The sequence below is a fragment of the Enhydra lutris genome, unplaced genomic scaffold, assembly GCF_002288905.1.
Source record: "Enhydra lutris kenyoni isolate GAN:26980312 unplaced genomic scaffold, ASM228890v2 scaffoldscaffold4, whole genome shotgun sequence".
Classification (NCBI taxonomy): Eukaryota; Metazoa; Chordata; class Mammalia; order Carnivora; family Mustelidae; genus Enhydra; species Enhydra lutris.
Window position 1 is genome coordinate 51,608,260 of NW_019154088.1, and position 144,179 is coordinate 51,752,438.

Sequence of the window (144,179 nt, forward strand, 5' to 3'; positions counted from 1 at the left end):
ACATACATCCAATTCCCACAAACAGAATCTAAAGCCATGTCCAATATCCTCTGAGCCCATAGAGAAGTTTCTTACTGTTTATTTTATTTTAGTATTTTCCTCTAACCTCAAGGAAGATGATCACTTGGCAGCTATGATGAGAGGAGTCCAGGCCGAAGTCTGACAGACCTAGATTCCAAATCTTCTAACTCTTCTCTATACTGTGTGACCTTGGGAAAATACTTAACCTCTCCTCTCTAGGCGATATTTTCCTCACGTGCAAAAAGGGACAATTTCTTTTGAAAAAACACCTTGTTAATAATTATTACGATTATAGCAAATAATTTTTTAAGATTTTATTCATTCATTTGTCAGGGAGAGAGAGAGAACAAGCAGGGGGAGCAGCAGGCAGAGAGGGAGAAGCAGGCTCCCTGCCGAGCGGTGACAGGATGCAGGGGTTTTTTTGTTTGTTTTTTTTGGTTTTTTGGGGTTTTTTTGCCAATAGTAGGTTATATCAATTTACTTCACATAAGAACAGCGGATTGCAGGCCTATGATTTCAGGTTTTGATCCCAGGATCCTGGGATCATGACCTGAGCCAAAGGCAGACGTTTAAACAACGGTGCCACCCAGGCACCCAATAGCAAATAATTCTTTATTCTTTTTTTCCCTTAAAATCTTCCATCACCTTTAAACAAAATAAGAGCAAAATAATTGTATTTCATATAATCTCTCATCTCTCTAAGAACAAAAAGCCTAACTGTGTGCATGTGGCTGCACCTGTCTGTTCACTTGCATAGTGTCACCATTTCCCAGGAATCAATACAATTATTTGCCCCTAGACATAGTTTCCCAGCAACACACATCTTGAACCAATTCAGCTGAATTTCCTTTGTCATTTATTGCCACCTGGCTCCTGCATCAAGTGACTCTGTAACCTTCCACAAACATTAGGAGTATGCCTACTTAAGGGAAATGAGTAAATGTTATGTTTACATTTACATACACTGTCTTTCTCTTGGGATTTTACTATACAGAGCAAAGAGCCATAGCCAAGGACACCATAGTCTCTTCGAAGGCAGCTGGGTAGGTATTTTGGTGCCATGCAAACAGAGCAGAACAGATTCCCTCCCAGGGTTTTCTGACCGGGAGGAAAGGCAGGACTTGCAACAACTATTGATGATCAAGAGAGACCCAGGAAATAATCTGATTTTTCTGCACAAGAGTCTACCTTGACATTTTCTCTTTCTTTCCACTGGGAACAGACTGACAAGTACCTTTAAGGCAAAACAACAGTCAAGTTATTGCCAAACCATTTAGCAAATAGTATATAAATTTTCCATGTTTCAAGTGTAAGTATCCTTCACTTTAAATTCTCTTTATCTTTCCAAATCAAATTTTTAAAACTTCATTTTGTTTGGATTCTTGTAGGCAGGATGTTTACCTTGGTATTCACTATATGATTGCTAAGCAAATTAATCATTTTAAAATAATAATGTACAGTTTCTTTATTTGAAAAATAATGATAGATGTTTTTGATAAGGTTAAAATCTCCTATAACTTCACCACAATTGTTATCAATTTGCTATATTTCTTTTTAATCTTTTTATTTTCCTGTATATAGATGGTTATTTTTATTTCATATTGTTATATTCCATTGGCAACCTGCTTTGTATTCTATGAATTTTTCCATGTTACAACAAAATTTTTGTAGCCACTTTAAAAAAAATAGCTTACTATCCAGTTAATTTGATAAATCTCTTATTAACAATAGAGTACATCATTATTCACTATCACTCAAGGATAATCACTCTCAAATGACCTTTGCCAGGGTCTTAAATTTGTACCAGGTATAGATAAATAAATTACTCTTTACTTTTAAGGTACTTTTCCTTAGCTTGTACTTGGAAAAAATCTATTACAAATGATGTGAACTTGCATAAGTTATTTAGCTTCTAAACTCAGCCCTTTTATGTGTAAAAAACGAGGAGGATGATAATAGAACCGCGTTCAAGATAATGTGAGATCAATTCCTCTCATATACTAAGCAATCACTGAATGCTACTGATAAATGAATGATAGGGGTTTTTGTTGTGTTTTGTTTTGTTTTGTTTTTAAAAATTTTATTTATTTGACAGAGAGAGACACAGCTAGAGAGGGAACACAAGCAAGGGGAGTGGGAGAGGGAGAAGCAGTCTCCCCACTGAGCAGAAAGCCCTATGCCGGGCTCCATCCCAGGACACTGGGATCATGCCCTGAGCCAAAGGCAGACGCTTAACGACTGAGCCGCCCAGGCGCCCTGAATGGTATGTTTTAAGCGAGATTCATCTCCAGTCAAAACAAATGGAAAAAGAACTGTTGGACTTTTAGTAACAGATATTAAATTAGGTTATGATCTTGCCCCAAGTGTAGGGGACAGCCCAAAGAAATGTAAGTCATACGATAAATGGACAATGTTAACTTCTGATCCAGCAGGGTCCAGCTTGCCTTCGTCAGGCACTGCCAGCCTGTCTCCTTGGTAGTCACAGACCACAACACAGCGAAGCAGTGGCTCTCTGCGCTGGCCAACTCAGTGCCTCCAGGCAAGCTAAGGCCAGCTCCTCTCAATTGTCAAGCAAATCTTGAAGCTCTACCAGACAAACAAGATGCTTTCCTGCGAAGAGCGGCATGTATTATTTTTCTTTAGCCTTTAAATGTCTAGTTGTTATTCCAAACAAAATTTTATAATAGGGCCCACATTTGGAATTTACTATAAGGTATTTTCCAAAGATTCTAAAATGCCTTGTATGGGGTTGAGGAAGAAAAACTACTAGATTTTTCAGGTTTTTAACAAAGTTGAATTTAAATAAAAAAATTTTTATGGGCCCCTGGGTGGCTCAGATGGTTAAGCGTCTGCCTTCGGCTCAGGTCATGATCCCAGGGTCCTGGGATTGAGTCCCACATCAGGCTCCGTGCTCAGCAGGGAGTCTGCTTCTCACTCCCCCTCTGTTCCCCCTGCTTGGGCTCTCTCACTCTCTCTGTCATATAAATAAATAAAATTAACTCTTAAAAAAAATAAAAATAAAAATAATATTTTTAAAAAGATGAGAAAAAAAGAAAAATTCAAAGAAACATTTTATTTTGAAATAATTTTAAAGAAAATTTGCAAAAACAGCACAAAGAATTCCCATATACTTTTCTATGAGATCCCCTAAATGTAAGCGTTTTATTGTGCTTGCTTCATCATCCCTCTCTGCTGTTTCAAGTCACTGAATACTGTGTATGAGTTCAATGTCTGTTCTTCCTTTTTTTTAAGTAAGCTCTGTGCTTACTTAAAAACTCAAAACTCATGACCGCAAGATCAAGAGTCACACACTCTACCAAGTGAGCCAGCCAGTGGCCCCTCAATGTGTTTTCTTTACAATCACTTCCTTCATGTGAACTGGTACTTGTTTCCTATAATTTACAACTCAGCGTATGCTTTTAACATATATGTAAAAGTATACACACACAGATATATACATTTATATTTTTTCAAAGTGATCAACACATATGGCCAAACAGTCAAATGGAAAAGATGGCTTTGTAATGTAAGGCTGTAGTTCTGCACTCAGCTCTGCTCCCCAGAGGCAATAAATATTTTAACCAGTCCTTTTTACTTTGGGTTCTTCCCTAGCCTACACATCTCTAAATCATACACTTCTACTGTTATTTTTTACTCATCAACTTTGGACATTTCCTTTTAACTTTCTACTTTGAAAACCAAGAATTTAGCCTACTTATTCCCTCCCTCCCATAGAGGTATCATTATTAAATACAAAATCAATTAAATACTAATTTAATATTAAATTACTACTTACTATTAAATACTAATCAATTAAATACTAAATCTCCACTTTTGTTCCATAGAAAGACAACTGCTCTCCCACTTTGTAATCAGAGGATATTAGCATTTTAATTATTTACCCTCTCCCCTTCATCTAAAGGCTGCCCCTTTACTTTTTTTTTTTTTTTTAAGATTTTATTCATTTATTTGTCAGAGAGACAGAGAAAGCACAAACAGAGGGACCTGCGGGCAGCGGGAGAAGCAGACTCTCCGCTGAGCAAAGAGCCTGAGCGGGGACTTGATTCCAGGACCCTGTGATCGTGACCTGAGCTGAAGTCAGGTGCTTAACCAACTTGGCCATCCAGGCACTTAAACTGTCAATTTATAACATTTTCATCTTGTTCCATAACTGCCATTCAAATGTCCATTATTTGTCTAAGTTCATCTTACGAAAGGGAAAACTAATATGAATTTACATTTCCATGATGATGTAAACATGAGTCATTGCAGAGCAAGTAGCATGCTAAGAGACCTTTTCCACAAGGCCAAGATCATGACCCCCTGTCACTTAGTGGAGAATGTTCCCCATGTCAAATTGAAATGGGGATTCTACCTTTCACCTCCACCAAATCCCTTAATGGAATCTTCATGTTTTCCCAACTTTTCACTATTACCTGATCAGTTGCTGTCTGGGTATCTTTGGGCTTACCTCTTCTTTCTCAGGTTTTGCGAGCACAAAGGAACCCCTAAAATTCCAGAATGTGCTTCTCTGGTTCTCTGTGGAAAATTTTCTTTCTTTCTTTAGAGCAGCCTTCCATTTTAATTGGTTGCCAAGAATGAAACCAATTCGGAAGATTTCACATAAATTCTAGATTTCTGTCTTCTATTGAAAAATTATAAGATTAGTTAAGTGGACTCAAATTCTACAGTAATGTGCAACAGCACTGTTTCCTTCCCTTTCCTTGTCTGGCCCCTGAGGTCATGGGTTTTCAACTCTTGAAATACAGACTTCCACTTAATCTCCTTGGCTCCAGCCCCACATCTCACTCCTGCCTCTCTCAGGTTCCAGAGGGCAGACCATGCCTTTCTGGGACTCTAGCACCTCCTTATGTATTCCCCTAACTTACTGTGTGGTCCACAAACCAGAACAGTTTCAATGGCATTAGATGCAGAAGTTCATGCCCCACCCTAGACCTACTGAATATAATCTGCAGGTTAACGACATTCCCTTGGTGACTTTTATGCAGATTAAGAAAAGAACTGGTCTAGACTGTAGTTTCCCTGCCCTTGCTTCCTTAGATATTCCCTCCCCACCCCCTTTTTGTCTTCCTAGGTTTATTCAATTATCTCATACTTGGATGTTCCCCACCCTTTCCACTTCATCATCAATTTTGTAGATGTACTTTTAATTTTCATTTATTTTCCATTATTTAATAGGATCTCTAGAGCCAAGGGGAAAAAAATCTGTGTGGTCAGTAATTCAACAATTTGATAGCTCTTAAAACACTAGAGCAATAGAAAATTTTGCCATGCCCTGTTTTTGTTTTATTTGCTTGCTTATGTTTTTCACCTCTCCTCTCAATAAGAGCACAGATGGGGGAGGTGATGGAACAGTTCCTCATGCAGGAGTCTCCTGATGCCCTCTGGTTGATTACTTTACACCTGAAAAACTCAGAGTCGTTGCTTTCTGCAAGAAGTACTGGCATTTAAAAAAAAAAAAAAGAAGCAAACAAAGGAAACAGCTTAGCAGAGACGTGCAAAACCATGTTTCTTTGTTGTTCTGGGTGTATTTTTATTTTTAGCCTCACAACTGCTACTGTACATTTGTCCCAGCCAGTCATCCAAGTATTTGTGGAAATTAACTGCAATGTTATGAATGTTTCACAGATGGATGAACCAAAGCTGATGAGAAAACAAACTGGTTCTGATCTTTTCACCATTTTGGGGATCTGAGTTTTATCTGGCTGAAAATAAATGTTTTCAATCAGAAACTGTACGGGAATGCCTGAGTGGCACAGTCCGTTGAGCCTCAGACTCCCGGTTTCGGCTCAGGTCTGGTCGCCGGGTAGTGGGGTTGAGCACGTTGAGCCCTGCGCTCCGTGCAGAGTCTGTTTGGGTTTTCTCTCCCTCCCCCTCTGCCCCTCCCCACCCTGTGCACTCTCTCTCTTTTTCAAATAAATACAACTTTTAAAAAGAGAGAAGAAAGAAACTGTACCACATAGAGATTTTTTCCTTCCTGCCGGAAACTGAATATCCTACTAAAAGTGGCTTGAACTAGTGTCTCTCAAAATTGGCTGCACATTGGAATTAACTGGGAAACCCAGCTCCCACTGGCCAAGGTCTGATCTCACTGGTCGGGGTGTGACCGAGGCATCGAGAATGATTCCCAGGTGCAACCAAGGTTGAGAACCACAGACTGAAACGATGCGGACACTTCCTGTTCCATTTAACCGGAAGTCTGGAGATGGCACTGTAGGCAAGGCCCGGGGATTCAGTAATGTCATCAAGGACCCAGGCTCCTCCCAACTTTTTCCGTAGTCATTCTCAGGGTCTCCACTCTGATACTGATGGCTGCTGTAGCTCCAAACACAGAGTGGTCAAACACAGCAGGAAAAAGGGAGGTCAAAACCACCGGCCTCTCACTTGTCCCTCTAGAAAAACTGTCCAGGGAAATCCCACCCTGACCCCTTTGCCTCAGGAGATTTCTCCTTATTTCATTGGCTAGAAGGCTCTTAGACCAACGGCCAGTGAAGGAGAATGCTTCTATCAATTACCCTCTTGCTTTTACAAAACAAAATGAGGGTTCCCTTAAACTAAGTAAAAAGGAGATGACTATTGGGTGGGCAATTGACAGTGTCTGTCTCTGTAACCTTGTTATCCCAAACAAATGAACAGTAGCATCATTAACCTACGGATGCCATCAGGCTCTGTAGGACCCCATGTTAATCTTTATTTTCTTTTTGGAACAGTTCTAACTATTTATAAGAAGTAATATTCCGTGACTTTTGATTCTTTCTTAGAGGTCTTCCAAAGAACAAAGAGAAATTTAATTTAAAAGTAAATAGAATAAAATTCATTCCATCTTGGTGATTACCATATGGGCTCATTGACACCTTTTTTTTTTTTTTATTTTATTTTTTTTTAAGATTTTATTTATTTAGGGATGCCTGGGTGGCTCAGTTGGTTAAGCGGCTGCCTTCGGCTCAGGTCATGATCCCAGCGTCCTGGAATTGAGTCCCATATAGGGCTCCTTGCTTGGCAGGGAGCCTGCTTCTCCCTCTGCCTCTGCCTGCCACTCTGACTGCCTGTGCTCACTCTCTCTGACAAATAAATAAATAAAATCTTTTAAAAAAATGTAAAAACAAAAAAAGATTTTATTTGTTTATTTCACAGACAGAGATCACAGGTAGGCAGAGAGAGAGGAAGGGAAGCAGGCTTCCTGCTGAGCTGAGAGCCTGATGCTGGGCTCAATCCCAGGACACCAGGGTCATGATGACCTGAGCCGACAGCAGAGGCTTTAACCCACTGAGCCACCCAGGCGCCCCTCATTGACACCTTTTATAAATTTAAGATACATTATGGGATTTTATTGATCTTATTTTCGTTAGTTCATGTTTTGCCATTTCATCATTTAGGGAATTCTCTTATCATACTCTTCAATTTTTCCTAGTTATATTTTAAAAAGCAATTAAATTATAAGAAAAGGGTAAAATGATGGAATCACCTAAAAGGATGATGCAAATCAGTGGTTTAAAAAAAAAGAGTTGGAGCGCCTGGGTGGCTCAGTAGATTAAGCCTCTGCTTTCCGCTCAGGTCATGGTCTCGGGGTCCTGGGATTGAGCCCCGCATCAGGCTCTCTGCCCAGCAGGGAGCCTCCTTCCTCCTCTCTCTCTCTGCCTGCCTCTCTGCCTACTTGTGATCTCTGTCTGTCAAATAAATAAATAAAATCTTAAAAAAAAATAGGTTATTCTTCAGTTTTCTTATTGCATTGCCCAAAGTATTGCATCAGTTTTCCAGGAGGAATAAAAGAAGACTGGAGGAACTATTTTATAGTTTGCTTTAAGATTTCACAGAACATTTAAAAAAATATATTATAGGGAAATTAAAAAAAAATTTCACAGAACAAGGTGAGATTTCAGAATTTCTCATTCTCCAACCATAGCAGCAAACAAAAAATTGACAAGAGGAGATGTTTCAAAATTGTTAGATGAATCAGAACATAAATGCAAAGACACAGATAGCAGCACTCTAGACTCTAATGATGGTGGACTTGATCATATAAATGAAACCACAGGTTATGAATTTTCAGATGATGGTGTTACCGATGAATTTTCTCAAACTCAAAAATCAGTAAGTGACCTGTCTTATTTCTTAGGACAAAAAGGGAATGTGGCATTTTCATCCAGTTGGCCATTCATTTGACAGGAAGCATGTTATTACTACACAATATTTTGTGACAAAAACCCGGACTCTCTTTTGCTTAAAGGACATATGATGGCATTGTTTGTGTGCCAATATTAGTTTGAAGTGGTGGTTACGTATAAATTCTTGTGAATTTTCCTAATAAAGTTTTTTTTTTTTACTTACTTTTTTTTACTTACTATCCCTTTATTTTTCTACAAATTAATCATGACTTTAAAGTGGTATAATGAATATCATTCTTGGTGTATTGGCAAAGATCATTCAGATTACCCAGTTGTGGCTCAGAATCCTTTATCTGTGTCAATGAGGAAAACATTGTTTAGGAGAGGTACTGTGCCAGGCTTTGAAGATACTCAAAATAAGGTCTGCTCTCAAAGAGTTATAACCACTGTTGTATGTCAGGAATATAAATTCTCTCCCGTTAGCTACAAATGCCATGTAGCATTTTTCATTGTCAACTGTAGGATATCCTCAGTATTTCCCCCTACTTCTCCCAATGTTAACACCTTAAACAACTATAGTAGAATATCAAAGCCAAGAAACTGACATTGGAACAATCCATACAACTTATTCAGATTTTACAAGTACAGATTTGTGTGCGTGTGTGTGTGTGTGTGTGTGTGTAGCTCTATGCAATTTTAACATATATAAAGCCTCGTAAAACCATCACCATGATGAAGATACTCAACTGTACCATCACCACAAGACTTGCTTTATAGACGTATCGCCCTCTCCCCATTTTAACTCTGGCAACCACTAATCTATTCCCCAACTCTATATTATTTTAAGAATAGTATATAAATGGAATCACATGGTAGAACAGAAACAAAGTATCTTTTGAGACTGACTTTTTTTCAGTGAACATAATTTCCTTGAGTTTAATCCAAACTGTTGTATGTATCAGTATTTTGTTCCTTTTTGTTGTTGAATACTGTACTCTAATGTGAATACACCTTTTGTTTTACCATTTAGCCATGGAGGGATATTTGCATAGTTTCCAGTGCGAGGCTATTAAGAACAAAGCTGCTATGAACAGAGATATTCCTGTCTGAAGTAAATTTTCATTTCTCTGAAATAAGTGACTAAGAGGGCAATTGCTGGTCATATAGAAAGTCCATTTTCCTTTTGAAAGAAATTGCCAAATTATTTTCTAGAGTGGTGGTACCATTTTACATTCCCACCAGCAATACACAAATGATCTATGTCCTACCTTGCATTTGGTGTTGCCACTATTTTTCATTTTAGCTGCTCTGATATGTGTGTAATGGTGTCTCATTGTAGTTTTAATTTGCATTTCTCGAATGGTTGATGAGACTCTACATTTTATCCTGTGTTTATTTGCCATCTGTAAATCCTCTTAGTGAAATGTCTGTTGATGTCTTTTGCTCATTTTCTAGTTGGACTGCATGTTTTGTTTCGTTTTTAATGCTGAGTTTAAGAGTTCTTTATATATTCTAGATATACCCAGGTACTATTTTCAATCAGCTGCTATAGCATTTAATTTGAGGGAGAAATGATGTCATGAAGAGTCTCTATCTCATTGAGCCACACGAATACTCCTCCCTCTTTAGAAAAACCATCTCTATCAATTCCAATCCAGCTGTCTTCATCCAGGACACTCTTGGGGGTGGGGGGTAGGTTCCAACCTACAGCAAAACATTTCATTTGCTATTAATCTGCTCCATACTCTAAAAATTGAGTGCCAGCTCTTCATCCTTCTTCCTCGAGGGTTTTTCTTATCAGAGTCCCAAAGCAGTTGAAATAATACCGACACAGCAATTTTTCTCTTTGTTTTTAATTTCTCCCCCCTGCTTTTCCACTTTCATTAGATGGGTTTCTTCTTCCCATTCATTTCTCTGCTTCCGTATAAGTTTAGCTTTCCCCTGCTATGGCAATGGCACTCACTTCTACACTCACTTCTACTCACTCTACTGAACCTTTGCAGCTCAGTTCCTCGGCTTAACTGATTCTGCTTCTGTATCCAAATTCCAGGTTTCTGGGAGAGAGACTGGATCCCTGAATATTGGGGTTATTTGTGCACTTTCAGCGCAGCTGTGGCCTGGAGAAGTGAAGTCAAGTGGCAAATGATAGGTTTGTTTCTAAATTCATCTAGCCCGGGACGCCTGGGTGGCTAAGTCAGTTAAGCACAAGACTCATGTTTTTGGCTCAAGTCATGATCTCAGGGTCGTGATCTCAGAGTCATGGAGTAGAGCCCGAGGTCTAGCCCTGCTTTGCATCAGGCTCTGTGCTCAGCAGAGAGTCTGCTGGAGATTCTTCCTCTCCCTCTGCCCCTACCCCACCCCATGCTCTCTCTCTCTCTCTAAAATAAATAAATAAATCTTAAAAAAAAAAAAGTTCATCTAGCCTGGTATTTTCTTTTTGAGACAAATTTTAAATATAGACTAAATTTCTAAAATTGGTTAGACTATTCAGATATTTCTTCAAATCAGTTTTTTTTTTTAAGATTTTTTTTTATTTATTTGACAGAGAGAGAGAGATATCACAAGTAGGCAGAGAGGCAGGCAGAGAGAGGAGGAAGCAGGCTCACCGCCGAGCAGAGAGCCCGATGCGGGGCTCGATCCCAGGTCCCTGAGATCATGACCCGAGCTGAAGGCAGAGGCTTAACCCACTGAGCCACCCAGGTGCCCCTTCAAATCAGTTTTTTAAATAACTTCACAGAAGACATCTCATACAGTCACCCACTTAAAGTATACAATTCAGTGGTTTTTAGTAAATCAGAGTTGTGCAATCACTGCCACTACCCAATTCCAGAACATTTTCATCACTCCAAAAAGAAACCTTGTCCCCATTAGCAGTCACACACCCTTTCCTCTTAATCCGTACCCTTAGGGAACCACCCAAACACTTTGTCTCTATAGATTTGCCTATTCTGGACATTTCATATAAATGGAATCATAGGGTACATGGTCTTTGTGACTGGCTTCTTTCACTTACCATCTTTTCATATTTTATCCATGTTATAACATGTACCAGGACTCCCATTTCTTTTTATTGCCAAATATTCCATTGCGTGAATATACCAAAAGTTTAACCATGCATCACATGATGGGCATTTAGGTTGCTTTTACTTTTTAGGTATATAAATAATGGTGCTCTGAACATTCATATACCAATTTTTGTGTATACATGTTTTAATCACTCTTGGATTTATACCTAGTTGTGGAAATGCTAGGTCATATGATAACTCTAACCTTTTGAGGAACCACAAATCTGTCATGTTCAATTCCTACATTCCAGTATCTGAGAATTCCAGTTTCTCCATATCCTCCTCACCAAGACTTGTTATTGTCCATCTTTTTCATTATAGCCAACTTAGTGGGTGTGATATATCTCTTTGGGGGTTTTTATTTGCATTTTCCTGCTGGCTAGATACTGAGCACTTTTTTATCTGTTTATAGGGCATTTGTTTATTGTCTTTGGAGAAGTATCTGTTCAAGTCCTTTGACCATTTTTAAATTGGGTTGTCCTTTAATTATTGAGTTTTAAGAGTTATTTATATATTCTAGATGCAAGTCCCTTAGCAGATATTATTTGCAAAAAAAATGTTCCCACTCTATGGCTTTCTTTTTTCACTTTCTTGATGGTGTTTTTGAAGCACATTTTAAATTTTGATGTTGACTTCACCTTCTTTTTTCTTTTAATTCCAGTTAATTTACATATAGTGTAATATTAGTTTCAGGTTACAAGATAGTGATTTAACAATTCTGTACACATCACTTCGTGCTCATCCTAAGTGCATTCCTTAATCCCTATCACCTATTTCACCCATCCTCCCATCCACATATTTTTTCTGTTACTTGTGTTTCTTTCTGATGTTATATCTAAGAAACCATTGTTTAATCCAACGTCACAAAGATTTACACTTGTTTTCTTCTAAAAATCATTTGTAGCTTACATTTAGGTCTTAATCCACTTGAAGTTAAATTTTTTTTAAAGTAAAAATGTATGGAGATGCCTGGGTGGCTCAATCAGTCAAGCATCTACCTTTAGCTCAGGTCATGATCCCAGAGATCTGGGATTGAGTCCCATATTAGACTCCTTGCTCAGCTGGGAACCTGCTTCTCCCTCCACCTGTTGCTCCCCATGCCTAATGCATGCTCTCTGACAAATAAAATCTTTTAAAAAAAAATATGCTTGTGTTTACATGTATCCAGTTGTCTGGCACCATTTGTGGAAAAGATTAACATTTTCCCATTGAATTGCTCCACCAACCTTGTGAAAAAATCAATTGACAGTAAATGTGAGAGTTTATTTCTAGACTCTCAATTCCATTGCATTGATCTATAGGTCTATTCTCATGCCAGGACCACATTGTCTTCATTGTTATAGCTTCATAAAGTTTTGAAATTATGAAGTATGAATCCTCCAACTTGTTCTTTCTTTTTTAAGACTATTTTGGCTATTCTGGGTTCCTTAAATTTCTATATGAATTTTAGGATGAACTTGTCACTTTTTGCAAAAAACAAACAAACAAACAAACAAAAACCAAACCCAGCTGGGGTTTTGATCAAGAATGCATTGAATCTGTAGATCAGTTTGGGGAGTATGGCCAATCTAATAATGCAGTGTTAAGTCTTCTAGTCCGTAAATACAGGGTGTCTTTGCATTTATTTAGGTCTTCTTTTATGTCTTTCAACAATGTTTTGTAGGTCAGAGTATAAAGTTTTGCTTATTTGTCAAATGTATTCCTAAGTATTTTAGTTTTTTGATGTCTTGAGTCACTTTTACTAAGCTCTGCTTTTGTAGGTACTTATTTCACCAAAATTTTCCAACTTACTGTCATAAAGTTATTTATAATAGTCCTGAATTTGTCAGTGTTCAACTAGAGAAACAGAACTAGCAGGAAAATATATTAGAAGATTTCTTGCAGGAATTCATTCACACAGTTGTGGAGACTAGAAGGCAAGTCTGAAACCCTAGATACAGAGGTAGACCTCTAGAAAGGGCAGGCAGGAAATCTGGCTTGAGCTGAAACTGCTGTCTATGGGTTTATTTCTTCTCCCTCAGGAGAGCCTCAGTTCTGCTCTTTAAAGTCTTTCAACTGATTGAATCAGGCCCACCCAGATTATCTAGGATTATCTCACTTACTTAAAGTCACCTGATTATAATATAATCTGTAAAATACCTTCCTAGCAGTACATAGGTTAGTGTTTCACTGAATAACTGGCAGATGTGGCCAAGGCAATTGACAGACAAAACTGATCATGATAGGCCTCTTTCAAAAATCTGTACCATTTGTAGTTAATACATTCCTTTCTATTCCTAGTATCACTTATCACTCTTTTTCTATTATGATTAATCTTGCCAGATATTTTCCAAATTTGTCTTTCAAAGAACCAACTTTTGGCTTTCTGATCCCATTATGTTTGTTTTCAATTCCATCACTTTTTACCCTTTATGATATAGTTCCAAAGAAGGTAGAAAATGGCATCAACAACAGGACCACCACCAGCAAAAGGCAACACTTCAAATTTTAGGCTTGAGTTGTTTGGTTTTCTTTTGGATTTTTGGGGTCCTTTTTTTATACCTTTTGGGACCATGAATTTGGACAGCATATCTATGTGAAAGAAAAAAACACATGCACAGAAGAAAGCCTAATGACATACACCAAAATACTAACAGTGTTTACCTCCAGATATTAGGATTGGAGGGGATATTCCTCCTTATTCTTCCCGTATTAAAAAGTTGTACTTCTGGGGCCTCTGGGTGGCCGCTGGTTAAGTGTCCAATTTCAGCTCAGGTCATGATCCCAGGGTCCTGGGATCAAGCCCTGCGTCCCTGCGTCGGGATCCCTGTTCAGCAGGGAGTACGCTTCTCCCTCTCCCCCTGCTTGTATTCTCTCAAATAAATTAATAAAATCTTTTAAAAATTATGACTTCTAGTATAATGTATATATGTTGAAAACTAATATAAATAATTAATATAAATTAATATAAAACTAATAGAATACTGTATGTCAACTAGAACTAAAAAAATGTATACACTTCTAATTAAATGAAATGCAGGATTTTTAAAAAGATTTTTTCAATGCAGGATTCTTGATTGATCCTAGATTGGGTGGTTGGCAGGGAGGGAAGGCTAAAGGATGCTTTAGGGGAAATTTTAATATAAAATGCATCTTAGGTAATAATACTCTTCTGTTAGATTTCTTTGATATAATATATTGTGGTTACATAAAAAAGGATGTCTTTGTTCTTAGGGGACACAGCTTGAGGCACTGAGGGGTGAAATATCATGATGCATATTTCAAATGGCTTGGGAAAAACTCTATTTATAAAGCATATATTGCAAAATGTCACCAGTAAGTCAATCTTCAGATAAAGGGTGTATTACTTTCACTGCACTACTTGAAATTTTCCTTAGGTGTGAAAATTTTCAAAATAGAAACCTAAGGAAAAATTACATACTTCTATAATCAAGCAGTTGGAAAACAAGAAAGACCCATCAGACAACCAGTCACTGATTAAGATACTTTCTACATGGATGGGTCGCATCTTTTTGTCTACTGGGATCTGTTTCATGTTGGTGACAGTGGCTCACCACAGGCTGCTGCACTGATACGATAGGCTGTAGATTACCACAGCCCACAGAGGTGGCAGGCATAACTCAGTGCTCACTCACTTGCTCTCTGGAATAATCAGATGATGCTCTTTTGATGAATATAAAGTATAAAAAGAACCTCCTCTTTGAGAAGTTTTTACTACTTCACACAAAGAATGAAATTAAGCAAATGGCTATATTCTACAGCACATAACAAGCTCAGAATGGGCAATATTATTGATATCATGATGGTGGTTAATATATTCATTCACTTCCATTTCCATTTTCCCACTCTTAAGTCCCAATTCTCTGAAAAAAATTCTTTTTAAAGATTTAATCTTATGTAGCAAAGGAATAAAGGTAATGTTTCTTGGTTTCAAAGTTTTGTTTTTTTTTTTAAAGATTTTATTTATTTATTTGTCAGAGAGAGAGAGAGGGAGAGAGAGCAAGCACAGGCAGACAGAATGGCAGGCAGAGGCAGAGGGAGAAGCAGGCTCCCTGATGAGCAAGGAGCCCGATGTGGGACTCGATCCCAGGACGCTGGGATCATGACCTGAGCCGAAGGCAGCTGCTTAACCAACTGAGCCACCCAGGCGTCCCGGTTTTCAAGTTTTGATTTAAAATTTAAACCAAGTCAATACAAAAATGTTCCTTCAACGAAATAAAAGGCCTTTTTGGGACACCTGGGTGGCTCAGTTGGTTAAGCCTCTGCCTTCAGCTCAGGTCATGATCCCGGGGTCCTGGGATCAAGTCCCACATCAGGCTCCTTGCTCGGCAGGGAGCCTGCTTCTCTCTCTGCCTCTGCCTGCCACTCTGCCTGCTGTGCTCTCTCGTGTGCTCTCTCTCTCTGACAAATAAATAAAATCTTAAAAAAAATAAAAATAAAAACACCTTTTTCTTTTTCTTCAAATCCTTAGTATTACCAGGTTCCTATGGAAATGTAATAGCTGAAGGACTATATCCTATGTACAACAAATAAGTTGAGGAAATAAAAATAAATGTATGTCTACAAACATGTTTTCCAAAGTACTATAAACTTTTACCTCAAGTTCTTGAAATAAAAATTCATACACTATTCAGAACGAAATCAAATGATGAAGCAACATCAAATACCCAATAGCATAACTAATAATAGCCAACATCTATATAAAACATTACTATGTACTAGGAACTAAGTGCTTTTATCTCATTTAATTCCCATAACCCTAAACTGGGTACTATTATTATACCCATTTTACAGATGAGTGGTCAAAGGCTAGAAACTTGTCCAAGGTTTATTTAGCTGGTAGGTATTACAGGGAGTCTTCAGACCCAGGTTGTTTGGCTTTGAAATCTGTGCTCCTAACCACTGCACTATAATGTCTCTCTATACTAGCTACTAATTAAAAAGTCAAAACTGTATTCCTTCCTAAGCTTAGTCATCATGATAAAGAGTACCTTTGGCTTCTACGTATCTGAATTTTCAACATATTATATTCCTTCCAACATATAATACCATCCTCAATTCTGAGCCACCTGATTTATTTTTATTACAACCCCCCCTCCATCCCCAACCCTATGTACTCTGCTCTCATTAAGTGGCTGCATTTATATTAAACTCTGCTTGGAATAATAACCAAAAATACATGAAATAATTAAATCTTGTTTGTTCAAAATTAAAGAGGAGTTCAACACTTTCCCGAACTCTTCAACTACTCTCTTATCAAGGCTTCAAAGACTTACTCAGGAAAGTACTGCTGATGATGATAACCAGAGTATCTTACCAAGAACACATTATGCCCTGGGCTGAAATACTATCAAAACAGTACCCTCAATCTTCTTTTCCATGTGTATGATGCTTAGCATGATGGGGATGATGTTGAAAATTATGGCAATAAATATAAACTGTATTTTCTAGAAACATTTCCATTTCATGGAAATACAATGTTAAGACCACAGCAAGCTAAATATGGAAACGTGAAAGTCATTTATTTTTTAAAAACCAGGCAATACAAAGACAACTGAAAACCATATATGAAGAAATTTCTGAAACAAACAAAAGAAAAAAATCTCATCTACAAAATTATTTACATGTTTAGGGTACATATTAAAAACATGGTCCCTAGTTCAGTATAGATATAGAGAAGAGTCTATGATAACAAACCTGGAGGACGACTTCTGTAGTACTTCTCCGTACATGACATAAACCGAACAAGGAAACCCCCTGAAGGTACTTCAATGTTCAGAGGTTTTAAGATCTTGGCTTTGATGATTTTAAAGGTAAGAAACAACATCAAACTGGCTTCCATTAGGACACGCCAATGGCTTCACATCAGTGACTAATCACAGTGTTTCTCAACGTACCTCCATTTGGGAACAGAGCAATCTGCAGAGATGACAGTTTTTACACATGCCCTGTTACCTACACAAATATAAACACTACATTATTTTATGAAGACAGATAGTTGTCACTAAACTCTCAAAAATATACAATGAGTTTTCTAAAGTTTTTTTTTTTTTAAAGTCCAGGTTCATCAATGATGAATAAAAAATCCATTACCCACTTTCCCACTTTCTTTAACTCTATTCCTGCTTAAATGCAAAAGCTGACAGCTTCTGATTGGTCGAAAGATCTAAAGGTTTTTGCTTTTTAGGCAAATTCAGATTCTCCTTTGCTTTTTCCTTCTCATTTTCAGTTTCATAACTTTCATCAACCACATGTTTTCGCTTCTTTGCTTCAGCTCCATCACTTGTAGTTCCTCCTTTGGCCTTGGAAGCCCATGCCTTTGTAAAAATATGGGAGGAGAAATATTTTTAGTCAGTAAAAAAGAAATAGGAAGGAAATGATTTCCTTTCTTTTCCAGGTAAAAATCCATATATAAAAGAGCAGTATTTTTTTTAAAAAGCAGCATAATTAGCACTTGAATTGTTAAGCTAATCATTAAGGGTTCTCATTGTTAACAGATCTTTTACTTAATTGCAGAGCACGTTAAAAAATTTACATTCTACCTCTAACATTTCAATCTAAACTCTGCTTGTATTTAACCATATTAAGTGCAAAATACTATAACAGCAGCTACTTTTTAAAAAATGAAACTTTTTGAGATTATTTACAAGCAGTTGTAGGTAACAATACAGAAGGATCTCGTGTACCAGTTTCCCGGTTTACCCCAATAGAAGCACCTTGCAAAACAAATGTAGTATCACAATCAGGGTACTGACATCAATACAATTCCTCTCTTTTTTATTTCTACTCCTATGTGTGTTGTGTATATTTAATTCCAATGTAGATTCCATGTTCAAGATACAAAACAGTTCCATCATTATAAGGATCCCTCATGTTGCCCCCAAAACCTACACTTCCCACCCAGGTCCCCACTCCTGGTAATTAGTGCTCTGTTCTTCATCCCTATCACTTTGTCATTTCAGGAATGACATTTCAGATATTCTTTTAGGACTGGCTGCTATTCACTAAGCAAGAACCTTACGAAGTTCAGTCGTTTCCATTTGTCTCTTATTGACTGACTGAATGACTGATTTTTTTTAAGGAGGTTCCACACCCAGCATGGAGACCAATGAAGGGCTTGAACTCACAACCTTGAGATCAAGAACTGAGCAGAGATCAAGAGTCAGATGCTTAACTGATTGAGGCACCCAAGCGCCCCTCCATCAGTCTCTTAAATCTATTTTAATATGTCATAGTTCCTCCTTCTTCCACTTTGCTTCTTTTCCTGTTTCTTTACTATAGAAAAGGAACCCTTTGAAGCTGCAGAATTTCTCATTAACAGACTGGATTTAAGAAAATGTTTAAGGTTTACCTTAACAATACTGATTACATTTTTAAGTATTCAAATACACAATCACAACCTTTACCAAGTCTCTTCCTCTTCTGCTGCATAAGACCATTCAAATGCCATTTTATCTAATTCTTTAGAATTTCTATCCTCTTATAAATTCTTGTAAAAAATGAGAAGCATGAAGTTGCCAGTGAAATTCTAATAGGGCTAGAGGTGGTTAAACCAGTTTCTAGCCTCCTCATTTTGTAATACACTTTACTCTTAAAACCCAGTTTATCGAGGCAGGTATCTATTTCACCAGGTGCCCATGCTGTGTACTGTCAGCCCTGGGGAAGTGAAATCTGAGCATTTAACTGATATGCCCCGAACATTCCTTCCCCTTGCACCAGCAAGCTGCTCCCAGCCCTCCCTCACATGGCAGAAATTACATGGGGAGCAATAGGTACCAGCCACCTGTCCTAATTTCCAAGTGAAAGGCTATAATAGAACACTACCTTTTCTCCCCAAAAGCAGTATTCTCATTTTTGGTTTTTTGGGTTTTTTTTTTCCTTAAAGTAAGCTCTATACCCATAGTGAGGCTTAAACTCACAATCCCAAGATCAAGAGTCACATGCTCGGGGTGCCTGGGTGGCTCAGTGGGTTAGAGCCTCTGCCTTCGGCTCAGGTCATGATCTCAGAGTCCTGGGATCGAGCCCCACATCGGGCTCTCTGCTCAGCAGGGAACCTGCTTCCTCCTCTCTCTCTGCCTGCCTCTCTGCCTATTTGTAATCTCTGTCTGTCAAATAAATAAATAAAATCTTAAAAAAAAAAAAAAAAAAAAGAGTCACATGCTCTACTGACTGAGTCAGCCAGGCAGTCCAGTATTCTCACTTTGTATTCAATGTGGAAGTACACAGCATTTTAAAAAATTCTTCTTAAATTACAAGAACCTTAAAATCCAAACATGTGAATTTCATTTTTACTTATTCACTTAGTTTGCTTTTGATTTAGAAGTAATGTACTTTTTCTTGGAGTAGCCTACTAACTTGCATTGTATAGGAACTTATATACAGATATAAACAGTATATCTGCCCCAAATTTAACCCCTGGCACTAAATAATAATTATTACACACCCATACAGTCAAAGCTGGCATTTCAGTTATTTAATTCCCTCTCAACCAAGAGTTTACCAGAAGATCTGCAATTTCCAAAAACAGAAAAAGGGAATTTTCTGTAAGAATTTTTAAAACCTGGGAATTTAATAAGATCTCAATCTCAGCAAAATTATCCTTACCTTCCTTTCTTCAGCTGACAATACTCTAAATCGCATCATTCCTTCTTTTATTATGTCTGCTTCATCTGAAAAGTCAGGATTGTCAGACAAAATACTACTTCTGTTTTCTTCCAGCCACATCTGGAACCCAGTCTTTGGCCTAAAATAGCAATTATGTGAAAAAAATTTTATACTTCAAATGCAGTTTAAAGTGCTTTATGATTTTTCAGGTTAGTAATGAACCACTAGTCTTTGCATATCTATATAAAGTAAGAGAGACACAATTAAATTTTTTTTTTAAGATTTTTTTTTTTTTTTTTTTTTTTGACAGAGAGAGCACAAGCAGGGGGAGCAGGAGAGGGAGAAGCAGGGAGCCTGAGGCCGGCTTGATCCCAGGACTCTGGGATCATGACCTGAGCCGAAGGCAGACACTTAACCAACTGAGTCACCCAGGCGCCCCGAGAGACACAATTAATTACATCTGTTAATATTCATACTACATATTACCCTGGAGACCATGGGAATAACGAACTGAAAAATCCCTTATAAGATCAATTCAAAGATTTTACTTATATTTGTATTTTCCAAGTGGAGCAACCATGAACTCTACACTTTCAGCTCTTTTTAGAATACTTATACGCTCAAGATCTCCAATTCCCCTCAGCCCTGCTGGGCCAGTAAAATTTTTCCAAGTATCCTTGGTGGGTTCTCTTTCCATTTCCCAAACCAGCTATTTGATATTTTTATTTCTCTCAAGATCCTTACCCAACCCCTCTCTGCTCTCATAGCTGACCTGGGAGTGGGGGTCCTTTCTTGTGCAACTATTATGTAAAGCATAAACACAGCACACTTGTCAATTTCATTAGCCTTTACTTCTGAAACAATTGTCTTTAGGTCATAAGCAAAGGTTTAACGTAAACATTTAATATTTACAAAAACAATGAATACTGTTATGCTGAAAATAAATTAAAAAATGATTAAAAAAAAACATTTAATATTTACTGAGCACTTACTATGTGCTAGGCATTGTTCTAAAAGCCATGTATTACCTCATTTCACCCTATGACATAGGTGCAATTACTATCTCCATACCATAGATGAGGAAATTGAGGCTCAGAAATGTGAAATAACTTATTCCAGATTACACAGCAGAAATCAGACCCGGGATTGAACAACTTGGCAGTCTGACTCTAGCATCCCCATGCTTAACACATCAGCTCTACTACTGCCCCACACTACTCTGTAACCAAATGGAGCCTGAATAATAAATTTAAGGACACAGCAAAAATTAGATGCAAAAATACCACAGAAAAATGTTTATGATAAAATTTTAAATGGAGGGTGCCTGGGTGGCTCAGTGGGTTAAGCCACTGCCTTCGGCTCAGGTCATGATCTCAGAGTCCTGGGATCGAGCCCCGCATCAGGCTCTCTGCTCAGCAGGGAGCCTGCTTCCTCCTCTCTCTCTGCCTGCCTCTCAGCCTGCTTGTGATCTCTCTCTGTCAAATAAATAAATAAAATCTTTAAAAAAAAAAAAAAATTTTAAATGGAACCAGAAAGACAGGATATAGCATTATAGCTCTAATACAAATCTCATTAAATATAACATCTTAATTTTACTAAAAAAAGATTAGAAGGGAAGAATTACCTTTATGAGTAATTGCGGGATTTTGCCTAAACTTTTTAATTTTTAGAAAAACAAGCTATTAAAAAATTATTAGTCTGGCTAGAACTACTTGCCCAATTTCTGGAAATATCCTAATATAATTCTACTTTCAGAAAAATAATAGAGCAAATAAAAACAAATAGCAACACTAAACAAAGGTTCTTGAATTTCTAGAAATATTCATTTTAATCAAACTGGGGGCAAGTCTAGCTAATAGCATACAATCTCCCCCCAAACAGCTGTTGTTCAAGAGAAAAACAAAATTGAACATTTCTCTTCTGATTAAGTATATCAACATTTGTGACAAAATATTTAGTTAAGGGGCGCCTGGGTGGCTCAGTGGGTTAAGCCTCTACCTTCAGCTCAGGTCATGATCTCAGGGTCCTGGGATCAAGCCCCACATTGGGCTCTCTGCTCAGCGGGGAGCCTGCTTACCCCTCTCTCTCTGCCCGCCTCTTCCTACTTGTGATCTCTCTCTGCCAAATAAATAAATAAAATCTTAAAAAAAAAAATTTAGTTAAGCAGTGATAATTCTTTAATGAAATTTCATATAAGTAAGTTTTATGTTTAGCTCACTGATAATAAAAAAAAATGGAATCTTCTTAAATAAAATCTTCATCATTTAGTATCTGATTTGAATTCGGGACAAAAATGGGAAAAATAAAAACCAAAGCTACTCCTCAAATTAAATTGGTTAACATGAGTGGCACCTGGCTGGCTCAGTTGGTAGAACATGCAGTGTTTGAACTTGGGGTCATGAGTCTGAGCCCTACGTTGGGTATAGAGATTACTTAAAAAATAAAACCTTTAAGGGGCACCTGGGTGGCTCAGTGGGTTAGTATCTGCCTTTGGCTCAGGTCATGATCTCAGGGATCCTGGGACTGAGCCCCATGTCGGGCTCCCTCCTCAGCGGGGAGTCATCTTCTCCTTCTCCCTCTGCCCCTCCTCCCTGCTTGAGCTTGAGCTCTCTCTGATAAGAAAATAAATAAAAATCTTAAAAAAAAAAAAAAAAAAGAGACCTCAAGAAATGTGGTAACATATTGCACTGGCAGACAAATAGAAACTCTCATATTGCAGGAGGCATAGAAAATGATACAACATCAACGGAGAAAAATTTGGCAATATCTATTGAAATTACAAGTGCACATTAACTTGAAGCATACAGGAATCCAACTTATAGCTATAGATATATGTGAGAAATGACATTCATATGAAGTTATTCTTTGTGCTACTATATGTACTAGCAAAAGACCAGCACCAGTAGAGAACTGATAAATTATGGATATCCATTCAGTGTATGTGAAAAGATTAAAGAAACTCTTTATGTAGTAATATGAGATGGTCTATAAAAAATGTTAAGTGAAAAAAAGCAAGGTACAGAATAACATGTATGCTACCATTTCTGTAAAAATAAAAAAATAGATAAATCTAAGTGTTTGAACATGCACAAAAAATATTGGAGGGCTATGTGAGAAATCTGTTGTAGTGACTGTGCAAGAAGGGAACTGGGTGGACAGGAAAGATGTTTACTCTTTATCACACATTTTTTGGGTAACCTTTCACTGTTTCTCCCATGTAACTATCTATTTTAAGATAAAAAATTATAAAATATGTACAATTTAAAACACATATAATTTATCAGGGTGTATCTTATTAAGTAACATAAATAGACATTAATCAATATTTATGGCTTCCTTTCCTTAAAGTTATGTGTTCAGAATGTCCACTACCAGTGTCAATGTATTACTTGTAATAATGAACAAGAGAGTTGAGTAATTTTGTATTGTTTCTGTATGCCTTTTATTGGGATATTATATCTTAAGAATAATAAATTTGTTTATGTACGGACCTTTGATTTTCAATGTTTTGAGGAGACATAGCTAGTGTTTCAGATGATGACTGTTTAGGATGTTCTTCTTTTACATCCTCAGTCTTATCAGTTTGGGAAGTTCTTTTCTGGAAATAGGATGCTGCAGATGCCTGTAAAAACAAACATAATGAATACTGCAACAAAATCTAGTAAGATTTCATATACTACAATCAACTTTTTAAAAGTGTGGGAAAATATATGTAGAATTCTTAAACCAACATGTGAAGAAGCCCCCTGGGGTTCTCAGCTGAACAAAAACATGACTACAGACACAAAATCCCCTAAAACTACAAATTCCGTATTTTCTAAGTGCTGAATTTTATTATATGAAATGGGAAAGAAAAAAGATCTATTGTACTAATGACAAATCTGGGATGAAATACAAAATCTGGGCTGAAACCAGAAGGCAAAATCAGAATACAGAACAAGACTGGGGGGCGCCTGGGTGGCTCAGCTGTTAAGCGTCTGCCTTCAGCTCAGGTCATGATTCCAGGGTCGTGGGACCGAGCCCCACATCGGGCTCCCTGCTCAGCGGTAAGCTTGCTTCTCCCTCTCCACTCCCCCTGCTTGTATTCCCTCTCTTGCTGTCTCTCTTTCTCTGTCAAATTAATAAATAGAATCTTCAAAAAAAGAAAAAAAAAAAAAGATTGGGGCCAGCTACTACAGCATCATTTTTAAACAAAGATACGCATCAGAATCATCTGGAAAATTTTTTTTTAAAGACCAGACAGATGCTTGAGTCCCTGGGCCCTGAATGTATATGTATATGTATGTATGTATGTAATATATATATATAATATATATACTATATATTATATATATATTTTTCTTTCCCCCCCAAAAAGTGATTCTGGAGCAAAATCAGATTGGAGAACCACTACCCTTGCTAGACAATCAATCATAAACAACCGGAGCCTCCTGTCCCATACCTGAGAGAGTGAACAAAACAAACAGAATATGTGCTGCTTATTGTTAATGTGGGTAGTTGAAATTGTATACCTGCTTAGACTTTGGCTTTGGAACTAGAGGCTTTATAACTGGAGACTTTTCATTATTTGTAGCTCGATTAAGTGTAGTAGATTTCTTGGATGATTTGTTCATATTATCTAAAATATTACTTGAACGTGCTGAATTCACTGAAGTGGATGGTTCTTTGGAATTGGCTGATACCTAAAGAATAAACTATTAGCATTTTATATTTAAAGAAGAAAAAAAATCCCAAGAGACTAATTTTTCCTTAAAATATGTCAGGTCTATATTGTGGTCTCACATTTGGAATTGAACACATTTTATACAATACAAATTAAGACTGATACACGTATTAAATATACCACATCCCCAAGGAAAAGAGGGAATAATCTTTCAAAACTATCAGTACTTAGGGGTACCTGGGTGGCTCAGTTGGTTAAACAACTGCCTTCGGCTCAGGTCACGATCCCGGAGTCCCGGGATCAAGTCCCACATCAGGCTCCCAGCTCTATGGGGTCTGCTTCTCCCTCTGACCTTCTCCCCTCCCATGCTCTCTCTCACTCTAGTAAATAAATAAAATCTTAAAAAAAACAAATCAGTATTTAAAACGTAAGTAGAACATATAACTCTTAGACCAAGTGTGAACTAGTGCTGCTTTCATATGTTTTCATGAAGATCTGCTTTAGTCTTTAATGCCTCCAAGTCTGGAGAGTGTCATCTGGTGGTCTGGAAATATTTCTTTGTATAAAAATGTACTGAAATACATTTTAAATATCACTGGGAAGAGTTTACCTTGAAGGGGTTTACTCGTCCTTGGTTGCTACAGGTAACTGCACCTTTTGTAAGAAAGACACCCTCACTTAATAGTGGCAAAACATGGAAGACTTCTGACTTCTCTAACAATAGATGGAATATTTTAATCTGTATCATACAAAAACAAATGTACTTTGCAGCTTTAAAAACTATTAACAACTATATATGACCTCCTACCTCTTTCCAAGTTAAAATACAAGCTAGTAAATGGGAACTACCCCAACTTGTTACTATGAAATATAACAACCCAATATTCATATAGATCAATCCTTTTCTCCTATTACCATGGAAGAACGGTGACTCATTTTAGCTAAGTTAACAATTCCTCTACTTGTGCCCTAGATCCCAATCCCTCCTGCTTTGTCAGGAAACTTGCTCTATCAGTGCCTATACCATCTTTGGATGTATACTACTTTTTCCTCTTTATTGGCTACTCAAGTTTCCTAACTTAAACAAACAAATAAACAAAAACAAGCCCTCCCAACCCCATAGAGCCAAATTCAAGAGCTGTCAACAAAGCTATTCCCAGTTCCTCAAGGTTCATACATTCCCACATCCAAAATATAATGGCTTCCAGCCCTACTATCCTATAGAATCTGCTCTTGCTAAGGACCCAATAAAGTCCGTCTGGCCAAATATGGTGGGTAGTTTTTAGTCATCATCATTTTGACCCACTCAACAGCATTCTACATAGCTGAGTGTTCCTTTCTTTTTGATACTGTCTCCTACTCTTGAGTTCTGAGATTCCATGTTCCTATCTCCTTCCTCTCTTACCTCATTTTCTTTTGATGGTTCCTCCTCCGCCCAATGTTTAAATGCTGGGGACTCTCCACCCCCTAAGCTCACTTTTCTTCTCACTTTATATCCTCCTCCAATGCTCAATCACCCATGCCCATGATTTAAATTGCTATTGTTATGCCAACAATTTTCACTTTATATCTCGCTCCCAGACTACTTTCCTGAGTTCCTAACCCAAATATCCAATAGTAGTTCATCTTCGTCCTATCTAAACCTGAGTTTCCCTAGTGTTTTCTAACCCAGTAAATGGTACCATCATTCATTCAAATATTCAAGCCGGGAAACTGAGTCATTCTTATACCCTGAACTTTCATACTCTCTACATTTTCTTCAGAAACACTTTATCAATTCCTCTCATTCTTTCTCCCATTCGTCACTACCACCCAAGTCTAAGACACTATTCAATGTCACTTGGGCTGTCTCCTTATGTGCATTCCTCCTCTGCCAGTGTGCACGCTCTGCCTCTGCTTTAAACCTACAACAGCCTCCCAGTGACCTCAGAATAAAGATCAAAATCCTTACTGTGGCCTCCATGAATCTGCGTGATTTAGCTCCCGCCCTTCCCTCCAAAACCACTCGGTATCACTTTTTTCTGCCTCTGTGCTCTTCACACTACTCTTATAGTCTTCGCAAATGCTATTCCTTAAGTCACACACCTTTCCCTTGCTTCTGTTCTCACCCACGTCAGCCTAGCTGATTCATATTCATCTCTGCTTTAAACATTCCATGAGGCCTCCCTTGGGGTCCCAACAAAGACTAGATTACAGCACACTGTTATATGCTCTTATAATACTCTGTACATGTGTTTCCAGGTAATTTTTTAAAATCAAAGGACTATATACACATGGTTTAAAAATTCAGTTGATACTATGTAAGATATATGCAGGAATCAACCATGCATGTCTGACCGACTTCTATATGTCCCACCTAGTCAAATACCTGACACACAATAGGCATTTAATAAATATTTGTAAAATTAGCAGTTTCACAAACAATATTTCTGATAAAAACAAACCAAGGGCAGAAGAGTGGAGGTGGGGGTGGGCAAAAGGGGTATTTGAATAGATATATCACTTTAAAGACTACTTGCACAATTTTCTTGATATTACAGAATCAGAAATATTTCTTACCTGACTTAATAGCTGGCACATCAGCAGAATTTGCACTTTTGCAAAATGGATTCTGTCCTATAAAATTTAAAACAATACAATGTAAATGGGGAGATAAAGTTACTCTCTATAATCAACAATCAGCATAGATATATTAACAAAGCACTGGTATTCAATTTTCCTCAGCTAAGTAAAATGGGGAAAGCCACATAAATGACATTTCTCATCCTTAAATTGCCTTAAAAATGTATCTTATGGGGCACCAGGGTGGCTCAGTTGGTTAAGCATCCAACTCTTGATTTCAGCTTAAGTCATAATCTCCAGGTTGTGAGATTGAGACCCATCTGGCTCCTCGCTCAGTGGGCAGTCTGCTTCTCTCCCTACCTCTCCCTCTGTCCCTCCCCCAACTCACACACATACTCTCTCTCTAAAATAAATAAATGAATCTTTTTAAAAAAAATCTTGCCATGGTTATGTAATTCTGGTTCTTCTTCTTTATCATCAGATTCTCTGGTGTCCTCTGCATCTTCTCCAACTTGGTTTCTAAGCCTTGGCTGGCTCCACTCTGTAGCAGTATTACTATAACTAAAAGACAATATATTATTCAATAAAGAGCTATACAAAGACCAATTTAATATGCAGAATGGTAAAGAAGAATTTAAGCAACTGATTATTTCTTACCCAGCATTCAGCTCTTTTCTGAAATCTTCCTCTTCCTCTTCTTCTACCTGGGTTGCTGCCAGTTTAGCTGCCTTCTCTACAGCCAGTTCACTAAGTCTTTGGGCCAATATTAATCTCCGGGAACGAGAAGCATATTTAATGGCTAAATTCACAGCATTTTGAGTCATTAAATCAGCTAGTTCCACACAACGGAATTCCCGATCCAGTTTACAAGAAAGCTAACCCAGAATGGAAAAAAAAATAAAGCCATGTCAAGAGAAACTTTTTATTTTTAAAATTTTTAAATTTATTATTATGTTCAATTAGCCAGCATATAGTACATCATTAGTTTTTGATGTAGCGCTCAATGATTCATTAGTTGCGTATAACACCCAAGAGAAACTTTTTTAAAAATAAGAGAATGATACTAGTAGTAAAACTGAGAAATCAGTTTTCTAGATAATGCATCTCACTGATTCTAAGAACCATATTTTTATACATTTTAACATCTCTGAAAGTGGGAGCATCTCACAACTGATGGTGGGTCAGAGTTTAATTTGTAGCATTTTTGGAGGGGCTTAAATAATGATGCATTTTACAATCAATAGTAGCTTAGATTCAATGAAATAAGGCTTAGGATTTCAGGCTATTAATTGTAAGGGAAGTAAAGATACTCCTTTACAATTCAAATGTGGTTTTCTTAAACTTGTTTCACTGCCCACCTACCCTCACCCCACCCTCACCAAATAAGGCAGCAAGTTCAAAGAAGGAATAGATAGTAAATGATTTATTTGTTATTCCTTTGCCCAGAATTGGTACACAAATACTAGTAAGTGAGTTTGGGTGGGGAGAAGTAGATTTAGCCATTCATTTTTAAGTGTGATTGTCTAAGATCTCCAACTACCAGAAATATTTACACAACTTCTAATTAACAACTCCCTTTTTCTTGCTCTATTTTTTTATATGTAACAATAGAAAACAAAGGGCATTCATTTAACATCTTAGAAAACACTTGACTACTTTTCTTTTGGTATGAATTTTTACAACTCAAAGTGAGGCAACTCAAGTACAATGTAAGGAAAATTAGTACTTCACAGACTACTAAGGGTTTCCTAATTCATAGGGTAGAAGGATTATTTTGTTACTTAGACATCCCACATCTCATGCCTCGGCACAGAAGGTTTAGACAATCACCTGCATGTCCTTTTCAAGGTTTCTACTATCACTCATCTATAAATAGTACTTCTTTTTTTTTTTTTTTTTTAAGATTTTATTTATTTATTTGACAGAGAGATCACAAGCAGGCAGAGAGGCAGGCAGAGAGAGAGGAGGAAGCAGGCTCCCCTAGAGAGCAGAGAGCCCGATGCGGGGCTCGATCCCAGGACTCTGAGATCATGACCTGAGCCGAAGGCAGCGGCTTAACCCACTGAGCCACCCAGGCGCCCCTAAATAGTACTTCTTAATCAGGGTAGTACTCTGCCTCAGGGGACATTTGGAAATGAAAAGTAGTAGGATTCTCATAGTAACGAGGCTGAAGTTCCAGCATTTGCCAGGGGGACAGGAATGCTAAAGAACTGACCAGTCCTTAAGCTACTGATACTCTGTTCAGAAACACTGTTCCAGAGGAAATGCTCCTCCAATGCTACATGGTAAATAACCAAACGGATATTCTTACGTGTGCTGTGGGAAATAAGAAGGTTACTAGTTCCTACACCACAAATGACATTTTTATAAAAGGAACAAAACTTACTCTACAATAAGCTAATTAAACTTCTTTAATAATGGGGGGCACTCAGTTGGTTAAGTGACTCAGCTCAGGTCATGATCAGAGTCCCAGGATAAAGTCTCACATTGGGCTCCCTGCTCAGCAGGGAGTCTGCTTCTCCCTCTGAACCTCCCCCCCACCGTCACACTCTCTTTCTCTCCCTCTCTCAAATAAATAAATAAATAAATAAAATCTTTAGAAAAAAATTTCTTTAATACTATACTCAAGACAGTGTCACATAGTGGGGACAACAGTGAATACTAACCTTTTTCCAACAACATGATGGCTCTAGAGAGTATAAGGCTAAGTGAAATTAGTCAGAGAAAGATAAATACCATATGATTTCACTCATATGTATACTTTAAGAAATAAAACAAACACAGAAAAAAGGACAAACAAAAAAACTAGACTCTTAACTATAGAGAACTGGTGGTTACCATAGGAGACATCAGTAGGGAGATGGGTGAAATAGGAGAAGGAGGTTAAAAGTACACATATCTGCCCATGATCTTAGTTACAAGGTAATGTCTAAAATATTTTACTTATTTATTTTTTAAAATATTTTAACTGCAACATCAACTGGGAAACAATTGAGTAATGTACGGAATTGTTGAATCACTGTATTGTACACCTGAAATTAACATAACAATGTAAATTATACTAGAATTAAAATTTTAAAAATTAAAAAAAAAGTTTCTGAGGTTGTGGAACTTGGTGCTAATTCACATACTTTTAAGAAATCCAATCTATAGAAAAGTGCAACTTTAATTTTTCCAGCGTATTTATTATACTCACCGCAAGCATTTTCATTAAAAGCTCCTGTTGTTCTTTTATTGCTTGATTTTTAGTGCTTTCTTCATACTCATAACCATTTTTAGCTAAATAATCAAGGTAATTGTGAAACATGATGGAACGCCAAAATTGTTCCTACAAAAGTGAAAAAAACAGCTTAGAGAAAACTACCAGCTAATACCAGGCAAGTATTAAATATTTATCTTAAGATAACGGATTTTGAATTAAAATAATTTTTGAAATACTTTTTCTATAGTTTATTTTGTAATTCAAATTTTAACATGATACCAAACCTTAACTTCATCTTTTGTACTTAAAAAAAAAAAAAAAAAGGAAATATAACATTTTAAACAGTATCTTAGCTATCATTAATGCTCAGAGAAGGTGGTATGCTACTTTTTAAGAGGCTGGTTTACTTCCTATTTAGAGTAACTAATTACAAGATTTCAAATGACTTTTGATGGTACAGGGCTATGCCTAGAGTGAAGCAAGCCTGGTCTAAGACCCAATATTTATGGAGGTCCACCCTCTCAGGCACTCACCCAACTCTGAGAGTGAGTAAGAGCCCTTACCCTGATGTTCATACCCATTTACCTCACAGACAAAATCCCTGGAAGCAGAGATGGCAATCAGGTACCCTTGTGATCATAAGCAGTCATCCTCCCACCCTATTACCACTATTTATTTAATCATAAAGTAATGAGTATTCAACACTGTTTATCAGGGAAATTTTTAAATGTCTACATCACAGGCAATGCATTATCAAATTCAGAGTGTCAAGGTAAGATTTCCACATACCTCCATTTGTCCTTTCTCTGTTGCAATCTGACAATAAGGAAGCTTAAAGGATAGTATAGCTACAGCAGGTCGTGGAAGGGTGGGAGGAAACCGAGAACCTTTGCAAGGAATGCACCTGTCAATAAAAAAAAAAAAGTCTCACTACAAAAACTCCCTCCCAAATCATAAAAACTGTTAAAATATAAAATTTCCAAAATTCAATAACTTGGAATAATATTATTCCAATAGCTAGATTAATAATATACAACAAATTACTCTTTTTTTTTTAACTTCACACATGATTAGGGTTTGTTTTTTTTTTAAAGATTTTGTTTATTTATTTGAGAGAGAGAGAGAGAGATCACAAGTAGGCAGAGAGTCAGGTGGGGGGGGGAGCAGGCTCCCCGCCAAGCAGAGAGCCCCATGTGGGGCTCGATCCCAGGACCCTGAGATCATGACCTGAGTCGAAGGCAGAGGCTTAACCCACTAAGCCACCCAGGTGCCCCACACACCTGATTAGGTTTAAAAACTATCCCTCCCCATGCATTTTAAGAATTTCAACAACCCCTCCTCATATCAGTTTTTTCTTCGGAAACTGTCCACTTTTAAAATACGGCAGCTCGGGGCACCTGGGTGGCTCAGTGGGTTAAGCCTCTGCCTTCAGCTCAGGTCATGATCTCAGTGTCCTGGGATTGAGCCCCACGTCTGGGCTCTCTGCTCAGTGGGGAGCCTGCTTCCCTCTCTCTCTCTGCCTCCCTCTCTGCCTACTTGTGATCTCTCTCTCTGTGTCAAATAAATAAATAAAATATTAAAAAAAAAAAAATATGGCAGCTATGCCATAATAGTTGTCAAGGGATCCATGTTATAAAACAGATCACCCAAGATGAAATACTCATGAAGCATTTCCTTTTATTTATCAGTTTGGGAATACTTGGTACTGCTGGTAGAAATTGTCAAATAAGAGAAAAAGATGGTGATATGTCCAATAGAGATAAGTATCTACTACTAGATATTGGTAAAACTGAAGCAGAAAATCCAGTATATACCTGGTTATAAAATATACCTGCTCTGCTAAATCAATGGTTGCCTTATGTGATAATAAATAGCTCAGTGGTGAGAGCTTTGTCTAAACCTTTTCTGATTATGATACGAAAGTATTTAAAGACGCCTATCAGTATGATAGTAATGCAATTCATTAATTAAAAAGCATTCATTAGGGCGCCTGGGTGGCTCAGTGGGTTAAACCTCTGCCTTCGGCTCAGGTCATGATCTCAGGGTCCTGGGATCGAGGCCCGCATCGGGCTCTCCGCTCAGCGGGGAGCCTGCTTTCTCCTCTCTCTCTCTATGCCTGCCTCTCTGCATACTTGTGATCTCTTTCTCTCTGTTTCAAATAAATAAATAAAATCTTAAAAAAAAAAAAAAATAAAATAAAAAAAATAAAAAAATAAAAAATAAAAAGCATTCATTAATCGCAGAGTGACATATGCATGTAGAATACCCTTTCAACTTATGTACTCCAAATTATTTATAAGAAAACCAATGGAAAACCATGCTCACACATGAAGTACCTTGGGTGAATTTTCTAATTTCTCTAGTCATTTAAAAATACAGTACAATGTTCAATGCCTATTAATAACCACACATTTAATTTATAGTACAGTAGCCTTTTAGTCATGGCTTAAAGTCATGACTTTCTTAAAGGGAAATACTAAGTAGAAATCAGATCCTCAGGTGTAAATTTTTTTCATAAATGTCTTCTAATATTATCAAATCCCCACTAGAATAGTTAAAAATTAAATAAGTGGCAATACTCAGCAATCTTTTAAACTAGAGAGGCCCCTCTTCCTAATAAGATTTGAATACACTTTCTTCTTTTTGTGACCCTACAATAAAAATACAAACATGTTTTTAGCGTTCCAATACTTTTGAACACATAATCTCATTTCTTTTTCTTCCTCTCCTTTTACGATTTCATATAAATCAGTGGTTATCACCATACCAGGTGGCAGTTTGAATACCTGAAAAAAAATCTCTTGTAGCAATTCTGTCATTTACAGAAGCTAGTGGTTTATTAGTCATGCAAAATGAAAAAGCACATGTGCATTCGGAAAGGAACAAGTCTAATTATACATATATATGTATATTAACAGATAATCAGAAGGAACACTGGGAATAATCTTAACTGCCTTAACATTTATTTTTTTCTATAAGAAGACTTATACTCTCCTGTTTAAAAACATTTTATACCTCAAATACTCTATTGACTTATCACAGTAAGCAATTATCACAAAGAAAAATTAGGACTTTATTAATGGTTTTTTAAAGCTACATTTATATCAAAGCAGGGTACTAATTCACATTTCTTATACTTTTAGCTTTAAAGACTTGAAGTAAAAAGACCTGTTCTCCATTAAATACCCCTTTCATGAAAGAAGAGGAAGAACAAACTCATTTGACTGCTAATTTGGTGGGTTTTGCCTATAATGAATGAGCCTCCAGGAAATTGCGTGGCTAAACCATCTGGAGGAGAAAATGCAAAAAATAAACTATGGTTTACTAAGAAAACAAAATTACTTCAATTCCTTTTCAAATAAATAATAAAACTTGTTCTCTTATTAAGGGAAGAGTTGAAAAAATATTAGACTAGTGAAAATTGGGGCCAATGTCCAGACTAAGCTTTCCCCGGGTAACGAGTTTTGCTTTGTGTTCTGGGTTACACAGAGGAGACTTTGTTCACAACTTGTTTAGAGCACGTACTCAGGAGTAGATAATGATTTTAGCAGCCAACTCTTCCAGGCCTTTACGTAGTACAGCACATATAGTCAGTACTGTAACAAATGCTTGTTAAACAAAACTCAAAACAAGAATTCGTTTGCAAGCATGCTTAAAACTCTTAAGAGCTTTTAAAAGCTAAAGAGAAAAGGAAGGAAGGTTAATGTTGGTGGAGAGCAAACTGGACTGTCGCATGCAAAATCAGGAAACTCAGTTATATATTAACCAGTAGTGATTATGAAAAAAAATCTTCAGTGTAAACAATAAAGATAGTTTTTGCTAAACTGAAGTGTCATTCGAATGGAGGTAGGAGTGACAGCTTCTACAGATTAGTAATTACTCATATTCATGATGAAAGGCAGGTATTTCGTATGGACTCAAATGACACGTTTTTAATTCCTTTATTTATATCCCTAGGAGTTGAACAGTTAAGTCATATACTAACTCTGTTTAACTGTTTGAGGAAATGCCAAACTGTACCGAGTTTCTATCCCCACCTAGCGCTGTTTAGGGCTCCGCATGCTCAACAGCACTAATTATTGTCCATCTTTCAGATAATAACCGTCCTGGTGGGTATGAAGTGGTATCTCTGTGATTTTGATTTGCATAATGATGCTTAATAACTAATGAATACCTTTTCATGCATTATAGGCCGTGCGTGTTTTCTTTCGAGAAATGTCAATTCAAATACTCTGCCTAGTTTTTAATTGAGTTACCTTTTCTTAGGTTACAAGAGTTCTTTATATATTCTGATATACATCCCTTTTAAATCTACATGGTACTCTAGTGTGCACTCGTACCTAACATTATTACCTATTCTACTAATAGAAATTTAGGGTTCCAATCTTTTGCTAATATTAACAATCCTACAATGTAGGGTATCTTTTCCATGTGTCATTTCCACATGTGCTAGCAGCATATTTCCTAAACTTTAATGCACACACAAATCCCCTGAGGATCTTGTTAAAATGCAGGTTCTGATTCAGTAAGTCTGAAGTGATGCCTGAGATCTGGTGTTTCTTTTCTTTGAAAGATTCTTTTATTTGAGAGAAAGTGCATGCATATGTGTGCGAGAAAGAGGGCATGAGGGGCAGGGGAACCGACATGTGGCTCCATCCCAAGACCCTGGGATCATGATCTGAGGGGAAAGCAGATGCTTAACCGAATGAGCCACCCAGGTGTCCTGAGATCTGGCATTTCTAATAAGCTCCCTGGTGATGCTGATGCTGCTGGTCCATGGATCACACTTGAAACAGCAAGTACTAGTATATCTGCAGGAAAAATCCTAAGGCAGATAAAAGAGCACATGCATTTCCAATTCTGGTAGTTCTTGACAAACTGCCTTCCATAGGGATTATAACCAATTATACTGCTATCAGCAATATAAGCTTGATTATTTCCCCCCAGCCTCACCAACTAAGAGCGTTATCAAATTTTCAGATTCTCCTCACTTGATAAGTAAAAAGAGAGTTTTTGTAAGTTTTGATTCATATTTTTCTTATTTTGATAATCAATCATCTTTTCACATATCCAAGAGCCATTTTTATTTTCTTTTCTAACTAGTGCCTTTCTTGAAATAGTCTCTACTTACAACTTCAGTGATATGATGGTCTTCAAGTGATTTTTCTCTTGTTTGCTTAGCCAATATTCCTTTTCCTCATTCAAAAGCTCCGTCTCCCAATACCTGACCTCTAAAGTTTGGAATTTCTAAGGGGTGGATTCTGTGACCTTTTTTGTTTCTGTCTTCTATGTGTTCTCGTTTATTACTATGACTTTATTTTTTTTTTAAGTGTTTTATTTATTTTTGAGAGAGAGAGAACAAGTGAGCGGGGGGGGTGGGGGGGCAGAGAAAGAAGCAGGCTCCCCACTGAGCAGGGAGCCCAATGTGGGGCTCAATCCCAGGACCCTGAGATCACGACCTGAGCCAAAGGCAGCCACTTCACTGACTGAGACACCCAGGTGCCCCTTGTTTATTACTATGACTTTAAATACCTTCTATATTCTGGTGATTCCCAAATTTATATCTTATAGTCATGTATTATAATACCTTCTTGATATCGCCACTTGGATATTCTGCAGGCATTTCAACAATATACCCAAGAGAGAATTTGTTTTCATCTCCCTTATTTCTATAAATGGTATGACTATCCATCTAGTTGCTTTTATTGGAGACATGGGTGTCATTATTGAGTCTTCTCTCTCACTCCCAACACCCCATCTACAGAAAATCCTACTTGTTTCTATCTCAAATCTAGTTCCCTTAATTTCTACTGCCACCACCCTAGTTCCAGCTACACTAATAGCTCTGCTGGATGACTGCAAAATCTTCCTCAATGCTTCTCAATGGAGGCACTGATAGCACTTGGGAAGGACGATCTGTAGTTCAGTAGGACCATCCTGCACATTCTAAGATGTTCAACAGCCCTGGACACAGCTCTCTAAATGCCAGGTAACCCCTGATCATTGTGATGGCTAAAAATATGACCCTATGTTTCCAAACACTCTCAGAAAGCAGGATAAATCCCCTGACTGAAAACTGGGCTCCCTAATTTCAGTCTTACCTCTGCCAATACATTTAGCATATGTATTTTTCTTTTTATAGTATAAATCAGATTACGTCATTCCCCAGATAAAACTGTAGAATGGCTTCACGATACAACTTCAAATGAAATATTAACTTCTCTATATGGTCTATAATGCAGCCTGTGTCTTTTTCCGATATCAGCATGGACTTATGCTTCCCATCAACCCTCAACTTCTTGTATGCTAGCCATTTTTGCATTCTTTCAATTCTTTAAACACACCTAGCTCTTTCTGACCTGAGGACTTTTATACATGCTGTCTATTCTGCATGGATCATTTTTCACTCCACTTTTGCCTCACAGACTCCTTGGCCTTGGGTCTCATTTTAATTCTATCTCTATTAAGAGTCCTATGTGATTATGCTACCTAGAATGTACCCTTCTGTTATGCTCCATCATGGGTCTGCTCAGATTAATCTGTGGCATTTATCCCAAGTAGTAATTAACATTTACTTATTTCTGTTATCTGTCTCCCCAGTCTATAAGCTCCATGAAAGCAAAGACCTCTTTGTTCACCAAGTACCGACATAATGTCACTGCCAGTTGCTTAGACCAAGAAGATATCAAGTGTCAAAAAGAGAAGAAAATATTTAATATTGAATAGACTAAATGCATTGAGAGTTGTACAACTGCAGTCAGCTACTAAATTTCTATTAGCCCTCTCTCTGGTTACAATTACTGAGCCCTTTAAAACTTTCAAAAAGCCACTGAATCACTCAATTCTAAATCACAGTTTAAAATAAAAGGCTGTAATAAAAGATGAAATGCCACATTTAGCTCTCCCTTCCCTGTCTGGCTGAAATAATACTAAAGTCTGACCAATAAATTTAATTTCTATTTTGTTCAGTAAGTTCTAAGTCAAGCAATCAGTTGAAAACTTCAAAATGAATATAAACAAGTTTCTAAGTTAGTAAATATGGAAAGCCAATATATGAACTAACCTGAAGGACAAAAAAAATTTGTAAATACCTTTAAAGTGTATAAAACAAAAAATTTCACAGTACTTTTTAGAAAGAAACAACCAAGCACTTTCTAATAGCCTACCTGAGTTGCTGGGGATTTTCATGGATACCAACCACCCAGTAGTGATCAGATTTTCCTTTGCAGTGTTCTCTTGTGTTACATATTGGAGTCCATGTGTTACCAAGCCCTCTGTTAAGCATTCGAACAATGCCTTCTGAATCCACATAACAGGGAGTACCTACACAGCAATTGAAAAAGGAATCACTTGGGAGAAATAGCTACATATTTGTGAAATAAATCCAATTTCAAAAATATATACCAATGACTCAAATGTCAGTTCAAAAGCAAAAAGGTGAATAATTAAAGATCATTTCCACAAAACTTCATTAACCACACAGAGTAAGACCTAACTGAATAAAAGAAAAAAAAAATGCATGACTAAAATTTACCCAAGGGAAAGGCTGATAGTTTCAGTGAGAACTATGCCACCTACTGGAATATAGCAGTATTTTTAAAAGCCAATTTCAGTTTAAAAAAAAAAAAAAAAGAAGTTAAACCTGAATCTGAAGTTTCGCTAGTTAAGAGAGACTTGGAAAAATGACCGGAACCTGACGCACAGTGATGATCTAGAGAAATTTGTCTTTAGTACTCTTCTTCTTCTAGCTTTCTTGGCCTTGTCACTGTTGTAGTCCTCAACTCCTACCTAAGCAATTCTTAACCTGAAAACAAGTCAGCATCTCTGTTTCCCACTTACTCTGCTCTCATGTCAGGAAGTACATAGCATATTTGCTAATTACCCCTTTCATTATCTGTGACTTCATACACCTCTCACACTGCAAACAGCATGTTTCTCAAGTCTAGATCTAACTGGTAACTGGGGAAAAAAATAAAGCTATATGAATGGAAGTTACTAATGGTCACATTAGAACATAAATAACCAATAAGGGGCACCTGGGTGGCTCAGTGGGTTAAAGCCTCTGCCTTCGGCTCAGGTCATGATCCCAGCGTCCTGGGATCCAGCCCTGCATCGGGCTCTCTGCTCAGCAGGGAACCTGCTTCCCCCTCTCTCTCTGCCTACTTGTGATCTCTGTCAAATAAATAAATAAAATCTTAAAAAAAAAACCAATAAAATCCCACTAGAAAACATCTAGAAATGGTTTGTTTTTTTAAAGACAAACTGGAGTTTCCAAAGATATAAGTGAAAGACATGAATCTCCAATGGAAATATCTGAGCTAGAGAACAGGTACATTAAACAGGTACCTTAAAATAAGGTACTTCAAATCATCATCAGTCATAAGCCATTATTAAATGAGTCTACAAATGTAACTTTTAATTTCTTAGTGCCAGATGAGGAAAGGGGGAAAAGAGGCACCTGGGTGGCTCAGTGGGTTAAGCCTCTGCCTTTGGCTTAGGTCATGATTCCAGGGTCCTGGGATGGAGCCCTGCATCAGGCTTTCTGCTCAGCAGGGAGCCTGCTTCCCTCTCTCTTTCTGCCTGCCTCTCTGCCTACTTGTGATCTTTCTCTCTCTCTCTCTGTCAAATAAATGAATAATAAAATCTTAAAAAAAAAAACTGCTAAAAAAAAGGAAAGGGGAAAAAGTGAGGCTAATTTGAATAATATATTTTATTAAATCCAATATATCCAAAATATTATCATTTTAACATATAATCAATATAAAAGAATTACTGAGATTCTTCTTTTTTTGTACTAAACTTTCAAAGTTCGGAGTATTTTATACTTACCGCCATCTCAATCTGGATTAGCCACATTTCAAGTGCTCAATAGCCACACGTGGCTACCGCAGGAGACAGTGCAGCTATTGAAATTTCCTATTTTTTTTTGCATAGAATCTCCTGGAAAAGCCACAACTTTACCACTGACTTGTATCTCCTCGTTATCTATAACAAACTTTTAGAGAAATGTATTTCTCCCTTTGTATGTTTTCTAAACAGAATTCACATGAACATCAGATCTTATACATAAAAGAATGGCTATCTTGCCTAACAATTCCAGTTTCCCCACTGCCAACATAGTAAAGAAATTTACACATATAATATAGATAATTCACCTTAAGAAAAATAATTAGGAATAAAACAATGGAACAATTTCTACTTGAAAAAATGTCTTTAATATAAATAAGTTAATTTATCTTGCCTTCAGCTGAAAATCCAACCCACACTAGGTAGGATTTCCTCGTAAGAGGAAGAGGATCACCATGTAAAATTTGTTTTTTCTTTTTCCCCAGCTCTAGCAGTTGAACTCCAAGGCACTGATCACCATCAAATCCTGCACCTAGTGAGAATATATAAATAGAAATCAGGTATCAAAGGCTATTTAGCTATAATGCAGTCTAGAGTACCTTCTGTGATTTTGTGAACTGATTTTGTGATAAACTCTATATTAACTAGCACTACTTTTTATGGATAACCCCCCTGACTGAGGTACCATTCCGGTATTAAAGCAGAATACTATGTTACAGGGACTATTTATACAAAGTAGTATTAAGTGGTAATTCATTCACCCAAGAAATATTTACAAAGAGCTTACTATGTGCGAGGTACTAAGGCTACAATAGTAAAGAAGACATATCCTCAGGAAATTTATATTCAGGTAGGAGAAGACTAATTTTGGGGAAAAAAATGTTAAGGGTTAACAGAGAATTAAAATAATAATGTGATACAGAGTGTCAGACTGAGTGATTACTTTAGACTGGACAGTCAGAGGTGGCCTGTGTGAGAAAGTAAAATTTAGCTGAGATATAATTTGCAAGTTAGTTGGGGGAAAGAGCTGTAATATAGTAAAAAGAAGGAACAGCTAATGAAAAGATCCTAAGATGGGAACAAGCTTGGTAAATTTGAAGAACACAAAGCAGCTAGTATGGCTAGAATGAATGATAAGAAAAAGTGGCAAGAGATGAGGTTGAAGAGGCAGGCAAAGGTCAGATCATGTAGGACCTTGCTAGCTGTGATTAAAGGTTTGATTTTTATTCTAAAGCAATGGGAAGTCATCAGAGGAATTTGAGCAGAAGAGGGACATGTTCTGATTTATGTTTTTAAAAGATCACTCAGGTTGTTATATGGAGAATGGACAATGGAAGGCAAGGGTTGAAGCTAACAAGCCAGTTACAGGGCCACTAGTCCAGGAGAAGAGGGGTTTTAGTGGAGGAGATGAAAAGACAGTTTGGAATGTTTTACTCGATAGAACTGACATGGTGATATGACTTCACTGATAGGGTTGATGTGGGGGCGGTGAGGGAAAGAGAAGAATTCATGATTCATTTCTGACTTGACTGGCTGGGTTAAGAGTATGCCATTTACTCAGATGGGGAAAACTAAGTAAAAGGCAAGGCGGAAGGTAAAAAACAAAAATGCAAAAGTTTTATTATGACCAAATTTGAAATGAGTATCAAAATTGTACAAAGAGATTGCAAGCAGCCACTGGATATATAAGTCTGTAGATACAAGGAGAGGGTAGGGCTGGTGATACTAATTTATAGGTCATGAACACACAGATCTATATAAAGCCACAGGCCCTGGGGTACCTGGATGGCTCAGTTGGTTGAGTGTCTGCCTTTGGCTCGGGAGGTCCTGGGATCGAGCCCCACTTTGGGCTCCCTGCTCAGTGGGGAGCCTGCTACTCCCTCTCCCTCTGTCTACCACTTCGCCTACTTGTGCTCTCTCTCTCTTAAATGAATAAATAAAAGCTTAAAAAATAAAATAATAAAGCCACAGGCCTTAACTAGATATCCCAGGGTAGTTTCTCAAGCTGTACTTTTGAACTATGAGTCAACAAATCAGCACAAGAGACTCAATAGTTAAGAGAACAAACTGAGGGTTGAAAGAGGGGAGGTGGGCAGGGGGATGGGTTAAATGCATGATGGGTATTAAAGACGGCATGTGTTGGGATGAGTACTGGGTGTTATATGTAAATGATGAATCACTAAATTCTACTCCTGAAACCAATACTACACTATTTATGTTAACTTGAATTTAAATAATATTTTAAAAAAATAGAAAAAGGGTTTCTAATGGAATTATCAAAAAAAATAAGCATAAAAAGATTAGCAGTAATCTTCCTTCTTTTCTTAAGTAAGCTCTAGGCCCAACATGGGGCTTGAACTCATGGCCCTGAGATGAAGGTTGCCTGCCCCCTATCAATAATCTTGATAAAATCAGTCTTGACACATAGTGATGGGTACTGAAGACAGAATATGAAGTGAAGGAAGCAGCAACTTTTTAAGTCATATTCAAACTGTCTTGGTCCTGTACACTAGAAGTTAGTTTATTTTTTGAGGCATTTAAACTCTGTAAATTCTTACAAGATTTAAACATGGAAGTAACTAAACATGGAATTCTTTCTACAATACAGTTTTCCTACAAATAAAATATTTTCCTTTTCATTACTATTAAGGAATACAACAAAATTCTGTAAATTTGAAGACTATACTGATTCAAATACAAAATGAATGCAAAAGCAGGTATATAACCCAAAACAAAATAAGAGAAAGAGAAAAATTCTCAAGCAATTTTGATTTTATTTCAGGTCTCGGTAAAATTATAAAAGACTAGGAAAAAACCTACCTGTATGATAAACAATGAAAAGCTGTTCTCCATGTCCTGCCATTGATACTATAGGGCCAGGAAGACTGAAGATCTCTTTCTGAACACCTCCAATAGTGAACAGTCGAAGGAGCATGGCACTGGTGGCAGCAGCTGCCCATCCCAGACCAAGACATATGGCTTCAATATCTTCATTCTGAGGCATGTCTACTAACCACTCTTTGCTTGAATCCCAAGAACTGAAGTGCAGACAGAGAAGCTTGCTAAAAATTAAAACAAGACCGAAACAAACTTTCATATTTGATATTTTATATCTATAAAACTAATCATGATACCCCAGTGACAAAACCAAAGAGCTAATTTTTCTATTAAACATAAATAGTCCAAAAATAGCTTTGAAAAAGTAATTATGAAATATCCTTAAAATGGACTATATTAAAGCCATTTAACAGTCTTGTTAATAGGAAAGTGCTCATAACTTAATGTTAAATGAAAACAGGCAGACTAAAATCTGCAGAATATGACCTTACGTTGCAAATATACAGAAAAAGATGACTAAATTTTTAAAAAGAGATGAAGCATCAAAATGTTAAAGAGTTCTTTCACTGCCAAAAAAATTTAATCCAGGAAAACAAAAGAAGGAAAAACAATCACACAATCCCACCAGCAAGATCACAAACCACTGCAAACAATTTGATGTTTCCAGTCTTTTTTCTTTGCATACATACAGACACCTAAGTTATTAAAGTTAAGTTTGGGAATACAGATACTATAGAATTTGGAAACAGAGGTAGTACTGATTTTCTGAAGAGTAATTTAAAATTCTGTTTTTTTTTTAAATTTATTTATATGAGAGAGAAAGAGAGAGCAAGTGCATGAGTGGGGGTAAGTGGCAAAAGGAGAGGATGAAGCAGACTCTCTGCTCAGCAGAAAGCCTGATGCGGGGCTCAAACCCAGGACCCTGGGATCATGACCTGAGCCAAAGGCAGACACTTAACCAACTGAGCCACCCAGGCACCTCTAAATTCAATTTTAAAATGAAAAGTCACATTGTATATAGCTATGAAATAACATATCCAGGAAAACAGGGAAAGATATCTGAAATCAAAATTGCACATGGAAACAAATGTTCTAATTATGTTAAGACTCTGAGTTGGAGACAGAGTCAACAGTGGTTTATTTTAGTGTACTAATTTAATTCAATAATGAAATATTGAAAAAAATAATGAAGTAGTGAGTGGATTTTACAATGTGTAAATTAGGAAACCAATTAAAATGTTAAGATATGTTTCTCAGACTTTAATACAAACTCAATCACCTGTAGATCTCATTAAAATGCAGATTCTGATTTAGGTCTGGGGTGGAGTCTGAGATTCTGTTTTCAACAAGCTTCCGAGTGACCCATGCTCCTAGTTTGCGGGCCACACTTAGAGCAGCAAGAAGCTAATGTATCCGATCAGGATTTTAATTTTGAATCACCTCAGAGTTGGTAAAACCTATAATCAAGTGTATAAGCATTAAAATCAGCTGAAAAATCAGGAAAAGGCAATCTGGCTGAAATAACAGAAAGATGAATAAAAATATTTTTTCTTCTTTAAAAAAATATGGATGGATTCAGCATTCCATTGCTTTTCCATCCTAATTTTGTCTATGTATCTACTTACCAAATATCATTCTGCCCCCTCCCTTTTTAAAAAGGAGTTTCAGTTCGGGGTGCCTGGGTAGCTCAGTGGGTTAAAGCCTCTGTCTTCAGCTCAGGTCATGATCCCAGGGTCCTGGGATCGATCCCCGCATCGGGCTCTCTGCTCAGCGGGAAGCCTGCTTCCTCCTCTCTCTCTGCCTGCCTCTCTGCCCACTTGTGCTCTCTGTCTGTCAAATAAATAAATAAAATCTTTAAAAAATTTACATAAAAAATTAAAGAAAAAAAGAAGTTTCAATTCTAATTTATAATGACAAAAAAACCCAAAAAACAGAAAAAAAATCCAGGTCAGTAGTTGTCCAAGACTGGTATTAACTGCAAAGGGATACAAGGGAATATTTTTGAGTGATAAAAAATATTTTGAGGAGCAACTGGCTGACTCAGTTGGTACAACATGTGACTCTTGGTCTTGGGGTTATGGTTTGAGCCCTACACGATTACTTAAAAATATAGCAGCAATGTCCACAACAGCCAAACTATGGAAAGAGCCGAGCTGTCCATTGACAGATGAATAGATGAAGGAGATGTGGTATAGGGACACCTGAGTGGCTCAGTTGGTTAAGCGTCTACCATTGGCTCATATCATGATTCCACACTGGGCTCCTTGCTCAGTGGGGAGCCTGCTTCCCCTCTGCCTGTTGCTCCCCTTGCCTGTGTTCTCTTTCTCTTTCTCTATGACAAATACATAAATTAAAAAAAAAAAAATGTAGACACACACACACACACACACACACACAGGAGTATTATGCAGCCATCGAAAAATGAAATCTTGCCATTTGCAATGATGAGGATGGAACCAGAGTGTATTATGCCAAGCGAAATAAGTCAATCAGAGAAAGGCAATTATCATGATTTCACTGAAATGTGGAATTTAAGGGGCGCCTAGGTGGCTCAGTGGGTTAAGCCTCTGTCTTCGGCTCAGGTCATGATCTCAGGGTCCTGGGATCGAGGCTCTGATTTTCTGAGCCCACATCAGGCTCTCTGCTCCAACAGGTAGCCTGCTACCCCTTCTCTCTCTGCCTGCCCCTCTGCCTACTTGTGATCTCTGTCTGTCAAATAAATAAATAGAATCTTTTAAAAAAATTATTAAAAAATGTGGAATTTAAGAAGCAAAACAGAGGATCATAGGGGAGGAGAGGAAAAAATAAAACAAGGCGAAACCAAAGAGGGAGACAAACCATAAAAGACTCTTAATAATAGGAAACAAACTGAGGGTTGCTGGAAGGTATGAGGTTGGGGTGATGAACACTAAGAAGGGCATGTGATGTAATGAGTACTGGGTATTATATAAGACTGATGAATCACAGGTCTGTACCTCTGAAACCAAAAACATATATGTTAATTAAATGAATTTAAAAAGTTTTTAAAAAATTAAGAAAAAAAATTTTGATTGTGACAGTTGATACCTACACATTCGTTAAACTCACTAAACTGGATACCTAAGAAGTACATTTTATTATACATGAATTACACTAATAAAGTAAATTTAAAAAGGGGGTAGGGGTTTGTACAAAAAGAAATCTAGAAAGGATACATACCAAATTGCTAACAGTGGTTATATCTGAAAGTAGAATTCTGGGGGGATTTTTATTTCCTAAAAATCCTGTACTGCTTGTCTGTTTAAAATATATATATTAAATATTATGTAATTATGTCTATAATATATAAGCAATTAGAGATAATTATATAATATACCATATTATATACATCTATACATCATATATATCTTACAATAGTAATGAAACAGAGTAACAATGTTTTATCTAACTCTTTAATTTCTCTTGCAATTATAAATTGTTAATTGTATCATGTCATTTCCCCTGCCCCCCCACAATGCAAGGCTTGAACTCACAACCCTGAGATCAAGAGCTGAGCTGAGATTAAGAGTAAGATGCCTAGGGGCGCCTGGGAGCTCAGTGGGTTGAGCCTCTGCCTTCGGCTCGGGTCATGATCTCAGGGTCCTGGGATGGAGCCCCATGTCGGGTTCTCTGCTCAGCAGGGAGCCTGCCTCGCCTTCTCTCTCTGCCTGCCTCTCTGCCTACTTGTGATCTCTCTCTTCCTGTCAAATAAATAAATAAAATCTTAAAAAAAAAAAGAGTAAGATGCCTAAACCAATTGAGTCACCCAGATGCCCCATGTCATCCTGATTTGTAGTTAGAGACTGTAAACCAGATGCCCCATGTCATCCTGATTTGGAGTTAGAGACTGTAAAGGACAGGACAATTAGGCAAAAAGAGACATGTTCTAAGGTATTATGTATGAAACTCTTCTGTATCTAACAATCCAGCAGTGACAAATTCTTCCTAATAATCTGGAATTTACCTTGCTAGTTCATCAGTACTTTCACATGCCAACAAAATAGCTTCATAAGATAGATCTGCTACTGTGTAATTCAAAGTGTTTGATAAGTGTGTTGCGTGGTGTATGGAGGTATCATGGAACTCCACATCTATGGCATTGTCTTGCTCATCATTATAGCAGCGAATAATTCCAACAGAGTTCCACACCTACAAACATTAAGATTAAATACAAGTCTGAGATAAATTAAAGGTCCTAGAATCAGTGGACTAAAGTAGTACAAATTAATAAATATTATAATTCAGTCTGTATTGAAATTGAAGTTATGGGAGCAAACACAGCTTAATCACCTTTAAATAGTTTCAAGTTAAGAGTAGTGACATCAGAACTACAACTACTACCTACTCTTTTCATGAGAAGGCACATAAATATTTAGTAGCAATTGGAATATTTCATTTAATATTTTAAAAATTACATGACTGCCATAAAAAAATACAATTCTGAACAACCAAACTATTAAATTCCCCAACAGAAATATTTCAAAAATTTACTTACTTATAAATATGGATATAAATGACAGCATATTTTCCTGCTCCAACTAACTGCTTTATATTGTAGGAATAAATATATACATTTTAAGGCAACATAAACCAATACCATTAAACATAAACCAATACCATTTAGAAAACTTATCTTCCACCCATATATACTACAGGCTCACACTTTCCTCTACTATAAAGAATTATAAATAAAATATGTAACAACAAGAAATTAAGACCTATTACTTGATGATGACTACGGATACCAACAAAAAGTTTTATTAAAATAAAACATCACTTCTAGTATTTACATACAAACTTATGCCAGGCCTATCCTTTCAAAAAGGACAAGAGGCAAAGTCCTCAGTGGAAAGCCTCAAATAAATAAAAATATTAAACTTTTTAGTTCTCAGAACAAAAAGCTAATATATTCATTCATCCATTTAGGAAATATATTCTTAATGCCTACTGTGCCATACCTTGTTCTAAGTGCTATCAGTAAACAAAACAAAAACAATTTCTTATCCTTCTGGAGTTTATATTCCAGTGGGATGGGGTGGGGAAAAGAGGCAGATAGTTTGTTTTCCATAGTACTTATCACCTTCTAATATATTATATTAGGAGCTGCCTTCAAAAAATACCTTCTAACCACTGTTTTGGAATCAGTATAAACTTCTATATAAAAATATGAGAAATAAAGTTTGGAAGTACAATCGAGATATTGTAAGATACATAGTCGCATTATGTTCATTATGTCACTTTGCAAAGCAGATTTTTTTTTTTTTTTGCAAAGCAGAATTTTATTTAACGTGATTTCCAATAATAAGGTTGAAATAAGGTTAAAACTGTAAGTTAACCATAAAATAAATCAACCACAAAATTATAATGAACCAAAGTGCTTTTGGCCAGTTAATCAAGGTTTTTAAAAATATTTTGTACCGAACAAAATTAACTATAGTGAGATAAAACACTTACAGTTTAAAGAGTTAAATAAAACTATTTTAAAGTTAAATGTAGATCCAAGGCTTACCATGAACCTATGCGTGAGATGCATGGGAGTAGAACCTGACTGGAATGGCTTTTGCCGGGGAGTTGGCATTGGCCCATCATAAAACGGCCTTTGGGATGTTACAAGTGGTAGATTATGAATGCTGTTGGCCTGATCATCCTCCTCCTCCTCTTTGGAAAGACTAGAACCAGCTTTTAACATGGTAACATCTAGAAAATAAAAAATCATACTTAGAGAATCATAAATACCAATGATCTAGAAAAAGGAAAGCATTATGAAATCTAAATAAACTTTTCCATTCATATTTAATAATACTAACATGCTATCTGCCTCTTCTACTATGTTAACATCTACAGTGATGGTACAAAACAATAGAGGGTAAAACTGTTGGTGTGGCAGTGGCACCAATCTGTATTAGTAGTCAATTCATTGTTAACCACCACTCAATTGCAGTAAAAATATTAATTCTGTTGAATCTTGATCCAACATAGATTTTTTAAAAAATGTTCTTTGTGCTAAAATAGGAAGTGTGCATAAAGAGTGATGTCCGTCTCAAAAAAAAAAAGCATTTGTGCAATTGAGTTGTAAGCTGAACTAATTGATTTTTTCACAGAACACCATTTATACTTGAAAGAATGCCAAATAAACTATGGCTATGCAGTCTTTGGTATTTGGTAAACATTTTCTTTAAATAAATGAAGTTGATCATTTAAGAAAAATAACTGACAGAATTTGTTGTCAATGATAAAATTTGAGTTTTCAAGCAAAAACCAGAATATTAAAAAATGGGGCACTTGGGTGGCTCAATGGGTTAAGCCTCTGCCTTCGGCTCAGGTCATGATCTCAGAGTCCTGGGATTGAGCCCCACATCGGGCTCCCTGCTCAGGGAGCCTGCTTCCCCCTTTCTCTGCCTGACTCTCTGCCTACTTGTGATCTCTCTCTCTCTCTCTCTCTCAAATAAATAAAATCTTTAAAAAAAAAAATTAGAAAACTTGTACCTGCCACCATGAGCTTGACTGCTTCCTAATATTTAAAAACTTCTGATGAGATTGGTGATGATACTGATACTGGATAATAGTGTCAAAATTAAAAGACCTGCAGACCTATAGTGAACCAATATTTTCCAAATTACCAATGCATATATTTCAAAATCAAACATGGTAAATTAAAAGATTCATTCAAGTCAGACCAATGGATTTTAATGTAATACAGCTGGAATATTCACTGGAGTTTCTGGATTCCACATTGCAAGTAAGTTGAGTTTTTGGTACAGTAGCAAAGAAGACTATCTAGAAGTATTTCAACAGGCTGTTAAAATACTCCCTTTACAAACTACATGTTCATGTGAGCCTGAATACTCTATACATATGTCAAATAAAAACAACATATATGGCAAACAGACTGAACTCTGAGGCATATGAGAGAATTCAAGTCATCTTCTATGCTACACATTAAAGAAATTTTCAAAAGGATAAAATAATGCCAATTTTCTTATGAAACTTTTTCATCTGAAACATTATTATGTATACATAAATGAGTTTATTGTTATTTAAAAGTAAATATTTTTAAAATTTCTTAGTTTTAGTTTCTACCATGGTAAATAACGATGTAACTCCACAAATAATTTTCTTTGAGATCCTCAAATGTTTTTAAGAATGTAATGAACTCCTGAGATCAAACATTTGAGGACCTCTGTTGTATAAAACCCGTATGATTTAAATGTAGCACAATTTACCACCATAAAATGGTATTTAGCATTTATTTGATAATGCCATTTATTTGATAATGATACATTTATTTGATAATGTTAAATGTGCTATTTTAGCATATAAGTTGTTGCAACAGGCACTTTATAATTTTTTTTTTTAATTTTATTTATTTGTTCGACAGAGAAAGAGACAGCGAGAGAGGGAACACAAGCAGGGGAAGTGGGAGAGGGAGAAGCAAGCTTCCTACTGAGCAGGAAGCCTGATGTGGGCCTCCATCCCAGGACTCTGGGATTATGACGTGAGCCGAAGGCAGATGCTTAACAACTGAGCCCCCCAGGCACCCCTAAAGGGTTCTTTAAGTTGTTATCTCTATTTCTTTAACAGATATTATACTATTCAGGTTACATATTTCTTGAGTTAGCTTGGTAGCTTATATCAAAGAATCATCCATTTTATTAAAGTTGTTACATTTATGGGCACAAAGTTGTTCATAACATTCTCCTTTATTCTGTTATTAATAGCAGTGCTATCTTATAGAAATGAATTATATGTATAATTTCAAATTTTCTAGTAGCCGTATTTTAAATAGTAAAAAAAAAAACCCAGGTCTAATTAATTTTAATATTATCCTATATTAAAACATTATAATTTCAACACATACTCATGTAAAAAAGGACTAAAATATTTTACACTCTTCTCATACTCTCTTCAAAATCTGGTTGCGTTTCACACTTACAACACATCTCATTTTAAACTAGCCACATTTCAAATGCTCAATAGCCACAGGTAGTTAGTGGCTACCACACTGGATAGTATAGGTCTATAGGATCTATGGTGATAAGTCCCCTTTCATCACTTATATTAGTCATTTGGGTCTTCTTTTCCTTTCTGGTCAGTCAGGATAGAGATTCAACAACTTTACCAATCTTTTTAAAGAACTAGTTTTTGGTTTCACTGACTTTCTTTATAGTTTTTTGGTTGTCAATATCATTGAATTGTTTATTTCCTTCTTTCTGATAGTATAGAGTTTAATTTCCTCTTAATATTCTAATTTGCTAAAGCAGAAGCTTAGATCATTGATTTGAAACCTAACAAGTATTTTTTTTTTTTAAAGATTTTGTTTATTTATTTGACAGACAGAGGTCATAAGTAAGCAGAGAGGCAGGCAGAGAGAGAGGAGGAAGCAGGATCCCTGCTAAGCAGAGAGCCCGATGTGGGGCCCAGGACCCTGGGATCATGACCTGAACCAAAGGCAAAGGCTTAACCCACCCAGGTGCCCCCAAGTATTTAATATTACACATTTCCCTCTGTACACTGCATTAGCTACATTCTGTAAATTTAATAAAGACTTCAAATAAAAAAACTTTTCAATAAAAAATTGTAAAGATCAATCAATGGGATGCACAATCATATCCACAAAATCAACACATACCAACTGAATTATCATCATCTTCTAGGATGTGACTTCGTTGTCTAGGACGACCTGAGGCCAGCATGAGGTCATCATCCTCTTCCTCATCATTTATAATCCTCTTTGAAAAAGAGGGGGTCTCAACTGCATTGTCATTTAGAAAATCACCAGCATTATTTGCATCATCTCCATCAAAAATATCATTGTAATCCTTTTCCACTTTGCTAGATACCTTGAACAAATTAACACAAATTACAAAGTATCAGTGAACTATTTAGATAGACTCCTTTACTCAAAAGGCAATTCTGTAATACACACCTGTACATTCTACCATGTAGCAAACATACCTGACAAGAATAAATGTACTTACGAGGACTGGATTTATATTTATGTGAGAACTAGTCGTTACTTTAAGTGCCTTACAGACTAAGGATGGGACAGGAGTATAGGACAGGTATGTAAAGAACTATTGTATATACCCAAATACAAGGCAAGATTTTACTCCTCAAAGGTCATTCTCCAGAGAAGTCACCTAAAGTCCCTATAAAATCTCTTTTATTATAAGATTCTCTCATTTACTTTTATTAAATTGATTTTATACTGCTTAGGTAGTATAAAATTGCTTTCAATGATCTCAGTTAAAGCTAGTTTTTTTGTGGGTTTTTTGATGCTTATAAAAGTAAATGGATAGAACCAACAGACAAAGGAAGCAAGGAAATTCAACACTAATCCCTGATTCCTAGGAATATGAACATTGTAGATGTAGAATCTACCTTTGTAGATCCCAGATGACTGTAAACAGTTTTTTAGATCACATTACTATATTTGTTGGGTAATCTCCATGCCCAATGAGGGGCTTGAACTCACAACCCTGAGATCAAGAGATGCATGCCCTACTGACTCAGAAAGCCCATGAGATCACTTTAAAAAGTGAATAGTGGGCACCTGGGTGGCTCAGTCGGTTGAGTGCCTGTCTTCAGCTTAGGTCATGAACCCAGGGTCCTGGGATCAAGCCTCCTGTCTGGCTCCTTACTCAGCAGGGAGTCTGCTTTTTCCTCTGTCCTTCCCTCTGCTCATGCTCTCACACTCAAATAAATAAAATCTTAAAAAAAAAAAAAAAGAATACTAAGCAGATACACTGTAGAGCTCACAGATGACTTCCATAGTATAAATGAATGTACAAATGTTCAATACATTTGTTATTGTATAACAATTTTTTTTACAACTGTATAACTGTACAAATGTTAAGCCAATGGAAACTTATAGTTTGGTAAAAATTCTTTTTTTTTTTAAATTTTATTTATTTATTTGACAGAGTAAGAGAGGGAATACAAGCAGAGGAAGGAAGCCAGAGAGGGAGAAGCAGGCTTCCCGCCAAGGAGCCCAAAGTGGGGCTCGATCCCAGGATGCTGGATTCATGACCTGAGCCGAAGGCAGACATTTAATGACAGAGCCACCCAGGCGCCCCTGGTATAAAATTCTAATGAGAGCACCATCAACAGATTCAAAAAGACTTTATCACAAATCTTTTAGATGGAAATACATAAAATTGTGTTCTAGAGAACTAATGTTTAATGAAAGGAGAGAACAGAAATAAAAAAATGCTTCTAAACTCTTATATTTAAACATATGATCTGAAAGTAATAATTAAGAACTAAATGCTCTAGGAAGGTTTTGGTTTTTTTTTTTTTTAATATTTAACTATTTTATCTTTAGTCTTAGAAGTTTACATACTCACTTGGGTTAAAAACTTTTTTTGGATTTTCTTTTTAAAAAATGAGGAATTTTATCAGAGAAATTAAAATCAAAATCTCATTGAGATACCACCTTATACCAGTGAGAATGGCCAAAATTATCAGGACAGGAAACAACAAGTGTTGGAGAGGATGTGGAGAAAGGGGAACAGTCTCACACTGTTGGTGGGAATGCAAGTTGGGGCAGCCACTTTGGAAAGCAGTGTGGAGATTCCTCAAAAAATTAAAAATAGAGATACCCTATGGCCCTGCAATTGCACTACTGGGTATTTATCCCAAAGATACAGATGTAGTGAAAAGAAGGGCTATATGTACCCCAATGTTTATAGCAGCAATGGCCACAGTTGCCAAACTGTGGAAAGAGCCAAGACGCCCTTCAACAGATGAATGGATAAAGAAGATATGGTCCATACATACAATGGAGTATTATGCCTCCATCAAAAAGGATGAATACCCAACTTTTCTATCAACATGGACGGGACTGGAGGAGATTATGCAGAGGGAAAGAAGTCAAGTAGAGAAAGTCAATTATCATATGGTTTCACTTACTTGTGGAGCATAAGGAATAACATGGAGGACATCAGGAAAAGGAAAGGAAAAGTGAATTGGGGTAAATCGGAGGGGGAGATGAAGCATGAAAGACAATGGACTCTGAGAAACAAACTGAGGGTTTTGGAAGGGAGTGGTGGGAAGGATGGGTGAGCCTGGTGGTAGGTATTAAGGAGGGCAGATATTGTGTGGAGCACTGGGTACAGTGCATAAACAATGAATCTTGGAACACTGGGGGGAAAAAAAAAAAGGACTTCTGCCTTATACTTACAATGAGGTCCATAAAGTATTAGAGGTATTATGATAGGAATATGTACTATGAAGAATAAAAGCAAAAAAGAAAAGAGTGAGCAATTAAGGGTTAAGGTTTTATAAGAGGTGACCTTTGAACTAAAAGCTGTTTTACAATGTACTTCATTTTTATCAGTGTTACACATGCATATAAATTAGTCAGTTACAAGGTTTATTATAAAAATGAAAATAGTCCTCCTGCACAGCCTCCAACTTACTTTTCTATTCTTTTAGACAATTCTTTTGATAATTTCCTCCATAGTTTTAAATAATATTCTAGTGCTATTTTTTTGGCTTTTCAGTTTTAATCATTATCTATTAAATAGATTCTATTAACTTCTGTATATTAGGAAATATGAGGATTTGGTGTAATTTTCAACCACCCCTATTCTCTTGTATGTATGTACATTATTCTCCTACTCCAATCCTCCCAATATAGATTATTATGACCATATAGATGATCTTCATGGTTGAATAAAATTACTAAGAGCTATTCATGGTTGACTATAACTTATAAAGTGTTGTGTTAGAGACCTTCTAATTCTATACATAATTCATATAATCCTCACAATAAAACTCTACATGGTAGACATTATTGCCATCCTCATTTTATAAATGTGGCATATTATGATCACTTTTCCTTCCTTTTGTAATTTTTTTTTCCTGGAGTTAAGAATCCTCTCTCTTTAAGCTTTTTTCTTGGACAGATTCCCCAGAGACAATTCTTCCGATCTCTTGCCTGAAAAGCCTAAGTTAGACAAGCTGACAATGCCATAGGAGCCAACTATGAAAAATAGGCTGGGAATTTTAACATCTAAGTATATACACTTTCATTTAATCCTTTTCAGTACAGTATTCCTCCACCACCCAATGCTGCTCAACTGTACCCAGTGCACTAACCAAAGACCTCTGTTTTACCTTTTCTAGAGAACAAATTTCCAGCATTCTGCCAGAATATACATGGCAGTGAGAGAAGGCAGTTACCTACGTATGCACACTAATGTGAGATTGGAGATATCTACTTGTTTATTAAACCAACCTTCTGTTTATAGCCCCACTTTTAGATGTGTCTAGTGCTACCAAATTCTGAAATCATTGGGGGATTCAGTCAGGCAGTGAAATACTATTTCAGGCAGGCAGTCTAAATTGCATCTCTGCTTTCCCCCAACTATGGTTTTAGGAGTCAATTTTTCGACTTTTTGAGAAACTAAACTTAAGTTTCCCATCACGCTTCTATTTTCCAGGGGTTCCAGTATCAGTATCCGAGTAGACATAAATGGGGGGGGGGGTTTAAGTAAATGATCTTTAACTGGAACCCTAAACCAAGACTTAAAATAAGACTGGGTATATTTGCCATGTAGGAGGAATAACAAACAAAAATAAGGAGTTGTATAAAACAAGGTGGCCTGTTTAAAGCAGTTCAGTAAGGCCAGATGGCTAACCATTAAGAGATATAAGGGTAGCTCTAAGAGTTAAAGCTAATTCAGAGCAGTAAAGGTCTACAGGCTAAACTAAGTTATACTTATTAACCCTAATTTTTATCTATATTTATTTAAATAACAACCTCCAGAAAACCAGGATACTAAAATAGTATTTCACAGTGGTATTCTTTATAAAGCCAAAGAATATTAATAGGCATTCTACGGGGGAAAAGTTTCTCAGTAAAATATATTTAGGAAGCATTAGGTCAAACAAGTTTAAAAACAGTTTTCTTTATGACAGGTAATTACTGAACATCTAATATAACATGAATTGTTATTTTCCAAGAAAGTAATGTATTTTGTGGTGTTTTCCAAACCCATATGACAACAAAAGACTTTGAAGAAACTATTCCACCATCTATTTATTACTTGTTACCTTACTGCTTGATGTCTTTCCACTGGGTTCACAAACATTCTCCAGAAGCCCTAGATTTCCTTCTGCATCAGTATAAGCTATTCGACTACAAGTAGGATGCCATGCCAGGCCACAGATTGCATAACCCTTCTCATGTTTCACCCTAAAAATTAAAAAGTGAGTTCTTAAAACAGTACCAAAGTATATAAACTATACATTGCTTTAGGTTAATTTTAATTAGAAAGGTTAAATGACTTCTGACAAACTAATAACTATATACTGTATGTTTGTATTCTGACAGTCTAATGATTGCAAAAATTTGAAATGCTTCATAATAAAACAAAAAATCTAATAGAAATGAGCAAAAAAACAAAAATAAAAAAAAACAACCCAAAAAGGTGGGGGGGTGTGTGGTTGGCTCAGTCAGTAGAGCATCCAACTCTTGATCTCAGGGTTGTGAGTTTGAGCCCCACACTGGGTATAGAGATTAGTTGGGGGAAAAAAAAAAAAAAAAGGACAAAAGATATGTTGAATCATACCTTTCCATGCAATCTTTGGTTTCCACATTCCAAACTATAATTAAACCATTAATACTCCCTGCAGCTAAATATTGCCCACAGGGAGACCAGGTTACTATATTTAGGGCCTATGAGGAAAAACAATGAATAAATAACAATCTGCACAATTCAAAACTAAACACTTATTTTTATTACCAAATTCAAATTTTTACAACCCATATTCTGTGTAACTTCTAATTAAACTGATTCATAAAGGCAGGACAGTTTGGCAAGACTTTCTAAATTTCTTTTTCAGTAATATTTAACTATCACTAGCAGCTATTACTTTGTTTACCAAAAGAAAATTATATTGACACAATTTTAAAAGCAAAATCTAAAAACTGTTATTATCCTAGAATACAGATCATAAAAAGTACCCTCACAACCGTCCCTTTCAAGATGAAGAGAACCATAGTGAGTGAAGTGAACCATATTAAGCCATTGCTGACTTACTGGGCATCTTGTTTCCTTGAGAGACAAATGGGAACATATAATAAAAAGAGAGAGAATATAGAACAATAAACTTTCCTGCCCTAACATTTCAGAGTCTATGATCACAAGTCTCAATGAAACTCACTAAACAATAAAGGCTAATTAATTACTGATGATGTGAAAATAACATGTTCTAATATTATGTTAGGGTTAAATATGACTTCTTATAAATTAAGAGATTTTCTTATCAAATATCATAAGGAGGGATGCCTAGGTGGCTCAGTCCGTTAAGTGGCTGCCTTCGGTTCAGGTAATGATCCCAGGGTCCTGGGATTGAGCCCTGCATCGGGCTCCTTGCTCAACAGGAGCCTGTTTCTCCCTGTGCCTCTGCCTGATTGTGCTCTCTCTCTCTGACAAATAAATAAAAATGAAATCTTAATTTGTTTTTCTCCACAAGGAAAGAGTTCACACAGGACCTAACAAAGACCTATTTACTGTCCAGTTACCGGCTAAATGAAGAGAGGCTGAGGGGGCAAAAGGTGGACACATGCACAACAATCTGGAGTTGTTCTCCATGTCTAACAGTACTTCACTACAACTATATTTAGGCAAAGTGTAATACTCCTGCTAGCCTAATCAAAGTTTCACTTATAAAACCTACCTGAGGGGGGAAAAAAAAAAAACCTACCTGAGAGATGAAACTGTCTGAAAGATCATATTGATTATTCCACGTTTCTCTTCTATATAGCTTAACAGACTTTTCCACAGGAACTGCCAGCAACTATTAGGAAAGACAAATGATTTAAACAAAAGTTTACATTAAATTAGAGAGAAAAAAAGCAAAAAAAATCATCCAAATAAGACTACAAAACATAAAAACAAAATTGTACTTTATTTGGCAACTAACAAAATTCTGAAAATTACTTAAAAATTTGATAAGCAAAAAATGAGTGATCACTCTTTTGCTTGCACTGACAACCAGAGCACTTATAGTTACATATTTTTGATACTACTTCTCAGGAATCTAAGCCCTTTGGATCTAAACATCTACCTCATTTGCCAAAAGGAAAGAAACAGATCCAGAATGCTTTAAATATATTGAGAAAAGGAAGCTGATTTTCTTAGACATTCTTCCAAAGAACAGACTAACAGAATAAAAACCATATATTCTTTCCATGTTTATACAAAAAAGAGAAAACTATATTATTTATGAACAGAAAAACTATGTTAACTGTATTGATTTTTAATTAATGTTTCATGAGCAAAAAAAAAAAAATAAACACAAAATTCCTCAACTATCACTTTAACGCAGAATGTAGTAGTCTTAAGAGTGCACATGCTACAAAGGGCATACATTAAAAGAAAGTCTCCCTCCCATCCCTAAATCCTATTTTCATTATATATACCCTGCAGTGCATATATATAAATATGCTTACAGGATTTATGCCTAGAACTAGTACTGTTCATTCTGATAAAAACTGCCACACCTATTTCCACATAGTATAAAATCAAACTTTTGATGTTTGGACATCTGATAAATGAAAAACAGGCTATCACAATAGTTTAAATTTGCATTTCTTTTGGTATGAAAGGTTGCATATACTTTCATATGTCAAAAGTCATCTGTATTATCTTTTCCTATACACTGCAAGTTCATGGCCTTGACCATCTTTCTATTAGGATCTTACCAACTTGGTTTTTTTTTGTTTTTGTTTTTTTTTAAAGGTTTTATTTTAGGGCACCTGGGTGGCTCAGTCATTAAGCGTCTGCCTTCAGCTCAGGTCATGATCCCAGAGTCCTGGGATCAAGCCCCGCATCGGGTTCCCTGCTCAGTGGGAAGCCTGCTTCTCTCCCTCCCACTCCCCCTGCTTGTGTTCCCTCTCTCACTGTATCTCTGTCAAATAAATGAATAAAATCTTAAAAAAAAAAAAAAAAAAAAAAGAAGGAAAAATTTTATTTTTATTTATTTTTCAAAAATCTTATTTACTTATTTCAGGGAAAGAGGGAGAACACAAGCAGGGGTAGACAGGCTGAGGGACAGACTCCCCACTGAGCAGAGAGCCCATTGTGAGCCTCAATCCCAGGACCCTGAGATCATGACCTGAGCAACACAACACTTAACCAACTGAGCCACCCAGGTGCCCCGAAGATTTTACTTTTAAGTAATCTCTACACCCAACGTGGAGCTCAAACTCACAACCTTGAGATCAAGAGTTACATACTCTTACAAATGAGCCAGCCAGGCACCCCAGATCTTACTGATTTTTAAGAACTTTTTTTTTCAAAAGACTGTTTATTTATTTGAGAGACAGTGTATGAGAGAGAACATTAGTGGGAGGAGAGCAGAAGGACAAGCCAACTCCCCATTAAGTGTGGAGCCCAACACAGGGCTTGATCCTAGGACGCTAAGATCATGACCTGAGCCAAAGTCAGACACTTAACCTACTAAGATACCCAGGTGCCCCGACTTACAAGAACTTTCTGAATTTTAAGAAAATTAACTCTTGGGGCGCCTGGGTGGCTCAGCTGGTTGAGTGTCTGCCTTTGGCTCAGGTCATGATCTTGGGGTCCTGGGATCAAGCTCCATGTCGGGCTCCCTGCTCAGCTGGGGGGTCTGCTTCTCCTTCTCCCTCTGCAGCTCCCCAGTTGTGTATGCTCTGTCAAATGAATAAATAATAAGTAAATAAATAAATAAATAAATAGAAAATTAGCTCTTTGTCATATTGTTTCAAACATTTTTCCCAGTTTGTCATTCGTTCTTTGAAATATTTCATACAGGGGCGCCTGGGTGGCTCAGTGGGTTAAGCTGCTGCCTTCGGCTCAGGTCATGATCCCGGGTCCTGGGTTCGAGCCCCGCATCGGGCTTTCTGCTCAGCGGGGATCCTGCTTCCTCCTCTCTCTCTGCCTGCCTCTCTGCCTACTTGTGATTTCTCTCTGTCAAATAAATAAATAAAAATCTTAAAAAAAAAAATGAAATATTTCATACAAAAATGTGTGCTTTTTATACTGTCAAGTTTATTAATCTTCTCTGAAAAATTTCACATACACAGAAAAATTGAAAGAATTATATAGCAAACATGATTCATCATGTAGTAGGAAGCCTTTAAGATGGTTCTCAAAGATTCTCAGCTCCTGGTATTCATACTCTCTGCCAATATATTTACTCAATCTTCTTTTCTCCACCTTTCAATAAACTAACTCTTTACATACTGGATCTATTTCTCTGTTTAATAGATATCTATCCATGACTCAGTGGTACCCTTTAATTCTCATAGCATCATAATATGTGTATCTGACTAGAATAGACTCCAACATTTTTATTTTCTAAGACTTTGTTTTCCACATGGATTTTACAACAGCTCTACGGTCCCCTTCAAACATCTTACTCATATTTCACATTTGAATGTTCTCTAAACTATAGCTTAATTTAGGAAAGAACTGACATCTTTATATCGAAAATTCCCTTCTAAAAATGGAATATATTTTTCTATTTAAGTCTTCTTTTACTCCTCTTGATAGCACATTAAAGTTTTCATTATACAGCCCTTTCACATTTTGGTAAGTTTACCCTTGTTATTTCATCTTTTTTGATTTCACAGTAAATGCACCATTTTTCCCCATTATATTTTCTAATAATTATTTTTTTTAAAGATTTTATTTATTTATTTGTCAGAGAGAGAGCGAGCGAGCAAGCACAGGCAGACAGAGTGGCAGGCAGAGACAGAGAGAGAAGCAGGCTCCCCGCCGAGCAAGGAGCCCGATGTGGAACTCGATCCCAGGACCCTGGGATCATGACCTGAGCTGAAGGCAGCCGCTTAACCAACTGAGCCACCCAGGCGTCCCTCCCCACCATATTTTCTAAATGGCTATTTTTTATATATAGGATTGTTACTGGGTTTGCATATTAGTTTATTTCCAAATACCCTGCTGGGTTTTCTTACTAATAATATTTTTCCCTCAGTTGATTTCTTAAGATCTTATATTCAACCATTTCATTTGTAAATAATGAGCATTCTCCATCCTCTTTTCAAACAATTCCTACCTTTCTGTTGTCTATCAGGTGCTACTAAAATGTTAAATGCTACTAGTAAGAGGTAGACATAACAAGACTTTCCCGAGTTGTTCCATTATATACAAAATAAAGAATATAAAATTAACTCATACAAACTGTATGCTTCAGAAAGAACCTTTAAAAGTTAACATGTTTCCTTCTTTTTTTTTAAAGTAGGCTCCATGCCCAGCATGAAGCCCAGCCCAGGGCCTGAACCCACAATCCTGAGAAATCAAGGCCTAAGCCCACACCATCAGTCACACACTTTAACCAAATGAGCCACCCAGGCACCCCCAAAGTTAAAACGTTTCTTAAAGCATTTCAATACTTATTGGTTGGCTTGGGGCACTAAAACTTACAACCTAAATGAAACAGTTACAATTTAAAAAACGAATTCTACTATTTTCATATTCAAAGTTGATGGGACGCCTGGGTGGCTCAGTTGGTTAAGCAGCTGCCTTCGGCTCAGGTCATGATCCCAGCGTCCTGGGATCGAGTCCCACATCGGGCTCCTTGCTCGTCAGGGAGCCTGCTTCTCCCTCTGCCTCTGCCTGCCATTCTGTCTGCCTGTGCTCGCTCTCTCTCCCTCTCTCTCTCTGACAAATAAATAAATAAAATCTTTAAAAAAAAACAAAAAAAAAAAAACAAAAACAAAGTTGACAAGAACTACAAGTAACTAAAACAAAGGTTGAAAAGTAAGAGTCACTTACCTTCCCACTTTTTGGCTGCCAAGCAAGTCTGCAGATTGATTTTGCATTTATCACATCATTGCATTTTTGTAGCAGTGGCCAACTAATAGTACAAGTCTGATATTTTAAAAAAGAAAATTTATTTCCTTTTATGAAACTTCTCCCAAAGAGATATGCAGAATGGAATGTATTTCAGAGGTGCTTTCTTCAACTGACATATAGCTATGAAAAAAGCAACTTGATTCACTTTCATCTAACTATGATATATGATTGACCTAAATTACTTTAAATAATCCAGAGATATAAAAAGCACAAATCTTAAATATTTAATTAAATAAGTGTATTTCCTATACAGAATAAGCAAACAATATACTCACTGAATACACGTATATACACACATGAAAAAAAAAAAACCTCAATACATTGAATTCTTAAAACATCTACAAAAATAAAGTCAAGAAATCTATAAAATGTTAAGGTATCAAAGTCAACCCTTTAAAACAGTTCAAACATGAGCGGAAAAAACTGTGGCTATTGAGGCATACCCTGTGGGGGATACTTTCCTCATCAGCCACATTATCTCTAGAATGCCTCAGGAAGAATTAATTGTTCCCTTTGCCAATCCAGAGACCACTTCCCAACACATGGTAGTTCATAGTAGAGTAAATATATACTGACAGATTTTCTTCCCCACTGATTTATAAAACCTAAAACTGAAATATAAATCTATTTCCCATGTGATTGGGTATAAACACAATTACCCTTCAACACATTTTCACATTAGGTTATTACAGGATTTGATCACAAAAACAGTACTCAATGCTTCTAAAAAAAAAAAAAAAAACTATAAAGAAGAAGAATTATTAATTTGACCCCATGCTATGTAATATCACATTTATGGCAGAAATGAGCACAAAGTTTTAAATTCAAATTGATAAGTTTACCTGATCTGAAATTTGCCACACTTTGACAGATCCATCACAACTAGCTGATGCCTGCAAGAATAATATAAATTTCTGTATGGTTACAGCCATAATACCATAAGGTAATTGGTGAAACTGATAAACCAAATAGCCTTTTTATCAACTGTGTGAAATTTTCTGCTAATTCCCTTATAATTTTAAAAATACTGAAAAAAAAAAAAGAAGAAGAAATGGAAAAAATGATTACCAGAAAGATGTCCTTAGGATCAAAGGAAAGACTTAAAACAGGAGCATCATGTCCTCGAAATGTTTTCTGTTGGCTGCAATCCATCACATCCACAACTTTGAGTAGAAAATCACTATGAATAGTAAGAGTAATGTATAACAGAGTATTAATAAATACCCATGCAAAAACCTCTCCTATATCTATGACCCAAATATTTCAAAATCACAAGAGTAAATGTCATAATTTCTTTACAGCAACATGTTAAATTTGGCATCCAAATTTAAGGATCTACTTTTTAATCTTGGCTCTGTAAAGATACTAAAAACACAACTCAGGATTTCCCTTTAAAATACAAATACTTCCTAAGTGGCTTCCTTCATTACATCTTAAGCTTCTATTATTAATTAATTAATTAAAGTCCCAACCGTTTTTATTTTTAAGTCACAGCCACTTTTTTTTTTTAGATTTTTTTTTTATTTATTTGACAGAGAGAGAGAGAGAGATCACAAGTAGGCAGAGAGGCAGGCAGAGAGAGGGGGAAGCAGGCTCCCTGCTGAGCGGAGAGCCTGATGCGGGGTTCGATCCCAGGACCCTGGGATCATGACCTGAGCTGAAGGCAGAGGCTTTAACCCACTGAGCCACCCAGGCACCCAAGTCACAGCCACTTTTAAAAGCACTATGTCAGGGGCATCTGGGTGGCTCAGCTGGTTAAGCAGCCAGCTCTTGATAGCGGCATAGGTCATGATCTCAGAGTCCTGGGATCCAGCCCTGTGTTGGGCTCCATGCTCAGTAGGGAGTCTGCTTGAGATTTTTCACTCTCCCTCTCTACCCCTCCCCTTCCTCGTGCACACTCTCTCTAAAATAAATAAATAAATTCTTAAAAAAAAAAAAAACAAAAACTATGCCTTTTATTCCCCTCAGCAATTCATTAGTTCCTTTCTTTGACATTCTTTCATATGACAAATAAGCATAAAGAGAAACAACAAAAATTCTGACAATTGAAGTTCTTCCCAAGATGATTTTTTTAAAATATTTTATTTATTTATTTGACAGAGAAAGAGAGAGAGAGATCACAAGCAGGCAGAGAGGCAGGCAGAGAGAGGGGGGAAGCAGGCTCCCCACTGAGCAGAGAGCCCCATGTGGGGCTCGATCCCAGGACCCTGAGATCATGACCTGAGCCGAAGGCAGTGGCTTAACCCACTGAGCCACCCAGGCGTCCCCCCAAGATGATTTTTAAAATTTCGTATCAAACTATCATGTTTCCCCAATCTTTTTCAGCATTTATTGAACAGGCTGTCTGCAAAGCAGTCTATCTCAATTAACAAAGAAGCACAAGGTTGCCCTCAAAAACCTTTACTAAAGACTTGAATATAAAAATTAAGTGGGGTACCTGGTTGACTCAGTCAGTTAAACATCTGACTCTTGATTTCAGCTCAGGTCATGATCTCGGGATTGTGAGACAGAGCCCCACATCAGGCTCTGAGCTGGGCATGGAGCCCACTTAAGATTCTCTGTCTCCCTCTCCCTCTGCCCCTCCCACCCCACAAAAAATTAAGCACCCTCCCCGCATGCGCATGCACGCACACACACACACGGGACAGAGTCCTGAAAATGTTACACTGAAGCCAATGAATGAGGCCATTCTGTTCTAATACTACTTCCTTTTCGGGTATCAGAGGGCCTTACCTAGATCCAGCAGCAACTTTTCCACCATCCCCATTAAAGACCACATGGTTTGCATTTGTGGTGAAGCGAGTCAATATACCATCTGGAACTCCTTCAGGAAATGTGTGGACTTGAATAGTATTATTAGATACTGCAGTGACCAATTTCCCATTCTAAAAGAAACATTGGCAAAAAAAAATCCTAATCAATTGAGTCTCTCCATACTTAGCAATCCTATACAAAACATAAAAGCTTATAATTGTAGTTAATGTCAAGAGAAAAATCATCATTCAATGTACAAGTTTCCTGAAGTACCTATTAGCAAAAAAAATTTACTTACTACCTTTACGCAATTTAATTCTCACTTCATCAGCCAAATTTTTAGCCTCTGAATTTTCATTTACTTCTGACAAGAAAATTATTTAAATAGTATTTTTATGCATCCCCAAGTGTCAGGAAAGAGACTCAAGGGAGCTTTTCAGAAAAAAAAAACACAGCTAGTCTCAGTGAGGGAACAGCACATCAGAAGGTAAGGCTGGACTACAGCATTGCCACTGTGTTTCCACAATAAAATCATCAGATATCTTTGGAGTAAGTAAAATCTAAATGCAGAATCCATGGGTTCTCTTTAAAAACACTAAGTAAGAAGACAGCAGAATTGGAGGATCCTAAAAATAATACACTTATAATGATGAACAGTGTAAAATGGTTGAGAATTACTATATTGTACAACTGGAACTAATATAACACTGTAGGTTAATTATACTGGAAGTAAAAATATAAACAACCTTTTTAAAAATAATAAAAACACTAAATGAACAGAAACTTTCAGGATCTGAAAATGATCAGCAGATACCAATGCTCTGCATAGATTTTGGCTAAGAATCATAAAAGGTCAAGTATCTGCCCTAGAACCTTAATTTTATTACTTACTTCTCTAGGAGGAACTAAGTCCTGACAGACTAAATCATTGTCTAGCAATGCCTTACATACTCTAATAAATCATAATCAATCATTTAGATTAAATGGTAACTGCCAAAGAAACAAATTGCTCAAGTTTGTTAATAAATATCATACAGCAATAGGTCTCAGTCATATTTGCACATGTAAGACCCTCTGCTTTGTCTACAACACCTGCTCTCACTCCAATGGAAAAGGAACTTGGTAATACAGTGACATTTTACTACATAGAAAATTGGGGAAGATGTATACATCTGTTCAAGGAACAGTACAGATGACTCAGATTTGAACTATAATATATACTTATCTTCAATTACTGGAAAATCGGTGAAAAAAACTGTTTATGCCTACTTTGTAACTATTGTTCAAGTAATTAAACAATCCACAATACACTAAATCTATCAGAAGCTAATCTAACAATAACTTAAATGTGAAAACAAGAAGAGAATTCAGGAAAAACTAACCAACTCAAGACAACACATGATGCTACCTGTTCTTTGGCAAAACTGCAGAAACATCAACTATATGTATGCATGTACAGGAATTTTGCAACCTGGCTGTGCTTTACTTGGCAGACAGATCTCTCAGTGGAATCCAACTAAGCATCCTCAGTTACATCTAGTAAAGAATTCTGGTAACCATTAACTGGTCCTCTATTCATGTGAAAATATTAAAGTATATATCTATACTTACTCACCCAAGAGACCTGAATAAAGGACGTGCTTTGAAGTCAATTTCCAACAAATCTACTGGGAAACCAAATCATTATCAGTTCTTTATCAACTAGTAAAGCTAAAAAAAAGAAAACACTCAAAAAGAATCGGGGATCTGGTCAGATCACTCTTCTCCCTAGTAGACTGAGAAGAATGGGTCCAAGCACAGGCTGACTTGAGCTCCAGCCCACTGTGTTCCTTTTTTTTTTTTTTTTAAGATTTTTATTTATTTATTTATTTGACAGAGATTACAAGTAGGCAGAGAGGCAGACAGAGAGAGAGGGAGGAGGAAGCAGGCTCCCTGCTGAGCAGAGAGCCCGATGTGGGGCTCGATCCCAGGACCCTGGGATCATGACCGAAGGCAGAGGCTTTAAACCACGGAGTCACCCAGGTACCCCTGCCCACTGTGTTCCTTACCAACAGTGTCAATTGACCTTCTTCAGAGCTTTGACCTTTCCAAGAATAAAATGGAGGTAATTTCACATACTTCCCGTATCTTTGTTAAAAGGCCTTGACAATGTAAAATACTATGCAAGCTTTAACTATTACTACCAGTTGATTCATCGCATTTTTACTGTTTTTGGAGAGTGATATTTTTCTCCACTTTGTTCTCAAACAAAACATCTGACCGTACTTCCCAAATGACTCCAAAACAGAATGACTCCAAAAACAGAAAGTATATTTATAAGCAATTATATTTTAAAAGGAAATCTGTTGTAAAATTTTCAGCTTCCCATGGCTATGTGGTAAAGTCTTTTCAATGAAGTACCATAAACTCTATTCCTAAAGCCAAAGAAAACATTTAAGCACAGACTATCAGACTTGTAGTGGATTGAATAATGGCCCCCAAAAGACATGCCTAAGTCCTAAGTCCAGTTACCTGTGAATGTGGTCTTATTTAGAAACAGGGTCTTTGCACATGTAGTAAGTTAAGGATCTAAATCTAATGACTGGTGTCCTTATAAGAAAATGGATAGGAGATTTGAGACACAGAGAAGGCGGCAATGTGAACATAGAAGCAGAGATTGGAGTGATGTATCTTCCAACTAAGGAACACTGAGGATAGCTGGCAACCCACCAGAAGCTAGAAAAAAGGCATGGAACAGACTCTCTCTCAGGGTCTTGGAGTTAACCCTGCCCACACCTTGATTTCAGGCATCTTGCCTTCTGAACTGTGAGACAATAATTTTCTGTTGTTTTAAGCCATTGAGTTTGTGAAAATTTGTTACAGCTGCCCTAGGAAACTATTACAAGACCACTTTTTTTTTCCTTCTTTACAGTCTTTTCATACACCAATAATGCAGTGCATACATACTGTATAAGAAAATTAAAAAACAAATTGTTCTGGCCAAAGCATGAGTTTCCCTACTCTAATGAAATAATCTCCACTAACATTTTGGGGTTAAGTCTTTCTAACTCTCTTATGTACATTTATGTATATATGTATCCTTTATCTTAAACATAAGACTACACAATACAGACTACTCTGCAACTCTCTTTCATTTTTCAACTCATTGCAAATATCTTTGCGGATGAAGATATATAGCACTCACTCTTTTTTTTTTTTTTGTGGCTACATAAAAATACATTTCATGGGTCTACTAAAATTTATGAAATAGAGGCGTCTGGGTGGTTCAGTTGGTTAAGCATCAGCCTTCGGCTCCAGTGATGATCCCAGGGTCCTGGGATCCAGCCCCAGACCCGGCTGGACTTCCTGCTCAGCGGGGAGCCTGCTTCTCCCTCTTCTTGCCGCCCCCCCTTGTGCTGTCTCTTGCCATCTCTCAAATAAATAAATAAAAATCTTTAAAAAAATTTTTACAAAATAAATTCTCTCCTGAAGGACACTTCAATCAGTTCTAACTTATAAACAATAATTTAAAAAATATACTTGACCACACAAATAGAAGGAATATAATTTCCTCAGGGTAAAGGGTACCTGGGTGGCTCAGTCAGTTAAGCAACTGCTTTCAACTCAGGTGATGATCCCAGGTTGTGGGATCAAGCCCCATGTCAGGTTCCCTGCTGAGTGGTAAGCCTGTTTCTCCCTCTGCCTGTCCCTACCCTCGCTTGTGCTCTCTCTGACAAATAAATAAAATCTTAAAAAAAAAAAGAAAAAAAAAAAAAAAAAAGAGGGCGCCTGGGTGGCTCAGTGGGTTGAACTCTGCCTTCGGCTTGGGTCACGGTCTCAGGGTCCTGGGATCGAGTCCCGAGTCGGGCTCTCTGCTTAGCAGAGAGCCTGCTTCCCCCTCTCTCTCTGCCTGCCTCTCTGCCTACTTGTGATCTCTCTCTGTGTGTCAAATAAATAAATAAAATCTAAAAAAAAGAATTTCCTCAAGGTAAATAGCCAGAAATGACTACGTGCATTTAATGTTTTATACACAGTATGAATTCACTCCCTTTTTTTTTTTAAATTTGAAAGAGTGCAAATGAGGGAGGAGGGAGGTCCATCTAAGGAGCAGAGGGAGTATGACAAGAAGACTTCTTGTTTGTTTGTTTGTTTGTTTTAAAGATTTTATTTGTCTAATTGACAGAGAGAGACACAGCCAGAGAAGGAACATAAGCAGTGGGAGTGGGAGAGGGAGAAGCAGGCTTCCCGCCAAGCAGGGAGCCTGATGGAGGGCTCCATCCCAGGACCCTGAGATCATGACCAAAGCCAAAGGCGATGCTTAACGACTGAGCCACCAAGGGGCCCAAGAAGACTTATTTTGTTGAGGACGAAGCCTGTCATGGGGTTCTATCCCACAACCCTGAGATCATGAACCAAGCTGAAACCAAAAGCAGGTCAACCTACTGAGGAGCTCAACCACTGAGCCACCCAAACATTCCTCAATTTACTTCTTAAAAAGCTCCCCAAGCACACCTGGGGACTTGATTTCAGCTCAGGTCATGATCTCAGGCTCATGAGATGGAGCCCTGAGTGGGGCCCACTTAAAATTCTCTCTCTCTTCCCCCTGCCCCTCCCCCTACAAAAAAAAACAAAAAAACCCCACAAAACTCCCCAGTTACATTTCCAGCAACTGTTGTGCAATACTGTAAAATAATAGAAAATACATATTGGTCTCTGCCTCTTATTCCTGGCAGAGTTCCTAAAACCCTTGTAATTTCCTAAGTGATAAGAATACCAGGAGCAGCTTTTGCTCTAATATTTGGTCTTTGATCCCAGTTCCCGACACAAGCTCCTAAATCCCCTGAGATTTCCTGGGTGATAGAAAAGACCCTTCAAAGGAGGCAATTCTTGGTGGGCTCCCGGATAGCTTCAGGATGAGGGCTGGTCATCAGAAAAATCAAACCATGATTAGAAACAGAACTTTCAGCCTTATGCCATCATCATCCAAGAAAGGGAGAAGGGCTGGAAATGCAATTAATAATCAATTATGCCAATGTAATGAAGCCTCCATAAAATCCCAATGGTATGGGGTTCAAAGAGCTTCTCAGTTGGTGAACACATCCCCATTAATAGGAGGGCATAGGATCCCAACTCCATGGGGGGAAAAAAAGCCTTTCAGACCTTTCCTATATACTTCTTCATCTGGCTGTTCACCTGTATCCTTTCTCTATATTTCACTACATAATGAACTGGCAGGAGTGTTTCCCTGAATTTTATGAGCTATTGTAGCAAAAGACTGACTCCAAGTAAGGGGTCGTGGGAACCTCTGATTTATAGCCAAGTAGGACAGATGCTGTGGGTAACGTGGGGACCTAATACTTGCAACTATTATCTGAAGTGGGGGACAGTCTCATGGGACTGAGCCCCTGAACTCTAAGGTCTGTGCTCACTCCTGTCAGTGTCCAAATTGAACTGAACTGTAGGACACCCAACCAGTATTACAGAAAATTGCTTGGTGTAGGAGAAAAAACCCACACACCTGGTGCTGGAAATGTTATGAGGAAGGTAGTAGTGTGAGAATAAAGGAAAAAGATGGGAAAGTGTTCTTCCTTTACAAATACTTACTTCTCCAAACCCTCACTATTACTGGAATTAGCAATATTTTTCACCCTTGCCCATCTGATAGGAAAAAAAAATTCAATTGTTTAATTTGTACTTCTTTGCTTATTAGTGAAATTTAACTTATATCTAATATATGTTGGTCATTTCTATTTTTCCTTCTGGGAATATATTTTCCATTATATATGACCATTTTTTTTTTTTTTAGATTTATTTATTTGAGAGAGAGAAAGAGAGCACACGTGAGAATGCACAGGAGGGGAAGGGAGGAAGAGAGAAGCTCAAGCAGACTCCATGATGAGCACGGAGCCTGACACAGGGCTCAATCTAAGCCTGAGCTATCTCATTCATCTACCTTAACGAGCCTGGGTTTGAAAAAAACATGAATTCTGTGAAAATACCTTTTTCTACCCAGATACAATACACTCAACTTAAAATTCATCACAAATAAAAAGCTTAGTGGTTTTTAGATACTTAGTTTGCAAAGGTCTTCTGAAAACATGTCTCCATTCTCCAAATAACCTACATATCATTCCCCTATTTACCTTACATAAAACATTAGAGGGGCGCCTTGGTGGCTCAGTTGATTAAGCAACTGCCTTCAGCTCAGGTCATGATCCCGGAGTCCCGGGATTGAGTCCTGCATCAGGCTTCCAGCTCCATGGGGAGTCTGCTTCTCCTTCTGACCTCCCCTCTCTCAGCTTTGCACAGTGGCAGTATCGTAGCCAATGAGGTTTATTCGAGGCGCGATTATTGCTAACTGGCCTCCCCTCTCATGCTCTCTCTCACTCTGTCTCTCTCTCTCGCAAATAAATAAATAAAATCTTTTAAAAAAACCAAAAACATTAGAAATATGTATATGTCTTGAAAAAGTTAAAATATTCCTCTTTTCTAGTGTAATTGGTTGTCTAAATTAGTGAACTAAAAACCTGAAAATGCCATGGAGTTTTCTCTCAAAGGGAAATAAAGGGAACATTTAAATATCAAAAGAAAAAGTATAATCTCTTGCAAATATTTCAATTGGTTTACCATCAATAAACCATTAATCACCTTTAATAAACCATTCAGATTTTTTAAATTTTTATTTAAGATTATTTATTTATTTGACAGAGAAATAGGGAGCACAAGTAGGCAAAGCAGCAGGCAGAGGGAGAAGGAGAAGCAGGCTCTCTGCCAAGCAGGAACCCCCATGCAGTGCTCAATCCCAATAGGACCTGAGCTGACGGCAGCCACTTAACCAACTGAGCCACTCAGGTGCCCCCCATTCAGATTTTAGATTCAGATTTTAAACCCATTCAGATTCAGATTTTACTTGTAAAAATTTTGGGAAATTTTTATTATTGTACACATTTGAGTAGTATGATTTTATAAGAGAAACAAAAAGCACATTCAAAACTTCAACAAAAATATTCTTTACCCATTTATAAAATATCAAACAGCAGTATCACTTCTCATGGTTTGCTATAAATGTTTTCAATACCTTCAAAGCACATGAATATGCCTTTTCTCCAACGTTAATGGACTTAGGATCATCATCATCTAAGTCTTCCCAAATCCTCACATCACCATCACTTCCACAAGTCACAATGTAACTGTGAAGGGAACACACTCATTAAAAGGTCATCCAAGTTTCAGGAAAGAAAAAAAAAAGGTCACCCAGTTTCAGCCCTATTAATTTTTTGGAATACTTTATCTTTTTTTCAATAAAATTAAAGTGTTACTCAATTTTTTCTCACTTTACATACATAGGCCTCAATAAAAAGACCTGCTAAATCTCCTATCCTATAAAATGAAAAGTGAGTTTAATGTTCCCTACAGTTTCTCCTTGGCATAAAATTCTTTATCTGTAATAATGTAAGAAAGGTGAATGGGTAATCTCTGTTAACAACAGGGACCTGGTCTACCTTGCTCACCACTGTGCCTCTAGCACAAAGCAAGCTGACATATAGAAGCCTTGATAAATATTTGTTGAATGAGTAAGTGGACAGATACAAGAGCTCAGTTATCCAAAGCTGATTATTCAAATGGCCACCTGTATCTCTCAAGTCTTGTTTTAAACCCGTATTCCTGGTGCTTTTATTCATTTGGTATGTGTCCTATTTATGTGTCCTGACACATATAAAAGCAAAAAATATAAAAAAGTAACATGGCAAATGGCAAAGAGAAGCCACATAAAGAACTGTAGAGGTTCAGGGCGCCTGGGTGGCTCAGTGGGTTAAGCCGCTGCCTTCGGCTCAGGTCATGATCTCAGGGTCCTGGGATCGAGTCCCGCATCGGGCTCTCTGCTCAGCGGGGAGCCTGCTTCCCTCTCTCTCTCTCTCTCTCTCTCTCTCTGCCTGCCTCTCCGTCTACTTGTGATCTCTCTCTGTCAAATAAATAAATAAAATCTTTATAAAAAAAAAAAAGAAGAAAAAAAAAAAAAGAACTGTAGAGGTTCATAAGAAAGATGGTGTCTACATGGGGAAGTCAAAGGGCAAACAGAACTAGATATGCTGAGATTGGTGAAAAGAGCAGTTCCAGAGGAAACCACATGAACCACAATATGAAGTTAGTAAAATATGGGGGAGTTCACCTAGAGCAGAGCAGACAGTACAGGAAATTGAGAAAGAAAATGCAGATTGGGGGTCATCCTATTTACAATGATCTTAACGCAAGGGTAGAAGCTTGGATTCCCTTCTATAGGAAATAAATAGAACCATTGGTCTTTTTGTCTAGGACATTCCTTTTTTTTTTTTTTTTTTTCTTTTCTTAAAGATTGTATTTATTTGCTAGAGACAGAGAGAAACCACAAGCCAGAGGGAAAAGCAGACTCTCTGCTGAGCAGGGAGCCCAAAGCGGGGCTTGATCCCAGGACTCTGTGATCATCAACTGAGCTGAAGCCAGACACTTAACCACTGTGCCACCCAGGTGCCCCAGCCTAGGACAATCCTGATTTATGCATACAGCTGGTTTAGAATAGGTCCTCAATTTTTTTAAATTTTAAGACATATTAATATTGGGGCACCTGACTGGCTCCGTCAGAAGAGCCTGTGACTCTTAATCTTGGGTTGTGAGTTTGAGCCCCATGTTGGGTATAGAGGTCACTAAAAAAAAATACATAAACTTTAAAAAATAAATAAAATGTAGTATCTTTTTAAAAAAATATATTAATATTATTTGCATCAAAACTGGTTGGGTGGGTTTGACAGACCTCTTTGTATTTCCAGCTTCTGCCATGATCTTGTTTACTAGTGAAACATGTACAATTAAAGAATTCTCCCTTTATCACATAAGTAAATCTAAAAGACAAGTGATAACCCATCTCCCCATTCCAATCCTTTTTTTTTAATTAGCATATAACGTATTGTTTGTTTCAAGGGTACAGGTCTGTGAATCATCAGTCTTACACTACTTGATGCAACATAACTAAGAACTCCTTTTGCAGACAATAGGGGCTAACAAACAAAAAGTAAAGTGAAGCCAGTCAAGAGGCCTTACAGTGATTTCTTCCAATCCTCAGTAGTGATGGGGTAAGGACTTCATATTGCTATCCCTACTGACTATTTGACCCAGTCAGCCGGCCAGCAAGGGAGAAGTTGCAGGTGCCAGCTGGCAGTACCAATGGCAAATTATAGTGAAATACAGTGGAATTAATGGGAAATATATGCAACAAATAGTTAAGTTAAATAGTTAAGTTGAGCTTTTAGAGTTGCCTGAACATTCTTCTGACTGTGTTTTTGTCATTTACTACAGGAATAAAACTAAATGTTAACTTTATTATTGATTATGCCTTTTAATGAAATACCTTATAGTAGCAACTAAAAAAATGCTATAAGTTTAACAAAAGTACACATTTAACAAAAAATTAAATACTACATTTCTGCTTCTCAAGAAGTTGATAATGGAACTGTAACATGAACAAAATGTTAGTTGACACTTATCATGGGGGCTGGAGTGATAAACCAACTATATGAAGTCAGAAGACACAAAATTCCTGAAGAAACCTGAGCATCTACTTTGTAAGTTAGTAGTTATTTTGTGACTCCCTGAAAACCATGCTTCTACAGCTGCAGAGTCTGCATCTTGTCAGGTGGAACTTTTCATAATTTAGTAGTGTCCAAGAGAACTTTCTTAAAGGATGGAAATGGTCTCAATCAGGCTCCTGAGTAATTAAAGTGGGGTTTAAAATGTCACTCATGCAACTGAGGAACTGAATTTTAAATTTAATTAACTTTAATTAAAATCCAAAGAGCCACTAGTGGCTATTGTACTGAACAGTACAGCATTAAAAGATATGACAGCGGTTCTAAATTAATTTTGTTCATTTTTCATTTTAATTTTTCTAATTCAAGTATGAAGTAAAGTTATAGCTGTTAATACGTTGTTGCCAATAGTAAAATAATTTTTCAAACATTTAAATGATACTGGCTTTATTTCAAAGTCATCAGAGGGTTTAAATAGAGAATCAGTCAGATTAATTCCAATAATGGCTTAGTCTTCTCTTCAGCTCATGGAAACAAAGTAAAGCTTCTAGAAGTTTATTCTGTGGACGTGAAACATCTAACATTATTGGCAATTCTATATAACTTCATTTGAAAAGTTCAATGCTAAAGATAAAATTCTTAATTTTTGTACTAATACATTTTGGTTGAGCACAGCACTGTAGCAAAAACAATGTACTTACTGAGTTAAGAAACCTATGAAACACATATGTACTTCAAATTGAAAGCATAATTCATAACCAAATGCACTGCGATAATGTAACCAATTAAAACAGAAGCCATAGTTGTCAAATTCTGAGATCATTTTATTTATACCAGAAAAATAACAAAATTTTTATAACAAACTGATATTAAATACATAAAAATACTTCAGCATTGCATGAGGTGCTTTCTCTTCTGCCTATCATCACTTAGGATTTTTTAAATATTTGAGCCTTTGAAGAGTGACTTTTTAAATTTTTTTATTTTAAAGATTTTATTTATTTATTTGACACTCAGAGATCACAAGTAGGCAGAGAGGCAGGCAGAGAGAGAGGAGGAAGCAGGCTCCCCGCCAAGCAGAGAGCGCGATGCGGGGCTCGATCCCAGGACCCTGGGATCATAACCTGAGCTGAAGGCAGAGGCTTTAACCCACTGAGCCACTCAGTCGCCCCTGAAGAGTGACTTTTTAAAATTTAAATTCAATTAGCTAACATATAGTGATGGTTAGTTCTAGATCTAGTGTTCGATGATTCATCAGCTGTGTATAATACCCAGTACTCATCACAGCAAGTGTCCTCCTTGATGCCCATCAACAAGTAACCCCATGAAGAGTGAATTTATGAAACCTACGTGTCCTATAACGATGGTATTATTATTACTGGAAATAAGTTCCCTAAGTCTTAGTAGCATCTTGCTCAAAATCAGTTAACAATCTTTAATTTAAGCATTCAACTTAAGGCTTTGAAGCTTTCCGTAAAATGCAGTTAATGAAAACAAAGCTTATGCACAGGTTGATAACTAAAACATATCCCTTCAAAAGCAAATAAGAATTGAACAAACTGTACATTAAAAGCTGAAAGACTGAAGGATATAATTTTGAAACTCGCTAATTGTACTCTGGAATAGCTTGACCTGTGAGAAGAATCTTTTGAGGGAACTCCTTATTCAATTGTATAAATTTATGAACTTATTCATAAATTTATTTTTAAATTTTTTATTTAAATTTTTAAATATTAAATTAAATACACTTAAAATTTGTGAAACATTCAAAGAAACCACACACAACTTAACCTGATGAACTTTATCTTTAAAAATATTAAAGAACTAATAAAATAAAGTAAAAAAAAATTTTTAAATATTGAAGAGTCACTACTGAAAAAGGATACTCTGAATAGGGGTTAAAAAAAAACAAACAGAACTTGTAAAAATACTGAAGGTGAAAGATTTACCTATTTAAAATAAATTTTTTAAAAATTGAGACTCTTCTGGGACACCTGGGTGGCTCAGAAGGTTGAGGTTCTGCCTTCAGCTCAGGTCGTGATCTCCAGGTCCTAGGATGGAGCCTCATGTCAGGCTCCCAGATCAGTGGGGAATGTGCTTCTTCCTCTCCCTCTGCCTCTCCCCCTGCTTGTGTTCTCTCTGTCTCTCTCTCTCTCTCTAATGATTAAATAAAACCTTTACAAAAAAATAAAAATAAAATAAATAAAAATTGAGATTCTTCCATTTAATAGAATTTGCTCTGACCTTACCAGGTACGTGAGAACCTAAAGAGAGTATTTTCTGATTGAAAAGTATTATGGTCTAGGGTCACATGGGTGGCTCAGTCAGTTAAGCATCTGTGTTGGACTCAGGTCATGATCCAGAGTCCTGGGATAGAGTCTGCCATCCATCAGGGCTCCCTGCTCTGCCTGCTGCTCCCTCTGCTTGCCCGCTTGTGCGTGGGTTCTCTCTCTCTCTGACAAATAAAAAATCTTCAAAAAAAATTATGGTCTAAAAAAAAGTCTGAAGGTCTCACTTCAAGGTCTCACCATAAATTTAACTCTAAGGAAGACTGCAATTTTATAATAAAAATAAAAAGAAGACAATATTGAAAAAAATATTTTTCAGAAAAATATCAGCAATATCATGTTAGAGACAGGCTAAAAAATGATTAAAGTACATGAATATGTACCAAAAATATTCTACTAATATAAATGTTTGGATTATATGTTTAATGTTTAGAAAATCAATGTAAAATTTTTTTAATGTTTTAATGTCACAAATGTTTTTATGAAAAAATGTTTTGAAACAGTTTTTGAAAAGAAATGTTACAGATCTACCAAAACAGAATAATTTGCCAATCAATAAATAATTTTAAAAACTAATTTTAACTCTTGAAATTTTTCTCCTCATTCCCAAAGGTGCTCTGGTTTGGACGGTAAGAAAATCACTGTAAGTTTCTGAGTAAAAAAACCACTGTAAGGACTAATTCTATCATGCCTTTATCCTCTTTGTGACATAACTACAAGAAGCCAATGATTACCAAGTTATTTCTCACCATCTGGATTCTCCATCCTCACAAAGCAATGTTCTGTCCCTCATCTGACCCCTCTCTCCCTGACCCTTCCACTGGGCCTCTTGAAATTCACGGTCAGGCACCAGAAAAATCTCTCCATCCTCAGCTTTTTTTCCCAACATTTCTTCTGAGAACACTGCTTCATCTTCAGCCCTCTTAAAGGGTGGCTGATTTTTCTTCTACATTCCTGTGGGGTCTATTGATGGGCCTCCCTTGCATTTCACTATTACTTCCATTCTATTGCTACAAACTATTCTTTAAAAAAAAAAAAATGGCAAAAAACTGCTATCAAAACACCTACAAATCACTAAAGAGAAATCTCCCATGTTCCCTAAGAATTTTTAGCACAAGTCTGGCTCATTGTCATTCTCTAACACTATTCCTATCGTAATTCTTAGTATTATCAGTCCATATAGACAAAGACTTACACCAAACCTTGTCTTCCACCTCATCCTCAAACTCCCATGGTCATAGCATAAATTTTGTCTTTATCAATATTGCAACTGCTTCATAACTTCAATTTCAATCACCCTAATCACTTATCTTTTCACCTTATACCCTTAATATCCTAACTTCAACAATTTTTTTACTTCTATTAGGATCTAATCTATTGAAACTACTTCCTCACTGTCTCTCACTCCCTTCAAATACTCACATCCCTCCTAATCTGGCTTAGATTCCAGTCTGTCCTTCAGATCAGTCCTTTACCTCATCCTCAAACTCTCTGACCCTTCTTCACTGTGTCATACTTACCTGGCAAAATCCCTATCTATGCCTATTAATAAATTTGCACTTGAAGCGCCTGGGTGGCTCAGTTGATTAAGTCTCTGCCCTTGGCTCAAGTCATGATCCTGAGGTCCTGGGATCGAGCCCCACTCGATGGGAGGGAGCCTGCTTCTCCCTCTCCCTCTCCTCTTACCCTGCCTGTGTGCTGTCTCTCTCTCTCTTCCTTAAACAAGTAAATAAAATCTTAAAAAAAAAAAAAAAAAGTTTGCACTTGCAGAGCTAAACACAGCTAGAGAAAAACACATAACTGGGTTGTCTGGTCTCACTTTAAATTTGTGATCACTAATCTAAAGTAGGCTTAGTGCTGCCCAGTATTCCACCTAACATTTCCCTAGGCCTTTCAGCTTTCCCTCTCTTCTGAACATCTATCTCATATATACTCCTCTTTCTTCAAACCTTTACTGCCTCCCACTCTTAACTTTGCTTATTTTACTCAGAAAACAGAAGCAGTCTACAGAAATTGGCTGCATGTTCTCCCCATCCCATTTAGGTGCTCCTTCCTTCCACTTGTGAATTTGACCATGCTCTTACCTTTGGCCACTGTCTCCCCCTTATGCACTATACCGTAGCCCCTCTCACCTACTGAAGACTCCAGAATTCTCCCTCTTTCTTTTTTTTTTTTTTTTAAGATTTTATTTATTTATTTGACAGAGAGATCACAAGCAGGCAGAGAGGCAGACAGAGAGAGAGGAGGAAGCAGGCTCCCCGCCGAGCAGAGAGCCCGATGCGGGGCCCGATCCCAGGACTCTGAGATCATGACCTGAGCCGAAGGCAGCAGCTTAACCCACTGAGCCACCCAGGCGCCCCTCCCTCTTTCTATTCTAACATCAACTTATTCCTCTCTGTCAGATCATCCCCACTCATACACTTACTGTATCTCTCACCTTAAAACAAAGACCTTTCCTGACCTCAAATTCCTATCCAACTACCCTTGCTCTTTATGTGTCATCCTTACTAACTCCAGTTCCTTCCTTTCCATTTTCTTGAATCTACTGCAACAAGGTTTTCATTCTTACCACTCCATTAAAAAAGCTCAAGATCATCCAATGCCTCCATATCACTAAATCTAATGTTGGATTCTCAGTCCTCAACTTGACCCAACACCATCTGACATAGTTTATTACTTCTCTCCCTTTTTTTTTAAAGAATTTATTTATTTGACAGAGAGAGACACAAGAAGAGAGGGAATATAAGCAGGGGGAGTGTGAGAAGGAGAAGGAGGCTTCCACCAGAGCAAGGAGCCTGATACGGGGCTCCATCCCAGGACCCTAGGATCATGATCTGAGCCAAAGGCAGAAGTTTAACGAATCACCCAGGTGCCCCACTTTATTATTTCCTTCTCCTTAAAATGTTTATATTTCAGGGCACCTGGGTGGCTCAGTGGGCTAAGCCTCTGCCTTCAGCTTGGGTCATGATCTCAGGGTCCTGGGACTGAGTCCCACATCGGGATCTCTGCTCAGCATGGAGCCTGCTTCCCCCTCTCTCCCTCTGCCTGCCTCTCTGCCTACTTGTGATCTCTGTCAAATAAATAAATAATTTTTTTTTTTAAAAAGCTTATATTTCATTTGCCTTCTAGACATCATTCTTGTCTCTTGATTTTCTGCTTTTCCAGTCACCTTTTCTTAGTCTCCTTAGCTGGATCTTCCTCTCCAACTTGATCTCTAAATGTTTTGGAGTGTCCCAGGGCTTAGCCCTTGAACCTTTTTCCTTTACATTTACTCTATCCCTAGGCGATTTCATGTAAGTTCATAGCATTAAATATCTACTTATTGACAACTTCCACATGTAGATTTCCAGCCTGGACCTCAATCCTGATCTCCAGGAAAGATCAGCAAAAGATATAGATTTCTAGGGTGCCAAGGTGGCTCAGTCAGTTAAGAGTCTGTCTTCAGCTCAGGTCATGATCCCAGGGTCCTAGGATCAAGTCCATCAGGCTCCCTGCTCAGTGGGGAGTCTGCTTCTCCCTCTCTTTGTGCCTGCCACTCTGTCTGCTTGTGATCTCTCTCTCACTCTCTCTCTAATAATAAATAAATAAATAAATATTTTTAAAAAAATATATAGATTTCTGTTTCTAGCTTACATTTATTACTTCTCTTAGCTTTCAACCCATTTTATCCAACTGTCTGCATCTCTAATTGATCTCAAAGAAATATTCTAAATGTCCAAATGTAAATTCCTAATCTCCACTCTCATTCTACCTCTGAAATAAGCTCCTCTCCAAGCATTTCAGAGATCCGTGAATGGCACTATCATTTCTCCAAATGTTACATCCAGAAACATAGACATTATCCCATACATCTCCCTCTCCTTCATCTTTAATGTCTGATCCACCCTATTGATTCTACCTTTTAAGTATTTCCTGAATGTATCCTTTTTTCCATACACATCTTCTCTAAGCTTCCATCATACTCTACCAGAGCAATACAGATCCCAGTCTTTCTGCATCTACTTCTACTCCTCCAATTCATCCTCCACATAACTTCTCAAAAACAAGAGTCTGGTCTCATCTCTCTGCTTCAAATTTTTAACACATTCCTACTGCTTTTAGTATAAAAAAAAGATTCCTTAATAAAGTACAGAAGGTCCTGGTTAGGATAACCACTACCTACCTTCACAGATTCATCTCTCATCAGCCCCCGTATCACACTCTATATTTTGGCATCCCTAGCTTTCTTTCAGTCCTTTGAGCATGGTCCCTACCCCCACTGGAATTTTGCAGTGTTCCCTCTGTCTGGAATGCCACCACTACCACCTCACTGCCATCACCACCCCATCTCTTTTTACTCCCTAACGTCTACTCAATCTTCAGATCTCATCTCAAGAAACAACCCCTCAGAGAAACCTTCCCTGCTTCCTCAAGCTGTATCAACTTCCTTTCAAATATACGTATCATTGCACCTATCACTTATTTCTAAACATACATTTGCTTTTGTGATTAATTTGTGCTCAATGTATGTCAATTTAAAAAGACTTTAAAGTCAATTAAGGAATAGATTGTGCTTTGTACTACTGTACCTCTAGCTTCCACCAGACTTGACACCCAAGTATTCTTTTCAGTGAAAGAATCAACACAGGAGTGACAGTGGAAGCCACACAACTGGACAGTACTGCAGGGGAATGAAACTTAAAAAGGTAAAAGAGACCAGGGTTTTGGGAAAATATCACAATTTAGCAATCAAGCAGAGGAAATAAGTTGGGAAAAAAGCTATCAAAAGGGGGTATAGGGTAACTGAGTGATGGACATTAAGAAGGGTACCTGATATAACGAGCACTGGGTATTATATAAGACTGGTGAATCACTGGGGCGCCTGAGTGGCTCAGTGGTTAAGTGTCTGCCTTTGGTACAGGTCATGATCCCAAGGTCCTGGAATGGAGTCTGGCATCAGGCTCCCTGCTAAGCAGGAGGCCTGCTTCTCCCTTCCCACTTCCCCAGCTTGTATTCCCTCTCTGTCAAATGAACAAATAAAATCTTTAAAAAGAAAAAAAAAAAAAAAAAAAACAACTGATGAATCACCAACCACGACCTCTGAAAGCTAAAAATACATTATATGTTAATTTTAAAAATAAATTAATTTTTTAAAAAGCCGTCAAAAGGTTAAAAACAACAATGAAAAAATGAAATAGCATCACAAAAGCCACGGAAAGATATAATACCAAAAAGATAGAACAGGCCACTGAATTTGACAAGTAGGTGATCTGACAAAAAAATAATATGGGACGCAGAGAGGAAGGCAACAAAAGGAAAATACGGGGGAAAGGTCACGTCTTTCCAACTCGTCTGGAAATCTGATTTCACACTCGCTTTTCCGAGATACTAGTAACTACCATGTCGGTCCGAATGAACAATAAATCTAAGGAAAATATATGTGCCATTTTAGATTTCAGCCTTATTTCTCTCTACCTGGGTGAGTCATTTTAGGTTGACTACTTATCTACCTTAAAACAACAAAAGTGCTAATACTTACACCCGAAATATTGTTTTTGTTTTTCCAAGCACCTTACCTCCCCAAATCATCAAAACAGACATCTGTGTGTCCCTCTGTATGTCCAAATCTCATCGGCTTCTGTGTGGCAGGCATCTTTTCTTCTACCTACCTAAAAATGTTTTATAAAAGCTGATATTATTTTAAAGGTGAGGAAAGACGGTGGCTGATGGGGAAAGGAAGTTAGTCTCCGGCGGCCCCTTTTCCCCCACCCTGGTGGCACAAACAAGATATAGCAGAGGGTCTGCCAGACAATAAGCCGGGAAAAGGACACGCTTCCCTTCGGTGAGCGACACGGGTACCGGCAGCGGGAACGAGTACTCACCAAATGGACCAACCTCCTCCACTGATGAAAAACGCGTTGCAACAGCCAACCGAGCGCCGCTTCCCGCGCTCTGGCGAACTCGCTACACTGCGCCTGCGCCCGCTCGCTCACGCCCAGCGCCGGGCGGGACCGAAGTCGCAGGGTGGTGGCGTCAGCGGCGCGCCACCTATAAAGGAAAAAGCCGGTTGCTAGGGGAGTGAGAAAGAAAGGGAGGGTGCCGAACACGGAAGTGATGGCAGCGCCTTGGGAGTAGGTGGAGGCGGTGACCGCAATGTGTGAGACAGGAACTCAGCGCCGACGGGTGGGGGTTTGCACAAAGACATCGGCCTTTTAGGACCTACACGAGGTGCAGAAGTGGCTGGGCCTCCCTTCTGCACCTTAGCGAACGCTCAAGAGGGATGGCGATGGTGATGGCGGCAGTTTCTCGGACAGCCCCAGTTAAGCTGCGGTCTGAGAGGTGAGTGGGGGAAGGGTGGTTGCTGCCTGGCTTTGCCGACTGGGGTCGGCTGTCGCCTTCCAGCCTCTCCTAACATGAAACCATATCCGAGTGCAGCTGAACGTGTGCAGCTCCTCCTTGGGGCCCAGTTAGAGAATGAGGTCTTTGAGCATCTTCTCTCAAGGAGACCGAGACCCTTCCCAAACCTTTAATCTTGGCATCCTTCGTGTCCTCACCTTGTCGTTTCTATAGAGATAAAGGAGGGAAGATTTTCATCTCAATTCTCAGTTCCAAGAGGTATGGCCTGCACATTAATGCTTATGGGGGGGGGGGAACCTCTCTACATATATGCCTTAAGAAGAAAGTAACTTGGGTTTCCCCCTTCACACCCCACCAAAAATTCTCTGAACTGCGTATTTAGAGCTAAAGGAAGAGCCAGAACTAAAGAATATTGTTGAATACTTAGTTCGCGCCTTACAGTCTGAACCAAGGTCTTGGCTATTAAGTTCATGATTTGATTGTGTCCCTGTGTTCTCCCATGTTGGTAGACAGGTCTGATGAATACCCTCACAGTTACATATTTTTGTGGTACCCACCTTCTAGTCTGCATCAGACACTAATTTGTGAACTAAGGGAGACGTTTTTCTGATGTAGACATTTCCCCATTGTTTTTCAACCTGGTTCCATTGTGAAAAGTTGCACAGTTACACAAACGGTGCTGTTGTTCTTCCTGTCTTGGCATTCTGTGAAGGTTGTTTCGAGTACTAGGGTTCCACATAGGCTTCCTAGATACTCAAGTTTGGTATGTTAATGAAGTAGAAAAATGGTTGGCTGAAAATGAACTTGGAATTTGTGGAAAAATAGCCAAACTATCATGGATTTCCCACAACAGCAAAAGACACCTGAGATGATTCTTTCTGAGTGACTTAATTTTATTTAGTTAATTTTATTTTTAATCATTCATTAATTTTTAGATAGACTGATTTGTAATTTTTTTTATCCAAGTAAATATCACTGGATAGACTATGGGATTGAAGTTGAACTCTGATAATATTTGTCTCTATATTGAATATATCTTGATGAGATTTCAGGGCAGTGCTATTCAGAGCTCAGCACAAAAAAAAATTGGAACAAGAGTTATAGGTATAAAATGCCCTAACTATGACATCTATAACACCATGTGACTTTAAAACTATGAATGGCTTTGTGGCCATTCATGGCCACATGAATGAATGGCTGGGTGGCTCAGTTGGTTAAGTGACTGCTGTCAGCTCCGGTCAAGATCCTGGAGTCCCAGGATCTAGTCCCACATCTCGCTCCCAGCTCAGCAAGGAGTTCTCTTCTCCCTTTGACCCTCCCGAGTCTCATGTGCTCTCTCTCTCTCTCTCTCTCAAATAAATAAATAAAATGTTTTTAAAAAAATAATTAAACTATGAATGGTATCTATATTTCTCTCCCTTAACTCTGCCTTAGCAATCAAGCCATTTGATCCATAGGTTAAAGAAAAATTTCCTTTACAGATTTCACATGTATGGAAAGAGCTTAGGCCTTAGAGTCAAACAGCCCCAGGTTTTAATCTTTGCTGGCAGTTATTCGTTGTATGACCTTGAATATGCTTTACTTTTTCTGAATGTCAGATTTCTTATTTCTAAAATGGAGATACCTGCTTCCATGGATTGTTATAGTGTATAGAAGATACTCGTAGATGTATAAAACTAATTGTTACTAATGTCTGGTGTTATTTTTTTTTTTTTTTAAGATTTTATTTATTTATTTGTCAGAGAGAGAGAGGGAGAGAGAGCGAGCACAGGCAGACAGAATGGCAGGCAGAGGCAGAGGGAGAAGCAGGCTCCCTGACGAGCAAGGAGCCCGATGTGGGACTCGATCCCAGGACTCCAGGATCATGACCTGAGCCGAAGGCAGCTGCTTAACCAACTGAGCCACCCAGGCGTCCCTAATGTCTGGTGTTATTAACAGGGTACCTTGGGTGAGTAGTTAGTGCTTTTATTTAAAATAGACATTGTTTTTGTTTAAATCATTATCCTGTAAAAGTTTTCAAGTATTAAAAGATATACTCTTACTTTTGCTGGTATTACATTTCTCTTTCAGTCAAATGCTGACAAATTTTAATGTCAGTGAGTTCATGGTCTTGATGGAAACAGACATTCAAACAACATGTACAAGATAGTGTGGTAATGAAATGCAAGTAATTTAAATGTTAGCAAGATACTGTGGTTATTTAGGATAATGTAGCCTTTAAAAAAGTCTGTTGTGGCTGTCAAAATTTTCCAAATGGATTTATTTATCATTAACAGTGGGTGTCTCATAGGAGTGGGTAGCTGAATGAACTCCCTGAAAATGACACCAAGATCACAGTTTAAACTGCTGTGAAAATTAGTTACCTTTGCTCTGTTGTGACCATTTATAGTGTCCTTACACTCACAAATAATGTTCTCAAGAGCAATAGGATGAGAAAACATGAATATATTACAATTCTGCTGATGGTGATGAGTATTAGCTACATTATGTACTCTTAGAGACTCAGTTTATTTAAGAAACATACCAGTATTGTGTTATGGAAGGAGTTTTAAAAAATGCATTTTCAACAAAATATGTACTTGATGTAAAAATCACCAATTATGTGAAAGATAAGGCTGGAAGAGAATGTTAAAATAACTGAAGAGAGGGACATCTGGGTGGCTCAGTCAGTTAAGCATCTAACTCTTGATTTCATCTCAGGTCATGAAATTTGAGCCCCAAGTGGCCTCTGCTCTGGGCATGGAGCCTACTTAAGATTCTGTCTCTCCCTCTGCCCCCAACCCCCATCTCTCTGACACGTGTGTGTTCTCTCTCCCGCGCTCTCAAAAATAAATGAGGAGAACGGAGTATTGAAGAAAATAATATCAAAGGCAATTTAGAAATCTGAAGATCTGTGTATCTCTGAAGATGTCCTGAAACTTACCAGCCTATTTAATTTATTTTTGGAGTAAATAATACTTGAATATGTGTAAACTTACTAAGTTATAAAAGACAATACAATAAAAGTTCTTTTCCCAGCTATCCAGTTCTTGTGGCTAGAGGCAGTGACAGTATTTGATTATGTTGTCACCTGGATAGTGGATCCTTCCATAGCAAGACAGATATAATCACACTTTTATTGATGAAGAAACCAACTCAGAGAGATTATAGTTTGTCCAAAGTCACATTCCTACCAAATGTCAAAATGAGAGATGGAGCGCAGATCTTTTACCTTCAGATTCAAGGTAGTCTACCATACTGCTCCTCCATATCATAAGTGTTGTCATAAAACTTAGAATTTAGTAAAACACATCAGGACACAAAAGCATTTTAAGTCTAGAGTCACCTTATACTAGTTTATTAAAACTTGTATTGGTAAAACTTATCACCCAAGCTTAAATATAAGGATATGTAATTTTTTAGGGTATGTAATTATTATGAAACAATGGAAAGAATAATTTATGATCAGTTAGAAGAAACTTTGCCTACTCTTTCTGTTGAAATCTATGTATTTACTAAATTTGCTTGCTAGAAGCTACATTTTTTTTTTAAAGATTTTATTCATTCATTTGACAGATAGGGATCACAAGTAGGCAGAGAGGTGATGGGCGGTGGGGCGGGGATGGGGTGGGGGGGATGGGGCCAGTAGGCTCCCTGCTGAGCAGAGAGCCTGATGAGGACCCTGAGATTATGACCTGAGCCAAAGGCAGAAGCTTAACCCACTGAACCAACCAGGTGCCGCAAGAAGCTACATCTTTTAATAATTAAAGGTTTAGGGCACCTGGGTGGCTCAGTGGGTTAAAGCCTCTGCCTTCAGCTCAGGTCATGATCCCAGGGTTCTGGGATTGAGCCTCACATAGGGCTTTCTGCTCAGCAGGGAGCCTGCTGCCTCCTCTCTCTGCCTGCTTCTCTGCCTATTTGTGATCTCCGTCTGTCAAATGAATTTTAAAAATCTTTAAAAAATAATAATAATTAAAGGTTTAGTTATTTATATCTGTAAATATTTTTAAAGAATTTAAAATTTTTTAACTTTTTAAAAGGACAGTGTTTAATATCAGGAGTAATATAAAGTGCTTCATTATATTTCAGAAATGCTGAAGCTGGGCCACCTGGGTGGCTCAGTGGGTTAAGCCTCTGCCTTCGGCTCAGGTCGTGGTCTCAGGGTCCTGGGATTGAGTCGCTTGCTTGCTGTTGTCTGGCTGGCTGCTCAGCAGGGAGCCTGCTTCCCCTTTTCTCTCTGCCTGCCTCTCTCTGCCTCCCTCCCTACTTGTGATCTCTCTCTTTCTCTCTCTGTCAAATACATAAATAAAATCTTAAAAAAAAAAAAAAAAAGAAAGAAAGAAATGCTGAAGCCCCCTTAGCCTCAGATTTTCAAGCCTTATATGTGGCCTTTGTTTTCTCTTGTTCCTTTTTTTTTTATTTTGCCACTTGCCCACCTCCCATTTTTAGAAATTAATTTTACATAAAAAGTTCTGAGTACTCTTGGAAGCTAACTAATATGCATTTTCATTAATCTCAATGTATGCTATTTTCATCCATCTTAATCCTGGTGGTAAAAACATAAGGCAGCTGGCATTATCCAGATTTTGCAATGTGAAAATTGAAGCTAAATGAGATTTTAAAATCAGATAATATAACTAGTATGTGACAAAGTCTGGATTTTAGCCCATGTTTGATGATTTAGCCCCTCATGCTATTTCATCTGCCCATGATCATTTTTAAATTTAATATAGTAAAAAATTAGATTGTTGATTTTTTTATAGATGTTTAAAACATTAAAATTTTCTCTTTATTTTTTTAAGATTTTATTTATTTATTTGACACAAAGAGAGAGATATCACAAGTAGGCAGAGAGGCAGGAAGGCGGGGGGGAAGCAGGCTCCCTGCTGAGCAGAGAGCCCAATGTGGGGCTCAATGCGGGGTTTGATCCCAGGACCCTGAGCCGAAGGCAGAGGCTTAACCCACTGAGCCACCCAGGCATCCCTAAAATTTTCTCTTTAGACTAAATCACTCTTATAGGAAAATAAACTGCAAGAAACTAGAACAAAATGTCTAAATTCACTACCTTTAGGTAATTGAATTACAGGTTTTTTAAAACTTTTAAACTTTTCTGGATGTTCCATAAATTTATACTGAGCATATATTGTTTTTATAATTAAAAAATTATAAATTGGAAAGAAAAAATATATCTGTTTAATCCAGTTTATTTCCTAAAGAGTTAGAATCATATATCTTAAATATTTTGGTTTTTAAGATACTTTTAAGGTCCTTCCACTTTTAAAAGTCCAGGTACTGCCAGCTCTTAGTTTTCTGTTCTCTCTTGTTCAGTGACAGGTTCCTGGCCATTTCTCTCTGACATGCTCAGGGAACATACAATCATTTAAATATTAGCCCAAGTTAATATTTCTCCTAAAATTTGCTCCAAAAGGATTTGTGTGGACTAAGTATAGGAAATTGTGGCTTAGCAATCTTCTTAACTGAAGGACCTATCAGAACCTTTTGCTAAATATGCATTGTAGTAGTTCAGATGGGAAGCCATTCCTAAGCTTGTTTAACAAGGAAACCCCTGTCTCTCTAGAATGTGTATTAACATCTTTTAGAACTAGTGTCCATGAAAGTACAGGCTGGCGGACACCAGCATAAGCAAACTATAATTGGGAAATTAAGTGGAGAGTATGGGGAGAAGGTGGATATAGTAGTACTAATTAGTAATTCCTTTTGTTAGTTTGTTTATTATTCCAGTTAGGTCCTGTGAGCCCTGTTTTGGTAGCATGAAAATGGCAGACACCAAAATATTTACTGGAAAATGAACCTATATTGCTCTTGTCATGAGAAGAACAAAACAAAGCATTTTTTTAGTGCTGAGATTTTTTTTTCATGTGAACAAACCTGGTTTTCGTGTTTTTCCTTAATATTTCAAGGAATTCATCGTCATCTACTGTCCAGTATATTCCATTTGTGGGCTCTAAATGTCTCCACAGAATCCTCCTCAAGTATCAAACTATGATCAAATGATAAGGACTATGACCCATACAGTCCAGTCCAGCTACCACAAACTATGATCAGAATGCTTTCTGATCATAGTCTGTGATCAGTTTGGGGACGTATAATGGCAGGTAAACTTTGGAGTCCTGGATTTGGTCAGGAAATCCCAGAGCTAAATTACTACCAGAGTAATAATTTATTTATAAGTTCTTTATGTAGCGTAATAAATAATTATTTTAGGATCAAATTTATTTTAATTTAGTATTTACATGAATTCTGGCCTTAGATATGCATCAGCATTGTAGATAAAGTCGTTGTTCTGTGAATAATTAATACATACAATAATGCTTTGGTATTCAGTGTCATAGAGAATATAATGAATTTTTCAGATAGTTGAAGTTTAACCCTTTAATTATTGGCTTTTTATTTTTTTTTAAGGAGCCTTCATGCCCAATATGGGCCTTGAACTCATAACCCCCTGAGATTGAGAGTTGCATGCTCTGCCTACTGAGCCAGCCAGACAGGCATCCCAGGCATCCCTAATAGTTGGCTTTTTAACAATTTTCTGTAGAAATCTTGAATTAAAATCACCTCTTTGGCCTTATTCAATAGACCTAATTAAATGTTATTTAAACCTTTGTTAGTAGAATGGCTATGTTGGATATTTATTCTAGGTTCACTGTCCTTGCAGTAGAAGCTGGAATCACATGACTGCTGGGAATCTGAGAACTTGCTTTCTTGAAAATGACTTTTATATAAATTTGCTTTTTTAGATATTTGCCTCTTGCTCATTAAGAAATAATAATTTTGGGGGCGCCTTGGTGGCTCAGTGGATTAAAGCCTCTGCCTTTGGCTCCGGTCATGATCCCAGGATCCTGGGATCGAGCCCCGCATCGGGCTCTCTGCTTAGCAGGGAGCCTGCTTCCTCCTCTCTCTCTCTACCTGCCTCTCTGCTTACTTGTGATCTCTGTCAAATAAATAAATAAAATATTTTAAAAAAAGAAATAATAATTTTTAAAAGATGTCACTGTGTACACCCCAGAGCAATATAATTTATCTGCCTTCATAAAAAAATTAATTATTGAATCAAGAGCCAAAGCAACCTTCTCCCTAGTGATTTTTTTTCACCCTCTTAAAAAAAAAAAAATTTGCAGTTACCAACAAAGATCTTTGATTTGTCAACACCCTTTAAAGTATGATCTTTGATTTCTATACTACATAAAAAATGATAGTAAAAGCACTTTCTTTTTTTTTTTAAAGATTTATTTATTTGACAGAGAGAGAGAGAGAGAGGTCACAAGTAGGCAGAGAGGCAGGCAGAGAGAGAGGGGGAAGCAGGCTCCCTGCTGAGCAGAGCTCAATGCGGGACTCGATCCCAGGACCCTGAGATTATGACCTGAGCCAAAGGCAGAAGCTTAACCCACTGAGCCACCCAGGTGCCCCATAAAGCCATTTTCTTATCACTTTGAATCTCTTCTGCCTCATTTATTCGAAATTTGTAAAATTCCAAGAACTAGTGATAGGCTATTTGAAAGGATTCATTCAGATTCAGAACCCAACACTTTTTTTTTTACATTTAGATTTTACTTCTATAGGCAAGACACCAAAACACTTTTCTAATACTCATCTTCAGTCTTTAAAAATAGAACAGTAAAAATAATGTTCTCATTAAAAATTGTTATTTTTATGGAGAACACTGTGATTGAACTTTTATTTTGAAGAATTTTAAGGTTTGGGGGCGCCTGGGTGGCTCAGTGGGTTAAAGCCTCTGCCTTCGGCTCAGGTCATGATCCCAGGGTCATGGGATCGAGCCCCGCATCGGGCTCTCTGCTTAGCAGGGAGCCTGCTTCCTCCTCTCTCTCTCTCTCTGCCTATTTGTGATCTCTGTCTGTCAAATAAATAAGTAAAATCTTTAAAAAAGTAAATAAATAAAATCTTTTTTTAAAAAAAGAATTTTAAGGTTTGGAAAAAAAGAAAAAGAAAAAAAAAGAATTTTAAGGTTTGGGGCACCTGGGTGGCTCAGTCGGTTAAGCTTAGTAAGTGTCTGACTCTGGATTTCATCTCAGAGCATGATCTCAGGGTCATAGGATTGAGCCCCATGTCAGACTCCACACAGCATGGAGCCTGCTTAAGATTCTCTCCCTCTGCTCTGTTCCCCACCCCTTGCATGCACTCGCTTTAAAAAAAAAAAAAAAAAAAGTTAAGTTTTAATAAAACTTGTGGAAGAGATTAAAAAATTATTTTTCTAAATGTAAAGATTTCATAGTTTATACATGTAACGGATTTATCTTTTTTGTAAAGAAATCATGTAATAGTGAAGGAAATTCTGAATATCTTTTTTCTAAAAAGATCTCTCTGTAGCACAAATTTTTTTAAGCAGTTACTTTCTTAGTAATTAAGATGTTACCTACACCATGAAGTAACCAGCTATATGTTTTGTTTTGCCTTTCTTTTTTAATATATCTGCTAAATAGCTTCTGAGAACCACTTATCCCAGTAATGATCATCAATTTTAGAACACCTTAAATTTCAACAACTTCAGTACTTTGCTAGTTACCTTAAGGTAACTAGCAAACCTGATATGTTATAAAATTTCTATGATTGTGTCTATTTACAAATATTGTGAAGATTATATTATTTAAGGTAATATAATCCACAAATCTATTCTAGCAACATGGAAGCAGGTGCAGTTCACTGTAGGTAAACAAAGAAATGGAGAGGGCTGCCATCAGGTCCTCGACTTTTTGGAACTCCCACTCTTCCTTCAGGAACAGGACACCATCCAACAAGTAATTTGACAATGAGTGATGGGAACATTGCCAACCATATATTCAACAGTAATGAATTTTAATTTTTCTAATGTTTATACAAATATAAGTAGAAGTTAAATTTTCTTATTACTTTGGAGACTATAACATTAAATGACATTTTGGACCGTATATTGATATGGTATGTTTTACCAAATCAATTTTTTGCCATAATTTATAAAAGTAGGAGGGACTTCTGAAGCATGAGCTCAGTTTTCTAGCAAAAGAATAGCTATGTAAAATTTATAGAAGGCTATAATTCTCAGATACATGTAAAACTAAGTCAATATTTTCTGTGTATTAACTCTTTTTAAGTACAAGTGTATGGAACATTCATCTAGGGCTATGGTATGTCACATTATTTTATGGACATCTGCAGCATTAGCACATGTAAGAACAGTTAACCAAAAATCCAGAGAATACTTAATTTATTATTAACTATTATATACAAGTTGGTAAGCCTTGTCAAAGTAAATCTGTTATTTTGGCATGTTAGCTTATATAGAATAAGGGTGGAAATTAGTTCTCTGGGAGAAAATGGGAAACTGTTCTCTAGCTTCGTGTCTCTTGAGTTCCAGCTATATCTGGCATGTTGATCCTTTTTCACTGAAACATGTTATCCTCCTGAAAATTCTATTTGCTTATAAACTTTTTAAGTTAGAATTGAACTAGAGACAAAAGTATTTTGTCATGTTGTCATTATAAACTATTTCTTTTTTTTTTTTAAGATTTATTTATTTGAGAGAGAGAGAGAGAGAGAACAAGTGGGAGGGACAGGAAGAGGGAGAGAGAATCTCAAGCAGACACCATGATGAATGTGGAGCTGAACATGGGGCTGGGATCACGACCAGAGCAGAAAACAAGAGTTGGACATTCCCAATGACTATGTCACCCAGGAGCCCCAGGAATAATTTCCATTAAACTGGCTTATGTGCTTTAATAAAACAATATATGTATAATCTGTTTCTTTTTTAAAAAAATAAGAACATTTATTGATTACTTAATACATTTAGGATCTGAGCTGAGTACTTTATATACATCATTTCATTTAATCCCCAACAGTTGAATGAAATAGCATCAATATCTCTGTTTTTTTTTTTTTTTAAGGTTTATTTATTTATTTGTCAGAGAGAGAGAGAGAGAGAGAGAGAGCAAGCATAAGCAGGCAGAGTGGCGGGCAGAGGGGCGGGCAGAGGCAGAGAGAGAAGCAGTCTCCCCGCTGAGAAAGGAGCCTGATGCAGGACTCGATCCCAGGACACTGGGATCCTGACCGACTGAGCCACCCAGGCATCCCCAATATCTCTATTTTATAGATGAAAAACACTGAGGTTTCAAGTCATATGGCTAGTATAAAATAAACCAGACTCAAACCATACTGCTAGTGGCCGCCATTACTGTGCTGTGGAACTGCATTCTTGTCATATCCATGCATAAAGATGTTGAAAATGTTAAAATGGTTTTTGCTGAATGGTAGGGTTATGGATAGCTTGGGTTTTTTTTTTTTTTTTTTCATAATTATAAGCTTAGTTTGAATTAATCATGACTATGAATTATGGTTATTTATGTTCATCAAAATGATATATGCACCCAGGTTAAAAATGAAGTTGAAATATTAGATAATATAAATGCTATAGTCCTACCCATTCCAAAGGCATCCACTTTCAATCTTTTAACTGTTTTTCAGATATTTACCTTTATATTTCTAAATCATATGCTAATACTTCTTTCTTGATTCATCAGTTATCAGACATTGTCACTTGACTTCCTTTTATGATAGATGAGGATTTAACTCTTTTAGTCTCCTTCTTTTTTTTTTTTTAGTCTCCTTTCTTTCCATTTTCTTTCTTTCTTTTTTTTTTTTTTTTTTTAAGATTTTGTTTATTTATTTGTCAGAGTGAGAGAATGTGCATGAACACAAGCAGGAAGCAGCGGGAGCGGCAGGCAGAGGGAGAAGCAGGCTCCCCGCTGAGCAAGGAGCATGATGCAGGACTGGATGCCAGGACCCTGGGATTATGACCTGAGCAGAAGGCAGATGCTTAACCAACTGAGCCACCCAGGTGTCCCATCTTTCCATTTTCTTAATTGCATTTATATCACAGTTTTGATGAATATGTAAATGATATTTTCAGTCCTGAGCCAAATGTTTTACAACTCTACTTTCTTGTATAACTCTTGAATTTTTGTGTAATTGATAATTACCTAATTCTTCTTCTGTTGGCATTGTTCTCAATTGAATTTTACAGAAGTCTGTTCTTTTTTTTTTTTTTCCCCTCAAGATCTTCCACCTTGGAGTCTATAGCCTTGTGTCGTTAAGTGGACTAGTTGCTCTGGACACCCTATTATCTAGAGACTTTCCTTCTTCATCATCCTAAGAATTCACATTTCCTCTCTCTAGTGTTAAATTTTATTTCCTGTGTTATGTCTTTTGTTGTGGGTGTACATTCTAATTTTAGAAGACTGTATCTTCCAATATGAGGTAAAATTGTTAATGCTTTGCATATCTGAAAATTTCTTTAATTTATCCTCATATTTGATGGATAATTTGGCTGGTTATCTCTTCAAAGTTGGAAAGTAGCTTCTAGCTTCCAAAACTAGCCTCTGGCTTCCAGTGTTACTATTGAGAAGCCAGATGCCATTTATTTACAATCCTTTGTGACCTTTTTTCCTCAGGAAGATTTGTTTTGTTTTGTTTTGTTTTAAAGTTTTTATTTATTTATTTGACAGAGAGAGAGAGCGATCACAGGTAGGCAGAGAGGCAGGCAGAGAGAGAGGGGGAAGCAGGCTCCCTGCTGAACAGAGAGCCTGATGTGGGGCTCGATCCCAGGACCCTGAGATCATGACCTGAGCCAAAGGCAGAGGCTTAACTCACTGACCCACCCAGGCGCCCCAGGAAGACTGTTTTTTAATTTTTATCTAGTTTGGGGTGTGGACTTACTTATTTCTTTATTTAACTGTGGTAAGAACACTTAACATGACATCTACCCTCTTAACTTTAGTGTCTCCATTTTATCTCTAGGGTTCTAAAATTTTAGAATAATATAGCTCGGTGTGCATTTTCCCCCATTGTGCTGGGTACTCAGTGGACTCTATCAGTATGGATGCACATATCCTTTGGTTCTGAGAAATTTTCTAACATAGTTTCCCTTCTTCATTTTGTTATTTTCTGTGAAATGTCTATAGTGATCCTCTAAGTTTTTTTACCTTTTCTGTCTAATAAACCATTTTTTCCTATTTCATGTTATTTCCTCAATTTATTCTCCCAACTTTACTATTGAATATTTTATCTCTGTAATCATATTTTTAATTTACAAAACTTTCTTATTCTCCGGTTGTCCCAGACACCTCTTACTTATTCATAGGTGTGATATCTTCTCTTAATTTGGAAGAAATCAATTTTATTTTCTGCTCTTTTTGTGGTGATTGTTTTCTCTAAGCTTTTAGTTTTAGCCTCGAAAACTATTGTTGTTCATGTTAGAGGCTTTCCTCAAAAATCTGATGACCTGTGACTATTCATTCATACTGTGGAGTGAATGAAGCACAACAATGCTGCCCGACAGCTGTGTGTGAGTAGGTGGGGCTTGTGGACTGGCAAGCTTCTTTACATGCTTGGATGGGTCTTCCAGTTTTATTTGTTTTATTTTGTTCTTTTTGATTCGTTTATTTATTTTTAGAGAGAGAGAGAGAGTATACGTCAGGGGAGGGGCATAGGAAGAGGGAGAAAGAGAATCTGGAGCAGACTCCCCACTGAGCATGGAGCCTGGCAAGGGGCTTGATCTCACAACCCTGAGCTCATGACCCGAGCCACAGTCAAGAGTCCACTCTTGGATCGCTCCACCAACAGAGGTACCCAGGCACCTTCCCCCAAGCTTTTTATTGGTGGAGTCCCAGCTCTCAGCATCTAGAGGTCTTTTCTCTTTGGCCATTCTATTTCTTCTGCAAATCTTTTAGTCCCCTATTAGGAGGTATAAGTCTGGCTGCTGGAGTTTTGGGTGTTGGATGGAAAAAGGAAGTAGGAGCTTTCATTCTGATTTTTGTCCCAAATCTCCCCTCCGCCCTCTATGTCTGATATCCAAAGTTCTGGGCCTCACTAGTTCCTTTTCCCCAAATGATAAATATCCCATCTCCTCTAAGTGTAGGAGTAAAAAATGGAGAGATCCAGTTGTACTTATGCATATTTTCTACCCTGTTCTCCACCCACTTCTGTATCCTCTGGTGCCTCAGGGTCCTGGACTTTGCTTACTCTGTTGGTTTGCTTCTCATCCATGTCATCTCTGTGCCTAGTGTTACCTAGCTCTCAGCTGCTGAGTTATTTACTGCTCCTCCATTCATCTTCTGTCCTTATATTTTGTGATTCAAGTTGTAGACATCTGCTAGTCTTGTTGAAGATAAGATTTGTGTTTTCTCATTTTTTCCTTGTTTTAGGTTGACTTCTGAGAGGATAGAGCAAAAAAGATTTTCACTTGGCCATTTCAAACCAAACAATTACTTATTTTATAATCAGAAGAAAACAAAAAGTGGGACGCCTGGGTGGCTCAGTTGGTTGAGCAGCTGCCTTCGGCTCAGGTCATGATCCCAGCGTCCTGGGATCGAGTCCCACATCGGGCTCCTTGCTCGTCAGGGAACCTGCTTCTCCCTCTGCCTCTGCCTGCCATTCTGTCTGCCTGTGCTCGCTCTCTCCCTCTCTCTCTCACTGAAAAAAAAAAAAAAAAAAAAAATCTTAAAAAAAAAAAAAAAAAAAAAAGAAAACAAAAAGCTGTTCTCATTTTGAGGGGAAATGAAGTTACAATATTCACTAACAAATTTAGTAATGGGAAGCGGCAGGTGTAGTAGCTAAAGGAAGCATTAGAATCACTAAAGGATTTTATAGGAGACTTGGTTGTTACTGACAGCAGAGAGAACTTGAGAGAGAAAAACTGAAGCAGGCCCTGATAAAGATGGAATGCCATCAAGAACAGAGATAGGGAGCTTATCTTTGATAATAGAAGTGAAAGAAGAAATGATACAAGGTAGAGCTAATAGGCAAGTTGAGGGAGTTTATATTCAGTGGAGTAAAGTTGCTTATAGAGTTTAATAAACTGCTGTTTGGGTATTTTTTTAGTAAATCACCAGGCATTTCAGATCTTACATATTTTTCAGAACTGAATAAAAAAAGTAGAAACTACGTAGTATTAATGAAAAAGGTCTGCTTAGGGCTCCTTTATTACTTTTTTATCTTGAAAAATATGTTTAGGGGCGCCTGGGTGGCTCAGTGCGTTAAGCCTCTGCCTTCGGCTCAGGTCGTAGTCCCAGGGTCCTGGGATCGAGCCCCGTATCGGGCTCTCTGCTCAGCAGGGAGCCTGCTTCCTCCTCCCTCTCTCTCTCTGCCTGCCTCTTCGCCTAATTGTGATCTCTGCCTGTCAAATAAATAAATAAAATTTAAAAAAAAAAAATCCATTTAAAAAAAAAAAGAAAGAAAAATATGTTTAAGTATAAGCTCTTAATAACAAGTGTCTCTTCTAATCAATGACTCTTCATATTCTTCAGCTTACTTTGTTGCTTCTTGTTTATTTTTGTTCAGTGGAACTTAGTCAACAAACAGCCAAAGCATAATGTTGAATATAATTTTGGTATAATAAATGATGATGTATCCCCCAAAATTAGATTTAAAAATACTTTCCCTATGGATTTTAAATGAGTGTACACTAGTGAGCTCACTAAACAAAATAGTCTGTATAATCACCAGGTGCTATTCAGCGTTCAGAAATGGAGTATTTTATTTGGCAAGTCTGATTCATTAGTTCACACTTTTAAGTACTTGCCAGTCTTATTTGCTACTACAGATGCTTGCTTGAAAAATCCTATTGCTTTGAAAATGCATTCAGGTGGCTCTAAACATTTACGTGACTGGTGGGATTCTGATGTTCCTCTGACATAATCAGAAACTTAATTATAATGTCTCCAAATTCAAATTTCATTTGCAAAATATTTGAGATTATAAAATCCTTATTTAGGATTACAGAATCCCAATTCTGGACTTAATATTCCACCTAAGAATAGTTAAGCTAATCCCCTCTATGACCAATCATTACTATTAGTCTTAATAAAACTCAGTGCTTCACATTGTTTAATTCTAATATATCTAGCCAATTTTATTTTATTTTTTTTTTTAAGATTTTATTTATTTACTTAACAGAGATCACAAGTAGGCAGAGAGGCAGGCGGGGAGGAGGGGAGGAAGCAGGGTCCCTGCTGAGCAGAGAGCCCAATGTGGGGCTCAGTCTCAGGACCCCGGGACCATGACCTGAGCTGAAGGCAGAGGCTTTAGCCCACTGAGCCACCCAGGCGCCCCTGTAGCCAATTTTATAAGACAGTCGTTGCTCTATAGAAATTTATCTGCTTGTTTCTCAAGATTACCAAGAAAAATACAAGGGTGTATGTGTAAAGTAACAGATTTTTTTATCCTATTCCTTATTTTCTAAAAACTGCCTAGACTGATAGTGAAGTTGACCAGTTACTGAAATGAGTTGACAAAACTGCATTGGGAATGCTTGCATGACATTCCTGTTGTTCAGTGGTGATTATTTAATTCTCAACAGCTTTTATAACTTAAAGTTTATATTTTCAATCAATAGGAAACAAAGCAAGGAGAGGGAGGTTGAGGGAAACTACAGGGTAGTGGTTCTCAAACACCAACTCATGTATTTCTACCTCTTGTAATCAATTCACTGACTGGTCTGCTGTGAAATAAAAATAAGGGGAGAGATTGGCATAAGGTATACCTCAAGACTAGAAATTGTTCACATTTTGAGCATACAGTTGGACTAAGAGGCGGCCTCACTTTTTCCAACCTACATTGAAAATTAACTGTAGGAGAAGAATGTATATTCTTGACTCCTGGGCACTATGAAATTATAGTATATGGAAGAGCAGATCATTTAAGTGAAAACAAAATATCTTGGAACTGTCTTCCAACATATCCAGTACTCTTATCTTGTTCATGTACTAGTTATGCTTTTTCATCTTATATCTGATTGGGGCTTAAAATAGAAACTACTGTATGTGAAGTAAATGACAGTTGGATGCCTGGGTGGCTCAGTTGGTTAAACTTTGTCTGATTCTTGGTTTCAGCTCAGGTCATGATCTCATGGTCAGGAGATCAAGCCCTATGTTGGGCTCAGTGCTCAGTGTGGAGTCTGCTTGAGATTCTCTCCCCCTCTCTCTGCCCCTCACCCCTACCCCACCCCTGCCCACTTGCTTATCCTGAGCATGGAGCCTGCTTAGGATTCTCTCTCTCCCTCTCCCACTCTCCTGCTCCTGTGGTCTCTCTCTCTCTCTCTCAAAAAAAAATTTAAAAAAGAAGAAGAAGTGAATGACAAATGAGTGCTGTTTTGTTTTGTTTTCCTTTAGATATATCCAGAGAGTGCCCAGAAGAAACTTCCTGCTGGAAAAACTGAAAAAGCAGTATTTATAACACTGGAATTTGTGGATAATTTGTTAAAATGGCAGAAAATAGTGACAGTATTAGCAAAAATGTAGATGTGAGGCCCAAAACTAGTCGAAGTAGAAGTGCTGACAGAAAGGACGGTTATGTGTGGAGTGGAAAGAAATTATCTTGGTCAAAAAAGAATGAAAGTTGTTCAGATGCTGAAACAGTGAATGCTGTAGAGAAAACTGAAGTTCCTTTAAGGAGCCAAGAAAGGAAGCACAGCTGTTCATCTATCGAGTTGGATTTAGATCATTCCTGTGGGCATAGATTTTTAGGCCGCTCTCTTAAACAGAAACTGCAAGATGCCGTGGGGCAGTGTTTTCCAATAAAGAATTGTAGTGGTCGGCACTCTTCGGGGCTTCCATCTAAAAGGAAAATTCATATCAGTGAACTCATGTTAGATAAGTGTCCTTTCCCACCTCGATCAGATTTAGCCTTTAGGTGGCACTTTATTAAACGACACACTGCTCCTATAAATCCCAAATCCAATGAATGGGTAAGCACAGACTCGTCTCAGAGTGAACTGAGGGATGGTCAGCTAAAACAAAGAAGAAACGTGGAAGAAGAGGTAAACTGCTTCTCACAAACCAATGTTCAGCCCTGTGTCATAACCACTAACAGTGCTTCTTCATGTAGAGGTGGTCCCATGACTGGCTCTGTGATGAACCTGGTTTCAAATAACAGTATAGAAGATAGTGATATGGATTCGGATGACGAAATTATTACACTTTGCACAAGTTCCAGGAAAAGAAACAAACCCAAATGGGAAATGGATGAAGAAATCCTGCAGTTGGAAACACCTCCTAAGTACCATACCCAGATTGATTATGTCCACTGTCTTGTACCAGACCTCCTGCAGATCAATAACAATCCATGTTACTGGGGAGTTATGGATAAATATGCAGCTGAAGCTCTACTGGAGGGAAAACCAGAGGGTACCTTTTTACTTCGAGACTCAGCACAGGAAGACTATTTATTCTCAGTTAGTTTTAGACGCTATAGTCGTTCTCTTCATGCTAGAATTGAACAATGGAATCACAACTTTAGCTTTGATGCACATGATCCTTGTGTCTTCCATTCTCCTGACATTACTGGGCTCCTAGAACATTATAAGGACCCAAGTGCCTGTATGTTCTTTGAACCACTTTTATCCACTCCTTTAATTCGGACTTTCCCCTTTTCCTTGCAGCATATATGCAGAACAGTTATTTGTAACTGTACAACTTACGATGGCATTGATGCCCTTCCAATTCCTTCTTCTATGAAATTATATCTGAAGGAATATCACTATAAATCAAAAGTTAGAGTACTCAGGATTGATGCACCAGAACAATGCTAGGGAATGTGTAGGAATATGGGAATGATTATATACATATTTTCATTTAATATTTTATTTTTCTTATGTCACTTTGAATTTTTCTACAAGGGCAGTTGAAATCTAAAATAAATCTCTGCCCTAAATTTTACTTCCAGATCAGTTTATTTTTCTTATGATAAACTAATTGTTTAAAGTTACACACTAGGGGTTAATGAATATTTTTGACCAGGTGTTTGGTTTTTGGTTTTACAGGTAGATTGTATACTTAATTTTTTTTCTTAATTGTAATTTGCTTAAGGTCCAGGGATATTTGAAATTTGGTAGGCATTGCAAATACAATTAAGTAATCTATATTTCATACTTTCCTTTAAAAATAAGCTTATGTCCTTTCCTACATGTTCCCTTGTTAACCTATGCCATTGGCATTCCTATACATAAAATATAGTTTCCTCATCCCCCTTTCCCGAGTTGTTTTAAAATTCTTTAGTTAACCTGAGTGTGTTGTAATTCACAATCCATATCAATGTAATTGAGTCTTGTACCTTAATAATAAATAATAGGGATGTTAAAGGTAACAAAATGGTTTGAAATTAAACTTGAAGTCTTTTCATTTTAAATACTAACTATAAAGCAGTATTACTAAATTTGATTAATCTGATTAGGAAGAATCAAATGAGAACATGACTTTTTGGAAGTGAATTTATTTTCTACACTGTAGCATGGTCATTTATTTTTGAATAGGTCTTTCACTCAACCTAGATGAGTTGCTATCTTCAGAACAAATATTGTTCCTTTCTCACTGGAAGCTTTAAAAATAATAACACTATTAGTATAGTAGTTACTAACATATTAAAGCAACTATGGGGTTTTTCTGTATTTACTTATGAAGTGTTTCTTCTGATTAGCCTTTTCATAGAAACTCTGAGCCTGTTATTTTGGGGAGATGCCACGGTTTTATAAACAGCCAGAAATTTCCATCAGTAACCAAAGAGGACCTAAGTAGTCTTCATTATTTTAAAGTGAGCTTCACTAAGGATTCAAGAAGTAAAACATGGAGCTCAGTTTTCTGAAACTTAATATTGGTTTTGATTTTCAAGTTTCAAATAATTATTCCTGTCTTCAGAATTAACATGTCTTTACTGGGGCTTCAAAAAAGGGAAAACATTTTGAGAGCTACATGGCTTACACCATACTGAATAGCACTAGGCACTAGGAGTAGTATTTTAAATTTGCTATCCCAGTACAGAAGCATTTTTAGGAATGTCATCCCAGTATGATAAAGGTAAATGGAGTGATAAATTTCCTAGACAGTTACTTCTTCTGGTGAGCTGTCTAGCCCTTTGTACAAATTGGCATTTTTAATATCCTAGTAATTGATTTTTTTTTCCTAGTAATTGATTTCTTGATGCTAATTTAGGTCTGGTAGGAAGCTGCTTCTACCTGGATTGGAAGAAATTTGACTCAAGTTTCCAAGTTAGAACAGATATTTCTTAAGTATCATTGCTTTTCTGTTGAAGTAGCATTTCCCTTTCATGCAGTTCTGTTGTAAACATAAAGATGGCATTTTTCAGTAATAGCTTTAAAATAAATTTTTAGCAATTACAACAAAATTAAACCAAGAAAATCTCTTACCATTTTCTAGCATTTTTTTTTTCTCAGTGATCTCAAGATTGTCTTATTCCAGGTAGGGTAACTACTAATTATGGCACCTGTCTGTGGAGTAATGAGGCTCAGGATATCATTAACACCGATATCGGGATAAATATCTCTTCTAAAGATGATATTTCCCTTTTACAAAAGTAGAAAAGTCTCATACTACCTCATCTTTATTGTGACACTTTTTGTAGATCACTGAGAAGCTTGTCTTATTTACCAATAAACCACTTCCTAAATATCCATTTTTGGTGAAAGAACACTAATAGTGTAGTAAGACTCTACCCATGATTATAGTTTTTTATCAGAATTTGATAATGAGACTTTCTGTTTCTGTGAAACAATTATTGTTTTAAATATTTTTCTTTTAAAAATAACTTTTTATCAGTACAGAAAAACCTAAGGGATGACTACCTAACAAATATTCTGTTATAGAGTAATTTTATAAAGAAAAAATGAAATATAATTATGTTGTCTTTTATAATGGTAAAAATTAATGTTTATATGAAAATCAAGATATGAGTAGCTTTTCATATATTCAAACTGGTTGCTTGTGATATATTTTCTTTGGCTTTCTTATTTTTTCAACTTAAAGGTATTAATAACTGTTAACATTTTCAAAATACTGCCATATATATATCCTTGAAGTAAATGATCTAATAAATGAGAGCAGGGAAGAGACTCATTTACTCTGAAATGGTTTGTATTTTTCCTTTGGTATTTGCTAGAGTGAAAAGAAATATGGAAAGTACAAGTATAAAGACTTGAGAAGGGAATTGTTTACCACGAAGGAAAAAGGAAAGAATAATTAATTTTTTAAAACATTAAAGAATTGGAATTCAGAAAGGATAATACCTTTCTCTTACTTTGTGAGGATAAATTTGTAAGAGCATCCAGTATTCACAAACTTATTTTAAAAATGTAAAATATGTAATTATTGGAATATATAAAACAAAAGTGACTAAGTCATGAAAGGAACGTAAGGAAAGATACAAATATATCTAAATATAAATTTTGTAACTCTAGGTTTGTGGGCATTTGAAAAGTGTAAATCCAAGAGTTGAGAAAGCATTAGCATGGTGGAAATGTCTAGAGCTTATTGGTGAGAGAAGATGGAGCTAAAAGAAACAAGATAAAATATTAAAATTAAGAATTTAGGCATCACCTCAGGGAAGAGCCTTGATAGTGAAAGGGAACTACTTAACTGCTAATAGCTGGTCTGGCCCAGACACTTAACTGCGCTTTGGGAATCATCCTGCACTAATCAGGAAATAAACTTGACTTTTCTATTTCTCAAGCTTTTCAGGACAATCCCACCACCACCACCATGCATCTTTTTTTTTTTTTAAAGCTATAGCATCTTGATTCATATTCTAATTCCTAAAATATTCTGAATGGATTTTTTTAGGATCCTTTAGCATTTTTGTATGAAAAATCCTATGTGATCTTTCTGTAGCTATGCCATTCACTTAAATAATTCATAGAGAGAATGGTTTAATTTAAAGGAAGAAGATTAAAGGAAGCTTTTAGTCAGCCTGTGGTTTGATTTATTGATTTGGTGAACAGAACTGTGTTCTTTCCTGAATTTCAGCTAATGGTCAAAGAATGGCTTTCAGTTAAAGTTGTGACTTATTATAAATAATATAAAGAATGTCTAAGTAATTAGAAATCCTTTAAAAAGTAGAGTAAATGTGGCCAATAGGACTCATAGAAATTCCATTTCTTTTTATAAGAAAAACACAAGCCATTATCATTTATTCATGAGCCAAAGCCATTAAGAAGACAAATCAAGTTATCAGCTTCCTGTCTCTGTCTCTCTGAAGTTTGGATCATTTTATAGACCCACATAATAGAGCAGTTTTTTCCTTTGAAAAAAAAACCTTGAAACCTAACTCTTACAAATATACTTAGTTTTCATTTCAAAACTTTTTTGTTGCTTTTATTTATAATGAGTCAAATAGGTTATATATTGATTTTGGTGGAGTAAATTTCACAGGAAAGTAGACTTAACTATTTCTGGAGACAACACAGGGAGAACAATGTTTAAATGTAAAAAAAAAAAAAAAAAAACCTCCTATGTGTTAAATAATACCCAAATGAATGAAAGGTTTTAAATCAAGCAGACTGTTTCTATTTTGGAAAAAAAATCTTTACAATTTTGGTTTTAACTGTAATCAGTTTTACATTTATTTTTATTTCTAGAGAATGAACAGAAAGCACAAAGTTTTTTTTTCTTTTTTTAATGACCTAGTAGAAATGAGCAATGCTACAAGAGTCTGCCTATACCATTCTAATATATTAAGATATTTGACATAGTGGAGGTGACTTTTTAAATGGATTGGCTTCTAAGAAGTGTAGACTAATGGATATGACCCAATGGAATGGGACTTGGGGTACATTAATCCTATTTCAAATAAAAGTGGAGTCTATTTTTTGTTTAATTCTGAATAGATTACTCAATCCTAAATATCTTCATCTCGTAGCGTATAAAATGTAGATAAATAATACTTGTCACCTGACTTCCTGAAGGTTAATTCTTCATTTAAGAGGTGACCCTTGGAGCATACTTGAAAATAATTTCTGTAATTTCTTGAAAGTAACGTGATGATAGATTTTCAGAGTATCCCCTTAGTGGATCCTGCAAGTTCACATTCACTTCTTATAGTCTGTAATAGGCTTTCTTGGCTTGATCTGACAATAGAGATAACAGTACAATTTGGATTTGTGGTTTAGACTCGAATTGAATGAACAATTGCAGTTTCCTCCTACCCTTAATAAGGTTTATGTAAAATTGATGTTTGCCTGTTATTTTAAAAGTTGATTACATTTGCAGGAAGTGAAGATAAGCACTTTTGCTCTGGTTATAATCAAATCTAAGCTTTCAGACTTAAGAGAGTAAAACTCAAAGAGGTTTACTTAAATTACCCTGACTTTGCTAGGATTGAATCAATTCTGTATAAACCAAGTAAGAACTTGATATATACTTGAATAGACAGAGTTTAACTAGTAACTTTACAAAGCTGTTAGTACTCTTGTCAGCTGGGCTTGTATGATCCTCCCCTTACCAAAAAAGAAGTAAACTGTTCCCATTTTTATTTCTAATCCTGAAGTTGAATGTTTCTTCTTGGATGTGAGTTCAAATAAATTGATCTGAATAAATTTTCACTTCTTCATAATTAAAACTTCATATATAAAATCCAAAGGCTTTGTATTTTGTTTTTAAAACATTGTGTATTCTGGGGTGCCTGGGTGACTCATTTTGTTAAGCATCTGACTCTTGATTTCAGCTCATGTCATGATCTCAGGATTGTGAGATCAAGCCCCGCCTTGGGCTCCATGATGGGCATGGAGCCTGCTTAAGATTCTATCTCTTCCTCTTTCTCTGCAAACGCTCTCTCTCTAAAAACAAAATACATTGTATATCCTGGCTTTGCACATTCAACTTAGAAACAAAAAATTGGTGGCACCTGAGTGGCTCAGTGGGTTAAGCCTCTGCCTTCAGCTCAGATCATGGTCTCGGGGTCCTGGGATCAAGTTCTGCATTGGTCTCTCTGCTCAGCGGGGAGTCTGCTTTCCTCTCTCTCTCTGCCTTCCTCTCTGCCTACTTGTAATCTCTGTCAAATAAATAAAATCTTCAAAAAAACAAAAAATTGGGGCGCCTGGGTGGCTCAGTTAAGCATTGGACTCTTGGTTTCAGCTCAGGTCATGATCTCAGGGTCCTAAGAGCCCCACCAAAGACAGAATCTTTGGGAGTCTTTCCCTCTCCTTCTGCCCATGTCCTCCCCCCTTTGCTTTCATGTGAGCGCACTCTTTCTCAAATCTAAAAAAGAACCTGAAAAAAAAATTTAAATCTATATTACACACTTTCTAATTTAAAATACACTTTCTGTCTTTAGTGTGTCAGTTTGGGTCTTCTAGAAGCAGATGCCAAGATGTGAATAAATGTGCAAGAGATTTATTGGGGAAACACCTATGAAGGAAGAAGGTGTGGATGTCTTCCTATCACTTTGCAAGTCTGACACACATGAAAGAAATGCAAAGACAAATGATGGTAGGCTTCACACTGCACTGCAGTTGTGAGTGAAGAAGTTAGTTGGGGATTTAGTATTCAAGAAAAGGTTGACTGAGGGAACCCGCATGGGACAGGAATGGCCTAGCTCTAGAACACTCAGTATGCTGTTATTGGCTGATAGGCGGGAAAACGAGGTTGTCAGTCACTGATAGTGACCAGGACCAGAGTGAGGTGGGTGAGGCACTCAACTTAGGCACAAAAATTTTTTGACCAAAAATCTCAGCAATGAAAGGCAGTATTTCAGTACGTTTTTTTTTTTTAAGATTTTTTTATTTGTTTATTTAATAGATCACAAGTAGGCAGAGAGGCAGGCAGAGAGAGAAGAGGTGAAGCAGGCTCCCAGCCGAGCAGAGAGCCCGATGCGGGGCTTGATCCCAGGACCCTGAAATCACGACCTGAGCCAAAGGCAGAGGCTTAACCCACTGAGCCACCCAGGTGCCCTCAGTACAATGTAATAAATTCAGAATTAAGGGGCGCTTCCGCTGAGGTCATGCCAGTGTCCTGAATGAAGCTCCGTGACTGGGTCTCTGCTTAGCGGTAGCCTGCTTCTTCCTCTGCGGGTCCCCCAGCTTGTGTTCTCTTGGTCTCAAAACATTTTTAAAAAATAACATCAGGGGGGCGCCTGGGTGGCTCAGTGGGTTAAGCCGCTGCCTTGGGCTCAGGTCATGATCTCAGGGTCCTGGGATAGAGCCCCGCATAGGGCTCTCTGCTCAGCAGGGAGCCTGCTTCCTCCTCTCTCTCTACCTGCCTCTCTGCCTGCTTGTGATCTCTCTCTGTCAAATAAATAAATAAAATCTTAAAAAAAAAAAAAAAAAAATCAGGGGCGCCTGGGTGGCTCAGTGGGTTAATCCTCTGCCTTCCGCTTGGGTCATGATCCCAGGGTCATGGGATCGAGCCCCGCATCGGGCTCTCTGCTCGGCAGGGAGCCTGCTTCCCCCTCTCTCTCTCTCTGCCTGCCTCTCTGCCTACTTGTGATCTTTCTCTCTGTCAAATAAATAAATAAAATCTTTAAAAAAAATAACATCAGAATTAAAACAATACCTAATGAAGAGAAATGCCAAAATTTTACATATAATTTTACTGACTTCTGGTGACTCAGTCTTCCTTATACCTCCACGAGGCACTGTGGATTCACTGCCTCCTGAGGGCAAGGTAAGTCTTTCACACTGATACCATTTTCCATAGACCATTTTCCTTGTCTGAGAATGTCTTCAACAGGCTTGGGTATTTGCACTTTCTCAACGTTTTTCAGTAAAAGACGTGTGTGTGCTGGTGAAGCATACCCAGGAATAAGTCTTCGTTTAAGAAAGAAAAAGAAAATTTAAATATTTGACAGAGACAGAGCGAGAGAAGGAACACAGCCGGGGATTGGGAGCGGGAGAAGCAGGCTTCCCCACTGAACAGGGAGCCGGGTGAGGGGTAGATACTAGGACCCCGAGATCATGACCCCAGCACAAGTCAGACGCTTGTGACTGAGCCACCCAGGCGCCCCAGGAAATTTCTAGTTAAGATGCCCCTGCCCATTGACCCACTAACGGGCTACACAAAGAAGCTAAATGTTTTAATGATTCTGCATACTTTTAACGTGTTTTTACGTATACGTACATATTATATGTACATATATTTTCAGCTATGTAATTATGGCATCTATATAACTCGCTAGCAGCTTCCTTGGCGCTGGGGCAATGTGTCAATCATCCTTCAGACCCGACCTGGAGTACGTAAAGGTTTACTCAAAGACGGACACGTGGAGGGAAGAGGCGCTGATCAGGGAAAGGCTGCATAGACAACTTCCAGTCAGTATCAACTGTGAAGCCATTTACAAACGTCTCCCCTTCCCCGTGCAGTTCCTTTAGCGCTCCTCAGTTTGGGCCCGAGGGCGGGTGGCCGCGTCCACACTCAGCCCGCTTCGAGACCCGGCTGTAAAAACCTCTAAACCTAGGACATCCAAAAAATCAGTCCTTACACCATTCCAGGAAACAAGTTAGCAGTTTCCATCAGGGTGCCCAGGACGTCACTGACTACAGGAATTTCCGGAAAATCGGGGAGCCTTCCGCCCGCCAGAAGAAAACAGCCACGCGGGGCGAGCCGGAAGAACTACCGTGTCAGGCCGCGCTGCGCCGCCGAGCAGGCCGCAGTGCCGCCGGAGGCCTGCGGGGGGCGCGCGCGCTGTCCCGCCTGGCCCCGGGAGGAGGGGAGAGCGCGGGCGGGGGCGGTGCGCTCGGCGCTTCCTGTTCCGGCGCCAGGAGGAGCCGCGCGCTGTTAGTGCTGCCGCTGCTGCCGCCGCTGCCGCTGCCGCCGCCGCTGCTGCTGCTGCCGCCGCCACCGTCAGTCACTCCGCGTTCGGTTCTTCGGCACCCGGTTCGCTGGGACCCTTCGCCGCTTGTGAACTTTGCTGCGGGCTCGGATCTTGCCGGGTAAGGCTGCTTCGGCGCTAGTGGGGATCGTGGAGGGGGCCAAGGGAGTGCCCAAGCGGGAGACAGGCGCGGTAACAGAGGTACCTCGAGTCGCCTTTTCGGGGGCCAGGACTAAGCGCCTGCCCGCGCCGTCTTCCTTCGAGCTGCGAGGTGCCCCCTGATAGCCCCCCAGGGAGAAGGCGTCGGAGGCGGGTGACGTAGCGCCCGACGGGTTTCTCGGCGCCTGACGTCGGGCCTGGCTTGGGGGCGGGGCGGCGAGCGTTCCTGGCCCCTCCCCCACCCACCCCACCCCACCCCCACCCCTTCCCGGGCGGCGGGACCCGCTCGGAGGCCGGTTCGCTCCGGTTGATCCCGGACTCCCTTTGTTCGTTTGGCCCTAAAGGGTTCCCGGCTCTTGCCCCTCGGCCCCGACCCCCTCCCCCATTTATTAATTTCTAATAAAACGGGAGATACGGGCCTGAATAGTCTTAGGGGAATCTGGCACTTGTTTAAGATTGTCTTCAATGTGACGATGTGCTGGTCGTTATTTAACCAAAGGAATTACTGGCAAATACATTCAATGAATAGACATGACAGAGACCATGAGAAGTGCTGAGTTCTATGATACTCTCTTTTTTAGGATTTAGGAGCTTATGTTACACATGGAAGCTTATAAATAGCTGAACCATTTCCTCTTTGAAGACCAAGAGCAGTGCTTTTACTGGATAAAATTTCTAATGTTGAGGCATCAAACCATACCGAAAAAATTTGTTTACAGCATTAAAGCTGAAGAAAAACACAGGTCTTACACCTGATGATTTTAAAGCTCTGTTTTGGAAACGAACGTTTATTACAGGCCACGATAGCCTTCAGAGATCTTTCAGAAGTTCTTTGTTCGGCTGTATTCATTGGGTAGGAAGAACAGAAATTATTTTTGGTACTGGCGTCTCTGATTGGAAACTGGCTTGTCTCAGAAAATTCAGTTGGGTTTTGTGTATTAGAATGTTCTTTTCCTCCCTCCAGGAGCAGTAGAGGTGGACCCATTCCTTAACTGCAAGTCTTGGGGCCAGTGTGTTTTGGAATTCAGAAATCTTTGGATTGTATCTCTAGATTTTAGGAAGAGAGTAAGATGCACAGACAAGAGGTATCAACCCCCCCCCCAAAGTCCCTGCAGCATCCCCTAAGACAACATTCATATTTGTGCAGTGATAAGTGTGACTTAACGGAAACTATAAATATGCTTAGGTTAGATTTTGCCACCAACTGTTCTGTCCCAGACTTGGGAATGTTTCTTTTATTTTCAAAAGTTTCTGAATGGAGAACTGCAGATAAAGGTTTGCAGACCTATAATAGCAGTTGTAAAAGCTAACATTTGTTCAGTTTTCTTTGTGTGGCAGACATTGACCTGGAGATTTGTTTATGATGTAAGTCTTAGGGCAGGTCCGTGAGAGACCATTACTGTCTACCACATCTCTGAGGTTCGAAGAGTTCAGCCTGTCCAGAGCCAGCCAGCGAAGAGCTGTGGTTTTATCTAGGCAGTGGTACCTTTCACCGTCATTCTCAACCTGTGCTACGTGCCTGTGTACAAAGGAAGAGGGGGGAATGTACGTGTCGCCAATCCACTGTTTTTAGAGCACTGTTTTTGTAGACACTTACTTACCAGTACCATTTAGTCTTTCACGTAACTAGTCCCTTTATAGATGAAGAAACAGAGTCACTCAGGTGAGCTGAAGCTGATGGAGACCCTCAAACCTTAGCCTAAAGGAGCTCTGCTAAGACTCCTGTCCCTCCCCTTTCTGTATTTCAACCCGTCTGAAATGCTTACATTTCCCATAGTGTACTCTTCACCTTTTGCACAATCTGCTCTTCTTTCCTAGGGCCTGTCCCACCATCCCCTACTCCCAGCTCTTCCTTCATTGTTCTACAGACTGCAAAAGAACCTCTTCTCAGGATTCCTCCCCTGATACTTCCTTCCTTGATTCCTTTAGGAGTTCTTTGAGGTACTCTCTTGGTGCCCTGTGCTTACGCCAGGTAAGGTAGTTAACTGTTTAAAGGGTAGTTCTCTACAAGACTGAATTTCCTTAAGGATTTATTCTGTGCAATATTACTCATTTCCCCAAAACCCAACACAGTGCCTGGTATGTGTGTTCTAGGCATAAGTATGAAAAATGATTTTTTTTAAATTACATGTCTTTAAAAAGTTTAAAATACTCCAAACCTTTATCAAGTCCCCAGTTCCTTGGGTTACCCAAATGTAAAATAGAACTTATCTGATAAAAGAGCCAATATTAAATATGATCAAATATTCTAATTCAAATTTTGTATTTTTCAGTATATTACCACCATTCCCCTACCCTTCCCAAACATCATTGTAAAAATCCTGATTTTTCTTAGTTTCTTATTTCTTTTTTAAGAGGCGGGGAGGGGCAAAGGAGAGGGAGAGAATTTTCTTTTTTTTTAGACAGAGTGTGGGAGTGAGGGACAGGGGCACGGGGTTGGGGGAGGTGGATCTCAAGGTCACTCCTCTGGGAGCAAGAGCAGGGAGCCTGAAGTGGAGCTTGATTCCATGACCCTGAGATCATGACCTGAGGTGAAACCAAGAGTCAGATGTGCAACCAACGGAGCCATCCAGGCACCCCTCTTAAGTTTCTTTTAATAAACATCTTACATGTCTGTAGTACTTGATAGATTATTAAACATGTTACTTTTAATTATCTGTAAAGTAGTCAGGAGTTAAAACTGTTTTGCAGATGAGAAATGGTCTGTGATTAAGAAGTTTGCCTTAGTCGGGGCACCTGGGTGGCTCCGTGGGTTAAAGCCTCTGCCTTCAGCTCAGGTCATGATCCCAGGGTCCTGGGATTGAGCCCCGCATCGGGCTCTCTGCTCGGCAGGGAGCCTGCTTCCTCCTCTCTCTCTTTCTCTGCCTGCCTCTCTGCCTACTTGTGATCTCTGTCTGTCAAATAAATAAAATCTTTAAAAAAAGTTTGCCTTAGTCAAAAAGGATTGATGTCCACATTTCATAACTCTCTAGTTCTGTGTTCTTTATCACCCCACCACAATGTGATGACCCTTTGAAATAGGCCTTGTTCGGTATTCACTAGTGATTTACAGAGTTCAACTTTTAAAACCTCCTTGTGAATGGATTGCCATTTTTTAAAAAAGATTTTATTTATTTATTTGACAGATCACAAGTAGGCAAACAGGCAGGCAGAGAGAGAGGAGGAAGCAGGCTCCCCGCTGAGCAGAGAGCCCCATGCAGGGCTCGATCCCAGAACCCTGGGATCATGACCTGAGCGGAAGGCAGAGGCTTTAACCCACTGAGCCACCCAGGCGCCCCTGGGTTGCCATTTTACTCTAAAAGCCGTAAGAGTTAAAGAAATGTTTTACCTTTCTAGTATATGTCAAAAGAGATTTGTGCTGTGTTTCAATTACTATTCTTGCTGCTCAGAAAATAGAATGATTATCTTTCAGGTGATGCATAGATCTGCCATAAAGTAGCAATGGAAAGTTTTGGAAATAATAAGCTTTTCAGTATTCCAGAAAGAAGAAGGAAAATCTCTCTTGCTCATAAGCACTTTTTTGGCCAGCTCAGGGTTACATTGGCCTCATCTTAATTAGCATATTCCATTGGCACCTGAGTGGCTCAGTTGGTTAGGTGTGTGACTCTTGATTTTGGCTCAGGTCATGATCTCCTGAGGTGGAGTCCCATGTGGGGATCCGCATTGTATGGGACCTGCTCAAGAGTCTCTCCCTCTGTTCCTCCTATAAAAAATAAGCATAATCTAAGTATTTTTGAATGGTTTTTTTAGAAAATCTAGATTTAAAAAATTATGTAGCTCCTCTCATATTCAAACACTAATGTCCAACTCTATTTTTTGCCTTTTTATGATGAAAGTAAGAATAAATTAGAATGTTTCCTGTTAATAAGAACACTGTATGTTCTACACAGGGAGAGAAGGTCACTTTACTAAAAGTGCTGTAGATCAAGAAATGATCTATTTTTAATCCCTTTATTCAGGGCTTCATTACTTAGAAGATTCTAATACCTCCTTTATCTTCCAGGATTTAACTTTTTTTAGGATTTTATTTATTAGAGAGAGACAGAGATAGTGAGAGAGAGCACAAGTGGGAAAGAGAGGGAGAAGCAGGCTCCCCGCTGAGCAGGGATCCAGACTCGGGGCTCCATCCCGGCACTTGAGACCATGACCTGAGCTAAAGGCAGACCCTTAACCGACTGAGCCACCTAAGCGTGCCCAGGATTTAATTTTTAACTTCAAATTTGGAAAGCCGGAGTTGTGGGTCAGTTAAATAGTATTAACTTGTGGAGTAACTTACATTCTAATGTAATTTTACAACCAGTTAACTTTATATTGTATATATATGTATATATATTTTTTTAATTAAGAGAAAAGAGAATTCTGAAAACCCAAACAGCAAGACCACATGAAATTGAATGTATTACTCTGTTAGTTCTCTGCTTCAGAATTAATGTGAACTTTGATACAGAACCATTTTCTGTTTCAGAGCAGCTCACCCTATTCAAAAAGCATGTTAGTCTTATGTAGACTTTGAACTTCCAAACTTGCCATGCACTGATAAAGTCCCTTCAGGTGTTCATCCTAAGAATTTACTATTGTGTGATACAGTGTTTTAGTATAAAACCTTAATGTGGGAATGAATGGATAGTTGCATTTGCTGTATATTCTAGATGTTTTTGATGATCTGAGTAAATAGCAAGGTCATAGCAGTTGTAGCTTCATATTCTTTTTCTTTATCATTCCTGTTAGCCGATAGTACTTGAAAGTAACACTCTAAGAATGCAAGGGTGGCTCAGTATTAAGCAGTTTTTATATATAATTGTCTTTGTGGGTCAAAAGAGAAAAACTAATCAGCTCATTAGGTGTCAAAAAGATCTGAAGAAATGCAGTATCTTCTTTAAATGGTTTTTTCCTTTAAATGTTTTTTAACTAGCAAAATAGGAATAAATTAATCCAGCAACATAGGCATAAATAGACATCTTTAATGTAACTTTTTTCATCTCAAGCTGAAAATGGGAATTTTATTTAAACATTAGAGACATTTCCAGGAGATTTGGGAGCAAGACTGTTGTGCTCACTATTTAACATTTCATTATTAAGTTTAGCTGATGCAGAGAAAAGAGATGTAAATATTGGAAAGAGAATGTAAAATTATTATTATCATTGTTACAGATGACATAATTCTTTACCTGAAATCCCAGAGAATCAACTGTGACACTTTCAGGAATAAAGTAATTTAGTAGTGTCACTGCTTACAAAAGTAATACACTAAAATTTAAAAAGCTTGGGGTGCCTAGCTGGCTTAGTCAGTAGAGCATGCAACTCTTCTCAGGGTTGTGGGTTCGAGCCCCACGTTAGGGCTAGAGTTTACTTTAAATATAAATAAATAAATAAACTATTGAGTGATGAATGACAGTGATGGGAACTAGGAAGATATACCTTGTTCTTGAATGAAAAGATTGGATATTTTGAATATGTTACATGTCTTCTAAATTAACTGTAAATATAATGCAATTCCAACCAGAACACCCAACAAATTCTTTTTATTCTATTTTTTTACAAAAAGATCTGGAAAAAAATAAACAGAATATTCAGGAATCTAGGGGGAAAAGATAACAGCAGTAGGTCAACTAACATTAAAATCTGTTAAAAATGCAAAGCTAATGAAATTAAGATGGAATGTGTTGTGGTGCAGATCAGTAGGAAAGAACAGACTTCAAAATATCTATAGGAATAACAGAGACTCTAACCTGGTGGTTAAGAGCCTTGGCTCTGGAGTCAGACTGTATACCTGAGTTTGACCCCTCTTCTACTTGTCACTAGCTCTGTCCCCTTAAACAAGTTAACTTGATGAGCTTCCTTTTCTCAAGCTGTCAACTGAGTGGAAGAATTTGTGTCTATTCAGTGAGATTACCCACCTAAAACACTTGGAGCAGTGTATCTGTTCTGTAATAAATACTCCATTTGTTGTTAGTACTGGCAGTAGAATGTGTTAAGGGTAGCTTGTCGTATCCACCGAGAAAAGGTAGATTATACATTAAGTCAGGGGTGCCTGGATGGCTCAGTCAATTAAGCGACTGACTGGCTCAGGTCATGATCTCAGGGTTCTGGGATCAAGCCCCACATCTGGCTCCTTGCAAGAAGTCTACCTGTTCCTCCGCTCCTCCCCCTGCTCATTCTCTCTCCCTCTCTCTTAAATAAAATCTTTTAAAATGTACGTATTTTGGGGCACCTGGGTGGCTCAGTTGGTTAAGCAGCTGCCTTTGGCTCAGGTCATGATTCCAGGGTCATGGGATCGAGCCCTGCATTGGGTTCCCTGCTCAGCAGAGAGCCTGCTTCTCTCTGTCTCCCTCTACCTGCCTCTCAGCCTACTTGTGGTATCTCTCTATCTCTCTGTCAAAATAAATAAATAAAAATATTTTTTAAAAATACCTATTTTAAGTTAAACCATATTAATACTGTTAGCATGGGTGAATTTTTTGTCTCCTATGTTTCAGAGCTAATCTTAAAATTTTATAAAGCATTAAAAAAAGATGTACTAGTAGAAAGGAGTGAAATTGTCAAAGGCAAGAAGAGCACATACTGTCTTTATTTAAATGAAGTCAAAGAATAAGCAAAAACTAAAAGTGGTTGCTGATTGGAAGGGCAGTTGATTGGAAAGTAGCATGAGTAAACCTGGAGTGAAGGAAATTGTTTTGTACCTTGGTTAAAGGGGCATATGCAGTTGTCAGAGCTTGTTGATCTAAACACTGCACATCTGTGCATTTTATTGAGTATTATGCATCCCTTTTAGAATTTGACAAAAGTGGCTCGAAGACATGAGCAAATCCACAAAAAAAGTTTATTATAATTTGGGTATGAAACTTTAAAAGATGCTCTACTTTGCACTAAATTTTAAAAATGCGATAGTTAAAATAACAGAGTGTCAATTTTTAACCTGTCATAATTGAAAACTATTTAGACATTTAATACTCTCCAGTGTTGAATAGGAGTTTTCAAAGGTAGTGTAGGGGCACCTGGGTGGCTCATTTAGTTAAGCATCTGCCTTCAGCTCAGGTCATGATCCAGAGGTCCCAGAATCCACCCCCATGTTGGGCTCCCTGCTCAGCAAGGAGTCTTCTCCCTCTCCCTCTGCCCCTCCCACTGCTCCTTCTCGCAGCACAAGTGCCCTCTCTCTCAAATAAATAAGTAAAATCTAAAAAAAAAAAAAAGTATAACTGGCAAAGGACTTTAAAGTGGCATGGACTTTTTTTTTTTTTTTTTTTTAAATAAGATTTTATTTATTTATTTGCCAGAGAGAGAGCAGGAGAGTACAAGCAGGGGGAGTGGCAGGCAGAGGGAGAAGCAGACTCCCCGCCTAGCAGGAAGCTGGATGCGGGAGTGGATCCCAGCACCCTGGGATCATGACCTGAGCTGAAGGCAACAGACTGAGCCACCCAGGCGTGCGGTGGCATGGACTTTTAAGATGGGTTTTAGATAGCCTTACCTGTTGACCGCAGATTTCCCTTTTAGTACTTTTCCTGATGACACATTTACAAGGATATGTGTTGAGAAGTGTTCACTGTATCATGGTCTGAAGCAGCTCAAAGTGCAAAGAACGTAAACTACCACCAAAATGAGAGGCAGACTATATTGTGGATCACTTCTATGTGAAATGCAGCCAGTGGAAGGGGACGACATTTACAGAATTACATGAACTACAATGGAAGTTTGTCCTCTGTAAAGAGAAAGACCTTCCGTATGTGATTAAGTAACAGTGGTATATACAAAGAAAGTTCCTTAAAAAATATATAAGAAATGGTAAGCACTGGTTTTGAAGTACTCTTTTTGTTTTTTTTCTTTCTCTTTTTTAGGAAAATGTCTGATGAATTTTCGGTAAGTTGATGCATTTATCCTTTGTAAGTATTTTGGCTTTTAAGAAAATGACATAGTTCTAACTGCAGGCCATGTAAGTCTTAATTTAAAAGAGATGCTTTTTGTGATCCTTGCTTTTGGCTGGGGAGAGGATGTGATTTTCATAGATGATCTGCCTTAATTGACTTAGATATGATATGTTTGAAATTTTGTTCTGTTGTATTTATGAATCCTTAAGTAAAAAATTTTAAAAAGTGTTAGATTGCTTTTGTTCTCTGTTAACATGGCCGTGTTAATAATAGACAGCATTTTTTAATATAACATACACCAGGTACTATGTTAAGGGTATTACATGAATTATCTCATTTAAGCCTCAAATTAATGCTAAACTTTTTTTTTTTTTTTTTTTTTTTAATGCAGAAACTAAAGCTCAGAGAGGGTATGTAAGTTGTTTACGGTAAAGCCAGGATTTAGTTCCACAGTATTTTGAGTAATTGTATTTAGAAAATATGATCTTCTCTAAGAAATTTGCATTGGAAAGTTGATTTTTATATTACATGAATTGCTTTTACACTGAGCAGTTTGGCTGTTGAAGATGTTCTAGGGGTTTGCAGTCCCTCGCTCTGCAGCTTACTATCCTTGATGGCTTTATAATCATGTTTGACATGATTTGTCCCTAAATAAGATAGGTAAGACATGCCTGTTTTGTCTTCCAGTTGGCAGATGCACTACCTGAACATTCCCCTGCCAAAACCTCTGCTGTGAGCAATACAAAACCTGGCCAGCCTCCTCAAGGCTGGCCGAGTTCCAGCCCTTGGAATAACCCAAGCGCTCCACCTTCTGTGCCGTCCGGACTCCCGCCAAGTGCGACACCCTCCACTGTGCCTTTTGGACCAGCACCAACCGGAATGTATCCCTCTGTGCCTCCCACCGGACCACCTCCAGGACCCCCAGCACCCTTTCCTCCTTCTGGACCATCATGTCCCCCACCCGGCGGTCCTTACCCAGCCCCAACTGTGCCCGGCCCTGGCCCCACGGGGCCATATCCTACACCAAATATGCCCTTTCCAGAGCTTCCAAGACCATATGGTGCACCCACAGATCCAGCTGCTGCTGGTCCTTTAGGTCCATGGGGATCCATGTCTTCTGGACCTTGGGCACCTGGAATGGGAGGGCAGTATCCTACCCCTAACATGCCATACCCATCTCCAGGGCCATATCCTGCGCCCCCTCCCCAAGCACCAGGGGCAGCGCCACCCGTTCCGTGGGGCACTGTTCCACCAGGAGCCTGGGGACCACCAGCACCATATCCTGCCCCTGCAGGATCATATCCCACACCAGGACTCTATCCCACTCCCAACAATCCTTTTCAAGTGCCTTCAGGACCTTCTGGTGCTCCACCGATGCCTGGTGGCCCCCATGTGAGTGTTAAGTTTGTTCTTTAAAATGCACTAATAGTCACATAAGCACAACTGAAAGATTATTTGCCTCCTGTTTCGGATAGAAGATTAGAAAGCATTTAAAACTTTTTAAAAGAAGGGGTATGTGTATATAAGGTAAGAGTAAATTTCAAACTTCAGATAAAGCATTTTGAAGGATGAAAACAAAAGTATTCCTGGTACTTAGAAATAGAAAAATTTCCCAAAGATCCCCAAAGACTTTGTGATGCAGAAAGCAGTGTCCTCAGTAACATCCTTGAGATAAACTCAGGTGCATTTCATGGGACCTTTTTTTTTTTTTTTTTTTTTTTTTAAACTATTTCTAAGTCGCATTTTGTAGCATCACACCAAAGTCCAGTTCAGTAAAATAGGCTCTGCCTGGGTGACTTCATCCAGATGTACATTTTTAGAGCATCTAGGACAATGAATACATAAGATTGCCTGTCCTTCCTGTAACTCTCCCTCGTGTTTCTCAGCCAAAGTTTTGTTAGATCCTCAGCAGCACTGAGCTCCAGAATAGCCTACTGTTCTGCACTGTCAGTCCCAGGCAGTGCCTCATGCGCACTGCCAGCCAAGCCAGAGGGCCAGGGTTGGCATCTGAGTTGGAGGACCTGTCTTGGACATAAGACCAAATAGAAAAGCATCCCTCTTCTCCCTGCCCCAGAAGTAAGCCAAGTGAGTCTTCAGAAAGAATCCTGATTCTCCGTGGGGGTTGGGGTGGGGGGTAGAAAATGACTTACTCTTAACAAAATAATCAGGTCTCCAGCTAGATGAATCGAATATCCACCTCAAATGTCAAGGAAAAAGGATCCTAATAAAAAGCCCCCAAAACTTGACTTTCATCAGTATAACTTCTTGCTATCCAATTTCCCTTAAAAAGCTGCTTTTTTTTTTTTTTTTTTTTTTTGCAAATTGTATGTCAAAATAAATGGGATGAGTTGCCATTTGGATTTATTAGGCAATAAGTTTATTTTATTTTAAACCACAGCAAGGAGTTAATAAACTCCACTTAGAAAAACTGGAGGTTTACTTTTTCTTTCTTCTATTGCAGTCTTACCATTAAGTTAATGGACGAAGAGATGACGCTTTGCTTTTTGAAGTACATATATATGCACATGAATGCATATATCAAAATTGCTGGTCTCACTATTCTTAGAGGGCATTCATGAAAGAACAACCCTTGCACCTCTCAGAGAAGATATCTGCCTCTTGTACTTGGATGTATAGTACATCTGATGGATACAATCAGATAAAAATGTAAAAGTAAATCATTCAAATGTGATTTTTATTCGGTTTTTATGGAACGTTAAAGTGATGAAGTATATTGAATAGCTCTTTGATACAGTTTGTTTAAAACAAGTTTTCGATTTGTTTAAATTATGAAACCACACACTTAAAAATCTAAGATGATGTGGATTATTGTTAGAATCTGCAACCTCATTGGCGAATTATTTCAAGTATTTTTCTATAGTCCCTTTTCCCCTAAATAAACACACTTTGAAAACAATCACATTGTCATAATTTAAACAAATGATGCCTCTCAACATCTTGAACTGCTCTGTCGCTAGAAAAAATACACCTGGGCCTCGTGAGGGTGTAGTTTGGATATATATTTTCAAGCTGTTGGTAATTACTATCAGATGTTGAGTTCCTTAGCCAGGCAGTGTTCATTTTTATCCTCGAGCTTTTATTAAAAACTTTTCTTTGATTTTTGAGTTCCACCTGATTTGCTTTATTTTTAGCCAGATGGGTCACACAGCTCTAAAATCTGCCATTTATGAAAACTTGGCCAACATGTGTAAATTATTCTTAGAGACTTGGTCATCTCTCTATTGCTTTGGCCTAGATTTCGAGATGTCAGTATTGCTTTGGGAAGAACTCGAAGAAGGAAATAATTCTCTCCTTTGTCTTGAACCTCAAGCCAGAGGAAACCCCGGAAATTGCTTCATAGTGACAAGTCACTTGCATTCCTACAAAACCCTCTTCTACTCAGCCCCTTCCCTGTAGGTCCCTCTGCCTCAGTTCTTTAGAAGGAGCACATCCCTTAGTTTCTCCCTGATATGGAAAATTGGCACACTCTAGGGGTCTGTTGTAAACACATATAGCAGTTATGGTTCAAGAACCTTAGTCATTTAGACATGACTCTGTACAAGTGCGATCAAAACGTGTACATGTCTTTCAGAGTCTGGTTAAGCTGTCATTGTCTTTTGCATAGTTTCCTGCATCTGTTGTAAAATGCTTATGGCTAACAGTTCAGTTCTTTGTTTGTTGACAGGTAAATAGGTAGAATTGAGTGCCATTCTTAAAAATTCTTAAAAATTACCCTCTAGCTCTAACACTGAAACTAATAATAATAATAAGGTATAGATCTCTGCAGTGTGACTGTCGCTTAAATTAGTGTTGTTTGTAACCACCGAAATAGCCTGAGTAGCTTTTTGGCACCTTATCTCTAAATCAGATCCTTAGAGTCTTAGAAGTGACTATGTTACTTGTCAAATAACATTGTGAACCTATGAATGTATCCATGGGGTTACTAAAATATGTTGTGAATTTCTTGCCTAGTCTAGGAGAGATTTATGCTGGAGCTCTTGTTTTTGCTTAGAAATAAAATATTGAGTAGTTTGTTTCTCTTACATTTTAAATGTCAAGAATGCCAAATGCTGCCAATTTAATGGTTTGATAGCTACCTCCTTTTAAGAAAGCAAGATGGTCATCTTTGAGAAAAATACAGTGATTAAGCTCCCTTTTAAGTAGGTGATAGAGTCAAGCTTTTAGAATTGAAGCTGATTTGTTTAGCTATCTTCAGACTGGGGAATGTCGTTAGCTCCTTCAGAGTGGCACGAGCGGTCTTGAACAAGCCACACCGATCTACAACACTCTTGGAATTTTTGTCAGAGTAGCTCCAAGGCAGGAGCCTTGGAAGGTATTTTAGCTTAAATGATCAGGCGATATCATGTCGGCTAGCCGGGGGCGGGGTAAGAGGACAGTGAGATAGCAGTGAAGATTTCCTTGCGGTTATTTTGGTTGTGCTGCATTGGGAGAAGTTGACAACTCTGGCTTTAGATAGAATATTTAATGTAACACTAGAGGATACTGTTTGATTAAGAGAAGTGGTAGCAGGTTTGGGGATCTGTGGTCATGCAGTCCATTTATTAGAGGAGAAAATCTGCTAAAGGATTTGAAGGACCATGAACATGAGATTTGGAATTCCTACTCCCAATAAATACATAAACTTGGCTAGTGACCCGTACTGCCCCGTGTGCCCTAGACATAACAGCTTTTCTTTGCTTTTCAAGGACTTTCCAACTGGTAGTTGTGAAATTCTTTTTAAGCTAAGAATGGAAATCACAGGGACTAGAATTTGCTTTTGTGTTCCTTTTGGTTTTTTAGAACCTTATTTCTCAACCTGCGAGGAGAGTCTTAATTCTCGTGGGTACTCTGGGACAGAAATGTATTTTTAGGTTCAGGGTAAAGTTAAAAGCAGAAGTTGTTCCAGTGGAGGAATAGGGAAAAGCACAGGGGAAGGTTTTTCTCTTTACAAGGAAATAACGTTGCTTTCGAAACCAGTCCTTTTAGGCTGGAATCAGTTTAGGGAAGAGACTATTTCTTAGAAAGTTTGTTAGGTCTCAGAAGGGAATACACAGGATGGAATATGCTGGCACTTGCACTCTCTCAGAACAAGAACTTGAAGGCAAATTTGATGGAGATAATCGAGATGTGTTGAGGATTTGTGTTTCTGGAGTTGGAATCTTAGATTTTGAAACATTAAACCTAAAAATGATTAAAAAATGAAAATTAGGTCCTCATCATCATGTGATGAGAATCAAGGCTCCTTTCCTTCAAGGAGTGCTTGAAATCCTTTGCCTTGTCTGTACTGGACTTAGTCTGACGCCTTTTCATGCTTTTGAAGGTGGCTGTTCACAACTCGGACTCCACCACCTGTTTTGTGTCAAGTAAAATATTGATTATTCAGGAATAGGCAATAACATTTGTTTTAATTACCCAGGGCCTCCTTCCTTTGTCAGTTTTTCTGTTGTTTTCAGTGGAGAATAATAAAAGGGGAGAAAAAAAAGGGGGTGAATTTTTGGCCTTGGTCTGGCACACCACTACAACGGAATATTGGCTTGTTTTCTAGGAAAGAAGTCAGTTTTGCCCATAAAATTTTACCTCACAAATAATGATAAGTGCTACCTATTGTATTCCAGTGGACAGCTTTTAAAATGATGTGTTTAGAAGAACGAAGCTCTACTCCTGTTTCAGTTAAGATGCTGTGCCTCGCTCACATGTCTGTCAGTTGCCTAGACTTATAAATGATCAGTGCCGGTGTATTCCTTCCTCACCCTGAATAATCGAGTGCTAGATTTATAAAATGCCAGGGTTATAAACCCTCGACATTAAACCTAAGCACAGACCTTCACGTGTTGGTTTTTGAAAAGCGTCAGGTTAAATTCAGATGACTCACACTGATAGAGGTACTATGCAGAGAAGGTGGTGGGCAGCTTTCAGGGAAGACTGAAATTTACTCTTTATTAAGCAATATTGAGTATTGAAGACAGACCCTTTTTATTTTCAGAATTCTGCCAAGTAAAATTAAAATTGCCAATAAAATAATCAGTATTAAAGAAATGCCATGCAAGCTTCTGGCTAGAGAACACATCTGAGAATTGCATTCATTTGGTGGACACTTGCATTCATTTGGTGGACACTCGAGTGTCCAAACGAGCTTTGCCACCTTGCAGAGGCGCAGAGATGAAAGAGAAGGCCTGTCCCTCGGAGGCTTACCGTCTAGGGGTGGCATTTACAGAATGAATTAGTACACGCATTTTTGGTTTACCTAGATAAACATATTTTAGTTTGCTGCTGGTGGAAATGAAAGGCCAGCTTTTGGACATTTTAAAGAGCAAAGTGTGGTGTATCTTTTTTTAAAGTAAGAAATTAATGTTTCTTAAGATTGTAGTGTTTGTCAGTGCAACTGCTCACGTGTGCAAAGTAACGGGATGTTTTTCCTCTTCACTTCTTCCCTGGATGAAGGCACTTACTGCCTGTCACTGGTTAGCAGATACTGATTTGTTGCCATTAAGTAAACTTGACTTTGCGTGCTCTATAAAGTTTTTTTTTTTGTATTTTTTCTTAATATTGTGATTTTTTAAATTGACTTAATAATGACAAATTTAATGTATGTAATTGTCTATGCATTTTAAGTTAAACTGCCTAAGATGTGATTTGAGACATAGACATTTGTTTTGTATTATGAACTGTAAGCAATCTGTTTGAGACATTAGGTTTTATCACCTGCTGCTGTATTTGTAAACAAAAACATGTTGCTTTAAGAAGTAATTATAATTAGGAATAGTCTATGGATGTGATACTTGATATTTTTTAAGATAAACTTGTTTGCTTTTGTGTATTATACCTGAAAACTTTTTAAAAAAATGTATTTTCATGGTTTCACAGTTTTTCCTTGTATCTTATTCTTTAGGCCCAGTTCTGGGCTTCCCTGAGAAGTCTGGAGCCTAATTAACTACAAAATTGTTATCCTAAAGAAAGAAGGAAAAAAGGGCCTGAGATGCTTCTCGGTGTGTGACCAGCATTCACTAAGTCATTTAAATAGGCTGCCTGGGAACAGTCTTCCCCAGGCCCTCCTTCAGCAACATGGTGTCCACTGTGTGGGTTTCCTCTTCCCTTCAAGGCTACATTATTCTTTGTAACCAAAATTATCCGTGTATACAGAGTTAGGGAGCTTTCCCTCTCTGCCCCAACTGCCACCACCCCCGCTTTCTTTTATGAAAGATGGTTCTATTCTGTGTAACTACTATGCCTATGGTGAGGGTCACATTATCAAACTGGGTACAGTTTGCCATTTCCACAGGGGAGTTGCTAGCCTGTCTTGAACCCCAGTGTGGGTGGGCCTATAAATGAGTCATTTGTACTACGTTGTGCTTTTGGGAGAGTCTTCTGCTTATTGCCTTAAAATTGAACAAAGTGCAGTGTAAATTTTTAAGTTCTGTTTGATGTCTTACTTCCTATCCCTTAACGGGACCCACCTCAAACAGAGCTCTGAAATAGGTAGTAGAATGCAAGATCATTCTGGAACAGGACTAGGGCTTTTTTCCCATCGTGAAATGACATCACTTCAGCAGACATGTTCCTCCCCGGGTACCTGACCCAAGCAGGTTCTTTTTTTACCACCATATTAAAACTTAGCACCAGTCCTTTTGCAACAGATGTCTAAAGCAAAACAATTCTATTCAGTTTTTTGTTTTTTTGTTGTTTTTCAGTAACCCAATACAATAGAATTCTTTTTTTTTTTTTTTAAGTTTTTTTATTTATTTATTAAAGATCACAAGTAGGCAGAGAGAGAGGGGGGAAGCAGGCTCGCCGCTGAGCAGGGAGCCCCATGCGGGGCTTGATCCCAGGACCCTGGGATCATGACCTGAGCCAAAGGCAGAGGCTTCAACCCACTGAGCCACCCAGGCGCCCCAATACAATAGAATTCTAATATCAGAAGAGAATTTGGGCCATCCCATAGTTTGTTCCTGTGGCATGTGAACATCATACTTCCCATGTGGGCATTAAACAGTTACTTTCACTCTATTTTGGGACCCTGGGGTTCCCAGGATGAGGTAGAGTTTAGTCCCTCCCTATTCCGTGTTTTCTCTAAAGCAATTCCTCTCTTCCACTTTTTACCATTTTATTTAGTGTTTTAGCTTGGGCTACCATAACAGAACATCAGAGACTGGGTGGCTTAACCGATGGGGATTTATTTCTCAGTTCTGGAGGCTGGGAGGTCCACAGTCAGGGTGCTGGCCTGCTCATTTCCCCACCACGGGGTCTTTGTGGCTTCTCGATGGCCATCTTCTCACTGTGTCCTCATTCATGGTGGAGAGTGAGAAGCAAGCTGTGTTGTCTCGTACAAGGCCACTAATCCCATCATGAGGCTGCACTTCTTGACCTCATCTAAATGAATTAGCTCCCAAAGGCTCCATGCTCAGATACCGTCTCATCTAGAGTTAGGGCTTTGGTGTGAATATGGGGGACAAGTTGGTTCGTAACACAGATACGTTGTTGGAACAAAATATTTTGCTGCTTTTAAATTCCAAAAATGGTTGTAGATGACTGTGTCTCCTAGTTGACATTTGCTAAAATCATAATCAGATACAAGTATAAGAGAATCTTAATCCATTTAGAATTAGAAGCTACACTCAAAAGTGTTAGTGTCATATAAAAGAGGAAATTTAACACTTCAGTTTTTGCTTTGTTCTTATTTTGTGTTAAGCCTCATTTTTTAAAACCATCATTTAGACAAGCATTCCTTAAAGATTGGTAGGCAGATTTAAAAGAGCCTTTTTTTAGAGATAAAGAAGTTAAGTAAATCCCCAAGGTCATAATCATAAAGGATGGTGCCCAGTTCTTGTCTTCAAGGCTTAGGGTTTGTCCTGGTTTTTTTTGCTCAGGTATCCAGTACCCTTTTTATGCAGTTGCTTGCCTACCAGTCTAGATCCTTGCCGTTTCTCTTCCACAAGACATCCTGACTTGGGGGCACCTGGGTGGCTCAGTGGGTTAAAGCCTCTGCCTTCAGCTCAGGTCACAATCTCAGGGTCCTGGGATTGAGCCCCACATCAGGCTCTCTGCTCGGAGGGGAACCTGCTTCCTCCTCTCTCTCTCTCTCTCTCTCTCTCTCTCTCTCTTTCTGCCTACTTGTGATCTCTGTCTGTCAAATAAATAAAATCTAAAAAAAAAAAAAAAAAAAGAAGACACCCTGACTTGTTCTTGTCTCCTTAAGATACCACTGGTAGGGGCGCCTGGGTGGCTCAGTGGGTTAAGGCCTCTGCCTTCTCCTCGGGTCGTGATCTCAGGGTCCTGGGATCGAGCCCCGCATCAGGCTCTCTGCTCAGCGGGGAGCCTGCTTCCCTTCCTCTCTGCCTGCCTTTCTGCCTACTTGTGATCTCTGTCAAATGAATAAAATCTTTAAAAAAAAAAAAAAAAAATCCGCTGGTAGGTAGATTCCAAAGCTGTGGGAAACTGATGAAAACATTCAACTGGTTAACTTTCTAGATCAAGAAGCCAAGTTAGATCGAGCTCCATGTATTTTCCTACTTAACAGTTTAATTTCTAGGGAGCTAATGATAGCTTTTACGTACGTTTTACACACTTTGGCTCATCCCGTTCTTAACACCCCTGTGTTTGAGATTCATGCAGTCTAAGAGGAGACAAAAACAAGTAGTTGACAGTAGATTAAACAGTTCACAGGCATTATCTCCGTTAAGCCGCACAACAAACCTAAGACAAGGACAGTTCTTGTCCCCATTTTATAGATGATGAAACTAAGGCTAAGAGGTTATTTAGCTCTTCGGTCTCTGTGACTTAGGTCACACAGCTACTATGTAAGGAGCAGAGATTAGAATCCTAGCTGTGGCTGGTACCAAAGCTTTTTGCCTTATCCCATCGTACCACAGAATGCTGCTTTCTAAGAACAGCATCTTATCCTGGTCACCTGAGTGCAGTAGTTCTGCTTCCCAAAGTGTATACCTTGAAAGTCAGATCCATCTAACATTGAGTGTGATGTGGCAGACCTTTCACACGTGCCATGTCATTAAAGGAGTTGAATTGGAAATTCACTTTGAAGAGCTAGAACTTGTGTCTGAAATGCATGTCCTCATAGTTGATGAATAAGCACCATTCTTAAACTACTAATGTAGAACTTAGTTGTATTTTCATAAACAAAGGTGGATTATGTTCAGAGGAGTAGCAGTTAAGAGTAGGTTTCAGAGGGGCGCCTGAGTGGCTCAGTGGGTTAAGCCTCTGCCTTCGGCTCGGGTCATGATCCCAGGGTCCTGGGATTGAGCCCCACATTGGGCTCTCTGCTCAGCAGGGAGCCTGCTTCCTCCCCTCTCTCTCTGCCTGCCTTTCTGCCTACTTGTGATCTCTATCTGTCAAATAAATAAATAAAATCTTTAAAAAAAAAAAAAGTAGGTTTCAGATATGTACGTGAGAGTTGTTAGGAAAGGTACTGGACGATCAAGCCACCAGTCGCCTGTCCTACCGACTATTGTGGACACTGGGCGTCCAACTGCTCTGCAGTGGGAAAAGCTTGGATGAGGCTGTCAGGAGGCTGAGACAGAGGAGGTCTCTGTTAGCAGTGGAGGAGCCGCCAAGATGTACAGGAGAACTGTACAGAGGGCGGGAGAGTCCAAGGGACATTCTGCCAAGTATGGCTTGACAGTTCTTTTTTTAAACTTACCAGTACAGGACATGCTAAGGTAAAACATCTTAACCGTTGCCTAGTTACTGCAACACACAAAATTCCCAAGGGCTAAACTTAATGAATACCTGGATCCCTTCTCGAATGCCCAAAGGAGTTTTTATAGAAAACACACCAAAAGTACATGACTCATGATTCAGACTAGCACCCAGGCTTTTTAGGGAAGTGGGATGAAGAGGATTCATGCGAAATGGGAAAAGCCTCTTTAACAAATTCTACAAGATTTCTTATCTGAAGGGCAGTCCTAAGTCTCTACCTCCAGTGAGTCTGCAATTGAAATCTGATCAAATTCTACAAGGCCACCCTTCCCGTGACCAACACAACTGCTGGGGACTCAGGGACAGAGTTTTTAGCTCTGAGCTCAGCTCTGCACTGTGATTTGCTGCAATTGACTAGCTTCCTGTGCTCACCTTAATGGAAAACATAACATTCAAAGCACCACGAGGGAGAAAAATGGAACGTGTCCTTGCTGAAGGGATCTATCTGGTGTAGTAGCATAACTAAAAGATTACAGCTCTCATAAATAGTACCTATATTAATGTCCCTTTTTAAAACTAGATTGTCACGGGGATGCCTGGGTGGCTCAGTTGGTTTAGTGACTGCCTTTGGCTCAGGTCATGATCCCAGGGTCTTTGGATCGAGCTCCTCATTGGTCTCCCTGCTCAGCGTGGAGCCTGCTTCTCCCTCTGCCCCTGCTCGTGCGCTTGCTTGCTTGCTCTCAAATAAATAAAATCTTTAAAAAAAAAAAAAACAAAAATAAAATTACTAAAAAAATGAATCAGATTGTCATACTTAAAGGCTTAAAGTTACACAATGTGGTAACATACTTACTGAGAACAAGGTTGTACCGTAAGTGGTCATATATCCCAGTTTGCCTGGAACAGTTCTAGTTTCTGTTGTCCAGGTATAATTATTAGTGCTCTCCTTGAATTCCCATTCTCCTGGTTTTGAGGATAAATTACATGATTATCCTAACTATAACAAAAAGTAATGCAAGTGAAGATTTTCCGTATTTGTTTCCTGAGATACAAACTCATTCTAAAGAACACATTTTAGCATAGAGGTTAACCTTTGACTCACGTGTCATTTAGGCTGCCACTTACATTGCATCTTATAAAGGTGAAGAAAAACATCCAACTCACTCAATCGTAGCCACGTCGTCTTCAGCAAATCCCAAAAGCGTGAAGAGCACACATTCTAGTTCTAGAATAGGAAGCCATGCCTTTTTTAGGCTAGAAAAGATGGATAGAGAAGGAGTAATGAGAATACTCCTTTTCTGGGCCTCTCTCCAAGGGTTTCTGCCTCATGACCTCAAACATGCCACTACCCCCCCCCACCAAGTCCTGAAAGCTGTTTCCCTTAAAGCTTCAAGTTTCTTTGTTTTGTTGTTGTTGTTGTTGTTGTTGTTGAACTTAGTCTTCTCACACACTGAATAGCACTGAAAATTATGTCCAATTTTGGGGGTCTTTCAGCTGCTGCGTACAAACATTACCAGAGCTGTGGTAGAACTGCATTACATTTCTCCAGCCCTGGACTGACGTGAGTGTTTCTGATTCACAGTAATGGTGGGAAGGAGCAGACAGTGAAATTTTTTCAAAGGGGGTCCATTAGTGGCAGGGAATAAATGATGAAAACTCGTCAAACCACGTCAGAAATATCTGCTGGCTGGTGTATTGGTTTTCACTTTTGGTGTTGGAGACACATTTCTGAATACCGGGCCTTGCAGCTCTCCCGTGAGGTCAGCACACTAATATTCCGCCAGTATTCCTGCTGGATGGAACGCCTGCAGCCACGACTAAGTTCTCTCGCACGTTCTCTCACAGAGTTTCACAGCAAAGTTCTTGCATGTCAGAAACAATTTTTCTTGCTGCTGGCTTCACGGTACACGCCCTCTTTTCCCTGCAGTTGGAATCCCGCTCTTAAACTTCTGCAACGGCGCTCAGCCTGTCCTCTGACAGCCATTGCCATAAAAGTACGTGTCCCCAGCTGCAGCCCAAATTAATTCTGCACATTGACCACAATTTGCTGACACATTGGTTCTCAGCACACTATCATACTGCTGTGGTCATGAAGTTAGAAACAGCTCACCGAAAACATCAGTGTGACTAGGATGTGAAACCTCAAAATACCAGTATCCATTCGCTGCTAGCACCTTCTATGACAAAGCACCTGGGAATCATGTCTGACTTACCCAGCCAAAACACAGTGCTCTCAGACAACTCATACTCTTTGTACACTGAAAAGCATGTTGGCTTGGGAGAGGGATGCAGCTGGGGAGGAGGTGCATGGGAGACTTGGTACAATGTGATACTACTGTATTGAGTGGGGCGATGGCTATACATGAGCATTCTATTTAACTCCAAAGACATGTAATACCCTTTTGTATGTATAATTTACATGCTGTTTAAAAAAAGTCTATTGGGCCTCTGCACCTAATCTTGAAAGGAACCCCGGTTTCACCTAGAGTCTTCCTGAGAAAGGTAGACAGGCCTAACTTCAGTGGTAGCTGATTCCCCAGGCATGTAGCAGTGATGTGAAGCTGTGCCTAGAGTCAATGTTCTTCCTTTATGCTAACAACTGAATATTTCAATTGCTTTAGGAAACAGATGGTGTCATTAAGGACACAAAAACATAAAGGGTCTGCCCAGTGATCCACTCAGTCTAGTGTCCAGCGTGACAATGGAACCAAGAGATGTTTTGTGAGAGAGCACAATGGGTACATAAACCTAGTGTGCCACAGCCAGCCCTAGACAAATGGAGAAGCAATGGTAAAGCAGACGAGTATATCAGGCATTGTGTGGGCCTAGCACAACGAGAGTCACAGAGTAATTAGAGCCCCACAAACACAGGAGATAATAGGGATGACATGTTCCACAGTGATAATTAGTGTAGCTGGAGAAAAATGAGGACAATCTACTGAGAGCAAACACCATGGCAGTGCATTGCCTGGTAAAGAGCCTAGGTTCTGGAACCCGACCAGCTGTATTTAAATACTCTCTTTACCACTTACTAGATACATCACATCGGGAGAGTTATGTAACCTTTTGGTGCCTCCATATATTCAGCTATAAATGCAGAAAACAGTAGTTCCTAACTTCCCGGAGTTTTGAGAATTAAATGAAGTAATCCAGGTAAAGTATTTAGTGCTTGACATCATAAGCACTCAACCAGTGGGAGCTTATCATGGGACCTGGAAAGCATTTTCCTAGGTTTGGGGCCTACAGGGATGTTGCTGTCTAGTAGAAGAAAGAAAGTAAATGAGCCATTTCCATCCAGTGTGATGTCGCTGAAGCAGAAGGCACAGATTCCTCTGAGCATACCCAGTGAGCTCAGGTGGTTGAATGGCTACCATGTCTTGAGCACTAACCATGTGCGATTCGGTCTCCGAAGGGCTTTAATCACATTATCTCCTTAAGTCCTCACACCAACTTCCAAGCCAGGGGTAAAAGCCAGCTCTGTCCAGTGCAGAGCTAGGTTCCTTCCCCTTTGTGATGGGTCTTCATGAGTGCATCAAGGGAGCTTGCACTGCAGAACAAGTCCTGTCTCAAGAGAAAGCACAAGAGGGAGACTGTCCTTACCTCCAGGCACTTTGCCCGCGGCCATATTTGCCAGGGTGTGCGAGTAGGTTTCAGGGAAAGAGGAGCGGCAGGCCAGGATGTTGGGGAGGAACTGATCGAAGTAGGTCAAGTGTAACTGGTACCTCCAAGGAGCCGTGTTCCCACATTCCAGAGAATGTCCCCACACTGGAACAGCTTTCCTTGCATTTGTCCTAGTGACATCAGCAGCATAACGGCTAACACGACTTCATGCCTGCCCACAGCTACACAGTTCCTTAATGCTGGACTTCGGGAGAACACACAAGCTATTCACCGCAGTCTCAAGCTCCCTGGAAACTCTGAACACTTAATACTTAAAAGGAAAACCATGGCTTTTCCGCGGCTCCTTTGCTCCAGATTACATGAGAGACTTAGCCTTTGTACACTGATGTCAACCACTACTCTGATCAGGGAGTCCATAGGAGAGGCATTCCTTGGAATGAGTATCTAAGAAGAATCTTAGGGGAATCCAAGCCTTGGACAAAGGGAATTGAGAAGCCTTTGACCAAGAACAAAGGAAAACAGAACAGCCCTAAGTTAACTGCAAAACATACCAGCACCTAGATCGTTTTCTTTTTTCTTTTTTTAAAGATTTTATTTATTTATTTGACAGACAGAGATCACAAGTAGGCAGAGAGGCAGGCAGAGAAAGAGAGGAGAAACAGGCTCCCCGCAGAGCAGAGAGCCTGATGTGGGGCTCGATCCCAGGACCCTGGGATCATGACCTGAGCCGAAAGCAGAGGCTTCAATCCACTGAGCCACCCAGGCGCCCCCTAGACTGTTTTCAGTCATTCAACCGGACTTATTAACCACTTACCCTCTGCCATGTCTAGTAATTCAAGAGAGAGCCCGTCGAAACAATTTCTGCCTTCATTCAGCTCACAACCGGGTGGGAGAGACAATCATTAAATAATGTTAACTCGCTTGTGATAAGTGACAGGAAAAAGCATAATTTAGTAGGTAAGAGTCGAGTAGAGCTCAGGAGGGGAAACCCTTGAGCTGCAATGTGAAGGATGAGCAGGATTTAGGCAGGTGATAAATCGGGAGAAGGGTGCCAGGAAGAGAATCCAGGAGCGGTAATCCGAGAAGGCAACCCTTGGGTGGAGAAAGGGAGGGAGGGGCCAGGAGTGGGGAGTGTCTACCCCGGGGTTGATGGTGTTGAGGCAGAGGATGTGAAATGGAGCAAAATAGGGGAGGAGACCTATGATGAGCTCTACGTTTCCTCTGTGCTGCCTACTAAATGAAGCAAACTATCTTCCCATTGATAAATGCTCCAATAAACTCAGTTTCAAGTCTTAAGAATCCCTTGACCATCCAGGATAATCACACCGTGAGATCCTCTGCATAGAGTTCTGGGTTCCCTGAAGTCCCATAAGGCATATTTTCCCAGCCTGGTGGAAGAGGAAGTCTCCTTTTTTATAATCTTAGTATCTTTCAAAGCCCCTGCCTATGCCAAAGCCCCACTCTATAAGCCATTTGTGAAAGAATATTGTCATCACTGTGCAGATTGGGGGAAGGGAAATCATCCCTGGATTTATTCCAAAGGGAAAATTAGAGAAACGCTTGATTGAATAATTTGGTCAGCTTATACCCCCCAAGTAACTGCAATTTCCTTAACATGCTTTTTTTTTTTTTTTAAGATTTTTATTTATTTATTTGACAGACTCAGCGAGAGAGGGAACACGAGCAGGGAGAGAGGGAAAGGGAGAAGCAGGCCTCCCACCGAGCAGAGAGCCAGATGCGGGGCTCGATCCCAGAACCCTGGAATCATGACCAGAGCCGAAGGCAGATGCTTAACAACTGAGCCACCCAGGTGCCCCTCTTTATGCTTCTTGTCATAGTTTTCTTTCTAATCCAGAAAAACAGTGTTTATAAAGGACACAAGGTAATTTCAGGCCAGCTGCTTGGCCTACACCTGCTGTAGTAAATATCTACATTTTCCAGCTTCTTTAAGGCCTTGCCTAGATCAATTCCCAAGGCAGCATTTCCCAAGATGTGTTCAAACTTACAGCATTGTATGCTTTAAATACATATGTGTATATTGTATGTTAATTACCTTGACAAAAATGCTAAAAAGATCAGAGAATAGAGTTTTCTGAAGTAAATGGAATACCTATTTCAAGAATAATATACATTATTATCGAATGTTTTTATATGCCAAACTCTGTACCAGTTAAGAGTTATTACTTCCTTTTGTCTTCCCAGTAACCTAATGGAGGAGGAACTATTATTTCCATTAAGTCACTCATGCAAATCACACAAACCAGGGAGATGTTAAGCCACAATTCAAACCCTGGACCACTTGACTTCACCACCCACAATCACAAACACTGCTTTACCAGGTTTGAGGAGGCCCCCAAGGAATGTGCAGGGCAGTGGAGAGATACACATCCTCCTCCAACCTACAGTAAATGAGGGAGAGAAGGGGGAAATTTGGTGAAGAGGAAACTAATGTCTTGCTACGTTCCAAACTAGACCATTGACCCAGTGGCTAGGTTCTGGATGCAGAGACCTGGTGCTTCTGTCAGGCCACTGGACAAGGGAGGTGTTGGGGAAGGATAGGACGCCTGTAGACTGAAGGCGATTAGACCATGCACACTCGGTTCAGGCGGCCCCACCAGTCAGGGCTCCTCCAGTTTCTGCCCGGGGTTAAAGACAAGCAGAAGCAACTGAACAGACATTGCCTTGTCCCATTGCAGGAGTTCTGAGAGAGGTTGATAATGCAAAGTTCTAAGGTTTAGAACCTTGGATGAGTCCTCTTATTGCTCAGTATTTCCACTTCCTCATCTCTAAGGTTGGGAAGTTGAACTAGGTGTCGCTGTGGTTCCCTCTATGTCTCACATGCTTTGTCCTGGCCTGTTTTTATGATTTTCCCAAAGAGCCTGGAAGGCTCTGATGGACATCCATGAAGTGTCTAGTGGGGTGACTTGACTTCTCTCAGCAGCTCTGCTAACTACAGGGCAATGTCCTAAGATTATAAAACATTATTAACTAAAAAGGAAAATCATTAACTTTGGCTCCCCTTATATTCATAACTACTTTTCTCATTATAGAAGTGAAAGACATTAATTATAGACATTCTAGAAAATACAGACTGTGAGGAAAGAGTTAACACAGCAGGTCTGGTTGCTCTTTACCCATCTCCGAGGGACCCATGATTAACCCTTGGCAGCCCTTAGAGTGTCCTTTACATTAGTGGTTGATGGGTTTGTTACATATGCCTGGACCAATGGACCATACCACATGTACTCCTCAGGTTGCTTCGCACAAACTTCAAGATCAACAACCTGCACCTAGGTTCATTGCTAGGGTTGAGTTTGGTTGCCATAGTTGGTTGCATACACAGCAGGATCTACCTATATGACCCCATAAGAGCCCCCATAAAAGCCTTGATCTTTGAGAGAAATAGGCTTCCCCGGGCAGACATTCTACACATGTCCTCAGAGTTAATGGTGAGAGAAAGAGTATTCCTACATGGCCTCAGAAAAGGAGTATTTGGACCAGGAAAGACACTGGAAGTCTGTGTTGAATGTCTATGGACCCCACACATGCGTATTGTTTTCCTGCTACTTTTGCTCTGTATCCTTTGCTATAATAAATCTCAGCGAGTATATAACCTGCTATTGAATCCTGTGGGTCCTTCTGGTGAATCACTGAATAACACACAGACAAATATAAATATATATATATATATATATATATATATATATATATATATGACAATATATATAAATTAACCAAATCCTTATACCTGGAGATAACACTTTGCTAACTTTAAAAACAAAGTTTTGACCACCAAATCATCTCACAGAAGTCCTTCTAAATTGTGAGAAAGCAAACAAAACTGCTAATTAAATTGGTAAATTGGGGGTGCCTGGATGGCTTAGTCAGTTAAATGACTGCCTTTTCAGGTCATGATCCTGGGGTCCTGGGATTGAGCTCCATATCAGGCTCTCTACTTAGTGGGGAGCCTGCTTCCCCCTCTATCTCTGCCCTTCCTCCTGCTCATGCTCTCTCTCTCTCTCTCACTCATTTGCTCACTCTCTGTGTCTCAAATAAATACAATCTTTTTAAAAAGTACTTAAAAACAATAAATTGGTAAATTGTATCATGGAGTGAAGACTGAATTTTATGGAAGCCCCAGGTTTGGACTTAAAATCTTTAAAAAAAAAAAAGTACACTTATTCTATTTATTTATTTGGCACGTAGAGAGAAATCACAAGTAGGCAGATAGGCAGGCGGGGGGAGGGGGGCGGGAAGCAGGCTCTCTGCTGAGCAGAGAGCCTGATGTGGGGCTCCATCCCAGGACCCTGGAATCATGACCTGAGCCGAAGGCAAAAGCTTAACCCACTGAGCCACCCACGTGCCCAAGTGTACTGTTTTAAATGATTATCAAGATTCACTGAACTTTGCTTTTGTGACATAATAATGGTTTCATATATGAATTCGTCCTTAATTTGGAATCCAACTTTTAATCTTTTTTTTTTTAAGATTTTATTTATTTATTTGAACAGAGAGAGAGAGATCACAAGTATGCAGAGAGGCAGGCATAGAGAGAGAGAGGAGAAAGCAGGCTCCCCGCTGAGCAGAGAGCCCGATGCAGGCCTCGATCCCAGGACCCTGAGATCATGACCTGAGCCGAAGGCAGAGGCTCAACCCACTGAGCCACTCAGGCGCCCAAACTTTTAATCTTTTTTTAAAACACTGTTGTTGTTGTTGTTTCAAAGATTTTATTTATTTATTTGACAGAGAGAGAGATCACAAGTATGCAGAGAGGCAGGCAGAGAGAGAGGGAGAAGCAGGCTCCATGCCGAGATCCTAATGTGGTGCTCCATCCCAGGACCCTGAGATTGTGACCTGAACCAAAGGCAGAGGCTTAACTCACTGAGCCATCCAGGCATTCCCCAACTTTTAATCTTAATTGGGTTCCTATGGGAAGAGATAGGACACCTTATAAGAAATGGCTTTATAATATCATCCAGGAATAGGCAGTGAAAAGCAGAGACTACCTGTGCATGGGGGTCTGGGGGAACCAAGGGTGGGGAAGTGAATGAAACTAGCTGCCCTTCCATGTACCCCTCATCCTATAAGTCACCCTTCTTTGACAGTTTCCTTCTATGACCTTAATAATAATAATTAAAAATAATTACTAACATTTATTTAGTACTTACTGTGAGCCAATCACTATTCTAAGCACGTGTTTTCTCTTAATCTTCACAACGGCCTATTCAATAAGTGTTATTATTTCCTCCTTTATACAAATGAAGATACCAACAGTAAGTATAATTAAGGAGCTAGTTTATGAAACTAGTAAATGAGATGGTACTGGGACTTGACCCTGAACTCAGAAGGTCAACTGCTATACTTCATGTCCTCTTATATTTGCACAAACAAGATGTCAGTGATAAAAATGGGTTTTGGAGTTAGATTTTGCATTAGGTTTTCCAGGGAAAAACAAAACCAACAGGATACACACACACAGATTTATTTTAAGGAATTGGCTCACACGATTGTGGGGGCTGACAAGTCTGGAATTTGCAGAACAGGATGGCAAGCTAGAAATTCAGGGAAGAGTTGATATTGCAGTCTTGTATTCAAAATCTGAACGCTGGGAACTCAGCCAGGTTTCTATTTTGCAGTCTTGAAGCAGAATTTTTTTTTTTTTTTTTCTTCAGGAAACCTCAGGTTTTGCTTGTAAGGATAACCACCCTCATTATGAAAGGTAGAATAGTTTACCGATTTAAATATTAATCACACATTCAATGTAACCGTCACAATTTTGATTTTTCTCTTTTGAAGAAGAAAGGGAAGGTGGATCCCCAAATGTGATTTGCTCAAGACTGACCCCAGGATGAGCCAGCTCCCTCCCAAGCACCAGACCCACGAGTTGGCAATTCCCTTAGCCACAGCCATGCAAGTGTGACATTGGCCAGAAGAGGGCACTGCCTTCTACTTGTGTAACCATCTGCAAGGGAACCAGTAGGTCCCTGATGTAGCTTACTTAGTCTTTGGTAGAATGAATACCTGTGAGCTTTTAGTTGTACTGTGAGACCAAAGAACCTCATTGACAATACTCACACTTTACGTTCAGTAATGCAGGAAGACATGGAAAGATTGTGTCCTTTGGCTTTCCTGGTGCATTATAACTGATCCAGTCAGGGAGAGCCAAACCAGTTTTTCCCAGAGTAGGCCAACTCAGGCTGATGCAGGGGGAAGGAAAAAGCTGGGGCATTTGGCACCTGAGAGAAAGACAGCAGGGTTGGGGGGGGTGGGGGGTGAGGGGTGGGGAGGACCCCCAGGCCCCTGAAGAATCTTCTAGCAAGAAACAGGGGCTGGGTTTGGGAAGCTACTTCCTGTGTCTGGGTTTGAGAGAATAAAACACAGACCCCTTTGGCAATACAGCTCTGTCCAGATGAGCGGTTAATCAAATCTCTGGATTCTGAATGGGGAATGGAAATCCACATAAGTATAGTTATTCTTTAGTTCTCATTAATAATTAAAAATTTCCCTTCCCTGCTTCCATTTTAATGACCGCTTCCATTTGTGCAGCTTGAAATTTTGCAGAGGGCTTTTCCAGCCCACAGCAAATACTAGAGCAGGTTCTAATTACTTCCTATTTACAGCTGAGGAAACACAGAAGGTAAAGGCTTTGCTCTGGCTCCTCCATGGTCCCAGCCTGGGAGGAGACCAGGAACCTGGTGCCTGATCTTAGCTGCGTGCTTTGTCCCCTATCAGAAATATATTCCGAACTCTCACCTACTGCTATTTCCGGGAGCCATGGCAGCTGAACGCCCACACACGCTGTGAGCCAGGATTCCGCCTGCAGGACCGTGTGCAACCAAAATGCATGCACACAGACACCAACAGAAGGTACAAAACTACTCCTACCAGCAAAGTTCGAAGCTGCCGAAGCAGAAGACAACCCCGAGTCCCATCAACATAGAATGGATAAAAAACTGTGGCATATTAGTGAAATAAGTCAATCACAGAAAGACAATTATCGTATGATCTCCCTGATATGAGGAAGTTGAGAGGCAACATGGGGGGTTTTGGGGGGTAGGAAAAGAACAAATGAAACAAGATGGGATCGGGAGGGAGACAAACCGTAAGAGACTCTTAATCTCACAAAACAAACTGAGGGTTGCTGGGGAGAGGTGGGTAGGGAGAGGTGGGTGGGGTTATGGACATTGGTGGGGGGTATGGGCTATGGTGAGTGCTGTGGAGTGTGTAAACCTGGCGATTCACAGACCTGTACACCTGGGGCTAATAATACATTATATGTTAATAAAAATAAAATAAAAAATAAAACCGTGGCATATCTCTATCATGGAATACCATAAAGAGAATAAGTAATAGTAATAAGAACAAGATCTACACAAAACGTGAGTAAATTTCACAAGTGTATATAAAGGTCAAAACTAGGCAAAAACATAAAGTGTTGAAAGTCAAGTTAGTAGCTGTACCTCAAAGGACTAGTTACTGGAAGGTCGGGAGACAGGGTCCTCTAGGGGCCTCTAACATTCTACTTTTCAACCTACGTCATGGTTACCAGGGAAACGTAGGTGTGTTCACTGGCACAAAAAATTCACCAGGGCATCTACAGTGCATGCACTTTTCTGTATCTGTTACACTTCAAGAAAAACACATTTCAAGTCTGTATGTGTCTACGTAGATCACTTTTCCATGAGCCAACTTTAGTACTGCCCCAATGTAGCCTATCCCTGATTGCAGATTTGTTTGTTGCTCTAACAGCGACCACGTCACCATTTCCCAGAGGGTTTCCGAAGTCCTGTGAGAGCAGGCGAACAGCTGCTTCTGCGCTTGCGCGCGCAGGAGTGCACCTCAAGAGAGAAGCTCGTCCCCGGCCTCCAACACTACGAACGTGTGTTCTCTCCGCGTGTCCAGAAAGGAAGGAAGAAGGAAACATTCAAGCAGGATAAGCCAAACACAGAAAACATCTCATCCGAATGAAAACGCCCTTGTCTGTCCCTTTTCTTAATTTTATTTATTTTTATGGAACGCTTCACAAATGCGTATGTCATCCTTGCGCAGGGGACACACTAATCTCTGCACCGTTCCAGTTTTTTAAGTATACGTGCGGCCAAAACAAGCATGCTTGTCCCATTTTTTAACACTGGCGCTATTTTTCAGGAAAAACAAGACACCTAACCCCTGTATCCCAGAGGTGCAGATGGCACCTCTAAACAAGAGGGCACGGGGCAGCAAAACAGCGCTGCTCAAAATCCCATGGCAGGCCCTGGTGGGGCCATAAATGGAACCAGATTTCCTGTTTCGCAGGGCACTGTCTGCTTCTCATTAGCCTTCACTGCTTCCTGCAGGACGATGTTTCTTGAAAATCTTAAAGGACAAGAGTACAACAACATATTAGATCAAGCGTTGGCAATGTCTGTCCATGAGCCAAGGACATTTGGTTCAGGGTTACACACACACACACACAAACACACACAAACACACCATACTTCCTCACTCCTGCTGCTGCTTCGGAGAGCTTCTACCACCACTGTAGCTCTTGGATCTTCTACCTCAGTGATTCACGGCTGTTTCAGTCCCACACTCTATCCCAGAGGCAAAAGACTGAGAATCTTGAAAAACATTCTAAGAGCGCCTGGGTGGCTCAGTCATTAAACGTCGGCCTTTGGTTCAGGTCATGATCCAGATCCTGGGATTGAGCCCCACATTGGGCTGTCTGATCAGTGGGGAGCCTGCTTCTCCCTCTTCCTCTGCATGCCGCTCCCCCTGCTTGCGCTCACACTCTCTCTCTTTCTGTCAAATAGGGAAAGGAAGGGAGGGAGGGAGGGGAAAAAGAAAGAAAACCAGTCTGATAGATAACCACGTTCATACTTTCCCCAACCAGATTGTGTTTGAAGGAGCTGGCCCTCTTTATTTCTTCCCAATGGCTTGGAGGGACAATAGCTATACTTTTTGTACCCTTCCATGATATGGTGGAGTTATCAGAATTCTGGTGGCTGGTCCAGAGGCGTGCTGCGAACATACCCGCAGAACAACAGGGCAAGAGCAGAAGCCGGGACTGAACCAGGGCAGTGTTCTTCCAGGGTCTCAATGAGTCCTGGAGGTAGCAGAGATACTCGGGGTGTGCATCCTTGGAGTCCAACACCAACACTTTTCTGGCTGTGACAATACTCAAAGCTACGTAGATGACACAAAGACATAGATACAAAGGAGCTAATCGCGGCATAGTTGTTATAGAGAAAAATGAAAGGCAACTGAAGCAATCAGCAACAAAACGTGTTCAATCATATGATAGCGGCATGTACCATGGAGTATCATGCAGCCATGGAAAAGGAGGCTGAGGTATATTAACTAACAGCAGGTGGTCAACACTTTAAAGTTAAATGATAAAGGCAGGTTGGGGGAAACTATATATACCATAACTCCATTTATATATTTTAAAAATCCTGTGTGCATCCACAAAAACACACACCTGCTACAAAAAAGACCTAGAGAGAGAGACACCAAACTATTCTCAGATTACCTCTGGGGAAGAGAATGGAAATTAGGATGTAAGGGAGAACTTTCCAATTTAGCCATATTCATTTTTGTAATACTGTTGATGAATAAAATAGCCCTTTGTATTTAGAAAAGCAACTGGAGCATCTGGGTGGCTCAGCCAATTAAGTGTCTGACTCTTGATTTTGGCTCAGCTAATTATCTCAGGGCTGTGAGATCGAGTTCCAAGTCAGGCTCTGTGCTGGGCATGGAGGCTGCTTAAGATTCTCTCTCTTCCTCTGTCCCACCCCTCACCACGCTCTCCCTCTCTCTCTCTCTCAGTTAATTAATTAATTAATTTTAAAAATAAAAAAGCAATTTGAAAAACCAAGACCGTGGGGAAACCGGAGGAGGCACATTTGATGGGGGTGGTCAGCACAGACAGAGGCTTCTGTGACTCAGGCCCAAGGGCAGGGAAGTAGATTCTCTGAGAGCTGGGGGAGAGGCTCCTCATTCCCAAGGGTGCAAAACAGTTCCTTTTTTTGTCCTGTTCTCCCTCTTCGGGATCACGTGATCTTGGTTGCCGTTGGGTCACTGCCAACCCTAGGCAGCCAGAGGAGTCAGGCCCCTCCCTAGGAAGAGCCAGGGAAAATGACTTGAGCCTACTGGGCCCAAGGCCTTGGAAAGGAACCTCCTCTTTACCTTGGTGCCCATTTCCTGGGTTTTCGTATCAGAGGATCTCCAGAGGCTGAGGAAAACGGGCCACAGCACTTGGTAACTTTCAGTCTGGCCTGCTATCCCTCTCCACCCAGTCTCCACCTTAGGGTTGCCTAGGGAGCTCTGAAAAAATATAAGCCTCTATTGAAATAGAAAATAAATGTTTTGTTGTGTTAGCAAATGACCAATGTTGGGTAAAATAGAAATTTTCATTCATTTTGGAAGGAGTGGTAAATTGGTTAAGAGCCTTTTGAAGAGTAGTTAGACAATATTAAGAGTCTAAAATACTTTCCTATTATTGTGTCTAGTAAGAAAACTTCTGGAAATTTCTCCAGGTGAAAGAGCAAAATGGCTCAAATAAGGAAAATTCCTGTGAAGAATGCTCTCATTATGTCTCCTTTTGTAATAGCTAAAAATCAGAAACAAACTAAATGTTCAACAAAGGGCAGATGAATGGTTAAATAGGTGTACTCCTTGGGACACTTTGTAGCAGTTGAAATTGTAATGAAAATTTGTAATAATAGGTTAAAATGTACTAATGATGAATTTGTAACATTTCTTTGGATAAAAGTACTTGCGTACCTACACAAAAGTTCATTCCAGAAGAAAGAATAGACACGTCCAGGCCTCATCCCAGTCTAATTAAATCAGAAGATCACAGAAGAACTGCACATGAAAATGTGTTTGTTTACCCAGATGATTCTTTTTTTTTTTTTTAAGATTTCATTTGTTTATTTGACAGACAGAGGTCACAAGTAGGCAGAGAGGCACGCAGAGAGAGAGGAGGAAGCAGGCTCCCTGCTGAGCAGAGAGCCTGCTGCGGGGGCTCGATCCCAGGATCATGGGATCATGACCTGAGCCAAAGGCAGAGGCTTTAACCCACTGAGCCACCCAGGTGCCCCTCCCCAGACGATTCTAATTAAAGTCCAGGTTGAGAGAGCACCATTGGCCTTGGGTCCAAATGAGACTTCCTGGTTGAGGTGCGGCCCAGTCCAGCTCATCTGGATGGTACTAAATGGCTTGTGTTTTCCTGGCCTTGTCCCTGACTAGAGACACCAGTGGGCCAGGTAGTAACTCCAGTAGGAGGCTAATCATAAATTTGAGATCATGGCCAAATAGCTCTACATCTTACCACAACTGGCGGCATGTAGGCTCATTAAGATGGTTAAAATAGCCTAGGTAAGAGGCAAGCAAGGGCTTGAACTGGGTCAGGACAGCAGTGGGAGGTGGAGGAGAGGTGCGTTGTACACAGCTGGGCACCTGAGCAAATAGGGTAGGCTCAAGAGTGGAAACCAAACCCCAGAACATACGTGGCCTGTCAACCAGGCCTCCAGGGACCCAGGTTGCAGGCCTGTTGCTGTCAACCTCTACCGTCCTGCTGGCAGCAATAAAAGCTTAGAAGGTTTGCTTCCAGGAGATTTGGTGTCTACCAGGCTCCTTAGAAGAAGGTGCTACAGCCCATTTGCTGCGGGGCCAGAGTAAACAAATGAAAGTCAAATGGGAGAGAGCAGCTGGGGAAACCAGGCAGCCACACAGTGCGTCAGCAAAATATAATGATCCTGTTATGGCCTGACATTCGAGACCCTCCGGGGAAGAGTAACATGGTGATGTGGCATGATCGGTGGGGCACCGAAGAGTCCCCTGCTCATAAAGGTCCTCCTCTGGCTCTCTGGTGCCTGTGATTCCACTGTCAGGGAAGGGCCACTTGGGTTATTAAGCATGGCCCATTCATGGCTGCCCTCTTCTAAAACACAGACTCCTGAAAGGAATAACACTTTGCTCCAACAACCATGTAGTGCAATCAGTTCATGATTTACTCTGTCATCTGAGTACCTACTTTGTGCTTGGAATCGCTGTAGGAACTGGGATACTAGGGAGGGATGACCTCATAAAAGTGACTAAGAAGACTCAGTTTAATTCAAAAGTATCTACTAAACACATGACACGTGTTTAGTAGACACGACAAGGAGTTGTCACATGACAAGGAGTTGGCGCTGAGATGGGAGGAAAACGGAAAAATGCACAACCTTGTCACCTCCCTCAAGGAGCCCTTACTTATCCTTGCAGGGGTGGAAGCGGGGGTTAGGAGGGGGTTTGTAAGGGGGGGCCACACGGGGATCCAAGCACACAAAAGGCAGAACAAGCAACTGCTTATTAAACCACTGATATAATCAAGGGCCAACATGAAGAGTGCAGCAAAGAGCCTTCGTGTCAAAGAGTCTTTTCAGAAGCTTTCATGACTGAACCACACTACCTCTTTTCATTAGGGAGCCTAGAAAAGAAGCTATTATAACCCCACTGTTTTCTAAATATCAGCATGGGTGTGACTTCCTGGTTCTGAGACCTCACCTTAATTTCCACCCTCTATACCCTATAGGTCTGGCTAGGCTGGGCACTACTGAAAGGGAGTTATTCATTAAGCATTGACAGGATGCATAGGGACCCACCCACCTTCTCTGCCTGTGCCCCACCCCCTCTGGCCATTTGGCACATCTTGGTGGTGGGCTGAGTGATTTCACATGTACTAAACTCCCACAAGATACATGGTTTCTGTTTACCATAATCATGCTCACAAGGTACCCTTGTGAGAAAAGCCTCACCAGCTTCTAGCTCTCACTGTCACAGGGAACGGAGGATTGTGACAGACACCCAAGTGGGGTAAGGAAGCAAGATTTGGAAACAGAAGAACAGTCGGTTAAGCATCTGACTCTTTTTTCTTTTTTTTAAGATTTTATTTATTTATTTGACAGAGAGAAAGCAGTTTCCCCCCTGAGCAAGGAGCCTAATGGGGAACTCGATTCCAGGACCCTGAGATCAGGACCTAAGCCAAAGGCAGGTGCTTAACCGACTGGACTGAGCCACCCAGACATCGCAGCATAAAACTCTTGATTTCGACTCAGGGCTGTAAGGTCAAGCCCACGTTGGGCTCCACGCTGGGCAAGGAGCCTGCTCTCTCCCTCTCTAAATATGTAAGTAAACAAACAAATAAATAAAAAGAAAGAAAAACAGAAGAATGGGTGTGGCTCAGAATCCAGATATCAAACAGGATCAGACAGCAATATTACCAAATCTTAAGGAGTCTTTTCATGAAATTATGTCTTTTTATGAAATAATCTTTGGTAAATTGTGTTATCCTGGAAGCACATTCCAGGCCAGAGGTCCTTTGGGGCCGGATCAAAAGCCCAGGAAGGATGAGGAATGTAGACAAGTGCAAGAACAAAATAACATCTAGCCCAGAGGAGGGGCAGACTCATTGGCACCAGGGATCAGGAAAGACTGGAAGCAGAACTGGAAATCAAATCTGGAATTGCCAAGAAAGAGCAGACAGAACAAAATCTAAGTCCAGGCACTGAGGTGGCACAAGCCCTGAGGGGGGAGCACAGAGTAGGGTCCAAGTCGAAGATGGGTGTTCAGAACCAGGGGAGCCAACTGATGTCTACAGACGCAGCAAAATACCGGAACAGTCGCTGCCTCTTGCTTGGGGTGGGGGTGGCGATTGCTGGCTGAGAAGAAGCAGGAGGGCACTTTCTGAGAAGATACAGAGATAAACGTTCTGTATCTTGAAAATATTGTAGGTTACACAGGTATATCCATTTGTCCGAAGTCACTCAATTGTAGACTTGGGATTTGTGCACTTCAATGTACGTAAGTTTTAACCCCCCAAATTGTAAACATCTTGGACTCTCATTAGGTTTGCTTTTTTTTTAAGACTTTATTTATTTATTTGAGAGAGAGATCACAAGTAGGCAGAGAGGCTGGCAGGGAGAGAGGGAAACAGGCTCCCTGCTGAGCAGGGAGCCCAATGTGGGGCTCTATCCCAGGACCTTAAGATCATGACCAGAGCCAAAGGCAGAGGCTCAACCCACGAGCCGCCCAGGCGCCCCTAGGTTTGCTTTTAATGGTACTACGGATCAGCAATTCTGAAACTACAATCTGTGTACTCTTGAGATTGAGGTTAGTGAGAAACAGATTTCTAAACATTGGGGAAATAACTTACAAATTTGGAAAAGGTGTTTGTTGCATTGAAATTCTAGTTATCGGTATAACTATATATTATGTCATAGTTCTATAGATATAAAAATATATATATCCAACATATTTCTCATATATATCTTTGCCTCTATGTGTATCTATTTTGTTTGTATATGTAATTTTACCTAATTCTGTCTGCTAAGAGGGCCCAGAAGCAGTGACACACCAGTAGGAATAAGCATATATAGCACCCAGATCTTGGTTTCTAAATGCCATTGCCCACGACAAGAATCAGGGATTCTCGAGAAATGGCTTACTCTGCAGGAATAAGTAGGAAAAATAGAGGATAAGCCTGGAACATCTTATTTTGCTAGAAGGTAAGGAAATGCTCCAAGAATCATAAAAATATTTTGAAAAGACTCAGAA

General features: G+C 38.7%; 3 protein-coding genes across 7 annotated transcripts; 2 read left to right on the top strand and 1 right to left on the bottom strand.

The window, feature by feature from the left end:
* Positions 1 to 16,753: 16,753 nt before the first annotated feature.
* LOC111140167 (WD repeat and HMG-box DNA binding protein 1) lies at positions 16,754 to 81,321 on the bottom strand. Its single transcript, XM_022492514.1, has 26 exons — positions 81,258 to 81,321; positions 80,952 to 81,044; positions 70,627 to 70,738; positions 63,549 to 63,700; positions 61,884 to 61,995; positions 61,658 to 61,708; positions 60,735 to 60,830; positions 56,662 to 56,754; positions 55,524 to 55,630; positions 55,006 to 55,147; positions 50,576 to 50,786; positions 47,456 to 47,643; positions 45,911 to 46,095; positions 41,911 to 42,152; positions 39,485 to 39,622; positions 37,410 to 37,566; positions 31,033 to 31,147; positions 30,238 to 30,369; positions 27,699 to 27,916; positions 27,484 to 27,602; positions 27,039 to 27,095; positions 25,090 to 25,133; positions 24,328 to 24,498; positions 23,308 to 23,438; positions 19,817 to 19,955; positions 16,754 to 17,529 (listed from the first exon to the last, which is right to left on the bottom strand). Exons 2-26 carry the CDS (start codon positions 81,026 to 81,028, stop codon positions 17,329 to 17,331), a joined length of 3,390 nt encoding a protein of 1,129 aa, XP_022348222.1. The 5' UTR covers positions 81,029 to 81,044; positions 81,258 to 81,321; the 3' UTR covers positions 16,754 to 17,328.
* Positions 81,322 to 81,497: 176 nt separating this feature from the next.
* Positions 81,498 to 103,010, top strand: LOC111140665 (suppressor of cytokine signaling 4). 2 transcript variants are annotated; one of them, XR_002640165.1, is made up of 2 exons: positions 81,498 to 81,714; positions 97,890 to 103,010. XR_002640165.1 is itself a non-coding variant. In XM_022492871.1 (2 exons), exon 2 carries the CDS (start codon positions 97,982 to 97,984, stop codon positions 99,305 to 99,307), a length of 1,326 nt encoding a protein of 441 aa, XP_022348579.1. In that variant the 5' UTR covers positions 92,533 to 92,560; positions 97,890 to 97,981; the 3' UTR covers positions 99,308 to 103,010. The 2 variants fall into 2 exon arrangements, 1 of the variants encoding a protein (XP_022348579.1); XM_022492871.1 differs by lacking the exon at positions 81,498 to 81,714 and adding an exon at positions 92,533 to 92,560.
* A 4,268-nt stretch (positions 103,011 to 107,278) lies between these two features.
* On the top strand, positions 107,279 to 122,189 carry LOC111139011 (mitogen-activated protein kinase 1 interacting protein 1 like). 4 transcript variants are annotated; one of them, XM_022491114.1, is made up of 4 exons: positions 107,279 to 107,428; positions 115,299 to 115,320; positions 116,016 to 116,720; positions 117,790 to 122,189. In XM_022491114.1, the coding sequence occupies exons 2-4, from the start codon at positions 115,303 to 115,305 to the stop codon at positions 117,799 to 117,801; spliced, it is 735 nt and encodes a 244-aa protein (XP_022346822.1). In that variant the 5' UTR covers positions 107,279 to 107,428; positions 115,299 to 115,302; the 3' UTR covers positions 117,802 to 122,189. The 4 variants fall into 4 exon arrangements, with proteins under 4 accessions (XP_022346822.1, XP_022346805.1, XP_022346814.1 ...); XM_022491097.1 differs by lacking the exon at positions 117,790 to 122,189 and having other exon boundaries at positions 116,016 to 116,971; XM_022491106.1 differs by lacking the exons at positions 107,279 to 107,428; positions 117,790 to 122,189 and adding an exon at positions 109,297 to 109,438 and having other exon boundaries at positions 116,016 to 116,971.
* Positions 122,190 to 144,179: the final 21,990 nt, after the last annotated feature.

Coding starts and splice junctions, on each gene's coding strand:
- LOC111140665 (XM_022492871.1), top strand. CDS start 97,982: ATGGCAGAAAATAGTGACAGTATTAGCAAAAATGTAGATGTGAGGCCC.
- LOC111140167 (XM_022492514.1), bottom strand. CDS start 81,028: ATGCCTGCCACACAGAAGCCGATGAGATTTGGACATACAGAGGGACAC. Junction 27,603..27,698: donor AGAAAAGAGCTGAATGCTGG/GTAAGAAATAAT, acceptor ATTGTCTTTTAG/TTATAGTAATACTGCTACAG. Junction 25,134..27,038: donor TGTGCCAGCTATTAAGTCAG/GTAAGAAATATT, acceptor TTCTTACAAAAG/GTGCAGTTACCTGTAGCAAC.
- LOC111139011 (XM_022491120.1), top strand. CDS start 115,243: ATGGTAAGCACTGGTTTTGAAGTACTCTTTTTGTTTTTTTTCTTTCTC. Junction 115,321..116,015: donor AAATGTCTGATGAATTTTCG/GTAAGTTGATGC, acceptor TTTGTCTTCCAG/TTGGCAGATGCACTACCTGA.